Raw genomic sequence first — 135,240 nt, 5'->3', positions numbered from 1 at the left:
AGTAAAGGAAACGGAGCCGGGTTAAGTTATGCTAAGAACGGCGAAGCTCACACTAGTAAAGCAAGTTAAGTATGTACTAACGGGCAAGACCGCGAGGCATGTTAAATCGAGATAGCTACATCATTACGAAGCTGCAACTTTGGCTGGCGCCTGTTTATTTCTTGTTCCATAGGGCCAACATATAACCCTTACTTTTTCTGTCACTGCATTGATGCAGCGGTCTTCATTCTCGATGCAAGAAATGCGTTAACCAAATACATTAAGCTCATATTGCTATAATTAAATGCACTACCTACATAATCAGGTGACACGAACCATACGGTATTATTTAGAAATATTCCATCAACACATTCGCCGCCGCTAATTTTATGGAAATGACAAAATAGAAAATCGCAAGTTTCTGCGATTAAGACAAACAAGTATAAGAAATTTTCCTCTCTATAGAATCACCGATGATTGGTCAATCTAAGCATATTTTAGTCATAAAAGGTATAATATTAAAACCATTTGTGCGTTAATCCCTGGTAGCCAAATCTTACCATAATCACATATAGATCACAAAAGCGTCGGATCGAAGATATCAAGCTTACCAAATTGAGGATTGAAAATTACGATAGTTCGTGTAAATATTCGATTTTTGAGGAATGTTGAGAGCCTCTGGCTATGTGTGTTTATGATGGGATTTAAAGGAGCATCTCTCTTTCCTTCCTCCAACACGGGAACGGGTGAATCTCTTGGTTTTTCACTTCTATTAGTCTTATTGTGCCTTTTTCTGCTCGGACGTTGGGGCGCCGGGACCCGCTACGGTATGAGACGGGACGCGCCGTCACTTCCTGCATACAAAACTGAAGCACCATTAACATTCTTCTGTGGTGCACGATCGACCGTATTATCTTCCACCGATATAAGTATGTACACGTGTATACGCATACAAAGAAACGCGCGTACTCGCATACTCGCGTGGCTCAGTCGATGCCCTAATCTGAATAATGCGATCGGCTTGCCATGAGTCTTCTCTGCTTCTCTTTTTCATCTTCGTGTCGGATCACGCGAAGTCCATGGCGAGGCGATGCCTCGCTTTCGATATATATCCGTTGGTAACGCTCGAATTATTTTCATCTGACTGCGACAAGATACAGAAGATCGGTGTTACTGGTTACAGATCAATACAGATGTTTCGAATGTTCGATATTCTTCGACCTCGCGTCTCAAAGCGACACCTTAAGGTACAAACACGATCGAAAGTAAATGAATTCGTAACATGCATTTGGAAGATTCTGTAAGACGTAAATGATTACTGCGACAATACCATTCTTTTTTCTTTCAACTTCCTCTCTATGTTTCGAGCTGGCAGAAATAAAACGTTTAGATTCAAATATTTTTCTTCTGTATTTGTAGTGTAATGTGTGAATATCAATCGAATCATGTAAGCATCTATAAAAGAATACCGTCAGGGGTAATTTCATTTATCGACAAGATTATTATTTTTAAGAAGAAAATACCAAATGTACAATGCAGATAACTTACACGCAAGATATTTTGTATAAACACCTTGTTTAGACAATATAGTATTAATTTAATATATAGTACCAAAACTTTTAACACATATGTACTTTTTTGTCATTATTCTTCACTAACGAGTTATTTTATGATCAAAGTTGGTGTTAAATTATGATACGTTAATTCAAATCGATGAGACCAGTAATTGATTCGTATTTTGTCGTTTATTTACCTTGCTGGTGTCATCTAGCAGATATCGGGGGAATATCAAGATAGGTAGGTACTGCAGAAATATGATTTTTATCAATTCTGAATCGTGTTCTATCTAGGGAATAATTGAACCAATGTATTGGCAACGCTTGTGGGGTCGCTGTTACAGCGAATTCTGGGTAAAATAACGTGTATCGTGTCATATCGTTACTGTAAAATTTCATCGGTGGGTTCATTAAAAAAAACCATTATACGATAAGAACATAGTTTTAGAATCTATTTATGTAGCTTCTTTATATCTTCGAGTCGATTTGTATTAGGATTAACTATTTTTTCGTACTTTAGATATCGAATATTTCTCCTCGGTAGTAATCAAGTGTCGTTTACAGTCTTGTATCTACGTGCCTGCGTGAGTGTAGAAGTCGATTCTGTATTACGCACCTTCGCCCTAATACTATTGTTCATTTTCTCGAATTTCAGTTCTACTGTAGCTGTTAAAGCAGTCTAACAATGATTGACCTTACGGTAAAGACTTTGGATTCACAAAATCATACTTTCTCCTTGGAAGACGATGTAAGTAATTTTTTTGCCATTTTCATATAAAGAATTTCTATTCTCTATGTTTATAATTAACATTATTGTTGATTGTAATGCTTTTAATAGCATGCTTCATGATTATTTATGTACTTACTCATATTTCTATTTTTATATTATTCTATACTATACGTTAGGAATAATTATTATAGATGTGAATTTTTTTCATTTAGAATATTCACTAGTCATTGTTATTTTATAGCGACATTATTTTGAGGTTATTTCTGTAAATATTTTATGATTTATAATCTTCTAATTCTTATACCAAATTTTTGATAACTTCGGTATCTATTATTAGATTTAAGAACATTGTTGTATAATGAATATAAATATAATACTACATAAAATTATAATATCTTCTTTATATATCTCATATTCCTAATGTAAATAATATTATACTATTGGTAGAAATAATTGGAAATATCAACCATGATGTAACAATACTGATGAATGTGAAATATTAATATGAAATATACTTTAATGTTTTTGTATAATTATATCAAGACAGTATTTCTTAATAGATTTGGAACTGTCACTATAAACTGTTGTTGTATGTTATTAAAGTAAAAGTTGCAAAAGACTAAAAGAGAAAAAATGACTTAGATTTTTTATATAGCAAATTACAGTTCGAGGTTTCAAAGAATATATAGCAGAAACAGTGGCAGTACCAGCAGATTCACAAAGACTTATTTATTGCGGTAGAGTTCTTCAAGATGAGAAAAAATTAAATGATTATGGTAAAGAAGTTTGTATTACATTTACAAATATAAAGTAAAGGACATTATTGATTTAAATTATTTTACAATTTAGATGTTAATGGAAAAGTTATACATTTGGTACAACGTGCACCACCTCAACCTGGTCAACGTGGAAATGACGGAGGCCAAAGTCAAGGTCAGAATCATGGATCACAAATGTGGCAAAATCCACAAAGAACACATTACCGACTCACTCGTGCTCAAATGCATGGTAATGCTATGTATTTGGGTGCAATGTCAGTACCAGCTGAAATTGTGGAAGGACATGGTATTAGATCTAATATATGTCTGATATAATATATAATTTCAAAATTTTCGGATTTTTTCATTATTTTACTTATATTTTTTCTACAGAGATTTTTTCTTAGAGTTGTTTTATTTCATTTAAAAGGGTTGCCAGTACCTCAATTCAGCAACAGCTTATCTAATGGTCGATTAATTGCTGCAAGACACATGCTTGAACGCGCAAATCGTCTTATGGATCGACTCGAGAGCCCCTCTAATTCCGCAAATCTCTCTACATCTGAAAATAATCGACCACCATTTAGTCAACTCATGCAGGAGTCAGAATTGGATACAGAACAGTAGTAAGTAAAAGAAAAAAGAAATTTAGTAATTACTGTGGAAAGGAGTAAAATAAATTGATAAATTATTTAGCCTTTTCAGTAATAATGAAAATGCAACAAATGGTGGTGCCCGGTTGGCAGAGGCTGCTGCAGCTGCAATAGCAGCTGCCTTATCTGCAGTTGGTGCAAACAACGTTACATTACTTAGGGGTTTGTATATAAAACGTATTAAGAATAAAAAGATTGAGTATAAATTATTACATATAACTGTTAACTATGAACATAGGAAACAATGATGAAAATGCTGAATCAAGACCAGCAAATGAAACTAATGAGGAGAATCAAGCAGATACACAACAGCCACAACAACCACAATCTGAACAACAAGGTTCTACATCAAATAATGACGAACAATCTAATCGACGACCATCACCACAGTAGGGATCCTGTATAGTTATATATGTATAATATGATGTTCTATTACATAATTCATAAATCTATTATTTTTAGACTTCCACGACCTCCACAATTGGCAGAATTATTGGACCTATTAATTGATACACAATCTCGTTTACGACCTCATACAGAACGTTATTGTAAACTTATGCGTGATGATCCTTCATTACATCCAGGTGTAAGTAAATAATGTTCATAAATATGAATGTGAGTAATTTGAAATGAAAAAATCATTTATGTTTAGGAAAGACGCATTGAAGAAACTCAAACATTTGTGAATGGTGTAAGCGAATGCTTGCATTATATGTCACATGCCTGTCATGCTTTAAGTGACATAATTGTTGATATGAGTCAACAACCGCCCAGGAACTTACGATGTAGACCAATTATTATTCAACATTCAACTATTTTGCAGCCCGGTATACCAATCCAGGTAGAGGTGAGGATGAATAACAATAGTATTTAAATTTTGTTCCAGGTGTAATAAAATTATTTTATATCGTGTTTCTACCAGGCTCACATTAGTTTACATGGTCGTAATGCAAATAATAATAATGGTAATGAAGAAAATGGAGAATCTGCAAGTACACCTACGCAAGCAGAGACAAATGAAGCTAATACTGATGACGCCAATCAACAACAAGAATCGGAATCTAGTACTCAACAACAAGCTGAACAACAACAACCACAATTAGATTCAACACAATCTCCGTTTGGTATGTATAAGTTTTCTTGCGTCTAAAAAAGTAAATTATTTAGATAAAACAATTAGAATTATGTTATAGGAACAGTGTTTAACTTACCAAACAATGTTGAAGTATTAATGGAAGTTAGTCCTGAAAGTAACATAGATGCTCCACCTGGAAGTGAACAGCCTCAAGCTGGTGAAAATAATAATAATAGCAACAACAACAATAATAATGGTGGTAGGGCCTACTAATAGTTTTAATACTATGATTCAAGCTCAATTGTCATTTATATTCGTTTATTATTTTATAATTTATAGGGAGAATGGATGGTAGCACTGGTGCATATTGGGGCTCAGCTCCTCCGCCTGATTTCATACGAAATTTGATGCAGGCTGTTGCTGGTCATATGGTACAAGGTGGTCCAGCTAACACAAGAATTATAACCCGAAATCCTCTAACAGCAAGCCAATTAACTGCTGCATCACTTGATAGTGGGAACACAAATGCTGGGCAAAGTACGCAGGCACGGTATGTTAATCATTACTTTTACATAATACGAATAATTTATACACCTATGTTTCTAATTTGAATTTAATATTCCTTACATATTATTATAGAAGCAATGTTGGTACTCATCCTACCACAGCAACACAAACTAGAAGTACGTCGCGTCCACACGTATTCCATCAACAGACTCATCCTTTAGGTGTTGGAATGAGTATAGGACAAGCATTTGATTTTGATCCATTCCTTTCTTGTAATTCGCATCATGTTCGTCGCACCTCGACTACAACTCCTAGTACTGCTACTTCTACGTCGCAGGCAACACGAACTCAAACTACGCCTGAAACACCATCCCAGGCACAAACAGGTATATAATTTAAGTAAATATTAAATAATTGTTATTTGTTAACTATTTATTAACCTATAAAATCATTTTTTCATATTACAGCGACAACTTCAAGTGCTACTAGCAATACCAGCTCTACAAATACTACAGCATCAACGACGTCACAAACAAATGCGATCTACGATCCGTTAATGTACTTACAGCAACAAATTTTAGGAGGTAGGGTTGGTCAACCACAGGCTAATATCAGTGTCAATATTAACAGTAAGTATTCGTTGAATTGTTTTTGACACGTTTTAAATTAAAATCTACATCATTTTTGCTGTTAGATTCTAACTCACCCGAAGGTCTGGGGAATATGGTGCAGATACGTACTGGTGGAAATATTCGCGTAGGAATTATTGGAAATAGGTGTGTATATTACTTGCAGAATACTTGAGACATTTATTCGTTAAGTAAAACATAAATTCTTATCATTTTTCACTATTAGTACTGGTAATGCTACTGGGGGTGATCTAACTCTTGCGGACTTGTTAGAACGTAGAGGTATCCAAATGAGTCTTTTCACATCTCAAGACCCAGAAACTGCAGAAAATTTCCTCGTGAATTTATCTGTCCTAGTGGTAAGAAACATTTTTGTGAAATTTATATATGATGGTAAGTGAAATTTATGTGTGTGTGTGTGTGTGTATATGTCGGAGATGAAAGAACACCGGTGCCTTTGGAATTTTGGATGATCCCGCAACATTGTAACCTAGAGTCTACTATAGCTGTAATTGAACAATTGTAGTTATTCAATCCGATTGTAATTGTTCGAGAGTTGTGATAGTGAGCTTGGGCTCGAGGCGACAGTCAGTCGCCGAACGTAGCCGCGGTCACGGGATGAATGCTTTGTCTAACAAAGGCATGGAATAATTCTATAGCTCTCCTTAAAAAGGAAATAGTTGTAACACTCCACAGTAAACATTCCAACGGTCTCTGTCCCGTAGCTCGCCACACGCAGACCCTATTCTTCGAGTAAGATGATTGCCAGATATCGATGCGTCTCCGCAGTACATGTTCAGCTAGCTCGAGGGCCCGTTATAAATCTTAAGATTTAGTCAACTAAAGTCCTTCAAACAGACAAACAGTCTTTGTCCCAACTACGGGAAAATAGGGGAGACCTATTTTTCAACGAGCGGCGTCTCCCACTAGCAACTTTCCCTCGAGGGCGGCTAGCATCTTTTTCTAACCACCGATATGGAGATTGATCAATTAGCAGCAACGCCAATTTCCCTTACTTTCTGAACGAAGGCTTTTCTCGACGAATCCGATGATCTCGTGTCCTTAGACACATCCCAATATAGTTTTCCTCTGTGGCATCATCGGCACGGGAAAGTCATTCCCGCTCGCGATCTCATCGATGAAAAAGAGTAACCCCTTACGACCAGTGAATATTACGCGCCCGACTTAGATTTTGTGAGTACGTTCATCTATCATCCCGTCGACCGCGGATTCGTTATTGAACCTAGGATCATTGTCATTAGTTTCTCGAGTACCTAACTACCACGATTACTTGTCCGGTTCTATAATAATCGTATTTGCACTAGTCAATGTCTTCTCTATTGCATAACGACAACGTGTAACCCAAACGAAGATTCGTTTCACGCCCTTAACCCTAATTCTAATGTAAACCCGACATATATATATATATGTATATATTAATTTTTTAGGTACAGAATATGACATTAGAAGGTTTAATAAGATTACGAATTGGTCAGTCAGAACCAATTTCTCATCTTAGAAGACCATTACAAGAGTTCTTCCAGTACTCTTTCCCAAACGTTGCACCGGAAACACTTCAGGAGCAAGCTACTGAACGATTGTTATCACAGTTAAGACCACATTTCCAGTCTTTATTAAACGCAGAAGAAGAAGCTAATACTAGAAACGGTCAACAAGTAGACATTTGTGCTACTGTTGAAGCACTACTTCGCCGTCATATTAAAGATATATTACAACATCTATTTAATAATGGTATGTGGCATTGTGTAAAATGTATTCTGTAAAATATTTAATTTTATATCTCAATTATAAGACAATATAAGTTTGTTTTTTCTAGATATTGATGATACTAGATTCGGGCAAGAAATTTTCAATATTGTAAATAATATGGGTAAGCATTTATGTGCTGTACTTCGATACTCTATTCGTGGCGGACAGGGAGGATTAGAAGTAATTGCATCACGTTTTGTGGTATGTTACATGTCTCATTGAATCCATTATAATTTGCATATTTTTCATACTTTAATAATTAACGATCTTCAATTTTTCAAATAGACTGAAATGTTAGGGAGTATTCATCCTACAGTACGTCGGTGGGTGCTGAATGCATTTATTGCTCAGTTCCGTACTTATTCTTTACGAGTTACACAACCTCCAGATTCAGAAATTGTCCCGCTTTTAATATACAAAAATGCACCTTCCGAAGCAACATCGGTTCCTTCAGCCCCAGCGCATCAACCTTCGCAAACACAATCGGAAACAGAGGCAGGTTACACATACATACATACTTCTGCAGTTTTAATGTGGAAATGAAATAAGTCTAACAATTAGATATGATTCCAGCCCATGGAAACAGATACTGCACAAGAAAGAACAACATTTGAAGCATCTTCTCTACCAGAAGATAGAGAAGAAATTCCAGAAACGTTCCCAGGTCATGAAGCATTACCTTCAGTATGTATACATCTATCTATGTATATGAATTTGTATTGTAAACAATGTTATAAAAAATTGTCCATTTTAGGATTGGGTACCAATAATTGCTCGAGATGGTCTACGACAACGACGCCAACTACAAATGCAAGGAATAACAAACGGGGGTGTAGCAACACTTAGTGATGCTTATTTAGGTACACTACCTACTAAACGGCGTAAGCTTATTGAACAGCAAAAGCCACGATTATTAGTTAGTCCTACTCCAAATCATTCAGCGATAGCGGCGTCTATGGAACGTTTAGTGAGAGAAGGTGTAACTCGAGCAGGCGTTGAAGAAGTTGAAGGTGCTGCAATTGCTGTAGCTGTAGATCCTGGAGTTAGACGTGCGTTTGGTCAAGCAATTAGAGACTGCTTGAATCCGCATAGATTGGGAACACCAGATTTTCCGGATCCTTTGCGTTTTCCTAATGCGACAAAATATTTTGCTGATCAAGATAGACCGCCAAAATAATGATTACAAGGAGAAAGCAGTTCGTAATGGCTTAGAGTATTTATAAAGGAGAAACCAGGTAGTGTCTAAAAAAAAATTGAAAAATTGCAATGACCAAGGAATACAAAGATATATTCTTAACATGTAATCACAAATATTATTAACTCTTATGATTGTATGTGTCAGTTCAACGCAGTGCGATGATTTTTATAAATACCAAATGTTTTCAAATATCACACTGTACACAATTTGTTTAACCGATATAGCTAGTAATTTTACAAAAAGTACCATTGACTTTCGATACATAAATATGTTAAACAATTAACACTATACGTTTATTATTAACGCTAATTAAAAATTGCAGAAATCTGGCTACACTTGCTCTCTCATTGTACTCTAAGCATCGAGTGACCCCAATCTGACACTATAATTAAAATACTTCTTTCATATTAAACTGCGTTTTCTGTAGAATTACTGTTATGCAAATGAAATGTATTATTCTTAATCGAACGACACCTGTGTAGGTACTATACAGATGGTAATATGTATTATCTTGCGACCTATGCATATTGTGCGCTATTTAAGTGTTGTCGATATTAAAATATCCTTTTAATAACGATGATACTACCGATCAATATTAATTGTACTATCCTGTAGTTCTATATTTGATTTGTGAAGAAAAGGAATAACTACAGAGTTACTCGTAGTGGTGGCTGAGAAAAAAAGAAAGTTGATTAGACACAATTTAGTACGTTTCATTATAATCAGAATTATCTAAGGCTATAGTTTGTACCACATAAGCTTTGTTGAATAATACGTTATAAACAACTAAGTAACATGTCTCTTTGTAATTTATGTAGATAATTAATTTTGGTTGTGAAGCGTCACACTGAATGATTCAGAAGCAGAATTTTTATACAAATGAAGGTATCGTATTTTATGTACAATTTTGGCAACCTGTACAAGGAATGATTTTAATCATATTTAACTTGCAACCGAATTTCATCAGTTTTAATCGTGGAAAAGAATTTAGTAGCCTAATGAAAAAAAAAGGATAATTCCAAATTATACGTTCGTATTAATGTTAAGGGATATCGTATGAATATTTGATAGATCGTATATAATGTTAATAAAGTAATTGAAGTAATTTCATGTGAATGTGATTTTAAATTTGAAAGTCTGTATCATTTAATTAATATCAAAAATATCAAAATAGGAATGGAAATAAAATATGTATCCATATGTTTTTATTTTGCTATAATTACTGCGTAATTATATAAAAAATAGGTAAGATTTTATGTATACGAAGTAATCAATTGTAGAGCCTCAGAGCCTGTCCTACGTAATTAAAATTTTTGACATTACATGATAAATATTAATTATCAAATTGGCAGTTTCATCTACTGTAATATCTCTATATCAACAATTATGATTCATCCAACTGTAATTTTTTCCAACAACTTCGAAGTCCCCATTCTACCTGCTCGTACATGTTTTCCGGATTACCTTGCCCATTCTCCTTCTGAATATTTACGACACGATTAGTCCGTGATTTCGCGATTTACGAGTCAGCCATAAGTGTAGGCACTTCATCCGACCGTATGTAGAAACATGGACAATGTATTTTTACGATTAGCGGGGCGCGGGAAGTACCGTAATGTGTTGATTTGTTGAAACATACTTGAGAACACTACTTGTCGGCCAATAAACAACCGCAATTGGTTTCATGGAAACGGATTTGTTAATATACGTCATAACGCTATCTCGGTAAAGTCGCAAGCATTGCAACTACGTAGTTTTTACTATGCAATAACTAATAACAAAACGATTTGAAATATCTATATTTTGCCGCATCTATCGTTTACAGAACTGATCAGGATTTCACAGATGAACATATCGTTGATGTGTACAGAGCAAATATTTAACAACACTATCGCGTTATGTAAAACGGCGCGAAAACGTTTTTCAAACAAATCGACTATAAACCGGATTGTGTGCACACAATAAGACAATATCGATCGCTAATCGTCGGGATTTCGAGGCACGAAAGCTGATCGAATCGGATCTGATCGGTTTCGGCCGACCATTCGAAAGGTTGAAAGTATTATGCCCAACTTTATCGGAGATTTAAAACGTTTATCGTCGAAACAACGCGTTAGATTGTTTTGCGATGTTAATTGTTTATTCGCGATAACCAGACCAATGTAAACGTTCGATGCGTTAAGACGCGATAAATCACTTATCGCGTACAGGTAAATGCAGATAATGAAATCAACGCTTCCTTGCCGTGTTTTAAAATTAAACTAGAATCTGAAATTTCTGCGATTTCTTTCTTGTAAAAATTCTAACACGATTACCAGGTATATTATTATATTTTTCCGAAATACGATTTTCTCATTCGGTAACGTAATCTTGTTAACCTCAATCGCATTATACGTACATACATAGTTTGTAGATCGTCACGTGACGAGATGCAATTCAGGAATGAAACGAAATTTGGAAACAGTCTGGTGAAAGAAAATGAAAGTAAAAGGGACTGGATGATTTAATGGAAAGGGTGGAGTGATGGTTCGCGCCGACTCCTCTCGTATTTAGTAAAAAAAAGAAAAGAAGAACGATTAAAAGAAGAAAAAGGAAAATGAATTTCCCTTCCTCTACCAGTTGCCACTCGCTAATAGGCGCTCGTTAATATTGCGAGTGCCACTCTTGAATATCGAGGAGAGGTTCCTACTACCGTCCCTCCCTTTTTTCAGCATTTCACCATCCTAACTCCCACATCCTTCTTCTGCCCTGTTGCTCGGTCTCGTTTTAGCGAGCGTGGCGGGCAGTTTCTCTTTTTCGCCCGCCGCAACGCGAGCGTTCGTTGGATTAAGGCATAATGAAATTACGAGGGTCACGTCATTTTATAAAACGATCGTTAAGCGTCGAGAGTGTTCGCTTGTCGTGGCTCTCGTCGAAATGACACCGCATTGAAAACGATCGATCGAAATCTCTGGCGAAAGAGCTCGGAGCGAGGAAGAGGAGGAGAAGGAAGAGGGAACGAGGCGTGAAGGCGGGAGAGGGGACGAAATTTCCGTAGAGGGAAAGAAGGGAAAAAGAAAGGGATAAGTGGAATTTTATGTATAACAGAAGCATGCTAATAAATCGGATCCGGTAGTAAAGTCGATTATTAATTTAATTCGAACATTTTAACGAAATATATTCGAATTCTCTTAAATATCAGAACCAAAACGCTGTGCATTGACACAGGTTGTTATGGATGCTCCGTCATAAGCGCATACGAAATTTTATGAACACGCACGCCTGTTAACATTCCATGTGTCAAAATTCATTATAATTTATTGATACGTCAAATATATCCTCCAGTCTCGCTCGTTCGTTGCTCTTCATAATAACGAGGAAGCCACCAGCGTGTATGTGTGTATACGTTGGTGGGTGTATGTTTCAGTTTTCCTTTCGTTTTATTTTCAATCGTTCATATGCCGTTCCGCGCATCGTGGCCGACCGTGTCGATTTTTCGCGATTCCGTCAATGAGCGTGAGAGGTCGCCAAAATAGGCCATCCACATGTAGCCGCATTCGTAAATACACTCGTAACGATATAATTGACCGCGTCGGCGGCGTGCATTCGTTATACATATGTATATCTGGCGTCGACACGACGCAATTATTCTCAAACCTTTATTAATATTATTTTTCGACATCATCGGATATAACGTGTTCTTCTCGCCTAAAACGAATCACCTAAATATTTCTTTCTTTAGAGAAATTCTTGTTGCAAACGAAAATCACATTAATTTTCTCTTCTTTCGAGTAACGCATTATGAATAGTTTATCAATACAATGACAAACTGTCTGATATTTGTGGTATTATAGTAAACAAGTTTTGTTTACATGCATAATACATATGTTGTCTTCCGTCATCGTCGAAGTTTGTGATTTCAATGGAAATAGATGTCATGTTTGACCTTTAGTTATAAGTGTCAAAGGTTATTTCAAGGTCGCGGTATTACATATCTCTAAATAAAATTTAATGCAACAGCTGCAACATAGAAGAAAAGACAGTAAATATAAACTTATATATATATATTAAAAACACCGGTAGTTTTGAAAGCTCCGAAAATAATAATCTTGGAACAAAAATATTTTTTTGCATTGTATTTGTCCCTCGATATCATTTAAATTGCATATGAAATATTTTTTTATTTGGTCGAACGAGATACATATTTACATGGTGCATTTTAAGTTAAACACTATAAACCATCTAACCAGAAAGCTCGTCGAAACGCAGACTCGTTCGTTCGAGAATTAACCTATAGATCTGCCGCATTGTAATCTCTTAATACGCCGTATCGATGTTCGCACAGTTTCATGAGATAGAATATGTATATACGAGCAATTTCATTTGCAACAAGAAATAAATTTTTCATAAATTTCCCTACTCATTTTTTCCTTCTCTTTATATAGTTGCGTTTAGAGAAAAATAATAAGCATAATACATAGCATTTCTTTGTAATGCGATAAGATCGATAACTCGGTGTTCCTCTCAACTCCAATAAATCTACGACGGTATCCTAGAACAGAAAACAGTTGAGAAGTATATATAGTGTGTTGAAATTGTATATATACATATAAGTATGAAATTGTATATATACATATAAGTATGAAATTGTATATATACATACATATATATATATATATAGGTGAGGCCGCGACGTCCAGTAATTCGACGAAACTTTTTCACGGAGGGATAACACCTTCGTTGCACTTGTCAACGAAACGGTTGGGCTACCAGGAACGATATCATCGAATGGACCTCCGGCTGCTCGTTGTCGCGGCTAGGAACAAGAGGATTTTTCGGAGTCTGGGAGCGAAAGGCGTTGGTATTAATTGGCTGGACTAGTCCGTGTGGAGTGGGCTGACTATGCGAGTGGCGCACTACTACCAATATCGCAACTATCACCACTACTAGCGCACGACAATCACCGAGCAACGCTATTCTCTGGGTTCGAACGTTTTTCGTGGTCCGTGCCACGGAAATGTTCGTTCATTTGGTGACCGTCCCTGCCATCTCTTTCTTCTTTCTTCTGCGACCCCTGGGGTCGTACCCTCTTCCTTCTTCGACCCCTACCCATGGTGCGGAACTCGAGGAGACCAGCGGGAGTATAGGCCGCGCTCGCTTGTAGCCGTGTCTATACACACGTATACTGGCGCGTAGAAAGGCATAATAAAGGTTGGGGAAACAGTCCGCGCGGACTTAACGAACGGCTGTCAGCGCGCTCCATATGGAAGCCAGTTGGTCGGAGTTACTGCGCTCTTCCGGCAGGATTGGCCTTTTTCGTTCTCGATTACGCCTCTTTATTCGCCCACTGGGCGTCGCCTCGCATTTTTCTGCGCCCAGGTTGGTTGCTGTGGTTGGCTCGCGCCTCTTATAGGCTGACACGGTGCTTTTTCATCGTGCAAACGTAGAGAAAGTCCGCGCGGACAAACCGAGGCCGAGGTTAAGACGCCTTGGCAATCAAGTAGAACCTCGGGCAAGCAGGGGCGGTTATGGGTGGTTATCGGAAGGGGGTGCACCAGCCGCACCGGTATAGAGAAAGAGAGGATGTACGAAGGCGGCCATATTTAGAGAAGGAAATCAGTGAAGAGCATTTCGCGCCGTGTACCGTGTTCGACCGTCTGTCCTTGTTTGGCAGGCGATACACTCCATCCCCCTTTCCTTTTCTTTCATCTTCGTCCCTCCACTATCGGTGTCCCTCGTTCCTTCTTTACGCGTCTCAACATACCGCTGTGTCTGCGCCCGTTGAATTTTGACGGATGAAAAGTAACCGAGGTCGTCAGAAGCGGCCGAGGTTTCTTCTCGCCAATAGGGAATTATGGTTTTGCGGCAGCGAAGGCGTCTCGACGATCATCGGCACGCTAAAAGACGAATCGAAACGTTGTTCCTCACCGCGAGAGGAGAGTTGCGCGCTCTCAATCTCGCTCTTTCTTCCTCTTTTTCCTTCTGTTCCTCTTTCACCGAGACTGTCCTTTTAGCACGCGCGTTACCCTTGGTACTTTACGCACTCCAAAGAACTCGTCGCTCCGTATCTCTCGTCTCGACGATCAGTTTTTATGGGAGGGAGAGAACAGTTCGCGGTGTTTGTTATTAACCAGTGCATAGGACCGCAACGTAGCAGCAACTCGAAGAACTTTACCGTTCTTGGCGTCGTAAATAGACCGCCGCATCGGAAAACTATTGTCGCGTCTTTGATTCTACGGTGAAACAGAAGCGTGCTTCATGATTTTCCATAGGCTATAGATGGAGTTGACAGTTTTCTCGTGACGTACCGTTACGCCTGTATGTATACATATATATTTCAATGCCGTGTATTCGTAAACCTTCGAAAGATCACCCTTTTTGCTAGCTACAGTCCCAATGGGCTCATGTACGTATGCGCGAGTCTCTATCTGTATACGTAATTCGTAGCGAGTGTCCAATGGCGTAGAAAAGATTGGGCACGACGTTTCGTCAAATTAAAGTTCGCGCTGTATCGAGATCGTAGATATTTGTCGAGGCTTGCTCGATCGAGCATCAACTTAATACGAATTTGTGCCTCTAATTCGACAGAAAATCGCTAAACCGTTTATATCTTGCGATGTATTGAATTTTCTCTTGTCTAATAAAACCTTTATCACATACAAATTTCATTGAAATCGATTTTCACATATGTACCTTCGATATCAACACATAAATAGTCGCGTCATGGTCGCTACATCTGTCGTCGACGCGTATAGAGTTATTTCTACGCTATTGTCTTTCGAGTTGGCGTAGTCAGTGGAGAAGGAACGAGCCACTTCTAAACGCGTAAACGCTCGCTGCACGCGTCAATCGTATATACGCGTATAATCGCGTACCTTGGATCCGAGCGATCATTCGAGCTAGGCAGCCTGAAGCTTTTCAAGCAGTTTTTTGCAGTCGTCGACGACGGCGCTGCTGTGTAGTCGACTGGTGTGGTGTCGTCGACGGGCGCGAAGCGTTGCTCGAAGCTCAAGAGCTTTTTCTGCATCGCGCCTTCACGGTATGTAATGTCATTTCTCCTCGCCTCGGTGCCGTGACGAAAACACTCCTTCTGATTTCTCCCGTCGTTTCTCCCCTTTCTCCTTTTTTCTTTTTTTTTTTTTAATATCGTACCCGTAGCCAGGCCTTTTTTATTTTGCACTTACCGTAATGTCGGAGTCGGAGCGTTCCCTGTTTAAGAGGTTACCTCGCGAAAGAACGCGCGGTTTTTTCGATTTCAGCCGTATGCTATCTGACCGTGTTCGCGTATATATATGAACCGCGGGCGCGTTTATCGTTGTTGCGGTTGTTTGACAAAGGGAAATGATTAAAGCACGATAAAAAGAGGGAAAAAGGAGTACGATAATATATTAAAAAATTATAGTCTGTTTCTCGTTCTTGTCGTTGCCCCCTCCTTTTTTCCATTTTCGTTTTCCTTTGTCCCATTCGCCGATGGAAAACGAGAACGCAGGTGGAGCGTGGACGATAAAAAGCATTTTCTACGAGCCAAAGGAATACCCTTTTTCGTCGCTTTTTCCCCACTTCCGTACTGTGTATATACGCGCGTTATCGACACGCGGCAGAAATTATTTTTTGCCCCGGTTTTATCGACCGAGCCGCCTTTGTTCCGTACGAACGCCTTCAGATAGGATTCTAATGACTTTTCATATATCAAATCCGAGCAGTAGGCAAGGCGGGTCCAAAGATCCCAGGGTGATCGTGAAACTTTTCCGTTTAACAGTAGCAAGCGGACGCGACCTAACCCGTGCGGTTGCGCCGGGTGATAAAACTTTCCGCTTGATCTATTGCCGCTTCGGCAATTAATTCTCGCGCTCGCGGCCAGCTGATATCAGTATGCTGGTGTGTCGGTTATCAGGAAGCGTGGAAATAGTGACGTCCACATCGGATCGCGGCGTTATAGGTGTTTTCGCGGAAAATCATTTTTTGATCGTTTTCCAAACACACGCCGCAGCTATTGCCAATGTATACGTATAAATTTCAAAACTGACCGATCTTCGTTAAAGTTTTTATCCGAAACGCCGTGCATATATGCGAGCTATCGAAATGGACGAATGATCACAGGTTTGTAGAGTGAATCGGAATCAAAGTTAAACCATTCACGGTTAGAATCTTACTACAAGAGCAAGCTCGAACAACTTAATCTTTCTGTATTTAAGGATCAGGTATTTCCCATGCTACGGTAATCTGTTTTACTAAGGTGTGATTTTTTAAATCCACGTCGATGAAATTTTATCCTAACGATCGCTTAAATTTTTATTTCAATGTTATTAGTGATACGGGAACATGTTTCAACAAATGTAGGTATTATCTAGCGAAAGTTCGAAGATGGTATCTCACTGGGGGTAGCCATTATATTATTATACCACTAAGCTATAATATTTTACCAAATGTCCTACAAACATTGGACCTCCTGGACAAATTGTAAAATTCAAATAAATAAATAAAAAAAAAAATCTATCGAAAAAATACTTCATTTTTACGTATTATATTCGCGTGGCAGCTTATATCCGAAAAAGAGCATGCGACATTAAATCCGTCGTACCATTCATCTTAAGGAGTAAATGTTTTCTCGGAGATTGATGCGTTATTGCTCCATGCCCATTTAAAACAATGCCCAGTCGGACCGCTGATCAAATTTACTTAACCATCCGAATTACATGTCCGATCGGTCGGCGTCGTCAATTAGTCAAATTGCTCGAATAAATATCATTTCGATTAAAGTTTGCCGTGGATGCCGAAGCCGGGGCCAAAATTGGCCCGTTTCATAAACCGACCTGACAATGATCGGTTTATTCGGCCGCTGATAATTATCCAGGTAACAAAACAGCGTCGATTACGCGCAAGAGACCGAACCAATCTCATACCGTATCCCCGTCCACTTTCCAGTTGAAAAAGGTGATCGTTAAGAAGAGTGGTCGGTCGAAGTGTATATGTATACATATCTACGTATATACGTTGCAGAGTGGCGTATAGAGCGAAATGCTTTCGCCGGATATCGAGCGGACGTGTACCCAGCGCGTAGCGATTGATGGCCGAGCCAATTGGCAGCCGGGCACTTGGCAAGAATGATGCAATTAACCAATAAACACGTTTTCCAACCGGGCAACTGCACGTACACGGCAGGGAGCAAGCGTACACAGTCGGACAAACTCGTACAGGACACATGCGTTTCTGTCGTGGACGTGGTCGTCGTCGAGAAGTCACGTTCCACGTCCACGTCAGACATTCCACGATTATCTGCCATCCGTGATCGCATTCCCGCTTTGTCTTCGATCCTGTCGCGATAATTCGCTCGACATGCGATTCACTGAAATCGGACGTTGTGCCACCGAATCTAAATAAACCGGTTCGCGTTCGCTTCCCGTATGTACTTACGGTTTGTCCAGGTGAAACTTTCTTCGCCTTTCATTGACAGTTTTCCTTTCCGTGATACTTCTTTTTAAATGCTGATTTTAAAGGTAGAAGGGTTATGAGCTAGGTATACTTCTATACGTGTTCGGTCTAACGAGCACGTTTCATTTTAATATTCGAAAGGTGTTTGCGTGAGTAGGTAACATTGGAAGGAACGTTGTATTATACACACGGATACACGTAGATACGCGTGGAAAGGCTGTTTTTCTTCGGCGAATCGATAGAGATTCGCATGCACGGGACGCGTTACGCTGGTAATCGTGTAATCTTTCGATCACGCTAGAATTATCACGTATGTACCGTGGCAATCGATTCGACGTACGCCGATCAATTTCGCCCCCGACGAACCCACCGAACAATAGACCGATGTAAATAAATACACCACGTGAACGGAGAAATTCTGTCGGCATTAATAAACCATGCGTTGACAAACATTCGCGTTAAACAAACTATAAACATCGATGATCCTAAATATTCGTCATCCTCATTGATAAACGCGAGTCCGACCGCGCTACTGTTTAAATAGGCACACGAATCGAATCGTCCCGAGACTGATATCGTAGCTAAAAGTGACGAACATGATGCGAATTGATCTCATTCTAAATGATAATAATAACGACAATGATGTTAAGCTCTACTCATTGACACAACGGATTTATTATACGTTAGCTTCGAAATCGTCTTTATAGATTAGGATTATAGCCAACGTTATTAAAATGTACTGTATGAGTGTCGTATCGTAAAGATCTCGTCAAATAATAGCAGGATGAATTAAAGAAGAATTTCACTAAACTTTTAGGAAAGTAAGGCACAGTTAATTCTGAAACGTCCGATCATTATGTCTATAACAATAAGCATTATCATACCGTGATATTCACAAACAGCTTAAGAAATACTTAGATGGAATTTTCTAAGGGTTTATCTCTACCTGAATTACCCTAATACCTTTCTACCTAGGAATTACTTGCGCTGTTGGTATAGGACAGGATGTTCAACATTTTCTTTCAAAGCTACGTATAAGATCTGTAAAGTACATGACAATATTAGGACTTTTGTAGCTTTGAGTCAGTTTTTCCTATCTACAAATAAAATCTATGTATATATACCTTGCAAATAATATATATTTCAAATGTTAAAATACAAAAGTATAAAATACGAAATAGATTCTAAAAGATCTCAAACAAAGAGCGAAAGAAAGAAAGAAAGAAAGATCAATGAAATAACACATCACGAAAGGCGCGAGAGGATAAAACATCTACGCGGCTCTATCACGAAGCTCCGGTGAAATAAGTGCAGAAAAAGGGAGAAGAGATGGTCGTTAAAATGTTCGGTAAATACGATGAAATGGGAAATGTTTGAGAAAACGTCACACATTCGTCAAAACCGACATCGTAAAATGCGACGTTAACTCGGTTTTGTTTGCGAGAGAAGGCAACCGGTTTTTACTCGCGATCTGTCGTGGCTCGTGTTACATCGCGAACATTCGAAAACACGAAGTAAAAGCGTAGGAGGTTGTGAAGAAGGGTGGGAAAAAGTGCGATCCATAGCTTTTAATGGTACGCCCGCGTAATATTCGGGCGAGAACCGTCCTATTTTTGTCGCTGGATTATCCGGTTAAACGTGTCGTCGATATGTCAGAAGATAGGAATTTCGTATCGAGCGTTCTAGTTCGATGACAAGCGATGACGTGTTTCTTTCCAGCTTTCGCGCCGACTCGAATTATGCGGCACAGATTTCTGTATCCTGTATCGCCAAACGAAACGATCTCGTGCAGTATGACTTCACAAAACGCTCGTGGATATTAACCAATTAAACCAGAAAACGACCGAATTAATCCTATATCGGTAATTATGCGTTTGCTTAATCGACGTACGAGTGATTTTCTAACATGGAAATCGACGTTTAAAAGCCTTTTTTGTTTCGCTATCGATTGAGAGTAAATTAATCTTCGGCAAAGTCGGTTTGATCGCTGTCTAATTTTACTGGCGCTAGATTAATTAGCTGTGAAATTTTAATTAAACGTTCAATTGCAGTGTGAACGAACAGAAAAACGTTTGTAAAAAAACTTCATGTATCGAATATTAAAGAAATTTGTAAAACGAATGGTGAAAAGAATTAGAGAAAGTGTTAGGAGAATTTAACATTCTAATTATTATTATATGTAGTATATATCTTGTACATAATACAATTATTAAATCGTATTGCTCACGAGAAGTTAAAAGTATCTACGTATTAATACGATAATAAAACCATGACTGTAACAAAATTATTTCCTAAGTCCTTTGTCCAACCTAACCTCAATTTCTCCAAATTTGATCACACCATGAATAGGTTCAAGTAATGCTAATATTTCACAATTAGAGCCGCCGAACGATACGCAGCGCGATGTGGAAGCAAAATTATTGCCGTAAGACATCGACACAGAGAAACGGTCGACAAGAAAAAAAATGCACCCCTTGTCCTCAAGCACGCTGCGCAACGATTAGCTCGAATTACAGTTGCTAAAGCATGTCGCTGGGTGCACGTTGCCTGGCCACGGTATCATTAGCGGGCTCCGGTAATTTCTTCTTCCATTTGCTCTGGCGTACGCGAAATTTTCGTGACGAACATGGCTCGCGTGTCACCGCTCGTTAAAACTACTCGCTCGTCTCGTCTTCTATTCGAGAAGTCTCTTTCTCCCTCTTTTCCCCTCGTGTAGCCTTGTTCTTCTTTCTCCCGTTAAATAACGATAAGATTAAGCGTCACCGGGCCGAGTGCAGGAAGGGTAAAGTGATAATAATTGTTTGCAGGGAGTTGAGGCGGAAAGGTCGTCGATGGTTACCACCCTATCCAAAGGGGATGAACGTCGAGGCTTGTAACAGGGCGTGCACGCGTGTACACGTATACACGCCGACTGTAGAACACACACTGTCGAGTTGGAGTCACTGGGACGAAAAGAGGCTGTAGCGGAGTAGAGAAGGCATCGACGTGGTCGAGGGTTAGGGAGAGAGGAAGGCGGGGTGTACGACAAGTAAGAGGTCGAGGATGAAACGGACTGGCGGCGGTGAGATAGCGAGGACGAAAATGAGAGAAACTAAACGAGCGTGACGAGGATGACGGATGAGCCGAGAGCAGGCTAAACTCCAATCTGAGAGGTTCGTGGCTACAAACGGGACGAATGTAAACTAACCGAAAAGCGCGGGTCCACGGTAGAAGGTTTTGCCGATTGTACCGGAACGATGCGGTAGAAGAATAAGCAGAGAGATTCGAGGAACGAAAATAACTTTATTTGTAGCATGAAATAAGTTTTGCATATCTGGTTCCTTGTTGTTTAATGTTCGTTTTCGGTTTGAAGTTGGGATGAGACGTACGAGAAAGCCGATGGTAATTGTAGTTTGTTTAAATTCCTTTTCGATTCGATTTGAAGCTAGGCGGAGAAACTTCATGCGCGTCGAGACACAAGGATAATCGTTTGAAAATAATTCTGGATGCTTGCAGGTAATTTAATTTAATAAATGCATGGGGAAGGAATCGCGGTAGCGACATTCGTTATGAAGCGATCAAATTTGCATGTAATAAAGAGGAAGGTTAACATAGGTTTTCCGGCGCGCGTTAGCAATGTTCAGCGTGTCTGGAGTAATAATTTAATACGCGCTCGGCGTAATGCAGCTACAAACTCACCGCAAGATCTACCGCGTGCAAATCTCGTTTTTGTGTAAGTAAAAATGCAAAGCGGATCGCGACGAACGGATTCCCTGTCTAGCTGAAACGTAGTATACGAAGAGCCCGTCTATGCCGCGCGCGCAACCGACCGGACCAGACGGAAAAGAGACGAACGAGCTAAGAGGCCGATTGTCGGAGGTGCAATAGTGAGAAAGAGAGGGAACGACTGTGCGGTTGGATGGGAACGAGTGAGACGGAAAAGACGAGCAAAGGGGAGACCACGTGGTGTCGCGGTAAGCAGTGGGAGGGCGTAGCGGACGACGGTGCGGGAGAAGGAGAGGGAAGAGCTTCCCCTCGACTCTGCGGTTGATTAGTTGATACCCGTCCGTCGTCGAGGGTAGATCGTTCGGAGTTACGTCTTACATGTGTGTGCCGTCGGGTATTCGTATTGTGTAACTCTAACGTGATTCGATACTATCGTAAGTATTATTTCCTATTCTAAACATACACGCGTAGCGTATGTTGGCTTTCTTCGCGGTGTATATTCATTGTGAAACGAGTATCAAGTGAGTAGTGGCTGCCACGAGAAAACGACTCGAAGAAGAAAGTGACAGTGCTTAGTGTGTGCTCTAGCTTCGACTATTCTTTTCTTGTCTTGTGTCTTCTCCCGTTATTTCGTTTTTTATTGCTGACCAGTGAATAATAGTGTATACTGGCTATGACCTGGGATACCGCCGGATATACCTGAGGATAACGGAGACATATCCATTACTCCTGGCAGGACTTCGTCGTGACGGGAGGAAGCAACATAACCTCTTCGAGGGCCTCTGACGATAAGATGTACCCTAGTGCCAGTATAAACGCTGCGGCAGCTGTGGCTGTGGCAGCTGCGGCACGGCACCCGGTAAGTGCTTTTATTTCTCTTTCTCACTTGTCGATCTTTCTTTTCTTTTTCTTTCTTTGCCTCCTTCTCTTCTTACGTACTTATGCGTTCGATAGGAATGACTGACACGACAATCGCGATAAAAATAAAACAGCAAAGGATTTTGAAGTATTGAGACATCTTGTATTGAGCTCACGAGGCGAAGCGTTTGGATTTTCGCGTTTAGTCGCGTCGAACCGTATGATTCGATCCGACGCTACAGACAGACACGATCAACTTTCGACGTGCTCGTGCAAATTCTTATAAAGTTGTGTGTTCTTACGTTCTAGGAAATGAGCTCGGAATTATTGATATGTATATGTAATGAGCGTGTAACTGTCGTTTACGCGGTAGTTAATTATCGTATTTACAATTTCCGTGAGACAATTGCACAAAGACCGTTTGCATATTGAACGATAGATTTTTCTGCGAGTCGTCAACGCAGTTGTTCCTTCTTTTCGCTCTGATCGTTTATCGCACGTTCTAAGTTTCTATTTATCGGGAAATTATACGCGAAGTGATGAGGTTGATTAACTTGAACCGGTGACCTCGCTACATCTTGCTATCAATAGATAGTGATTAAAGCACAAAGCAACCGTGAAAACATTCAGATCCGTGGTCAGATACGACTAACCATAGTCGGTTTCCCCCAACATTATCGTGTATATACTTATACACCGTGGACGCATTGTTGTCGTAGCAGAAGTGCACCTACAACCAAACCGGTGAAATTAAATTTAACCTTCCTCATTACAACAAGATAGCAATTTGCATGTCGTAAAGAATAAGGTTACGAAAATTGCATCTGGTAGTAATCAGTCATCGAATGACTGTACGCTCTTTTCTTTCTACCTGAAACTTCTTGAATAATCATTTTGTTTAATTTTTTGTCGTGTAAAAAGAAATACATAATGATGTATATTTTAATATTTTAGATTAGATTCTTTTTTTTTTACACTAATAATTTTTATAATTTTATGACCATTATGCGCAATATAGTTATTAAACAAATATATCTGACAAATATACTACGTGAATTACTGGTGAATCACTTGACCTGAATGACAAATTATGGGACGTATTAACCAAGTACTTTACAAATATTGAGTATCAATGTCTTATAACAAATGACGAATTGAAATTCACACGATGTCTTACTCATATAGAGCAAATCAAAATTTTGAGAACTTTAATATAACGGCGTAATTTAATTTATGCAGGCTCTTTTAATTTCGTAGTTCAATAAATTATAAATTCTTTCTCTACCATAATACTTATATCTGATACCTAATACTTTTAACGTACACATCAAATATATTCTTTATAATTCTTATTAACAAAGGTAGAACATTATTTTACAAAAAATACTGCTAAGCTAGCTTAGCTTACGCCATTATGATTTTCAGTTAACAAATATGTATACAGTATACAAGTGGTGCGACTATTCATATTTGAAAAAAATGTCAAATAAAAATTAGACAAAGTTTAGTTCGGAGTATCCATCTCGTAATGGCTTCCTCTCGATACGTTGCGCCCCCATATTCCTATATACATACACGTACATACAACGTTGTCTCCACACTTCTCGCAATTCATCGTCTCGTTTCGCCACGGATATCGAGTATGCATCGTGTATCCTCACGTTCGAAAATCCTTTCAATTGTGCGAGCGTACTTTCGATAAGTATCGTTCGTTGCAGCACCGGTCGGAGCGGAGCCTCTACCCATGCTAATTCGAGATACCGATATATCGACCGGTGTATGGGTGCCAGGTCCATAGACTCTTTCTGCCGTCAGATGAATTCGTAGCTCATGGTCTATGGCTCCATAGCCTCCCCTCCCCTCTAGCCGCCTTTTCCCCTTCGTGCACCGGCGTTACTCAAACGGAATAAAAAAGGTAGACCTGAAAAGTACTGTCAGAACGTTTTTTCATTTTTTTGGGGGGCAGGTCGTCGGAACGGTTGCGACGGCAAGCGAGTCGCGCGCGCGCGCGCGTATACTCGCTCTGCCAGACGAACTCTTTCGGATCGTTAGTCGAATGAATCCGGTCCCGTATTTATTTTCTCTCGATAGTTTACCCACGTTCTGCACCCATCACCCTCTCCACTCTCTACACGCGCTTCCCTTCCGTCACTACCTCCATCACTCTCTTTCTGCAAAGTACACACACGCGGCAGGAACTCTGACTCGCGCGCGAGACGAAGTTTGCTCATGCGTCTGTGCGCTAAATACCTATGCACTCCTCTTGTGTATAAATACGCGTCCGATGGAATTGACGCGAATCTAATTTTTTCCCTTCGTTTAGTTTTTTGGACCTCTCGCTTGGACCCTGAATTCACTATATGTAGCATAGATATATATCTACTAGGTAGTATGATTGTCAGGATTGTACGTGTCTTGTGGAAGCGCCTTATGCCTCGTGCAAAAGTTATATGTGAACTGGTATATTGCTTACAATTTTCCACTAAAATTATGAGAAATTATGTTCGTAACAATTATAACAATTCTCTTCTTCTTTAGTAATAATTGTCATATTAGTGAACGTCGATTTGTAGTTGTAGATTATATCAGGCATACTTTTTAAAAAAACGAAAAAGATTTCGTTCTGAAAGTAGCTCGAGTTCCTTATCTCCCGAAATATATCTCAAATTACATGTTTCGACAGTCGAACCGTGTAACTCAACTCCTTGCTGATTTTACGACAGCGCTTATACGATAATATGTATCGCATCAGCTGGTTGGAATTTTGTTTCGTTAACAGACTTTTGTTATTCTCGTCGCAAAATAAACCAAGTGGCTTAGTTCATTGAGTGAAAATGCATTGAATGGAAGACAGATATTGCGGCATTCTTAGAATTATACCTCTCATGATAAGGTCACGACCTCTGGTCAGTTTACGCGGCACTACTGTATATTGTTTCCATCTAGTTCGTTTGTTCACAAGGCTTGGTATATCTTGCGTGTTTGCGTTGCACAGCATGGGCGTGCTATATACAGACGGATAGACGGACGGTGGCGCAGAAACGGTCGAAAAACGAACGAACGAATGACTGAACTGGGCGAGCACAGTGAGGAAAAGAGATTGTGAACGAGCGTTGGGGTCGCCGACGGAATAATATTTGGCCGGCGTGCAAATTTCCATTTGGCCGTAAACAGGCCGCGAGCCGAGGCGGAAAAGCTCGTCGGGAATACGACGAAAATAAATGCGTGTATCGTGACCGCCGCCGGCCAATATCCGCAATTACATTATGTTTGCTATAGCGCGGTACCGGTAGGTCGATGTATCGACGATTACCGACCGAGTAAACGGCGGGAATCGAAGGAAGAAAAAAAAAGAAAGGAGAGGGAAGGAAATAAATCTTGGATAAGAGGAGACGCTTCTGTCGCGTGGAATTATTTGAAAGTGCTGGAACATTTCCAATACGGTATATCGGAAGTGGAGCAGATTTGCTGCTCGTTTTAAAAGCTTGCTTTAGGTGATCCATTTTTATTCGATGTTCTATTGCACAATTGCTTTTTTATTGTCTCAATCGTATCGTAAGATATGCGTGTTATCGAACACGCTTCTTTTCGTCGTGTAGCCGATTAATGATTCATAACGCGTTCGATGTGAAAGTGCGTTTAGTTGAAACTATAGACTCTATAAAATTGTATATGATTAATATAATTCCGGGCTTTGTCGTTGAAAAGAAAGCTGTCAGGTATAAGAAACAGAATTTTATAGTATAGCCATTGTTCTAGAGAACGGCATACACTACAGTATACGCTACATGTAACGGTATGTCTAATGTAGAAATTCTTGATCCCTACGAAAAGGTTAGTGAAGAGCTTATGTGATGGAATGATTCATCTGTAAATGTAGCGCGAATGATGCTCGAAGATCGAATGAAAAGAATCGAGTGTTTCTCTTATGATATAGATTGAGAAACGATTCTAAGAACATACGTAATATGCATACTGGACATTCAGATGCAGAGTGACGTATGGTATAGGTTTTGTGCATGAATAAATCTTTAGGAAGCTGGTGTAGGTGATAGGAAAGAGAGAGAATCGTCGCAGAATCATTAAAGTGTTGTGAGGTAGCGTGGTAGTGCAAACGTGGCTGCACAGACTTGGTTTCACGTTTGTATGAAGGTGCACTGTTGTAAAAAAACACGTCTGTGAAAGAAAGACACTTTTCAGACAACCCAATATATGTATACCTAATTGAACGTATAAATGCATATATTTATATACTTATCAATTTAAAACTATTCAGCTCATTTTCCATCTTATCTATATCTATCCACTGATATTCACTCGCACGTGTAATATTACATAGTCGATTATACGATACTACGCACATATCTTCATAATTATATGAACTGCAATTTTCTCCACCATTCCAAGTATCTATCACCCTCGAAATATGCAACTAATTTTACATTTCAAACTAACCTTTTCCGATTCGAGTTTCTATTTCTCGAACAGAGATCATCCCCTACATCTATACCTAGATGTCTTTTCACTGAAAAGTGAGTCTCGTGAACAGCATTCGCACCAGGACGAATCGCGTTTGCTCAAAAAATATTATTCGAAACTGTGAAGGATCAATAAAAGTAGGAGTACCTGCCGTAACGAGCCGGTCAAACAATCGAGGCTGACAATGCTAAGCAAACATAGTCGATCGCAACTCAGGTAACCAGCTTTTTCTATTTTTCTTTTTTTTTTTTTTTTCTTTTCTCTTTTCATCTGCTTCTTTCTCACCCCAAGATCCAAGAACACGGCATCTGTGTTTACATTGCAGGCACTTGCCAACAACCAACTGTCCCCTTTGTAAATTATAACCTCACCCGAGCAAGGGTTCGAATTTTACGATTATACGATGTTAATAGGATTACCAGATTAAAGTGTAAAAAGCTAAGATACGGCTGTTGGAAGTGACGGCGAACCGACAGTGGCGGGACGCGTCTTTAGAGAGGCGCAACGAGGCAGCATGTTCTCAAGCTAGATTTTTATAAGCATTTCTCGTATCGATTACGGAAACCTGTAAACGGCGCGTATTACGGCGATAAAACAGGAATAACCAACTCTCATCGACTTACCGATAGTACGGTTAAAGGCAGAATCGTTTACGATCGGATAAAAGGAAATGCGACTATGTGGGAACAGGTTCTATAATAGCGTAATGCTAATACAGGATGATACGAAAGTAAATTACAATCTTTACTTTTTTATGACGAAGGTAATGAGAGGAATTTGTGAAAAGGATTTTATCGGAACGCATGTTTGTTTTGTTGAGAAATATTCCAACGTTGGGATAAATCTTGCTATACGCAATTGCCAAGAATTCCTCACAATACCGGCGAATTTGCCGTCATGTAATTTTATATCGGAATATTTCATTCGAATTTAGTTCGATTTAAAGATATCGGAGCGTTCGATTTTTTATGAAGTATCTAACGAATTTTACTTCGGTCTGTTAGTTTGAAGGTAAGTTATTCACGCGTATATAAGCCATTGTAATATAATACTCCATCGTATATACAGGGTGGTTGGTAACTGGTGGTACAAGCGGAAAGGGAGTGATTCTACGCGAAAAAAGAAGTCGAAAATATAGAATACAAATTTTTCGTTTGAGGCTTCTCGATGGAAAAATTAAAAAAAAATTAAAAAAAATTGTTATTCTATATTTTCAACTTCTTTCCGCTTGTACCACCAGTTACCAACCACCCTGTATATTTCTCAGATACAACCAGAATTTACTAAAAATCCAAATAATCCCCTCCTGCTTAACAGCCCTTTAACACATTTCGTATTACGTAAGATGAACATCTTCGAGCAAAATACAATTACTGTATTCCACGTTATATTCCATTGCAACATATCCACTGAGATCCTGCGTAATCTCACCTTGATCGATCGGTGAATTTAGCAAAAGATCGAAATTGCATCCACGTGCATATCCTCGGCCAAGCACCGGCTATTCTCCACTTCCAGCTACCATCCAATAAAAAGTAAAAAACCGGAAAGAGAAAAAAAGAATCGTGTAAATCGAAACGGAGGAGAGTACATTTAAACTCGAATCGAATTAAATCCCGAGCGATAATGGAACCGGCAGACTTTCTTGTAATTATTATATGACGATATACGCGGGAACAATTGGTCGCGTCGCGTAATTGTCGTCTGGCGTGTGGAAACGAAGAAAAGAGGGAGCACGCGGGGAATGTAAAAGCGGAACAGGGCTGGGAAGAGTGACGTGAAAAAAAAAAAAAAAGAAAGGGAGAGAAGCGGCGTGTATGTGGGAGAGATATATTCAGGCAGGATCAGGGCGAAATTGAAATCGAGACGAGCGGAACGACGAGATGGCGACGAGATATGGGGATGAGACGCGGGTGGGGCAGAGAGGAGCGAACGAAGGGATTCGAAGTACGATTGCACGAAATTCGCGGTTCGCACGCTTCCGAGCTTCCGCAGAGACCGCAATATGCATTGGTAATTACACGGGATGAATTACACCGCGGAATGAGCGAAGCGTGTTACGTGTAATTGGCGCGCATTATAAATCTCGCGACGTGCAAATAGCTCCGCACACCTCCGTTCCGCGTGGATCGTGGACCATGATATCGTTGTCACGGTCGTTCTTTTCCGTAGGACATTCGTTTGCTCTCGATTTTTGCTGGAAATCCTTTCGCGATAATTTATCGTCACGCTTTATATTGGACGTGGACGTTGAAAGTGGCAATAGGGAAATTTAGAGCCAGTCACACAGGCGTGTTTAATGTTTTTAATATGATTCGTGCTCGTTGCAACGAAGCTCGATAAGAGAAACGTTTCTTTCGATGAATCATTCGATTAGATCGTATGTAATGCATGGAATGTGTGAATTATTCGGATAGTTCGTTTAAATTGTGGCTAAAAGCATATCTTGCTTTATGTAAAATTAAATGTCAATCAACTATATGTTCTTTCGTTTCGTGTATTCTGCGTTTGAAATAGCGTTGTTGGAATTAATTCGCTATTCTTCTTCGAAATTTGCGTTATCTTCCCTTATGGGGTTAAATCCCACCATTCCATTGTGAATGCTGCATGCCATGTTAATTGTTTTTGACGAGAGCTTTATTAATGAATGTGCTGTTCTTCGTTGGTTTTCTACATTTATTTTTAGTCACCCGTTAAAATGAAAAATAGATACACGTATCTGTGAAACATTCATAGAGTAACTATGTATATAACGCTAGAAGTACAGTTTGATATTGTTACTGTAAATGGCTTGGTTAGAGGCGGAACGCTAACTAAATTGGAATACAAATGCTGCTTCCTTTTTAGTGGTGTAGTAAAATGGAAATAAATAATCCGTGGACGTGCTAATACCTTTTTGGAAATACACGACTCCATGTAAATACTTTCTTAATTCTTTAAAATCAGCCATGTAAATTTCACTATTGATACTGTTCATGAACCTTTGTTCATACATTGTTTTTTTCCTATTTGACGTATTATCTTCGGAACATCTTTCTTATATTCTTTCGTGTATTTTACATTGTTATAATTCGAGCAATTGCATAATTGGAAATATAACTAAAAAGCTAACTAATAACTAAACTAATAACTAAAAAAAAACAGAACGTAATTGAAGACTCGATTCGTTCTCTAAATATTATATAAGTATCTTATTTTAAGTATTTTCTACATTCATATACGCGTTAAAATCTTCCATAAATACATAAGCGTCAAGTATATGAAATTATTTACATTCCACAGCTTCTATTCCATAACGTATCAAATAAATTTTGTTCGAAGAAATTCAATTTTCTATTACATGAAAAATCTCTATCCTATGCTATATTCTGTTCCACACCGTAAGAAATTCTATAGCACGATACCGCAGTCTTAAAATTCTTGGAAAATTTACAACCGTACAATCATCCCACAGCCTTTCGCCGAAAAGTCTCAACGGATGATTCGCGTAATTTCCGTTCCGCGATCAGTCCGATCTTCCTTATCCGGGGTTCTCAATGTTTAAACGACGCCAAACAAGCTTGCCGCGTTTGGAGGCGCTAAAAGCCTTTCGTGAATTACTAATTTGCATGGAACGTAAACGACCGAACGGAATCTCGCGTCGTTAGTCAACGGGCGTCATTGCAAGTTTATTGCGGTCGTAAAAGCAAAAAGTAAGAGGGAGACAGGGGGAATAAGAACGAGGTAGAAACTGCTCTCTTGGCGTGGTTGGACACCGCCCTGCCTCTTTCTCGAAGCCCAAGAGTTACACCTTTCTTCTGGCTCTCGCATCGTGACTCATTTGAGCGGCCTGGTACTTGACCGAGTTGACACAGGCGGTGTTATTGGCACTCTGGAGGGCCGCCAGGGTTGTTTACGTACAAGCTGTACAAATATTATTTCCGGACAAACTGGCTCGCCGATCATTACGAAACTCCAGGCGGAAAGTTTTAACAGCGAACAACCCCTCCCACGTTCCTGCCGACGGCTTTCCACCGCCTTTCGTTCTCTTCTCCAGACGATACTTTAAACTTCTAGACGGGATCGATCGTTAAGGATCGAGCCCCGGTGTTTCCGGACCGACTACTCCAAAACGCTGTGGCTCTCGAGAATTTCGAACCGCCGGTAACGTTTGCGGTCTGGCAATCGACGAGACGAACGTTTCTCTTTTATTTTTCGGTCCTTCGGTCGTCGTTTAATCCCGCGAAACTCTGTCGGGATAAAGTCGGACAGCTGGTTTTTGGATGTCAGAGGATTCTCGAGAAGGATGAGGGAAGCGGCTGTCGCGTGTTACAGCTTGGATTGGTCGTGCTCTAGCGTGAATTGGATGTATCGGTGTGAAATATAAAGCGATGAAGTTGGCGTAAAATTGTTTCGACCGATAAAAATTGATTTTCATGCGATGATATAGCGGAGATGTGAAATAATTTGGAGGATTATGTAATTTTGATTTTCTTTTTTCTTTTGTTTTTTTTTTTTTTGTAGCGTTGGAACATTGGTATTAAAATATTAACTTCTTAATACACGTATGTTTTCCTTGATATTTCACGTTCTCTTTGGAAATGATTATTGGAAGCGTGATACGTTTATGGATATATAAATATGATTACTTTTAATACTTAGATAAACGTTCGAGTACAAATGGGTTAATACATTGCAAACAGATATGAAAGTATGGAAGACTTTAATTACAAAGAGTAAACTGAACGTGACGCATCTTTCTCTGTATAAAATAATTTTCGATGCGTTGGATGGTGAAGTTTAAATTGAACGGTTAAAGTAAATAAAAGATACCCGTTATGTTACTAAAACAACTAGACGGTCACCTATCTAAACAATGTTATCGCTTGGAAAGGAATTCTTGAATTATTCTAAATAATTAGTACAAATATTATTGTAGTAAATAAGATAAATATTTTGTCCTTGACATTTAGTTAAAAATGATACTCTTATGTTATCAAGGTACTCACGTTCTGTGTCATTATTTGACTGTTCGAGATAACAAATTACGCGAATTAAGAATACGCGAAAGCTGTAGGTACAAACAACTAAAGCAAACAACTTTCATCGCTAGTAAATTTCATTTCAAAACTTCAAACCTATTATACTCTAGATAGACTGATAATTATAAATAGAATGATCGAAGTTATCTTTCTTGGCGATTAATTTTTAATTCTTCGTAGGCAATACGAGTTTATTTAGATTCAGGGCGGTATTTTTTATTGTTCTAAGCTTCCAAGAATTTCCAAAACATTCTGTAATATTTGTTTATGTCTTTATTGTATCGTACAATCGTTTGTTAAGTCGAACAGTGGACATTTTTTTTCTAATAAAAAAGCGTATTTGGAGGAAAAAAATTAAAGGAAGAGTTTCATTTGCATCTACTTACTCTAAGTTTAAAATTAATCTCAATCTATGGGTATAATCTATTCACATGCTTCCTTCTTTTTATTTCAATCCCTTCATACGTAACAAGATTATTAACATTCATTTCCAATACAAAATTGAGTGCATGATATAATTTTGGCAAATTATGCAGAAAATGCAAAATAAATAATTATTCTCTGAAATTCATTTCCAATTCACCCTTATATAATATTACACCGTTAAAACGTTAATATCTAAATTGTTAAGCATTTTTTAGAAAATATCGTCTCGGCAAATGGCAGAAAAGCGCATAACAAATATAATATTTAAAAAATTTCTAGTTAACTTGTCGCTTTTATTTCATACAACTACGATCAGTCAAATTTTATATAATTCGTTTTACACAGATAACTGGAGAGGAATGATTTCGGTTGAAATATCACGGGAATCTGTGTGTCGTTCCCGCGGATATTGTCCGGAATAAATCAGATTCCGTTTGGAATGTCTTTGTCGATGCGCGACGTGCGTCGTAAACGCGAACGAATATCATTCGAAGAGCGTAGAAAGCGCGATATCTAGGTACAGGTTTGTCTAAAAATTTCGAGAAATGATGACGCGGGTCCTCTTTGGTGAAATTCGGCCGCGGGAAATATTCTCGACGAGGATTCCAAAGGTGCATTTCGCTCGGATATCGTCGAACACAGTGACTCTGAACGCTCGAAGCGAAAACTCGAGACCGGGAGAGCAATTGCGCGCTTATCACGCGATATCTCGACACGAATTCGTTCCTCTGCAAATAACGCGACGTGCACGTGTAATACAAGACTCGTGTATGATCGTCGTTGACGTATCCGCGAATATCTCGAGTGGCTCTTTTCGTAACTCGCCTCTAAATTGCTTTGCGATCGTAGGAATATCGAATACGATATGAGAATTATCGTGTTGCCTCACTGTACCTTGTAGTCTTTTATTTATAGCCTGTTTTTAAATGGGGTATCGAAATCTTTTTCTGTATCTTTATCGCAGCAAAGAGAGAAATACAGGGAGGAGAAAATCGTTGCTCGAAAGTTGTTCCGATCGTAAAAACTTTTTGGAAGTTTCGCTGATTGTCGACGTGTAGTCTTCCATCTAGATATCGTTTGTATGTTCTTTGTAAAACATAGCATGTATCTTATATATTTCTTCATTGTATCGAACAACAGAGTATAAACAATGTTGTTGCTATTAATGTTATTTTACGTCTAAAAAGAAATATTTAAATGCCACGTCGAAAGAAAGAAAAATGTAAAAGACCTGTTACTATTATAGTAGAATAATTTTTAAATTCTGGCAAGGGAATAACGATACGTATCGTACAATCGCAAAATCAAGTAATACGGTAATTTCGATAGCATCGGATTTATTGCAGACGTATCTACGGAATTATAAAATCGTTGTCCTGTAAAAGCCTAGGAAAATGTGACTTCGCGTGTTTTTCCTCTTTGTAGCCTTCATTGTAAATTACATTCAATTTTAGAATTTTAGCAGTTAAACGCGATACCTAACCAAGTAATTTATGATCATATCGAGTATCTATATCTTTTTCATTTAAATATTCGGAACTTTATAAATAATTCATAAGTTGTGAACATCAACGGAATTGTTGTATTTAACATTTTCATGCTTGAGGTTCTACATGCAACATTGTATGTTAACAAATTATTAATTAAACACACTAAACGATAAATAAATGTATTTGTTTTGGATAAAATTGGTCTTAAATTATGCTACCCAAAAATAAATCAACGTCGAGCAAATGTTTGTCCGGATTTACCGCTTATTTTTTCTCTCTAATTAAATTCGTTAATGAGTATAATTAAATTTATTTGCGCCGAGTGGATTGCGACGAGCTGGTCGGAACTCAAAAATTCATTGTTAATCGGTGGTTGCGGTACGCATTCACATGAACAGGTCCACCGAGAAATCGTGCAGCGTACAAATCCCTTGGTTGTAATTGTTGCAAAATATACAAACAGTCTGCGCTAACCCAGAACAGCTGCATTATCAAACCAATTCCGCACGTAGCACGGAATCCCTGCAAAAAGGCACAACCTTTCACCTCTCCGTTACGCAATAGGAATTTAATCGATTAAGGGGATATTCTACCGTGAACGAGCTAGTTTCAATTTGTTTTTGAAAATTCTTTTTCCGTGTGTGTATCGCTATTTGAAGTATCGAAAAGGCATTGTAGCCTACTACCACTGTTCCATTTTTTTTCTAATACAAAATTTGTCACACGGTAGGAAATTTATACGATTTATGTAATTACCAGAATAACATTCGAACAATTAAGATTAGAAATTATTTGGTTGTCCGAAAAGTTTCTTTCGTTTTATAAGGAAATAATAAACGCACAATGTTTTCTGTTTTATATTAGCTTATTGAATTATGCACGAACATAATAATAGAAATAGAACGAAACGAATCACACCTAATTCAATAAAATAATATAAAACAGAAATTGTTGTTCATCTATTATCATCTTATGAAACCTAAGAAACTTTTCGGACAATCTAATAGAAGTGGAAAAATTTCGTAAGACACAGCGATACGATGTGAAACGGAATATACTTTTGAATAAATTTTATCCATTTTTTTATACATCGATATATTTAAAACTGCGTTCGTATCATCTCTTTTAAGTGTAACTTTGTAGTTTTGGCTGCAGATACCTGTATACAGCATTATACATGAAAAATATAAAAATCAAAAAATTTAACGTTCAACGTTCGATCAATTGATATTTCATCGAAGTTAAAAGTTTCTGCCGGAAGCAAGACAGATGCGTATTTTTTTACATCAATTAAGCGTATCATCGAGGGAGCCGTTCGACACAATTGTCGGCCGCAGCTTTACAAACGTAGCGTAGAATCGGAAAATAACGTAACCGAGTGACGGCAAATTACGCCACGGCGCATAATCTTCGGTCAGTCATTAGTTTATTGCGGTGCACGTTCGCCGAGGTTACCAATGATGACTTTTTATCGACGTGATTGTGGTGATGATTAAATCTATTCCCCTCGACGATCTGCTGACCTCTGACCGGTTCATTGAAGTAATCACGAAAGAAATGTTTTCACGAGTTGGAAAAAATGATGCAACATCCACGCGTTTCATCTCTGCCACGAGTAATTTATAACACGTTGCACGTTACGTGGGGTCATCGATAACCGTAAATTATCGATGGAAGTGATATTTTTATTAGATAAACAAGAATATTATTAACTTTTTCTTCTTAATCTAAGAGAAGTTTGTAGCGCAGCAAAGTAACAGAAATTTGTATATATGTAGTATACGTGTGTATATGTGTATGCATGTAGTATATCTGTGTATATGTGTATATATATTTAGATGAAGCTTTTGGAAGGTCAGTTGTATTCCATCTAGGAACCAAATTCTTTTCTAATGTACGAGAAAGATTGCCTTTATTAATTATCGGTAACGGCAGTGTACTTGTGGGATGGTTTTATAAAGAAAATAAAGTTTTATTGAGAACAGATATATTTATAGTTCAGTTTAATTAATCGTGTTTTATATTATATCACATTGTACTTTAATAAATTGTAAACAAACAGAACGATAAATGTATAAATTTTTTAATAAAACTAGTCTTCAGTGTTATCATTATATTCTCTTCACAAAAATATGAGATCAACTGTACACGTTTTTGTCACGAATGGCTGATTAGACAAGAGGTTCCTACAATAATAAAACAATTGAATCCCGAAATAAAACATAAAACATAGTCAAAATATATTATTTTACGCGATGAGTCGTATGGAACACTGCTCCCTTCAGATTACAGCAAATTTATAGTCTACAACGATTGTGTTATAAAAGTACCATTCTGCTATTCGCATCACTTCTGCGAGGAACATTTAGAAACTGTAAAAGCTTCTTTACATTCTTCTGCACAAGTTTGGTGAAAGATGTTTTGGGACTTTTGAACATGTCTGCCAGGTTGGTCTGTGCCAGAAAATGGTGAAGTAACCGCATTGTTGGCGCGATAATACGGACTAATTTGTAAGGGGCAGCGAAACGTTGGAATCAAGAGGACCATTGTCAGCGGAGTCCTTGGTGGAACATGTCGAACAAAGCTCCCTCCTCGTAGAGTCCTTAAGATCGCCTCATTGTTCATAGACCGTGAGTCCTCTTCCACGCTCCATGGAGCAGCCGTTTAGTTAGAAATTGCCGATATTATGCGCTCGACACTTCTTCCTTTGCCAGGTAACGGCGGCTACGAGAGAGAAAAAAGGGAGGAGGGGGAAAAAAAAAAGAGAAATCTCGCATTGTTTGCCAGCCACTGTGTCAAATATTTGTCGACGCCGGGAATCTCTAGAATAATCTCGATGGACGATCCCCGCTGGACTTACTTTTCACGTTGCCGGTTAACGAGCACTCTTGCTTTAAAATTGGGCGTTTCTGATAATTTTCGATTATCCTATCTGCAGCGACTGTTGAAGCGCGCCCGTACGACGCATTACTTGAAGGGTACTCTCTTTTAGAACATCGATTTTTTAGCGTTTAATCGATAGTTTATATAAGGCGCTCACTAATTGAGAAATTGGTAGAAAACTCACGTAAGATACGTTGAGTGTTCGTTCTTAGGAAGATAAAATAAGAGTATATGTATTTATATACATTTTTACTTGAACACGATATCGATGATTATCGAACGATACGCGTACGTTCAGTGCATCGATGTATTTGTTATTTTATCTTGTTTTAAAGTGTAGTGTCTACATTCGGTGTTTTTAACCAGTTAGCTGTTGCGACCTCTTTGAAAACTTTGAAGAGTGTGTACGTAAAATGCGTGGCAAAAGGTAAGCGACGTCGAGTATACTCGTCAAACACAGAGTATGCGTGACTGTTATAATATAGAATTAAGTTGTAATGAAATGACTGTTTTATTTTCTAATTTTATTATTGACAGGGTTCGTCATAACACCAAATATTGCCATTTCTTCATGACGAGTATACTCGTCAGAAACAGTCAACTGAACTTAATTCGTATAACGATACAGCTTGGAGAAGTGGTCTTTTTAAATAAATGCATTCGTTTAGTTTGGAGTTTCGAAGAAGATCATCGTAGCAAGGCAGGTTAAAATCACACGATGAGTACCGTTTTATAAAATTTTCCTGACAGAGGAGCGAATCATTGCAAATTGATTCGAAGAAATAATTTCATGTGATAACTTCTTCATTCTATCAACTTATTTGCTAATACGCCTCGAACATAACTATTGCGGATATAATCGCGCTTGTCACAATTCCAGAGAAATGTGAATTATTAAATTATACGCGATATCGTAAATGACAAAAACACGTATGTTGCGAAAGTACGTAGCTTGCCCGACAAAGTAATATTTTCCTATCTCTTTTCATGCGACATAGTATTTTGCTACTTTTTTCTGTCGTGATATGAAATTTTAAAACGTCAAACATTGCCTATAAATATATCTTTCATATCCGTGGAAACTTTTAGCATAGAAATAAAAATATTCTCAGCCGAATATATCACATTCTTTTCTCTTAGCAAAAAGGAGCAGAGTTATACGTTGTAACTTCGTGTTATTCGTATGTATTACGTTTCAAAGATTTTGTTTTCACTCTCATCCCCTGTCATGCAATCTTTTTATATTTTCTGGTTAACAGTGCATAATGCATTGTTCCACAATTATCGCTGTTCACACTCGTCCTCCCATTTATCATTGGCGTAGCCCACGCCAGCCTGTTCGTGATGTCGAGTGTTTATTTTAGACCACTGTTACACATGTTAGAAGAAAAGTAACTTACCCTTTAAATTTCCCTTTCTTTTTACTTCGAATGAAATCCTCTATCTTTCGGATTCCATAAATTAATTTCCAGTACAAATTTTTGTACTTTACTACGACGTTCGAATATGTGTAAATTACGATAATCCAGTAGCAATATTACTGAGATTTTCATTAAATAACAAATTGGAATTTCGTAGTACCTGTATAATTTTTGTTATTTAAACTTGTATAATCCAATGTGTCTCATCCTCGTCAACGAAACTATACTAATCAAACGTATTAAAACTAGTCGTATTACTTCCATCCTTGCATGTCCCAATTAAGCCGTATTAATAAAAAAAAATACACGCCATAAATTCAAGTCACAAAGAGCCCCCTTTAGCGCAATTATAATTCACATCAATAACCTGATCGCTCGATCAGTATCTCTTTATGGTACAGAACCTATACTTTGTCAAACAAAAAAAAAAAAAAGAAAAAAAAGAAGAAGAAAAAGAGGAGAAAGAATAGCCGTTCTCACGATAAAAATACAAAAGATAAAAAAGAAAGAACTGGCAGCTCTTCGCGTGTTGAAATAACTTCGAAGTGTTCGCTTCCCGACTCTCGTTGGTCGTTCATCATCGAACGAGAATCAGTGCCCCGATTTCGTTCGTGGTATAATTAAGGAAGAAACTGGAAGTTTTAAGCAAGCCGATGAGTAGGTGAGAACAACAGGGTTGTGCCATGAATAGCGGCGTTCCCCGGCGAATTTCCTGCGCCGGCCGGTGTGGATTATTGCTAGGGGACGGAATCGACTACGAAATTGAAGGGCTCCGGGCAATTTAGGACGGCCCGCCCTAAAACTGCCGTCAATTTCCGCGTTAATGGCCGAATTCGGGAAATGGTACTTGGACCCTCGTCACCATTAAAATACCTTGGGTACGAGTTTCATGCTTTGGCACTCGTAGACGGTCTCTAGTAGGAAGGCCGGAAAGGAGCCGAGTCGATTTCACGGCAAAGAGAACCCTGTCGGAGTATTTCCTCGACGCGTATCGATTACTTATTTCGAACGTCGAGTCCTGATTACAAATTAAAATCGTGCCTGGCATTTAATGGAGGACCAGCGACACCGCGCGCGGGGACGTGTTCCAACTTTTAAGAGACGAGAAGCGCTTAGTAGCGAGCGCGCCATTTGTTGTCGTCATTATTATAATAGTATTTATGCCATCGTTTCTTTCTTTCTTTTTTTTTGCTCGATTGTACACGTTCCTGCTCTTATATGCACGTACGTATAAAGAAAAAGAAGAAAAAAGGATGGCATGCGTAAAAAAATGGACGCGAATCGATGATCGCGTTTCACGCGTCATCGAATCCTTTTTCTTAATGCAATCTCGTACTCTGGCGCGCGTTGATTCGCGGTTTTATGGTCTCGCCGGGCTAAACGAGCGCAATCGAAGCCAACGAGCACACTCGAGCCTCTGTGTGCAATCACCAGTATCAGGGGGTGGAGGAACATTTCCACCGGGTCGCGAAAAAAATTCGATCGCGCCTCCATGATATATGTACATACGTATACGCGGTGGTTCGTGCCGCAAGTACGCGGCCGCTTATACATACACATAGAAAAATGGAAAAAGATATGTACCGATCTATATGTATATGTATATGTATGTATACATCATGTACGTAAAGATACATGTATACGCGTCTATATGTATACGCCACATGTACATACATCTAGACGCATATACATGTATGCGCCTTGTACATATAGATACACAACATGTATGCATCATATACATGTAGACACAAACAGGTAAACCACAGGTAGATATGTAGATAGTATATTCTACCAATAGACGGGACAGCTCCAGTCACGGTGACTACATCCACAGGCGCATGCGCGGTTGTATAGCGGCGAATACGCGAGAGCGCGGAAACGTACGCACGCACGCACGCGCGATGCCCTGTGTACATTGTTCGCAATAATGAGGAGTTTGCACAGACCGGGATCCCGACGTTCTTCAAACAAGGAGAGCAAGGACAAACAGCCCTATATGGACGGATGGACAAACACACTCAGCCACGAATCACACACCGCGCCAGCAGGCCCGGCGACATGCGTATTGCGTGCTTATGTACGAGGCAACTAAGCCTGTGAGCCGCGTCGTGTACATGTGCGCTCACCCGCTCACGGAACGCTCACGAACGAAGCCTCTTCACCGCTCCCACCACGGAAACTATCGACCATCACCCTCGCTCAACAAGCACCATAAGCGATATGGTGGCTAATATTTGCCGGGCTAAGCACACAAATACAATACAGTACTGTTTACCTACTGCCAGTGGTGCTCAGCCGTTTTGATCGACGCTGCTGATACCGGCAGGTCCCGTTTGTAATTGCGGCTCTCTCCGTTTCACGCACGATCGTCGTTCTCTGTCTCGTTCCATCGCGGACGTGTGTAATGTTGCACCATGCTGATGGTACGTCGCGCCGCGTCGCGTCGCTCCGAAATGGGAAGCGCGCGTTTCATTATGAATCGATCGAACCCCCTGCCATATGGGCTGGTGCGACCGGTTTGTCACGTTTTCGTGCCAATCTTGATTTTGCGAGGATGGAAGTTACATCGAGCGTTAGTTTTCCTTCTTTTTTTTTCTTCCTTTAGTTTTTTCTTTTTATTCTTTTATTCGATACTGCTGGTTGGAAAAGGTTCGAAGAATATGTTATGATTGATTTTAAGCGAGAGGTTTGCAGCAATTGGAGTTTGTTGAAGTTGATCGTATGCACTCGTTTGATCGAGGTTTAAGGGAGCGTAATTATGTTTATTACGTTATGTGTATTAATTCTATGATATTCATAAATTATTAAACGATTGTACAACGTTAAACGAAGTACTCGCGATTTGTATTGACCATTTTTCCAAAGTATAAAGCCAAAAAACGTACTTTTCTTATCGACACGGCCATGCAAAGGACGTACTCGAGATAAGCGATAGGCGATCAAGATCGATTTACGGTGTTTGTAGAACAAGTTTCATCGCAATATCGATTTCCCGATAAAATGTTTTCCGGGTATGATTTTCGAAGCTTCGATATTGCTGTGATATTTTCGATGACTCGGTAAATTTAATACGTGCTGATAATGTTGATCACGGTTTATCGATAACGTTAATTTTATATTGAATCTAAAGCTAGGACTTGTGATTTCTATCTATTTATGGACTATCGACTGATCTTTTAAAAATGTATTTCATTATGATCCAAATAAAAATGAAACCTTTTTTATATCCTACTTTAAAGTTAGATAAAATGAGGATTTTAATTTTAAGAAAAATGTTTGTTTGTCCTTCTAAGTTACTAGTAAAAAGTCTATTCTATATCGCTTATTACGATCTTTATCAAATTTACACTTTGGAATTCCTAACAATATTACGAATTCACTATCTCGACTTACCATTTATCGTACCTTACACAATCCATTTCAATACAATTTCAAATTAAACGCGATTGCTTATCCCGCCTTCTATTTTTCCACCAGTATCACTTACAAAGTAATCAAATTACATTCTACGCGGCGCTCTCGTTGCTCCCTGTATCACAAACAATCCACGAATTCGAAAACAATTGCCGCATTCACAATACTTCCGCGCCATTCACCGGCACAAAGAAACGTGTATTAGCAACGGTAGCGCGAGAACCGATTCTCTCAACGCCTTTCCAGGCGTTTTTTCCATCGACCGAACGTAACGCGAGCCGAGCGCAGCCGGTCGTTTCGTTTCGGAGAAACATTTCTGCGAATCGGACGATTTTACGCGAACACGGTTCATCGGGTAAATTTCTTTTTTGCCGAAACGACCGCAGGCAGCTCACTATCGAAAACGAGCTACTCGCATTCACCGCTTCCTTTTGAACAGCAAAATTCTCTCAGGAGCCGCGGGCCCGCCAGCATCCTGGCGTGACGGTTAGGTCAGCTGGTCGGTGGTTTGCGAACTATCTCAATTTGCCTAAGCCGCAACCGCGGCGACCACGAGAACCGCAACTTCCCTCATCCGTGGCCACCTTTGCCCCTCTTTCTCCGCAATTTCAGCTGTTCTCTATCCCACCCGCAACGATCCTCTTTCCCCGTCCGCCTTTTGCTGCTCTGTCTCCCCGAATATATTCTCTCTCTCACTCTCTCTCTCTCTCTCACTCTCACTCTCTCTTTCTCGTGGCTCTAACATCTCGAGAATTTAGCAACTACATACCTAGTCTACATCGGCGTAACCTCTGACCACAGACCCTCGCGTCGAGAGAGCGACACTATCGTGTACTTTGCTACTAGTAGTAAGCTCGAGCGATTTTAATGATGGGGGGAGGGTAATGTTAGGTTTATTTGAGACAGGATATTTTAGTCCGGTTAAGTAGCTTGCCTTGTAACTCGTCAATTTCGATTATGAACAATCTTTAAACGATCTACACGTGCATGTACCGTGTACTTACATTTACCTTGATAGCTTGACGATTATAGTTTTCTACGATGATGTAACTCCTATTCGCCGAAAGGAAAGTTTGTTAACACTAATAATTGTTTCTTACGACTAATGTCAATGTATTCTCAATTGTATATAATTATAATTCAGGGTACGTATATTTTCTGGAAGTTATTTGGTCGTTTATTTTATTTTCAATGTAATAGCTTCTCGCTGACTCAGACGTTCCTACCGGTGGTATTGTTCGAATCATCTTTCGGTTTTTTGATATCTTCGCTTATTGTACCTGAAGTACACCGTATTTCTTTATTCTTTCGTTATTATATCGAAGACCATTCGTAACAGAGATAGAAAGTCCGCTGTCTCGTAATACGCAAGCTTCATTATTCTGTACGGAATTTATGGTTGAATTCTAAGATGTCGAAGCTTAGGTGACTCGAAATAACTAACTTTACTATACTCCGACCCGAGTAAGATCTACGGCGAGAGAAACAGGAGGAGCATGAAAATGAGAATACCAGAAATTCCGCCAGCGAGATTACGAATAACCGCGACTCTGCCACGAGAAAGGAAAGTCCTGATCTCTGTTCTCTCGTTCTTCGCGACTCGATGCAAGACAAGAGATTGAATTCTTTCGCGATTGCTCGCTGTATCGAGCGTAACATCTTGCGGTTTTCTCGCAGCTCGATGGGTAATTTCGGAGTACGATGGGGAAAGGATTAACGCGTGTCGTAATGAGGCGTATGGTGTAAAAGTATTATTTTAGATTGGATTGCCTTATGTGAAACGATGAGTAGCGTGAGTCGGACGAGTTATGTCCGATGCTCGATCGAGGTTAAGGGGGTGTCCTGAATTAGAATGTTCTAAAGTAGCGTCTTTTTGTGATTTCTTTTAGAAGGGAAAGAAAGAAATGAAGTTATTGAATTGTGAGGTATGGTTTTATATATATTTAACGAATGCAAAAAAATTTGTTTTAAAGTAAAAAAAAAGAACATTATAACAAATTTCTAAGCCTATTTCATGGGCTGCAGTTTTCAATCGGTGTGAAAGATCCACCTCGTAATTCTTGACTGAAACAAAAAACCAAAAAAGGATTAGATTATTATATATTTTTCTTCTCGATGAACTAGAAAAGTTCGTCAAAAAATTTATTCAAATAATTGTTATAGCACGGACGGATTCAACGATGCGTTATCGAGCGTGTGTTTTTCCTTTTCAGCAGATTTTTAGTTATATCGTATGCGAGACTGTTAATTTATGTGTTTACGATTTTTTAATCAGAGCCTCCCATTTAGATTTTTTGAATTTCGTTGTTCTTATCGTTGTTTATGGTAACGTCGTTGAAGTCATAATTTGTTAAGATGATTAACGTAACTGGAAAAATATCGTTTCTTCGCATCCGCATCTCGAAAGAAACGTATAGTCTTATTAAGTGTAACTGTCAATTACATTTTGTAGGTGCACTGTCAAGATTAATGTTATTGTAGCATTCGCTTTCTTATCGAACTAGAGATATAACAACCATCTTTTTTATCGTGTAACTGTAGAAGTATGTTGATGTCAAACTTTGTAAATTCATTGTATTCTATGTACAGAGTAATAACACACTAACTATTGCGGCGGAGATACAATTTTTTAACATCCGTACTTAATACCTTAATACGTAAAAAAAGGTACCAGTTAGCAGAAAATATTGGTATGTCGCAAATAACATTTACACACATCGTGTTCACTTATCAATAATTTTAACGCGCATTAAGACGTACATATATAGCTTCTTGTTTTAAACCAACTGTTTACTCAATCTATTCTACGAATAGACGAAGAACTTCCTCTTGTATGCTTCCAACTTTTATCTGCTAAATATATCACCGCGAAAGATATCCCGTCTAAAGTGATATCCGTTCGTTGCTACAACTGCCTATCAAACTACTTATTAACGGTATTTACGATGTATTTTTGGAATGCAGGTAGAAGTTAGTAATGCCAAAATAAAATCGAGTGCCTAGATTATCGATAAGTATTCGCTAATTGTAGTTCTCGGTATCTACGCTGTTAACCATAAGCACTTGAACATCATCTCGTTACATTTATTGGGAAATTCTGATGCATTTCGTTATGTTTGGTAGCTTAGAATTTTTATTATAACAGAGCCTTTCCGAGTACAACTGAAATTTTCTAAAATGGTACAAGTCTCAAAAAACGAGATATATTAAATAGAACGTATGTTTATTTTTATAAAATCAATTTATTTTTGTATTATCCCGTACGAATAGGGGTGCAATATACTTTCACATTACCGACACGCGTAACTTCGGTTCATGGGGAGAACCAACCCTTACCGCGTATAAAAGGCGGTTAAGGTTAAACGATCGAAAAACATCATTTTATTAACACTTTACCGACCGCTAGCGATTCTCCCTGGCGCCGGTTCTGTTTCGGTTTAGCCTCTCCAATACCATTCTTTTCGTTCATCGCAAAACGATAAGTTTTCCAAATTGGTATAAAACTGTGAGAGCTTACGAAGCAACGCAACTGACGCAACTGAGCAATGTACCTTAGTACTAAATAACAAATTAATGCTCAGATAATGAGAAAGATTGTCGGCGACAAAAAACCGATTAATAGGCTATCGATCGGTAAAGTGTTAATACGCCATCCGCCTCGAACATGTTCCAACCATTCGCTGCGACGTAGCCTTGATCGTATTAAATTGTTAGAAAGTAGATGCAACTAGCAAAGGGTTACAATTTCCTGGAAATAAAAATAACGGCAGACTGCAGTTACTATGTTATAGCATTGCAGGGTTGAGATCGGTGATAAAACGTGCCGCAGCGCAGATTTCGTCCACGTATCTGTTGATCGTCGTTCGATTTGATCCAGTTTCACGCGATAAAACGATTCGGTGAAACGATTTCTCGCGTGCTATTGGAATCTGTTGGAGTTAAAACACAGAAAGATTTACTGTTCCTTTCGGCGAGATCGGAATCTGCGAAAAATAAATAGCCTGTGACATCATTATTATTCGCGTCAAACACTATTTATCGCGTTTTATCTAGCGCGATAAGTTTTATGCGGCAGACAGTTGAGTGTACCAGGGGAGAAATATGATTCGTAGCGTCCTTGCTCGGCGTGTTTCACATTTTACGCGGTGTATTTCATTCGAGTAGACGTAGATAGGATGCGCGGAGAGGTATGTATCTTTAAATTTCCGACGATAGCCGCCAGGGGAAGCTTTCGTCATGCGAGAAAAATGCTTTCGTCGTGTTAGAAAAATGCTTTCGTGGCGCAAGAAGAGGCTCGCGACAAAGAAAATTCGAAACGAAGGTCCGTCGCTGGTAAATGAAATTTCATCGATCGAACAAGATAACCGGAGCTGAAAATGTGTTTCCATGCCGATAAAAACTGGTAATATTGAAGTCGATTGCCGTGTTGTAAAAAAGGTTTATTCTTTGATAAGCCGTTTCCAAAATTGATACGACGAACGTGTTAAATCTGTAGGGAATCCTATCGATAAAAGTTGAAGCGATCGATATCCATCGAGTGTTTGCTTATTTGCAACGAAAAATAAACTAGAAAACTTGAATCGGCAAGAAAACGAAGGAGTATTTTTGTCCGATGGGACAGTCTCGGGTGATTTTAAAGATTTGTCTTCTCGTCTTTTCAATCAAATCGCTTCTACTCGATACGATTATTAACCAAATGATTGATGGAATCTGTTGCTCTAATCAGGAGACTCGGAAGAAAAGCGATACGTACGATAAAATCTTTAATTTCAGAAAATTATCGGTAAACTTGAACATAGAAAGATCTCTGTGCGTTTGTTACTTTTGATTTATAGCCTTCTCATAATTCCGGTATTATGGGTTTCTATAATTCCTTCCGCGAGTCGTATTCGATCTTAACGGTTTTGTCTGAGACATTTTCACGTATTGTAAGATTATCGCAACGACTGCCTCGCGAATTCCCGTTTCGACGATAAATTTGCTTTCGAATAGTGAAAATCTCTAGCGTCGGTAACTATACGTTATTTCCACCACAGCGGGTGTGGAGTGAATGCACGATGTGCTGGCCGGTTTGCATTGCGGTGCACAGCGTAACGAAGTGCATTTTAGCGCATTAGCCGAAACGCTCTAAAAGCCGCAAAGTGCCGCTTGCGTTAAGAACCGTTTAAACTGCTGCAACAAGCTGCGTAGAGCGTGTGCAGCCTACGTGTGCTACTGAAGACGTAAGATATTTGACAAAGACAAACAAAAGGTTTCTATAAAATTATAATTACTGCATCGCGACTGAAATTACGACTGTAACGACACGAATACAATATGCAAGGTCCTCCTGAAGCCTTTTTGAAATCGTACAGCGTAGAATGTTAATTTTCGTAGACGTTTCTTCGACCAACTTCGGCAGTTTGTATTTGTTTACTTGTATTTGTATTGCTTTCAAGAGCGAGTCGCGTTGCAACGTATTTATATAGTAGATTTAAACCCTTTCACCGTGTAGCACGAGAGAATCTTAGAAAGGCAGTCAAAAATATCCTACTACGAATTTTACATTTGAAATTTTATCAAACGTAACACAGTTATTGATACAGTAGCACGTATCCTTATTTTTCAATGAAATACTTTTTTTTATCAGATTCTATGTTACATATGTTCGTAGTATGAGATTTTCGTAGATGCACGAAAGTACCACAAAGTGATACGAAATTTATCGATGATACGAAAATATAATAAAATTAAAATTAATATGCGGTATATGGCATAATGATATAACGTATCATATAATAAATACAATTTTATATACTTGCAGCCGATCGATTAGCATGTAAATGCTATAACGAGAACAATAGAGTACACTTCTCGTAACCACTGTATACACTTCCAATTAGAAATTGAAAATATGTATTTCTTGTTTATCACGTGCGAGTCACTGGTCCATCAGAGGCCGTGATTTCGCTTTCCTCATTTAACGTTTTACCTTGCTCGAAAGTAGACGATTGAGTTCCATTGCAGCAGAATAAAAGAGCCGGGGACGGAAAAGCGCGGAGCGAACCGCAAGAATGTTCGCACAAAGAGACTCGATGGATTCCACGATCGATTCAGTCGGCCGACAACTGAACCGAACAACGAGGAAAGGGAGCCTGGCTCCTCGGTTCATTCGATTACAACGGTTCGATTGTGATCGAGGTCAGGAGGTACCCGATGCACTTCTAGCTTAACCCGAGATAACTCCGGAGGCTAGCCTTCTTCCTTCTTCTTGTTTCCTCGATGATGCTTCTCGACGCTTCACGGAACATCTCGAGAATACGTAGTTGGCTGGAAGAACTTGCGCGAGGCACCTTAGCGTAGATGCAGACGCTGATTAATCAGCAACCTTCTTGTTTTCTTTCCATCGGAGCAGAGTAATCAAAGGGAAGTTTCGCAAATTATGTATCAAGCGAACGCTCGAACGATCGGCTCGATTCCACGACGAACGTTTCGTAAAGAGATTGATGAGCGGTAGGAACCTACGTGGAATAATTGATGCGATTAAAGAGCGTTCCTTTCGTGTTAGCTTTTCGAAAGGGAGCGATAAACGCTCACCGGTAAATCCGATTCGAATTTCTTACGCACGTAAAGCGATGGAGAACGAAAGCTCGATGTATTTGCGAAGAACTTTCCGTAACAAATTGTTACCTTTGTAAACTATCAGCCTTTGGATGTGTTTCTTTCATTCGGTTAGTCTCGAAAGCATATTTTTAAATGGAATTGCGACGATTATTAGCGTATCGGAGTAATCTAATAATCTTTCTCTCGGGTAGTTTTATTTATTTTATTTATGCTCAGTATAATTTGATCTATGTTCTACATTCCATATTTTATGTTTCTTATTCTGTTCCTGATCGTTTAATGAGATTATCTGATACATCCTTTCTTTCCTTTGTATCTGATTTTTGAAAAAAGATCGTAGTTATGCCAATAATTCATCGAAACTCGCGGTATGAATCCCGCAAGTCACGTTAATCGATTTCACGAATTGAAAATTACAGGAAAATGATCTTACAAACGCTGCTGTTTTTTGAAATTTATGCCTCAGACCTCGCTCTTCGTCTACGTCATTTCGTAATATGTAAACCAGTGGAAATAAATCGACCATTTCCTGACAATCCATCGGTAATTCTACTACCTGGACTTTAGAAATTTACAAAAAGTGTAGTTGCGTGTGCGAATCACTTCGTATTCCGGGGCTCGTACAACTACTCTAGAACCGTCTTTCCGACACGGTTTTGCCTTTGTCGATCGATTTCCACCAGTTCAACAGAGAGATAGTCGTCGGTTAACGTGACTCTGCTTGTAGGGGAGCGTATCCAACACGATCTACAGGTCGGTCGAAGGACAACGCTTGCGTAGGCAGGGCAACTGGCGAATGTAGTTAACCGAACACCCTCTCTCTCTCTCTCTCTCTCTCTCACTTTAGGACACACGTGCAACGTCGATGGGCACCCACGTGCATTTGCACGCACACAGTACACGTGTGCGCGAGAGACTCGCAAGTTCATAGTTTCGGTTGTAGCGTGTAATCCTCGTGGACACCGCAAACATGTAATTAACACTTGCTCTCTCTCTACGAGCCGCTGCAGTCAGTCGAGATCGTGTTGACTATACCCAGCCTCGACCGTACCGGCCGTGTAATCGTGTGCGCATGCCGACCAATGTAACGAATAAGACCCGCTCTCCGCTATACGGGGTGTCCCGACACCAACCGTAAATATTTTGTCATCGAATTTCGCTGGTGATCCCTGAAATTGAGATTTTGCTCGTTTCAAATCGGGTTTCTTGGTTTTTGCTATTTTTCAATTATCGAAGAGAGGAGACGAGTTACTGGAAAGTTTGCTAGTGGAAGAAATGCAGGTTGTTTTTGGTTTAGTGGACCACAAATATACAAGCAGCAAAAAATTGCTATACCTTGTGTAATACGATCTCGATCCTTTCACGCTTGGAAATATGATACGCATAAATCTGCGCTATTAAACTTTGAGTTTCATGGAAGTTTTTCTTAAGGAATGACCTAGTTTGTAACACAAGTATGATGCATATTGGTGTTTCTTTTTTTGTTTTTCTTTTTTAAGCTGCACTAATTCGAGTTTAGCGTGCCAAACAGAAACTTGTATAATTACGAAGTTACAAATTAACAAAGGCGAATGGTTTTTCGACCTGTTTCGGTGCTTGAAGCAGAAGTTCTTTGGTATTGAGTGATAAAGCTATTGAAGCGAAATAAATATCTGAAACTATACTTTTCTTCTTTTTGGGAAGAATTGAAATTATCGTGAATTTTTTAGATGGTACTGTGTACATATTATTTTTCTTTTTTTTTTTTTTATTCTTGAACTACGTACGAGTACATGTTACATATATGACAAGCATACGAAGTATATGATAAGTTATGATAGTTTAAAGAACTTCGATCTTCCAGTAGGGGAATTCCAATAGAAAAATCTGAAACATATTTTTGTTAAATTACGATATTCACGTTATATGTACACTCGGATCAATTCTGAATTTCCATCGAGAAATATCCGCTGAAACGCTTCTGGAAGCGATCCTGAGCGCGAAAAATATGATGAAAGTTTCGAACTAGATTTTCGGCGATATTGTTGACACGAATGTCGGCTCTGCGGTAACTCGAACGTGATTTCGAACGTTATTGGGGATACGGAGGAACGTTTGAGATAATATGAAAGGAGAAATGTGTGTTATGCGCGAAGAATATGTAGAGTCGTTCGATCGATCGAGGTTGAATAGATGGTTCGGGGCGAGCGAGTTTCATGCATCGATGGAGACTGCAAATCATAGGTTTTAAGTTTCCTAGCGATGGTCCGTGTATGCATAGTACATCAATTTTTTGAAAGTTTCTTCGAGAAATTTGCGGTGAAACTCGTTTTCCATAGGTAGTTGTTTAGAAGATAGATTAAATTAAATGGTCGTGTAATTTCGTTGCTTAGCACTGTATACAACCACGAGAATCTTCCTCTGTCTGGAATTTCGACAGCGATACATCATTTTCTTGATTTTATATTCATTTGGATTAGCCATTGTTGTTATACAATATATATGATAGTTAACAGTACAAATATGATTATTACAGAATTTGACAATTAGCTGTGGCGATCAGATACTCGAGATGCTAATGACAATAATCTCAGGTTCAATAACGAATATACGGTCAACGGTCAACGATAGCAGATACGCTTACTTCTCAAAAGTCCAAGTGGAACTGAACATACTTGTCCACAGTCCAAGTGTAACTCAACTTACTTGTCCACAGTCCAAGTGCAACTCAACTTACTTGTCCACAGTCCAAGTGGAACTGAACTTACTTGTCCGCAGTCCAAGTGTAACTCAACTTACTTATCCACAGTACAAGTGGAACTCACTCATGTATCTTTCTCTGTACCTCTTTGTACCCCTCGGGTCAACTATATTTTGAAGGAGAGCAATACAACTACTTACTTAACCTCTGTTAGGTAAAAAAGTCCATCCCATGACTGTGGCTACGTTTAGCGACCAGATATCACTTCGAGTCCAAGCCTGCTGTCATAAATCTCGGGCAAACATACTCGGATTAAATCATAAACAACTACTTCTAAGTTTTATTATTTAAGTACAGCTATAATAAAAAGTGTAGATTAAAGTATTGGGGATTTTCGCAAAAATTCTAAAGGAAAGGCCCCGATGTTCTTTCATCTCCGACATATACATGCGCGTTCTTTTAAGAAATATCGCTACTAAATACTGTGATGTTGTATATTTTATCAAATTATCGAACGTACGGATTTCCAATTTTATCATTGCTATCTTTAACGCGTACAGGATCGAGTTCTTCCACCAGACTATGGAAAAAATTATTTTACAAATCACGAACGACAGAAGCACGTTCCTTTCGGTATTTCTGTAAAAGAGATACAATGCAATAAAATCTTAGATCAGTCTCGAAACGTACGTTTATAAATCGATATCAATCAAATACAAATATACGAATCAAAATCAATATGAAACAGGTGGATTTCGATTCTTTCAAACATAACGCAGGAAAGTCTAAAACCAGTTTTAAAAAGTACATTCGTATCGTTTAGTCGCTTGACAGAGATACATTGATTTCAAATACGTTAATTTCAATTCTTTCTGTCATAAACATAATCTCTGCTCTCGAATAATAAAAATGGTTAACGTGTGAAAATCTGAGCCACCTTTCTCTTCCTTGTCAATGGGACACAGTATACATAGCGAAGCCGAAGGCAATGCGAATCATTGGTCTTTCGAAATAACAGAATTTCCTCGAGCGAGGAGAATTGTTTGGGATCGCGGAGTCTCCGGAGGCCGGACGAGATTCACCTGTCAAGCAAATCTTGTTATCACGTTGCGTTACGTTACATCGTGGGCTCACCCACGCGTGCACGATTGCCAATGGCGTTTAGGTGTCTTTCACTGTTTACCGTATGCCACATGGTCCGTACGCCTACCATCGTCTGGTCTGGTCTCGTCTCGTCTCGTCTCGTCTCTTCGCTACGCCTGTCTGATTCCCCCTTTTCTTCGCTGGCTCGCGAATCGGCTAACGCATTATTTCCTGCATCCATTCTCGCTCCTTCGCGATGAACAGCTGTGTGAAATTAATTATTCACCGGCGGCATTGACGCGTATTCACATCGCGCGCTTCGCTGCGCTTCCGTCGCCTTTGCTATTCCTTTTTCAAATTGAAGATCGCAGGTGACAGACACGATAAGTCACATTTACGATCTTTCATGGGAGAACAGTTTTTAAATTCGATATATTGGCGTCTATTTTTGCGTCAATTTTGTATCAATTAATTCGTTTGATTATGGGCTCGAGTATGTGTTTTGTTATACGCTCGAGAAATATCAATAGCATCGGTTACGTGCACCGATATTAATTGATTTGAATTAGTATTAATTAATTAATTAAGATTTGTATCTTTTATTCTCCTTTCAACAGTTTCACGCGAAAACATTTTTTTTTATCCGCTGGGTTCTACATAAAAGACGATCGATATGAAAAGATATATATTTTTCTCGTGTAGTCTTTTGTTTTTGTCTTTCTCTTTAGTTTCTTTCATTCTTCTCTTTCCTTTATCAGTTTGAAACGAAGCGAATTCTTTGTTTGAGATAAGATACGGAGAAAGTTGGATAATTCTTCGAAAAGTCTTGATGAATGTTAATGGGATTTAACGAGGATTTGTCTCGTGTGGTTTTGAACACAGAAGCGTCATTCTTTGAAAGTGATCATAACATCGAGTCAATGGATTTTAACTTGTCTTGAAATCTTCAAAGCTTTAATAACGTGAATAATTCAAACAGAATAACGTGGTGTAATTTCGGTTAAATACGTTTACATATGAACATATAAAAATATATATTTATATATATATTTGTTAGAAAATATGTAAAACATGAAACATAATATTCTACAAAACTTCCTACTTAAGATTTTATTTCTTAAATCCTGTTCGTAAAATAATACCAGTGTAATTACACGAATATCATTTATGTTAACCATAACAAACATTCTTAAACGTAAGAAAATTCCGTTCTTCTTCATCATATTTTATTTTGCAACAAGTAAGTGAAATGACTGGCCATTACCAACGATAATAAAACGTGTATGGAATAGCGAAAACGGATGTTAGCAGTTTTATTTCCCATCGGTATAAAAACTACGTAGCAACTAAGAAGATAATAATATGCAATATTCCGTCGGCTAGTTTTCGCATAACATGCGCAACGATTAATACAGCAAAGTTTAGACTGTAAAGTTTGCTCGTGTTTTACGTGCTGTTGCGTTATAATGTGATACCACACACGTTGTATAGTTAGATATTCCAACCGTTATACTCTGTTACTTTCGCGAACTAAGCTGTAGATTATTACTGTGAAATCCGATAGATGATTTTTGCTGTTTAATTTATGTAACAGCATTCGAAGCAATATGTTATTTCGCTGAAATTAGCTTCAACTTTGTTACGTAATTTTGCGAACCATTTAGATATATAATTTATAATCGTTTTGCAAATTTCTAGAAATTTATAAATAAGATCAAATTCTACGTATAAATATTATTAAGTAATTTTTATTATTATTCATCTTATATTATATATTTTATTATTGCTTATTAAGTAATACTGTGCGTTGAGAAAAATCATTGAGAGATTATTCGCTAGGAAAAATGAAAAGTTATGTGACAATTAAATTATCTTATAATAAAAAAAAAAAAAATGTTAAACGTAAGCTTTACTTATCTTGCTAAACAAATGAACGTATTTTGACGTAAAATGTTAATTCTTACTGCTCTAGAATACTCGACGAACATCCTGGCAGACGCATGTTTAAGAAATCGAAGACGATAAAGAAACAGCAAGATCGTTAATTTAACTGCTCGACTATTAATTCGTTTCTCTTGTGAATTTATTGCAGGGCCCGCCACAGCCCGGACAACAAATTAAATTCACAGTCGGAGAATCCTGCGATAGGATCAAAGAGGAATTCAACTTCCTGCAGAACCAATGCCACGCGTAAGTGACAGATATCTTGTACCATAATGATCTACGCATAATTTCCTCTCACACTTCTTAACACCTTGTCATCGTTTCATTACACAAAAACAACAAATACACCGATCCAACTTTTCGCTGATTTATGTTTTACACGCGCGTAGCGTTCTAAATAGAAAATCTAAAGAGAGATCTAAAGGTATCTGAAATACCTAGAAACAATCGAAATCTCGTTGTGAAACACAAGTAAAATTAAAATACCAAAAGTCGTGGTGAGGTAAGGAACGAATTAATTCCTTTGGAACAGCGACGTTAAACTATCCGCGATAAGGGCGAAACTTAATTACAACGCAGCGTAAGTAGAACATAAGAACAATCATCCGGAGAGATTCGACTCGAGGTCTTTGCACCCTTTGCAAGTCACCTTATTACAGTTTCTTTTCTTTTTTCTTCTTCGGTTCCAAGGGAATTAATATTAAAAAAGACGGACGGGCCACAGCTAATCCGAAAAAAGGTCTTCCGGCTCGAATAAGTTTATTAAATCGTGTAACGAAAAGGGGGAAAAAAGAGAAAAGAAGAAGAAAGTAAGAGAAGGGAAAGAAGGAAAGAGGAGTAAAAAAAAGGGGGGGACGAGAGTCGTAAAACGATTGAAGTCGAGCGGCACCTGCTCATCAGCCCTTTCAGACTCTCTTTCTCTCTCTCTCTCTCTCTCTCTCTCTCTCTCTCTCTCTCTCTCTCACTTCAAGTTCTCCTTTTGTCTCGAAGTTGCATACGTAGCCGGCAGCTACCGGGCACCACCATCGCGGATCGAGAAAGAGCCTGGGAATTCGTGCAGCTGCTTCCTTGGCTTTGCACGCGATACACAAAAGCCATAAGTGATTTACGACAACGTGGCTATTGGCAGACACGTAATGACACCCGTGCACCGTAGCCACCGCGAATACGAAATTAAGGAAGCCTCGATCTCGCTGCTGTTGCATTTTTCAGCGTTTCGCCGATCGAAACTTTCATTGTTCGTACAAGCTGCAACTTCCCAGCCGGAAGTTTCAAGCTCTTTTCCATTTTTCTCTCTTTCTTTCTGTCTTTTCTTCCGTCTCTTTTTCTTGTCGTTTCGCCTTTTTTCTTTTTTTCTACCCCTTTGAAGTTGGCAAACGTACACGGCATTGTTCCCAGTCGATGACGGCGAGGTATAAGAGAATGCAGAAGAACGATAGGAACAATATTTCAAACGTTGCGCTCCAACTTCTCGCAGCGTGCACACGCGAGAATGTACGTGCTGTCTATTATGGGCAGTAAGTGGTGCAACGAAGGACAGAGTGGTTTTGTATTAAAAAATGGATAGAAACTATCGAACGAAGATCTTTTTTTTATAGGAAACTTCGTTTTTACGAAGACTTCAAGTTGTGAATCTGTATTAACGAACGAATGAAATTCATAGGAAACTGCGTTTTCGAAAAAGTTGAACTAATAGCGAATTTGCACTAGCAAACGGATGAAATCTTTTAATAGGAAGCCTCGTGGAATGTGTATTAAAAATTTGTCTAATTTAAATGAAATTTAATTGAAATTAATTGAATTAAACTAAATTATAATGAATCAATTAAAATTAATTTAAATCGAAAGTTATTTCGTTCTCAAAAAGATTGAAACTGAAAATTCCTCGGTGGTGCGTTCTACGTTTAAGTTCCGATTTAGGTATTCATCGGGTAGAGTTTTTAATAAACGAAAACATCTACCGACATTTTCACTCGTCAATGTTGCAAGTGCAATCGTTTTGATGTATGATTAATGAAGATACGTCTATCGGGAGCTTTATACGCCAGTAATTAGATGCACGTGCACTCAAAGAACTTTCAAACTCAATTTTCTTGAGAACGAGGCCTTGTATCGCATTATCTTACTCTACATTTTTTATTCTTTTTTGCATGTACAATCATTTATTATTCTTCCTTCTTCTACCACTTACGAGACACGGTAGTTTAATAGAAAGGGAGTGTTTGATGGGCGAAACAGGTTAGGGAATATAGCATAAATGGCCATCGCGTGTGCACGCAATTACGTATGCATAATCGACGACAATTAATATTAACATTATGCTAACGCGGCGAGCATAAAGTAGAAAGATCGTGGGACGTTACTCGGATTACACAGTGCGTAATGTAGGCATGTGTGACACACATGGCCACGTGTTATCTGTAAAATTATGCTACTTAGTGAATAACACGGGCAACGATATTTTAGACCATTTAAAATATCGTATAGCGGATGTTTGCATGTTGGTTGCCAAAAGTTTTCGTAAAGTGCGATTTTCTTATACCGTGTAAAGAGATAAATTCCAAAATTTCAATACAGAGATTCGCTGTGCAAGTATATCGTGTAGTTAGTTCAATTTTCAAAGCAGAGAAAATTTATTGATCTGCGATCTAAAATAAGTTGTTTTTAAAAAGACATATTTATATTATACCATTGCCAACAATTTTTGGCTAACATACGCAGTGGTGTGTAGAAGCTTCTGGCCAAACAGATTTTTCAATTTATATTTTATCTTACAAATTTGTAACAAACGTTGTACGACTGTAGTAAACCTGTGTTTATTTGTTGTACTGTTTTCTTTTACTTGCCTTGCCTTTAAACTCGATATTTAAGTTAAAGTTCTTTAGATCTGGCTAAAATGTTACATTACATATATACAATCAATAAAACGAAAATAAATATACTATTTAGAACTGTATCTGGCTAAAAACAGTGTCTTACTTGCGTATCTATCGTACGAATAACGTGATTCATATTTTCACCATTCATATCCAAATTGATTTTTCTCTGCGATGCCTAAATTCCGAAACATAAAATTCAGCATTAAATCTGCTGTTCTTTACGCAACTGGACGTATCTTTTTCTCTCTCCTCAGAATGTTTCATTGTAATACTAAAATCGAATATTTAAAAGCCATTTATTTTTGGGTAATATCAATCAAAATGAAATATTCATCTCGAGTCACATAAATCTAAGAAAAGCAATAAAATTAAGGTTACACCGTCGCTTGACCGCCACTCAATATATTACACACACACAATATACAAAAGTTAAGAGAAACATAAGATGGGATTAAAATCATTTAATCTGTACCAATTCCCCTTTCTCTCTGTTCACAGCTTGAAGCTCGAGTGCGAGAAATTGGCCACGGAGAAGATCGAGATTCAGCGACATTACGTGATGGTAAGGAATTACCATTCTGTAACACTAATTCCGGTTAAGTCCGTGCTCTCCTTTCTCCCTCTGTCCCCTAAAGTTTCCTTCTGATCCCTTCTCGCTTGGTCCTTCTGCCTCTATCTCTACCCCGTTCTCCGTATCCAGGATAATCATGCTTGCTCGACCGCTAAACCACCTCGGCTTCTTAGCATTAATTGCATCCTCGCCGCACCGACTTTACATTGGCCTGTTACGCCGCGCACATTTCCCCTCTGTTCAGGTATACAGTGTACAGGTACACACAGAGCCTCGCAAGGGACACTTACACACAAACGAACCACGTGTGCTGGCCCGTGTATCTGTATATTTATCTTGCGCACCTACTGTGCATAGCTAATGATTCTAAGAGGGCCAGAGGTTCTCACTGATTGGAAGACCAGTGGTTGGGAAAATCCAGTGTATGAGCGTATCGCATGCGAGCTTCTTATTTGACAAATAGCTTTACTTCAGCAAAATATAAAGGCACAGAGGATGGAGGGAATTACACGGGATTAGCATCAAAGTGCTTTGGCATTAAAATTGGAAAAGTTTGAAAATCTGGAGTTATTCATCTTGGCTTGTGAACTGCCCCCTGTGTGTTTCAAAGCTTTTACAACCGAAAATAATTCAGTTATGCTGTGCAAAAAAAAAAACATGAAAACTGTCAAACGGGTATTTTCAAGGGTTAAAAACGAAAAACTGCGAAAATAATATTTGACCAAATAATGTTATGCGTTTGGTATATATATAAATTTTTTGTAAGCTTTCAAATGGTTTTTTGCGTTTTCTGAAAAATTTGTTTGAGTTGCCACGCTTTTGAAATACATGTTCGATATAGCAATGGGATCTGACACTTGGAATTTCTATGCAGCGCGTTATAAAATATATGGGGGATATTTATAGGGCCGATTCTAAATATCAAAAAGATGAAAAGCGCTGTTTCAAGCTTACCGTTCCAGTTATAAACAATTCTATTTTACGTTAGAAATATATGGTATCAATGAGTCAGTTGATAAAGCTTTTTCTCTGTATCTCACTTAGATTTCAGGTTTCTCATTTTTCATCGACATCGGTACATTTCCAGCGCGAAATGAAATCGTTTGTAACTGTCTTCATTGTTTTTATGTTGAGAATTAACCCTCTCCCTTTCTATATATTTTAACCTTTGAATTATATTCCAGGTGATTTAGAAGTTAGAATTCTCGAAAGCTGTCACTGAATCCTGGAAATCCTACGTGTCTCGAGAGATACTTTCAAGTGTCTCAAGTGTGAAATTTTGATCGTCATAAGATCTTCACATTATTTAGACTATCCGATATTATACGTTCATTTTCAATATCAAAGTATTCAATCGATACGCCATAAGGTACCAGCAGTTAATAAGATGAGAAATTAAAGGAGAAATAGAATTCAAGATCTCGAAGCATTCAAAATTTAGAAAACTGCGAATCTGAAAGATTGAAAACTCGTCGAGGCTTTCGAAGTTGCAAAGTTTCGGATCGCGTTCGAAACGATTTGCATCTTCATAGTCTCGAAAAGCTTTGAATTATGTACTTGCGAGTTGAGATTCGAACACCCGTTACTACGAACGACCCGTCTTGGGACACCTAATGACAAAGTAATACAAGCTGGATGGAGGCGCGCGAGCAATGCCGAAGGATAATGTAGTTGGCCTCGTTGGCTTGTACCCGAATGCTTTCCAACGATCGACCGCCGTAAACCAGTCTAATTATACCGATCCGCGTGTCCCGCGAGGAAATCCGAGCCGCACTCGCTCGCCGCACGCAAGATGGGATTTATTGCCAGGCGTTTTCATGGTAAATGCCTCGCAGTTAACCCTCGCGAAATTGGACTGCGTGCGTGCACGAGTGCCAGGAAGAGGGAAAGGGTCCACCGAGTGACGTGTGGTTGGAGTTTATTGTGGTCCCGGTGACACAATTAATCGACGCTGATATCGCGACTATCGTTTATTCAGGGCGTTGTAAAATAGGACGTTTGACATTTTTCGAGTGTTAATTTCGCGTGTTTCGTTTCTTGCGTGGGATAGAGCGGTTGAAATTTCTAGAAATCGAATGTCACGCGTAGAGAAACGGTTTCATGAATTCTGATTACTGTCTGTGGGTATCACGTATTCGAGCAAGTTTCTTCTTTGATCTTTCATTTTTCACATGTCGTAACACAGATACACTTCGGTTTGTTATTTGGCCAGTGAAAAGATATACAAATTTCGAGTGATAGAAATTTTCTATACGATATAGGTACTTCGTATCAAGAATATCACGATTAATAAGAGGAAGATAATTCGTTGCTCTGTTATTGTAAATTCATTTACGACGTTGAAACGTAATAGAACGAAGCATTGTTTCTATCCGTAGCAGTTCTTACGTATCTAGAACGTATACTTGAAATTGTATCTCTTCTGCAGCAAGTGTGCGATATTATTATAAATGAACATAAGTGAATGAGATTTCTTACGAACAAAAGCAATTACTACTTCATTGATAACCCTATTAAAAGGAAACGGCGATAATGTCTAAAACGTAAAAACACTATTGCTATCCTTGTATTTGTCATAACCTAATAATAAAATGATAAATTAAACGCAAAAGATAACAGAAGCAAACAGCAAGGAAAATAACATTCTTACAATTTAATCGCCGTGATTGCGTCTCATACTTCTCTGTCCTACATAACGCGCATAGTTACAGATAGAGAACTATAAGGACATAATATGGCGCCTTGTTCAAGGCCCGTATATCGGTTTGATATACTAATTTATTGTTGTCCCTTGCTACCCTGACGTGGCATTTCGCCTTAGGTTCTGTTTTTCCTCGAACACTCGGATACGAGGGAGTGTCTCTCCCTCGGTCCCTTTCTTGCTGTTCTTGCACAGGGCGTTGTACAGACTTAATTGGCGCGGAGGCGACTAGTTTAAACACGATTAATCAAGCGTACGAGCCAACACGGCTGCCGCCGGAGGAAGTCGCCGTGAAGAGAGAGAGAGAGAAACTCCATGGAGATTTATCGACACGAGCCACGTTGTTCCTCGCGAGGCTTTCTAAGACACGTTCTGTCTCATAATTTCTGTTACCGTGGAATGTAGATTTTGTTGCCCCCGGGACGTTATTATTGCTTGTAACATGCACTAAACGCATTGTTTCCCACTAACGAATACCAACTTCTATGAACGTCCTCGTAAATATTGCCAACCGTGCTGGCCTTTCGTTGTATCTCTGTTACGTATTTTAATAGGCTGGGATTTTCCATTTTGTCGCGTGTTTTGTCTTATTTACAACAGGGCGAAATATCAGGGATGAATCATTGTCGTTGGAATCTCGTCCTTTACGTTTGGTCGAACGTTTTCTCAGATTGTTTCTGTTACAAGCGCATTATCGATGAAAAGTTTGGGATCAGTTCTCAGTCGGATCGTACCGAGTGTTCGGCTACTTTTGTCATCGATTCGAAATTGATATCAGATCGATGTAACAGATTTTTCACCATAGAATTTTCGGAGATGACAGAATTCCGAGCTGACGTTTCTGTTTTCCGGTTCTTCGCTTCTACGGAGCATGTAGGGTGATTCCAAGCTTTTGACATTTGAGGCAATTAAGGATATACGAACTCAAGCAATGACTATGCAGATGAAAATGATCTCCTAATTGTTTCAACCGGTATATAATAATACAGGCAATTGTCTTTCATATCTATGCCTGTTAATACTCATCAATTGTTACAGAATAGTAGAACGATGATGAAAATTTCCAAAATTTTTAAACGTCCTTCCTCCAAACAGCTTATCCTGTTTCCGCGATTCCATTTCCCTAAGACATCAAAGTCGTTTCTGAATATCTCGAAACGCGTTTAATTCTGCGATTAATCAGCAAGCAACGCGCTTCGACCTATCCTCGTTCGAGTTCTCTAAGGGGAGCCGATCGATTTCTATCCGGTCAATAAAAATTTGTCGGATTGAATTACACCTCGGGCACGCCTTGGCCCGATCATTTATCCCCCCTTAACAAGATCACTCTCCGAGAGCAAAAGAGAAAGAAAGAAAGCTGTTCGAGCAATAGTACCGACGCGGCAGTAAAAAAAAAAGGCCAGGTCTCTAACAAAAGACCGCTTGTTAACTCGCTTAAACGACGTGTACAGAGTACATCTCGGTGGGGTGTCGGTGCCAAGGCGGAGCAACAACGGTGAGACGAGAAGTAGAAGAAGAAGGAGGAAACTAAGAGAAGAGAAGAAGGGCGCGTTGGCGAATCGAGGGAGATCGCGTGCTTTTTCTCGTTCTCTTTGTCGAGTTCATTAACAAGCGCCACGTTAAGGACGCTGGTGTACAGGGGTCGAGGCCCGTCACGTTAATTTGTTGTGCAAGCCATAATGAGTCGCGGAAGTTGGTCCAGAGAGTGCACTACTACTAAGGGCTGCTGCTGCTGCCGCCACCACCACCACCACCACCACCACCATCACCATCACCGCTGCTGATCGTCGCTGCTGGTTCCTGCTGCTGCAGTTGATCTTAACAACCTCTGCCTCCTGCCCTCTTCGCCTCTGTTGCTCTCTTCCTACCACCGCCGTTTCCTCAGCATGTCCTCCCCCTGTCCCCGCTGTGTTCCTTTCCATCGGTGGCTCGCTTCATCCCCCTTCTCCCTCGGGTGGAATAACTTACTTACGACGCAATTAATTCGCCCGTGTAATTACGGGGCTAATGGCCCGTAAAATTAAGAACCTGTACCTGGCTCTCGAGCGTGTTGCACGCGTTCTACTACCCTTCCCTCTCTCTCTCTCTCTCTCTCTCTCTCTCATCTATGTTCATCGTCTCTTTGCCCTTCATCTTCTATCTATTTCCGTCTTCTTCATACGCTCTCGTATAATTTCTCTCTCCCGCTCACACTCCAATTCGCTCCCTCGCGCAAAATCCTACGTATATACAACCGTCCGCTCCTCTGTCTCTCTGGAGTGTATTCGACTAGACTCGATTAAGTTTATCGCGATTAACGATAATTAATAACGCGTTACCACGGAAAGTGCAGTGCTGCATGCCGTGAGGGAGAGAGAGAGAGAGAGAGAGAGAGAGAGAGAGAGAGAGAGAGACTGGGGGCAGATATAGTCGAAGCTCGCTCGCGCCACCGCTCGTTCACGAGATTAATGGTACCCGGGGATGTTAATGACGCGGATGTGCAAGGAGGCGGCGACGTCGGGCAGGTGGTAGCTCGCCACGATGCCTTGCCGTAAGAAAGCCAGAGGATGAAAAAAAGAAGGCGAAGACGAGGGAGAGAAGGATGTAAGAAAAAAAAAAAAGAAAAAAAGGGAAATAAAGGAGGAAAGGCGAGGAGAGAGAAAAAAGTAACAACGTCGAAATAACGAAGCAAGACACGGACAAATCTGGCAAATGATGTTAAATTGCTGGCAGTGAAGAGACGCCGCGCTGTACGGACGACGCGATGCTAAATGACCGCCGCTGAGCCTCGGAGTTGACTGTTAAGTAATGACGCTACAAAACGGTCTCTTCGGTAAAATGCTCGTTTACCGCAATTATGACCGCCTCATCGCTGCCCTGCTAACGACCACCGTTGATAGCCGATGAAAGACACTTCGCATCGGGAATTCTAGGAGTTTCCTGTGGTGTCGTAAGACGGCAGAATCGACGCCATATTATTATTTTTCAACCGTTTGAACATTGTTTCCGTGGAATTGACGGGACGAATCGCCGAGTTTTCGCGGTATAATAATAAGTGGCGAACGATCTATTGCAGAGAATTCTGTAAACGAGCGACATTATCCTTTCAGACTTTGTAAATTTCTTTCTTGTCCTGTCTTATTATCGTCCTTTTAAATTTTTATCAGGTGTATTATAAAAGTTAATTGCGTTGTTCGAGAAAACGTTGTAAACGAGTAACGTTGTTTCTTTAGATTTTTGTAATTCCTTTCAAACCCATCTATTTATTGTCCCTTCAAGTCAGATGTTGTAGTTGGATTCTATGGAAAAGTTCATTGATTTTTAACAGAGAACTCTGTAAAAGAGTAATGTTATTGTTTCCAATTTCTGATAATTCCCATCTATTTTGTGTATTTTAAAAAATGGTCAATATTGTATCGTAATTTCGCTGTTGGATATTTTATAAAGGTTTACTTTATAGAAGTTGGTAATTGTTTCCAGAATGAAATTTCGATATAAAACGAGGAAGAATATTTTGCGAATGTAAAACAGTTAAGTTTTGTGTTTTGATGTTTTCTGTGCAATATTAGAAATTTGTCTCTATCATCGAGGAAACATTGTAGACAGGCATTATATAACTTATTGCTAGTCTGTTATTTCCACTGAAAGCATCAAAATGATGAAACGGCAACCTAATGACATTATACATAATGGAGAAATATATTTCTGAAATAACGGACCGCGTCTTACACATGACGCTTCATTTACATTATTATTTCGTCGTATTTGCGAAAATAAATCTTGGAAAGCTCATTCGCGCGTAACATTTCTCTCTTATTATACGTTGGCTGCTTTTTAGTTTGGCATTTCAAGTTATCACAGGCCAGCGTAGTTAAGAATTAATCATTGGAAAATCTAATTAACTCTTTGCTTACAAAAGGCGGCTATGCATGCCCTTAATGTGTCATTAACATATTTATGAACTCTATATACAATAATTGTATGTACAGCCAATATATCTTTTAATTACCTGATAATCTCGTATATATTAAAAGGAAAGTGCGGATATTTGTAGCTACATTTATAGGAAATTTAAATGTGTATCGAAGAAATAATAAATAATTCGATTAAAATATACAATCGTATGAAGTTCAAACATGCACGAAATATCCAAAAATATCCATGTTACGATATTTAGAATGTGAGATAAATTTCTGGTCAGTTCCAATCTCTCGTTTCTCTAGTTCTTTTCACAAAAATATGAATTTCCATCGGCATATCCAGTCTATCGATGTACACTGCACTTTTGCAATTATATTAAAAAATGCTTCAAAATACGAAATTTAAATAAGAAATTCAACGCTTCTAACGCGCATCAACGACTGATTTCCAAATATAATTTCATCCAATGCAATATAATTGTGCTCTTTTAGTATACACCGTAGTTAAAAAGTTAATAATCCATTTTCATTTAGAAGTTGACGTATTTATAATTTTGATGCATAACCAATTTATGTTCTCTGTTACAGTATTACGAAATGTCGTACGGCCTAAACGTGGAGATGCACAAACAAGTAAGTTCCTTCTACCCTCTGCACCAAGAATTATCATAAATTTTCTCGTCATCATTTCCGACATATAACCGCGATTTTTTTTTATTTATTTATTTATTTAAATTTTACAATTTGTCCAGTAGGACATTTGGTAAAATATTATAGCTTAGTGGTATAATAATATAACATATCTTCGAATTTGATTGATTTATTTCTTTAGTGTGGTGAGTGTACCGCGATTTTCGACCGGTGTACCATACAAATTTTTCAAACATGCAACACCTGACTATTTACTCAGGCGCATTGAACTCCCTTTTCCCTTAGATTATCAAATAAAAACGACGATATTCTTTCGATATAAAGGTCCTGTCTCGAACCAGCTACCTGTAATATATTTTTCAACGTGTCGCGAGATTTTAGTAATCAGCTTATCCGTGTAACGAGGCGAGAAAGGTCGAAAATCGCTGACACGATAGTCCCGTCTCGTTGCACGAAATTCAGAAATCGACCGCGAAAACGCGTTTCGCGTGTGTACACGCGCACTTCCTTCCACTTGCATTGCATCGGGCGACGATCTTTCTTGGCTCGAGACCCGCGCCGGTTAACGTCGCGTGTTTGCCGCAGTCATTAAGCGGGATAAGTTTGTCCCGTGTACACGGCCGAATAAACATTTGCAGCGATGACTCGACGACATGGGGCAAGGCTCTGAGAGAATGCAGCCGCCACTTTCGATTCCGTTTGCGAACATCTATTCCGAGAAGACGTTCCGTTCGCACGATAACTTGGTAGCCCGTACGCGTCAACGTTCTCCGTGTTTAAAAAAATCAGCTTCGCTACGGAGAATCCACGGATTCGTAAATATTGCTCCGTTCGAAATATTGTTTCGTACGATTCGAAAATACGAGGACCGAAGAAATTTTGTTTTAAGATTAGGTAGAGAAATTTGCAGATTTGCTTCTTAATATATTTCTTAATTATACTTGATAGGTCTACCTTAGAACGTGCGCGTATTTGACAGGTCAATCACGTAAGATTGATATTAATGAAACATTAGTTTGCAACTGTTATTGGAGATAATCGAGTAAAATTGGTTAACGGAATAGTTAAAATTCAGAGTATTCGAATAATTAAACTGTTGCGATAAATATAATCTACCGGATACAGATCGTTTACCTCTATTTAATTTGCTAGTAAATTTACTTTAAATTTAAGCTAGATTATCTATAACTATTATTAGGAATTTAAATTTATGTATTTCTCACATATCTTTTAAAATGATCATCAAATATGTACAGAATTCTTTTCCAATACACCGTAGAAAATCGAGGAATCAAAATAGAAGGAAACTAATTTCCGGCTCTGAAAGGCCTCGTAATGGTTATTAACTATTAAGTTAAAATTTACACAAAGATAAAGATAAATCAAGTTCGTAAAAGTCGTATCTTCTTGCTGTTTTTCTTTTCTGCTTAGTAATTAACATAAATAGCGCGTTCGTCGAATTTTTTGATCAGGCTACATAGGTGCAGTTAAGTTGGTGTACGGCTCGTTTCCTATACACAGAGGACGTAAACTAAGGGATCGGCTCGTTAAACCGGCGAAACCGAGCCGTGACGCGCAGCTTTTCTACGCGTCTCGTTAATCATCCTCCTTATGTCTGGCTGCGTCGCTTATTTCCGCGGTTCCACCGCCTCTTACCAGCTTCTTGCGACGAAAATAGAGACGCAGCCCATCCATGCTAGAAATACGCGGGTTCGATGAATATTGCCTGCATTCCGCCTATTTCCTTTACAAAATGTTGTCGAGTTGCCGCGGCAAAATATTAATTAACCGGCGGAACAAACAGGTTGAACGATTTTACGGTAGAATTATGCACACATTAATTTTTGGTAAATAACTTTGATCGGATGTAAATATGCAATCGAGCGTAAAACAAATTGAGGGAACGTTAGAAATTGGAAACTTTTGGTCGAGAGGAATTTTTATTGTAATTTCTTCCTTATGATATATTAATATACGAATCGAGTCGATAAATTAATTATACAAATATACATTATATAGTGTGACAGGGTATTACGACAATATGGAATATTATAAGAAAAAGTTTAAAGAATTCCTTTTTCCTCTTTCAAGTCGATATTTCTTAAGAATAGGTGAAATTAAATATCCACGCAGTGTAATGTTTTAGAAGAAAATATTCTAAATCTGTAGTCTCGTTGCTCGAAAAGTTTAGGGTTCTGATATCTGTGTAACAAACACCTACGCTTCGCCAATTAAAACTCCAGCAAGACACAGTCGACGAAACCAAACAGTTGAAACGTAATTTCACAGCGGTGTATCTCGTTCTTTTGTACGTCTAATTTTACCGCATCGCGTGTTAAAAGTGTCCACGGTTAAACACTCTGCTTGCGAAAAGTGAGTGGGCCAAAAATATTTTCCATCTCTCCGGGCAGCTGGAAAGCATGTGTTCACCGCGAAAGCGAAATAAAAGCTTCCTTCCTCTTTTATGCACTTTGTTGCCGGCACGTTTTACTACGCGTAGCTCTCACGCGTCGACCGATCACCCACTGTGCCAAGTTAAAAAAGCGACGAACCGTGACCGGGTCCCTCTTACACCATTCAATGAAAAACTAATATTATCAGTGAAACTGTACAAGTCACGTGTTACAAATTACCAGTGCTACCAAATTCTTATGTACAACAGCCACCGCGTTTGATGATCTCGCGAATCCAGATCTTTGAGTAAATTTCGCAAATAACGAGTCTAATTACTGGCGGAAATTTATAAAATTATAAGATGGAAGTTTGTAATTATAACTCGTAACTTGTCAGTTCATTGACATTATTTATACGATTTAATTTGATATTTTTACTTTGACTCAATAATTACGAATCCATATGAAATTTAAACGCTTCCCTACTATTTTGAGATTTCCAATTTTAATCTTAACATTTTTAACACGCAGTATCGCGAATCGAGATTTTTAAGTAAATTTCACGAATTACGATTCAGCCGATCATCTAATTTCTGGCGGAAATTTATGAAATTATAAGACAGAAGTTTGTAATTATAACTCGTAACTTGTCAGTTCATTGACATTATTTATACGATTTAATTTGATATTTTTACTTTGACTCGATAATTACGAATCCATATGAAATTTAAACGCTTCCCCACTATTTTGAGATTTCCAATTTTAATTTTAACATTTCTAACACGCAGCATACGTAACATTACTTCAAATGCTAAAAAAAATAGTAGAAAAAAGAAGAAATTATTGCTCCAAAAACTACATGGATAAATAAATGATAAATTTATTTTGAAAGACAGCGAATTAATTTCTACACCTAACGTTATTACTTGATAAATTATTGCGCAAGATTGTCCATATATTGTTGTTTTTATATAGATATTAATCGGGGACGAACGTTTCTCGTTAACCTCGAACCTTTGTTCCTTTTACAGGCCGAAATATCGAAGAGACTGAACGCTATCATCGGACAGATCCTGCCCTTTCTGTCTCAGGAACATCAACAGCAAGTTGCAACCGCTGTTGATAGGGCGAAACAGGTCACGATGACGGAGCTGAACTCCATAATTGGGGTAAGTGCGCGTCATGCTCCGTAATTGACTAATTTTCCAACAGAGGAGAGCGGTTGTTCGATCAGCATTACGCGTCAGGATATCGCAACAGGTGCATCGTGAAATTACGCGTTTCCGTCGAGGAAAAGGTTTAGTAATGATCTGTCAGTTTCAGTACCTCGGATACAATCGAGTGGACGTTTAAAGGATCGCTTTAAATAAGTTTTATCGGTGTCGTAAATTTTTTCATTGAGATATAGTCGAGCTTTCGTTAACCTTCATCCTCTTCGTCGTGTTGATTCGAACCGTTGCGATAAACGCGAAAGTGCAATATTGCTACGTGTCGTTTTATTATTTGTAAATCATACGAATGATATTCGTATGCTTGCCGATGTAGAAATACAAACGAGTCACAATTAAATGTTTTTATTAGGTTGTACATTTTACGTACGATTCGCCTTTTCCAATTGGACCACACGTCCAATAACTTCAATTTAGTCGCATAAAAAATGTATGGAATTTAGCCTGTTGTACACTTTCATAACCAAAGAGTAACACCGTTTGTTACTCTTGTAAGATACGTATAAATAACTAGACTTTATCTTTATGCAAAGCCATATTCTCGAGAATATGATTAAAAAAAGCTAGAACTTGGCTAGAATATTGTTCTACCTACCAAGTATTATACAAATCACTATACTTGCATGTTTTATACGTTTTTTCATACCATGTGCATTCTGCGCAATTTGGTACTTTCACATTATAAATGCATAAAGATCGGCAAACTACCCAGAACCCATGTACACAGAATGATCGTTTCAACCCATCCCATACACCTCCTCTTTTCTCATATCTACCGTATCTTCCGTATCTTCAAAGCGAAGTATCGCATGTTGCACTTAGAAGCCACAACATGATCTGCGATATTTTGGCGACGAAAAAAAGATGGGTGCACACGCAAAAACCTACCGCAGCAGGCAAAACGCGAGACAATTTTACACGCGACCAGCCGTTTATTCGGCGAGCGGGTAATTTAAGGTCGTTAAGTCGGGTGAATCACCCTTGCGTATCCATTACCTGACCTGGACGAGTCGCAAACGCGTTTCCACTTTAAAAAAAAAAGAAAAGAAAAAGAATTTTTTTCCCGCCACCCAAGATCGCGTACGTCCGTCGTTGTCGAGCGAGCTTCAATTTACATAATAGTCCACCGAATCTAACCGCGCGACCGTGTGTACTCGTGCAAGCTGAAAAGGGAATGAGGTGTAGGTAAGCCGAGTCCTTTCTTCGCGTCTCGTGTACGACAGACTTCCGGTGGGAAACGTTTTTCTCATACTCATAGGCTGCATGCCAGTGATAGCAGGGTCGACGAATGCGAAATTGGCATTCGACCGCCGCGGCACGTATAATTGAGTTCCGTGTCGGTTCTCGCGTGCACGACTTGAATAATTCCCGATCGCCTAAACGAATGCACGGTCCTCGTGGCCCCGGACACGCTTGAATTACTCTTTCTGCACGTGCGCAGCTACATGCGCGTTAAAAACACCGCAGGCTAAAGGGAAATTTAGTAATCATATACGGCGAGCAGAAAAACCCAGTACGAGGGATTCTTTTTAAGAAATGATGATTTGTTTGTATTGCGATATGAGAGACGCAGAAAATCGGAAACATATACTGAGCGACTACACAATGTATTTGTATATAGAGATCAGACCAATCGCACCGAGAAGCAAGGAATGGGCAGAAATAGTAACAACAAACCGAGAAACATATATGACAACTGGCAAACTTCACGAAGGGAAGCAGAAAGTTGGATGCTTTCCGCATGAACGAACAGAGAAAGGAGGAACAGGAACGAAACACCAAAGACTGAAAGACTGACACGTAGAAGATGTATAGGATGGGACAGAATAAAGAGCGATTTTAAAAAAGCTGTAAAAAGGAACAATCAATTTTTCGAAATGTTATTTTCACCGCCTTCGAATACGTAAAAAAGTATTAAAGAAAAATAAATATTAGAATGGAAAAGTAACTAATTTTTCAAAATAACTCTGGTAATATGACGTCCGCTCAAGCATACACATGCTTCCAGCCGGGCTCTCAAGTTATTCGTTACATTCCGCGGCATTGCCAGTGGAATTTGAACCACTTCCTGTCTGGAAATGGGCCTCGCCACTCATCCCTGAATTATTTGTAATGTCTTGATTAATTAAATTTAAAAATTCTTCACGGAACCGTCTTCGGTTCACGTTATCTGTTCCTTTAAGAGCCTGAACCATTTGAACTTCGTACGGATGATTATTGTGTAAAATTCATCTAATCGTTCTATTGGAAATCCTAAATGTAGCGCTGTGCGCTGGCGAGCCAAACGACGCGGGCTTCTTCCGATCGCAACTCTTACACGCTGTTACATGTTGTTTTCGGGTGTACGCACTGTTTTTGGTCTTCCAGGCGTTTTTCTCGTCGTTGACGAAGTCTCTTCAAACCACCCATGTTTCAGTCTCGACCCATTTTTTAATCAGACGGCATCGGTCTGAATGTTAAAATGGTTGCGGAAAGCATCGTTTTGATAAAACGCTTTGGCAGTATACGCGCGATGCTGAAGAGGGGTCCGCCGCTCCATTGATACAGCGTCCCCACTCTCTCCCATCGACACAATACGATTGCCGCGCTTTTCAAAATCGCTCTTTATTCTGCCCACCCTGTATAATAACACGTGTAATAAATTAAGATATTGATCTACCTAGATAAATAGCATAAAAGGAATAAACTCAGATAAAAACGAAATGCAACGAGCGCCCATACATACGAAAAGACTGTAACAATCATAAGCTTCGATACAATAAACGAATACAATAGGATACGATATAATATACGATATGGGAGAAATTTATTAGTTGCATTTAATAATATTTTATTTTGTTAAGGTTTTATCTCGTAATAGAGAGAGAGAGAGAGAGAGAGAGAGAAAATGCGTGGATGGATGTATTTATAGTAGAAAATATATTTAAGCAAGTTTAACTATAAGTACAATGTGTATGCTAGTCCAGATCCGCAGGCTGGCAGCTTTACTTTACGAAAGAGTATTTACTCAATTACAGAAAACTGACCTGTCTGTACCTCGTTGCAGCATCTGTGCAAGGCATGTTCCTAGAAAACTATAAGGCTGAGAGGCCCTTCAAATTGATTTAGTGCTAAACAATACTGAATGGTTTCAAGGACTAAGAAAACTAAGCTTCAGAAAAGATGTGGAGTTTTCCTAGAAGTGGGACCCACTTCAACGTATGTTAACACTTTGACTACCACGTCGAAATCACATGTTTCGATCAGGACGCCACGGGAGTATTTTTATTATTCAAATAGTAAAATAATAATAAATTGATGATATAGGACAACATCCTTCCCCAATGGACCCTGGCGCCTTGCTAACAGTCGATAGCGACATATTATAACAAGGCTTCGTTTATTTCAACAAACCATTCGCATTCGTTATTTCGTCGTAAGCAAAACGTCCAGAATATATTGTTGAAACGTGTAGAAGATATTAATAAGCAGCATTTGTTCATTCTGTGTATAATAGTAAAGAATGTGCACACTTCTAACTGTGCGACACGAAATGCAGAAGAAAAAAGGGCAAGCGTACCTTCTGTCTTTTTTTTTTTTTTTTATTTGGAAGTAGTTTACAATCAATTCTCATTGAGAATTATAAGTAAATTATTCTGACGTGGTGACGTTATAGAAAATGAAAGTTTCTTTCTCCGTGTAAAACTTGTACAGGGTATGTGAGTCTGATAGGAGTTGATTCTACGAAGCTCGTGGGACTAAGCTTCGCTCGTTTCGAATCGTCGAATCGGTTTAGCGAAGATAGTTGGAAGACAAAGACGATATCTTTACATAATATTACATCCTACTAGATTTTACTAAATTTTGATAACTAGATTCTACCGTAAAGGGACGATAATTTGTTAATTTTAAATTAAATATAAAGTCGAAGAATGCGCGAGCAAATTGATACGCTGCATTTTCGCGTAATGGACAGGCAGCGGACAAGCGGCTTTCATTTTCTATAACGTAAATAATAAATGATTATCGTATGTTTGCTTCTAGATGAATCTAATGTTTAAATCTAGAGAGTAATGTCTTTTTAGTCTGCGGATCTGATCCGTCGTGTCAAGTAATTGAGTAACTAGTGGGTTTTGGTGGTTGTTAATTCTTATGTTATATCTATTATTGAAATTATTATTGAATTTAACTGTAGGTATCTTAAGGTCGCGATGTACTGTTTCGTTAAGCGTACCTTTTCTTTTTTATTATTTATTTATTTACATTTTACAATTTGTCCAGTAGAACATTTTAAGCAGAGAGTGCTTTTAATTTTGCAGAGAGTGCTATAAAAAAATATTAAACAGTTAAGATCAAAAATTGCTAAGAATCGGACCAAAAAGGTGACCACCTATTGTCCAGATTGTATTGATGAACCACATTTATGTTTAAAGTGTTTCAACACAGTGCACCGTTAGATGCAAGATTTGTTCTCATTTTTTTTTTTATTGATGTTCTAATTAAAATGTTTAATTGTTCAATGGGGCACTTTTTATTTCAAAGTATCTTCTATTTATCGCTTATATTCAAAATGTCCCAACTGTCAATTTTCATTCAATTTTTACAATTGTAAGAAGTTCAAGCGTTCCGGTCACTAATGACCACCGTGATCACAGGAGAAACCGTCATGTATGACCGACGTGTCAGTCAAAGCGTTAACAGGATTCAAGTAAGTTTATTAATCGGAGTAGTTAATTCAACTTTGCACGGTTCAATAAAAATTGATCAAATTATGCTTGTTTGTTTCCCTTTCTTTTTCTTTTGTTTTGTTTCATCGCGAGATGCGTTTGACGTAAGACTGAATGAAACGATATATGTAGATAAAGAAAGTTAATTGAACTTCGTCTGGTTGATATCAAATTTGTCGGCGATCGAAGTATCTTTACCGGAATGGGTCAGATTAATTTTTGACGGTCGAAATGCTTGTAACGAAGCATCATAGAAATTCGAATGCCGGCTGTTAATTATACCAGTTGTTTTCTACAGAAAAAAAAAAAACTGTTGCTTTCGATTTCTGATTTCGACGTGCGATTTCTTCTGCCATTGAAATTTACTACGTCATTACCACGAGTCTGCCATAAAAACCGACCAACCCGCCAGAAAAATAAAAAAGAGCCATCAAACGTTATCTGGTCCGATCACCGCAGACAGAATCAGGCTCTCGTTGGGGCGTCCTCGATTTAACGAGCGCAGGCCTGACCGCTAGAAATCGTCGGATCGAGGTCGTGACACAAACCGCAATCTGCAGTTGCGTAATACGCGTCATCGGCATGTGGGGACGCATAATCAGCGCGTGCACTCAGCGCCGGCCAGTGGCTAATACAAGGTGAAGCCGGCAACGTTACACGTGCACATGCACTCCTCTCGTTCGCACATGCGGTTAGCGCATGCTGATGTACTTACCAAGGGGAGACGTTCCAATGTTTCCAGTTCTGTCGTCGTAGGGTTGGAACATGCTAAATAAAGACGCGAAAACAAGGTAGAGATAAATCGAACGAGATAGAGTAAGGTACACACATATACATATAAATATACAAAAGGAAAGCGTAGTGGAAAGCAACGACGAACGTAGAAGAGAGACAGAAACGGACAGGGCAGAACGGCAGGGGCCAAAGGCTGAAGGGACGACAGAGGCAAATAGACATAAGCGCCAACCCCCATGAATATGTATTACTCGGTAAACAGGGGTTGAATCAATATTTCGTTTAATAACACTGCACGCTGGAACGCAATTCTCCCTGCCCCGTTTCTCCTATCTCGCTTCCACCGTTCCTTGTCTCCGCTGTATCCCATTGCACCTCTCTGTTTCACCCTGTCTCGTTTCGTTCCCCATTTCCTCTTCTTCTTGCACCTTTGAACGCGCGTATCGCACGCTTTCCTGCACGCACAGACAGATACGATAGCTAGCCAACCAGCCAGCCAAGGGGGATGCATTTGTACAGGCGCATACAGAATATTCCCTGACACGTATTTAAACGTACAGGTATGGACGAGTCGCACCTCCGGCACTGCGCGATGGTGCCGGACCGATCCTCCCCTCAGGCATCAGGCCAGCCAACCCTCCTCGTACTGTAGCTTCCCTTTCCGCGTATTATTCACGCCGCGTTAAACCTCGTTTGGGACTATTACGTTTCGTTTGCCGCGTTGCACGAACGACGACGCCCCCTGTTCCCCCCCTGTCGATTCTCTCGCGTTGCTTCGAATACGAATTGAATACCGTCGGGGGCTCGTGCACGCTCAACGTGGCCTATGCTCGCCGATTTTCGCTATACATGTACGTGTTTGTTGCGAACAACGCCGCTTCCACATCGGTTCTTTCCCCACCCCATCAGGTCAAACCGTCGGTCACAAGCACAAGGATTGGAACTTCGAGACGCTTCGGACGATTTTTAATAACAACACGAGAATCTTATCAAAAGGGTGAAGATCAATGTGGTAGTAATGTTTATCGACTTCAACCGACGGCACTGGAAGTGGACTATTTTTCTAATCTAAAATTCTCTCTCCACTCTTCGGTTGCGTACTAACGATGAGTTAGTATTTAGAAACTTTGGTAGTTAGAATGCCTTTTTATTGAATCGTCGAGCTATAAACCGAAATCAGTTATTATTCGCGCCACGTCATTGCATTGAGATCGTATTGAGAAACAGTATATCTTTTTCTTCTTCGATAGGAAACCGAGTTATTCTTGTTGCATAGCTCTAAAATCAGCGAAATAGAATATTTTATTATACAAAAATCGAACTCAGGATACAGGAAAATGAACATTTACGGAACAACTCAAGCCTGTTGCCTTTTGAATATCGCGTGTCTATTGCTCGTTCGACAATTGTTTCCGTGCTTTGTATTTTTACTTTTATTTTTCTTTTCTTCTTTCGATTGATGTTGGTTTGTGAAATGGGGAAAATATTACAACTGACGTTTACGCATGTTTGATGGATGATACAGGGGTGGAAATTTTGGTCAGGGGTGTCCGAAATTTGATCAGGGGTAATCGATACGTTTTGTTATGTATAAAGTGGAAAATGATTATACGGCGTGGTGGTAATGGTAGTATTATGGATATAGCGTAGCGTTCGAAATAAAAAAGGGTAATTTATGTAAATGGTATTCTTGGAACTGGTGAACATCCGTGGAAAGTTGTGATTCAGTGGCTGCGAATCTCCCGATGAAATGAACGTTAATAAAATCAGTCGATTATTTAAGCTATACCAACGACGTTATCGGTGTTATATTTTTGGTAGATTCGTTTAAAATGCGTCTTAATGTCTGCCCAATAATAATAATGTCCAGTGGACGCGTATTTCTGTCATTCGAAAGCAACGTGCTTTCAAGTAGTCGAGTTAAATTTAGACGAAGCGAAAGGTTATCTTCGGTATTCGATAAAATTATTCAGTATTCGAATATTCCTTGTAAAAATAAATTCTTCCGCGCATTCGCCTCTCTCCGTAAAAACATGGCTTTAGCAGCGGCTAAAATATCCTATCGGGGTAAACATATTTAAAATAGAACTAATTTTCCAGCACGAAGACGTAATCTGCGAGTGATCAAAATAGTGCATAATTGTTAAAATAGTTGCACCATTAATCGAGGTCGCTCTTTGTTTAGAAACTTGAACTCTCCTCCGCGATTACTGTTCTATTCTACTTCTGTTTTATCGCAATTTTAATCACGTTACTCATTTCCTCATCCTCTCTCTTTCTCTTTACTTACACATCCAACATTTGACTCTGCATATAAAGCAAACGTAGCATAAAAACGTCCTACTCTTTCAATTATGTTCACAAAAATATGAAGCCGCTCAAATATCCTCGACCTAGTATTAACCGCCGACTTAATATTTCCAAACGTTTAAAACTCGCACTGCAAAGCTCACTAACCGATGTCCACAAAGCGTTCGAAAAAAAGAAGAAAAAGAAGGGAAATTCCGCAGCAAATATCGCGCGAAACATCAAACGCCGCAGACCGTTTACCGTGCACGTCGATAAAAGCTCTCGACGGCTACCTCGAAAAAGCGGGGCGTTTCTTGAAAAAATCGATACCCCTGAAAAATGAACGTCAACGAGGCCTTCCTTCTCTTGCAAACGTTTCACCGTCTCGCGGCGCGATCCCCGTGGCCCCTTCCTGGTCGTTCGTCGAGCGGGCTTCACAGCATAGAAAAAGTTGTTGCGCGTCAAAAGCCCCTCGCCGGAAGTCGAGTGGCCGCAAGGCAAATTGCAAGCTACATCCGTGGAGTAGGTACACGTGCGTAGGGCGGTGCAAATACGTCCCTAGGGGGTAAACTGTGCTGCGGGAAGACCATACAAGCTGTATACACACACGCCAAGCCGCGACCCCTCGCCGTCCCTTTTGGCCCATTCAGCGACAGTCCAGGAAAATAACTATCGTACACAATCGGCGCGTAGCCCGAGAGGGGTTATTTCGCATAATCCACCCTCGTCGGTGCGACCACGACCCTCGTTCTACGAGAATCGTGTGTTACTTTCTCTCCCCTTCTACTCTTCTTTGTTCCTCTCGGTCGATCCCTAAATACCTAAGTGAAATCCACGATAAGCATGATTCGCTCACGTAACGAGTTTACCGGCCTCTGTTATCCCCTCTTGATCTAACATTGGATTTCTCCTGCCCTCGACAACTTGTTCTCTGTCTTCTTCGTGCTGAGTTTCTTTTTTCGTCTTCCCGTTTGCTCTTCACCGGTCTGTCCGCTCTTGTGTTCGTTGATTCACCTTCTCTCCCTCTATTTCTCGTTGCCTCTTATGGAGTAGCTCTTGGGACACCGTGGCCATCGCCATTGGTCTGCAAGGGTTCTCGAACACGGATTCGTTTTCACCCCTTACTCGGGGCGTATAACGTCAGCTTGGATTTTCTCGGCGATGACATTTCATCCTGACGCCGATGGATGGTGTCATCTAAGGAAACGTCCACAGGGGACGTACTTCTGTGGCTCGAGTTATCGGTGATTATTATCGGTGGCGAAGTTTTATGCATTTTATGGAAGATTCGAAGGTGATAAATACACAGAATGTAATATTTAATAATGTAATATTTAAAAATGTGTCGAATAGAGAAAGAGCCTGTTCTAATATATCTAATAAACGAAACACACATTTCTGTATAATTTCTATCTCTTTTCTTGTATTCATAAAAGTATGAATTTACATAAGTACCGATAATGGTATATATAGAATCTGAAACATATGAAGAATTCAATTTTTATATTTAACTCCTTTGTTCTTAAATAAACCAATAGTGTTACGATAGATGAAACGCAATCAAAATTTAAACACAGACAATATTAATATACTAGTCCTAATACTATTCCTATAGTATTAAAGAAATCAATTAGACAATAATACTATGTGTATTCGATGGCTATTCTCTTTGTACAAAATTATTTCCTTTATAACGAAAGATTAATTAATTCAATCAATAAAATAACGTTGTTATATGTGAAAATTGAACCACGGTGATAACTATTTTTTCTGTGTTTTAGCAACAGAGACCTGACATATCAAGACTGCTGCAGCAAATGCATGCTCAACAATTGCCACCGGGGACGGCGATAGGTGCTCATCCAGGACTACCCGGACTTCCGGGACTAGGACCAGCTGCTGGACTTCCGGTGCCAACTTCCGCCTCCGCGGCTCTTCTTGGCCTTGGCTTAACGCCGGCTGCTGCCACAGCACCGGGCACAACAGCGGCTCATCCATTGTCGATGTTGAGTAAAACGGAATTGCATCGTGGTCAACCCGATGATTTAAAAAGCAATGGCGGTGAGTATCGTTGCTTCTCATTTCGATCAAAGAATACAAAGCTCCCATTAGCTTCTAAGGATTTTAACCCTTTGATAGTCCTAAGCGATTTTCTATTTTTATCGTTAATTTTGTTGTAAAAAAAAAATAAAAAAGGATTTCTTGTATAATTTAACGTTGAATATATCACGGTAGATTCTTTTCTATTTTTAATTTGGATATATGGTATTTTGATATGGAAAATAGAACCATTAAATAAACGAAAATAGTACTCGTCTGTGCTCGGAGGCAAATATTATCGTGATTTCTCGTGGAAAATAAGAGAAATATCGGAGTAACGGAGTTAATACTAATAAAACAAGAGAAACTAAGGAGAAATCTACTGTTCGATGGTACAAAGCCTCGTTCATTTAGCTAGAAAAGTCAACAAAAATACCGATAAAGATAATGATTCCTCGACGTACGTTACTCATAAAATATGCTTCTGATGGATCAAATAAACCGCGTATTTTCGCCAAAGAAAATCAACACGCGTGTATCATCGACGAAAACGTATCTCAGCTGCGACACATCAGCAAACCAGTAGGTAGAAAGGTTAATTACGGCATAACACGTATGAAATCATATGCTATATCCATCTGCAAATTATTAGAAAAAGAATTCCATCAAAATTACAACACTATATATTGTACTTGGTAGCGTGGAATCTGAAAAAGAACTTACGGTCCGAGGCATCAAAACCCATTTTAACGTCGGTGCCTGGAATCAAATTAGCGCCAGTTAATTTCCGCGCTTCCTTTTACGACGCATTACATTCCCTTCTCCCTCGCAGCAATTCCAAAAAACCACAGAAGACCGGCGCGCGGCGGGTGCGCACCCCTCCGCGCCACACGCTCCCCTTCACGATCGAATTCCTCGCCGCGGCTCTCTCCACGAGAATCGTAAAACCCCGGAATACTCGTTATACGCATACCTTCCGCCCTTTCACACGATTTTAATTGCCACCTCTGTGGGCAGCACGGCGGGAAAAGAAATTAACGAAATTCCGGCCTTTGGTCACGTTCGAGTGGCGCTGCGCCCCGATATAACGAATCACACCAGCACGCGCGCATGCGCAACAACGAGCGAGCGAGCGAGCGAGTTCCATGCTGCAAACGGTCCAGACCCATCGCGAGGTTTTTTCTCTTTTTGTCACCATCATCCGTTTGATCCCGCTTTTGCGATACCCTGAACAAAAAAAAAAAAAAAAAAGAAAAAAGGAAGAGAGGGCCAGTCGACCGACTGTAGCCTATGTGTGTATATGTACGTGTCCTGTGTATATTGGTCTGTATATATGTATATGTATGCGCTATCGAAAATGGGTGGTCGGGAGCACTCTGGACCGCGGGACAGTCGACAGCGGGGGAAAGGGTATACGGGGGGTGAGGGAGAGAAAAAAAAGAATATGTAGCCGACGTGGCGCGAGCGTGCGGCTCGGCTCGCTCAACTGGAAATTTTCAAAGCGCTTTTCGGGTATCCGCTTTCGAGGCGAGGGGTGAGCGTGTTTGCGTCACCCTGTTAGCGGACACCGGCGGTTTTGAGCGAAAAGCGCATAAATATGCATGAAGATCATTTATACGGGCGCCTCTCGCGCTTCTACTATCCACGCCACGCTATGCCACATCGCATACGTATCTAACACACACATAGATATAGATATATATATATATATAGAGAGAGAGAGAGAGAGAGAGAGAGAACAGGCTAGTCTCCCCCCCCCCCCCTGTTTCGGCTCACACCCCTGCTGTCTCTTTTTTATGGGCACGTTATTAACATTTTATCGACGCGCGGTGGCCGGGATTTCGACAGTTTTTTTCACCTGCCCCGTCCGCCCCTAAATCGTCCTCCCATTTCACCCCATGCATGAAAATGATTTTTTTTTCTCGCCCCCTCTTCCCATTGAAAGCGCACGGCTTTTGACTGACGATTGTTTGCATTTGTCTCGTTACAGGTCTCAGCTCGACCGAGGAAAGACACGTGAGTAGAAAATATTTTGTTCTATTGTTTTTTTCTATATTTCCCTCGCTTTCTTCTGTACTCGCCATTATCGCTACTTTTCTTACTTTATCTCTCTCTTTGCCTTTCGAGCGAGCGAACGATTATTTACGAGTTATATAGACGAATTTCTCGAGTGATCGGAGAATTTTTGTACGAGAAACTCGCCGTTAATGAAATTTTGCTCTTTCGTTTCGCGTACTTTTATATTCGGTTGGAGTGCATTTAGTTTTTCTTTCGTTGCTTTTAACGAGTAATTTACGGGACGGTTGACGCGTGTACCGGCGCAGAAATCACGCTCTACGATAACGTCGTCGTTTCGAATTAAATTATTAATGGACGTTGAAGTGGCGGCGACGTGGCGCTTTTTGTTAGAATTTTCGAGCGTCAGAGATGCAGAGAGCGTGTGTTTGGGAAGTGAGAAATGTAAAGAGAGAGAGAGAAGTAAATGAGGGGAAGGGATGGAGAAAGGGACGAGCCGCGCTTTATTTTTCATGTGTCGTAATTAAGGTTTACTACGCAAATGAAATTATGTCAGCGTCGCTGTTTTATCGCGGATGAAACAATAATATGCGCCGAGATTTACGGACCCATATTTTCGCTCCGGTAAATATTTCTCCACTGAAACGCAGACAAATCATTTATCGAAATGTCGAGTTAACAATCGGATTATCCGTCGAACTTCTACGTACGATCTATCGCATAAATAAATAAATATGCGAACGGATGGGCATTTTTTACCGCTTATCCGTTCTCGCCGCTGTTTCCGTCTGAAATTTCCAAAGGATTTAATGACGTAGATAAATAAATCCAATTGAAACGAATCGAACGAACGACAAAAATCGTCTCTGTATTTTCAACGATTAAAATTGCTTCAACATCCGCGTCTCTGTTATTGAATTTATGACGCGCGATGTGCGTGCATTCAGCGTGGAAAGAAGTTCGTCTCTCCATCGGTGATATGTAATAAATCGACGTCACTTTTTCGATGGATAGGAATTAACAATAACATTTAACAATAATTTAAAGTCACGTTTAAAAATATCACGTTTCGTCCACTGTAACAATAAATATTTTTGATTTTATGTACTAACAGGTTCGTATATGTGTATAGTTTTTCTTTAAAACTGTCTATTTTCTTTTTTCTTTTTGTCCTTTTGTCGATACAATCGCAGACGAAAAATTAACATTTCTACGAAGTAAAAATATAAACTAAGGTTCCTACGAAAAGAGGTATAACAATGTTTGAAAAAATAAAGACGTAATACAGAATTCGATATTTAGTAAGTGATCGTTACTTCTTGGCTTCTTGAACGTTTAATAATATTATTGAAGAAACAATCGTTCCTCTCTGACGCATTTTATCTCAAGGAGCGTATTTTAGTTAATCTTTCGTAGACAATTGTATCTCTCAAGGAGGTGAATCAAATCTGATATAGAAAGATAATACAAAACAATAAGAACGAAGTTCAGTCATCACTAATGGTGTTTATTGGCTTCTACGAATCCTGTACATATCGTTTATGATGTTTTGCAACTGTTCTTATACCGTTACTAATATAATATAATATCTCAACTTTTAATGTCCTCCCTGACATTTTTTAATTTAATTAAGCCACGTTAAAATATTTGAAATTTATCGATACATCTAGATTCGTTGGAAGACAAGTAGTTTATACAATAAAAATTGTCCAATTTTCCTCACTAACTACTTCATTTTATCCACATAATATCAGTTCACGTTCAGATAAATAGATTCGATCGACAAAAATCCATTTAATCGTACAATTAACACTTTGACTACCACGTTGGTCATATATGACCGGCCACGGTTTTTCCTGTGACACCACACGGTGGTCATTTGTGACCGGAGCGTTTGAACTTCTTACAATTTAAAAATTGTATGAAAATTGACAATTAGGACATTTTGAATATAACCGATAAATAGAAGATACTTTGAAATAAAAAGTGCCCCTTTGAACAATTAAACATTTTTATTAGAACATCGATAAAAAAAAAATGAACAAATCTTGCATCTAACGGTGCGCTGTGTTTGCATCCATATCTTTGAGGGGTAATCTACGAATATTATTATAAACACAGCTTAGAAAATAATCGTAAATGCTGTTTTATAATCATGTAATTGAAGTTACAAGTGTGCACATACCTTACTATTATATATAGAATGAGCAAATACTAATATTTTGTACATGTTTCGACAATATATTCTGCACGTTTTGCTTACGACGAAACAACGAATGCGAATGGTTTGTTGAAATAAACAAAGCCTTGTTATAACATGTTAGCAAGGCGCCACGGTGGTCATCCGTGAGCACCAATAAGATAAACGGTCCATTGGGGAAGAATGTCGTCTTCCATCATCAATTTATTATTATTTTGCCATTATATGCTTTAAATAATAAAAATACTCCCGTGGCGTCCTGAGCGAAACATGATTTCGGCGTGGCAGTCAATGTGTTAACTAAAATTTCATTTCGTTTCTCCGAAGCTTCAAACAATATTAGCCGTACGTAGTAATGTTATCTACGACAGTGTTAAAGGCAAACCATCATTCCAATAAATAAAGTCTAGATAAACGGAGTTCCACTTTACGGAATTTTCTTCGATGACGTAAATGATGCACTCGAGACAACTACATATTTCTAATCTCGGGGTTGCAGCATGAACACGCGGCATGTATACGCACCTACAACGTACTCGACGTACGAGCACTCGCAACGTGACCTCCTCAATCTCTCTCTCTCTCTCTCTCTCTCTCTGATTCCCTCTCCTTCTGCCGTGTATTACAGCTACATTACACGCGTGTAACTTTCCGTGCGCGTGAAGGGTACAACGAGTGCTTCGACGTACTTCGCTTACGAGCACCCACTGTACGCGCAATTATGTTTTCGACGAACGCGTGAGTGGTATAAAGTGGTGGACGTGAAAGAGGCCTGCATGAAAAATACCTAACCGCGGCTACTAAGAAAAGAGCGTGTGCTCTTTGCCTTTCGACTTCACTCGTTCCCGCGTTTTGGTTCGTTGGACTGCAGTTTCAACGAACGCGGACCAAGGAAATTTTTCAGCTTCCCGAGCTTTCCGGTTCTATCGTGTTTACTTTTAGAAAAATTCTTTCCGAACGGAAATGGTTAGAGAAGAATATTAGTAGGTTAGTTGGTGGTTACGCTACGCTTTGAAACGTTTCGCAACAGAGTTGGTAATTTCGATGTATTTTTGTAGCATACAACTGTTTCACATCGAGGGTTTTATTTCGAAATGGAAAAAGTTAGAGCGATGTTTCCTTTCCTATTCTTCTTGTTTGTCACTGAACACGGCGCAAGAAACGTTATTCGCAAACGATCGTGAAATGGAAAGATTTTAGACGAAGAACTTCCTCGAGGTTTCGGTCTCAGACCTTCTAATTATTCCACTTTTTTGAATAATCAAGTTGGTAAAAACAGCTTGTTTCGTAAAACCGCAGGGAACGGAATATACTCTAATAGTAAGGAAACTGTATCACAGAATTGTAGTTTATCTACATATTTCCTTAACACGCAGAGTTCTAGAAGTATCGCTCTTACGTACGCGAAACTGTGTCGAATTACATACGCAAATATCATCCAACATTTTAGTACTTGATGCGAGAACTTGGAGTTTAGTGTAGCAATAAGACATTGATGTTCTTCCATGTTCTTTCAAGTAAGACAACAAATGAATGATTCTGAATAAAATTAGCAAACAGCACAGGCGTATTCAAATACATTTGAACCTGTACATTACTTGTAATACGTTGTACTCTACACACTTTCAACATGCATTTGCACAAGTGAAATCGCACTTTTCTGAGAGCCATTGCGATCTAAGAAAAAGTAACTCGTCTATTAGCATTAGCGATAACCAACTCCTGCCAGTTCCTTCATCTTTTTTCAAATTATAATACTTAGACGTATTCGGTAAGATCAATGTTGGCTCCCACCGAGTACACATATCTATATTACCTTCGTCGTAATGTATCTATCTTTATACTTTTATGTCTACAATTTTTATAACCTACTTTTTATACTTATACATATTTATATATACTCTTTCATATTTATAATTTTATTTAGCGATTTATAATCATTGTTATTACATACTTGGAATATTTAGATACGTTAGAATCTGATTAGAATCTGATAACGTAAAGTCAAAATGCAGGATATAATAGCAGAAGAGGCTTTTATATTTGTCTTACGAAACTGGCTATTCGTTGCGAAGGCACGAAACAAAGAGGGACCGGTCGGTGTAAATCGAGCGAGAAACGGAACGAATCCGCGCTCGGGAACAAGAGGAGAAAGATATACCCGACCGTTCGAGAAGGAATAGCATTAAAGTTACAAAAGTAATTACAGACGAATACTAGTTCTCGATTGTATCGAGCTTAGGGAATAAAGTCCGCGTGCCGGGGGTCGGCCCACAATCTTTCTTTCTCTTTCTGCTTCTTCGGTGCAGAAACTTTTCTTTCCGAAGTCGTAGCCGTAGGGAAGGAAGAGGCACGGTTCGCCCGTAGAAAATGCAAGTAACGATCCTTCTTCTTGCGAGAATGGTCCCGAACCAGACCCCATGGAACGTGCAGAGGTAGTAGTAGAAGAAGAAGAAGAAGAAGAAGAAGAAGAAGAAGAAGAAGAAGAAGAAGGAGTCAAGATGAATAGAGAGGGACGCGTCGAAGAAAGGAAAAAGAACGAAGCAAGGGAAGGAGAGAGACAGAGAAACAAGAAAAATAATGGAAAGAGCAGAGCACCCATAAAGAAGGAGAGGGAAAGGGGAGATAGCAGCGTGTATTATAGGTTTGCCGAGCCTGTAATCATCGCGGGACCGCGAAACGCCCATCGACGCCCTCTCATTCTGCCTCTCGCCATTCTATTTTCCTCTCTCCTTATTCGACCCATCCTCGGGCAGTTTTCTCTGGTTCTTTCGTCCTTGCTGCGCGCTCCCTCGTGTGTGTCTCCTCGTCCTATTCTCTCTTCCATCGCGCCGACTCTATAATCATTATCAACCTCTTCCCAAACCATCGTCTTCCATTTTTTTCCCCTTCGTTCCCTTTTTCCCCCCCTTTATCTTCCCTTTTTTGTGTGTGTGTGTGTGTGTTTTTTTTTATTGTACCTCTGCCTTCCTTCTGCCTGTATCGCGGTATCGTGCTTCTTTTAATTCTGTTTGGAGCCGCGCGTGTGCTATTCATGGCCCGTCTCCCAACCGTGCTTTCCCCTTTTCCATGGATTTTAGCGTGTTCATGGCCAGCCTCGAATTCTATTAAGCTTCGTTACAAACTGGACGGCTATGCGGAATATAATGTGGACGCGTCGCGTGCCGCCAACGGCATTTCTGTGGGAATGAATTCGAAGGTTACGTGTGAGAAAATTGGCTCGACGGGAATTAGACAGGACGAAGTTTTGTTACGTTGGAACGGTGATTGTTAGCGGGAATTGGGGGCGAAGGTTCGGCGGTTTGCACTTGGTTTTCAGTTACCGCGGTCCGTTCGACCGATGTAGAAATTTCGAATGGTAACCGGGCCAGACAGAAGTTTGTTTAAGTACATACATGGATCTGTTTGTTTAAGTTCCAGTGAATTAGTCTTGATTCTTCTAGTTACTGATTGTTAATGTAAAAAAGCATTCCATTTGCAAGCGAATAATTAAACGAGTTTTTAACGGACAGTTAAGAACTCCTGTAACGTTTGCGAAGACACGTGCCTTTCTCCTTCTTTTCTCTTTTTTCTTTAACTTTAAATTACGCTTCAACGTATAACGGTTTATTTTCATAACATTAGCTTCTTTAGATTTTTTATGTTGTTGTCGAAATTGCAACGACTTCCAAAGTTATCGAGTATAATTACAAATTCGCGGACAAGTATCGCAAATTTGTATGTAAAAAGCATCGGGGGATCTATTTTGCACGGTAGAAAAACACGCAAAACGCGTTATACCATCCCGTTGAAATATCGTTAAATTATATTGCGCATATCAAAATCACCGAGAATCTCTCGAACGCAATTCCGTCTCGCGGATATAGAGATTTTATTCACCGTAACGTAAACTGCCCTCCTCCCTCCCGAAATCTACGTATCGAAGCTCGTCGTTCGGCTGTCACGGGTGGAAAGTCGAAATCGATTATCGCGAACGGTCGCGTGACAATTGATAATAACCGTCGACGCGGGTAATTACGGTTTTGTCACGTTGATCGAACCGCAGGAAACACGTGGGTAATCCGTTGTTTCAGTCTATGCCGGTTGTCTGTTATTTAACCAGAGATTAACGGCTCTGTAAACGTATACTTCTGCTCGGATAGAAAACCGTATCTCTTCGTTCATTGTCGTCATCTGCAACATCATTCCTATGCATTAAATCGATCTCGTAATATGTAGTTGCTCAAGGTATCGAATCTTGACACATAGTAGCTGTAAGTGTTTGAACGTTATGTAATATGTAACATTATGTAATGTAATAATATATAATATTATGTTATATAAATATTCTATAAGCATATTATGTGTTTTATATGGAACAATTTTAACATTTCATGGGCACCGTAACGAGATAGGATTATCGTTATTATAACGATAAAAGTTTCAAATGTACTTGAAAATGTTCATGGAAGTCGGAAAATATTTAGTGCAAATATAGATGATACTTGATATATGTATCTATATGAATAATATGAATATAGTTATACTTGATAAATTTTCAAACTTGATTCTCTGGAAGATTAAGCCGAGAGTGCACAAATTTTATTCTACATCTTTTTCTTATTTTTCCACGTGGAATCACTTCGTGTCTGTTTTTACACGTTATACGGTTGGACCCTGTATATCTCGCAGAGATGATAAAAGTATTCAAAGAAACAAATGTGCGTTGTGTTAATGAGCCTCGATATATTCGGTGGGACCATACATCTTTAATATTAGGTTGTCCCAAAAGCTTCCTTCGTTTTATAAGGAAATAATAGATGCAAAACATTCTTTGTTTTATAGAATTTTATCGAATTATGTATGATCCATTTTATTCTATTAGAACAGATTATTTCCTTATAAAACTTCCGGGACTAACACTTATATACCTAAGATAACCAGTTACGCTAATTACACTAATTTTTGAAATAAGTTATTCAATATGTTTAAACGCTTTTATAATCTCTTCGAATTATGTCTATTTGCACTGAATATCTTGTAGCTTTTACGTACATTTTCAAATTAGTTTGAAATGTTCTCGACGCAATCATGGCAATCGTATCAAATTTAAAACGTGATAATGTGATATCAAAATTTATCTGTACGATACACGTAACGTGTAAAAATTGTCTATGATCGGAACGTCACTTGGAAACGTATTCCTTTTCTTTTTTCTTCTTTTTCCTTTCTTTCCTCAAATTCAAGAGATACGATCGAAACGCGATTATCGGTGACGATCTCTCGCGTCATTTTATAGCGCGTTATTTGAAACGAGCGTGAGTAGTGAGTACGCGTCACGAGAGCCGTAATTTTCGTCACGTTACAGAGGAGCTCGATATCGCCCGGTGATAAATACAGTCGTCCACGCACACCGCAGGAAACGCATCATTCCCATCATTCTCAGAATCACCACGACCATCCCATGCACATCAAGAAGATGAAGAAGGAGCAGGACAAGGACATCGGTCATGTAAGTGTTTGCACTGTATTATTGTTCTTGCTAAGCTTGTTGGTCTTCGTAATCTCGCGACCATTCTCGCTTCATTTTCGACCCAGTTTTGCTGCTGTTTCTTTAGAAAATTGTGATTCTCAGGGAAATGGAGTCGGAGTGAGAAATGGGGTCGAGAAATGAAAGATATACATAGGATAGAGCGTACATCATAAAGATTTGTTGAAACTGTAGATTACCTCTACGTGTTCAAATAAAGCAGTTAATATTAATCGTTTTGTTAAGATCTTTCCTCGAAATTTTCATAAATCACGTTATACGTACGATCGATATAATCTTCAACTAGGAAAATGTAAATAAACAAGAAAAATGAAATGCTATTAAACGAACAAAATCAGAATCACGATTCCTATATATTATTTATATTTATCTGACGAATATATTATTTAAGATAAAATATGTCTGTTGTTGTATCACGACGTTGATTGTGTATGAATGAAAACTTGTGACTTTATATATACGATGCTTTTCATAGCAGACATTGATGATAAACGTTCGAGTTTCCTTATCTGTCGCGATAATCGATCAAGTATCTGCTTTTGATTGATTGATTTATCAAACGATTATAAGGCTACGAATTAATTAGCGACATTGATGAAATTGGCATCAGGTACCGTTATAATTCCAATGCTAATAGGGCACGAAGGAAACGTTGAACCGTGATTGAAACTTCAAACAAGATAACACCGATTAACTCCGCCAATATGTAACTTAGATACAAACCGTGCAAGCTCAAACACACTTCAGCGTGAACAACAAACTTTCAGCGAGTCTTTCGATAAAACGAAAAACCGCGTCATCTTAAATTCCCCGGCTAGCATGAATCATTCAGACGTCACAAATTACGTTCGAGCGATTTTACAAAGTCAGCAAATTATATTTTGAGGATCTTCTGAATTTGAGTAAATTTATATATAATACCATTATATGCGGTAAGGTATTATAGAAACAATTCAATATATTACGAGTTTATAGCATTCAACAAGAGGAATACAAAATATCGTATCGATAGGTACAGGCCTTGAAAGTTTATCCTTTCGATGTTATATCGAATTTTGTATCGACCATATTTTTCAATTGATATGATACGTATATCGTGTTTAAATTGGACTCGATCTTAGCTCTGTGTTAGGGCAAAAACAACTATGTACGTGTACACATGTAAAATGAAAATGCGTAATAACTATCAATACTGCCTTTGACTTAACTAGCGAGAAACTTCACCCTTTGCTATACTAAATTTTAATCTCGTTTCTACAACACTCTATGGGCAATCGATTATCGTTTCGATTCTTAACCGTTCTATCTCCGTTACCTTTTGTAAACTGAGGAAACTAAGTTTAAAGTTTATGAAGTTTGACACTACAGTGTGTAGTTAGGATTTGAAAGAAACGAATATTTATCGCTCTCTAAGTAGAATTTTCATCGTATTACCACGAATCCGCATTTTTTATATGAATTGATTTCTTTGAAAAATAGTGTTAGAACAGTTAAGAACTTGGCCGATAATACGTACAAGGTGTTAAAAAAAAGGTACGAGACTCTATATCAATCAACATAAATCCTACGATCGATCCTTTCGACGCGAAACCGATTTTTATTATTTACGAACATTCGATGAACGACGATACTGTGAGTGAGTTTCTTCGTCGAACGTAAACACAGAGATTGAGCTCAATAGAACCATCCAATAAATTGTAATCAAGTACGTTGGTGCTCGAGTAGATGTGAGCATCTCATTGCAATGAGATGAAAACATGGAACATTTGCTGCACAAGGAACATTTTTACTTCGTTTCGCGTCTATGAAACAATGCTCGTTGATAATAGTAGCAATTTTCTGTTGATAATCTTGAATCGACGCATTCCTGAATCAATTCGTTTCTTTACATTCAACGAAGAAACTGGAACATTCGTAAATGATAAAAATTGATTTTACGTGGAAAGAATCGATCGCAGGACCAGTGTCGATTTTTTTGATCCAAAAGAGCAAAGAATGCGCTGTAGTATTGTAGTATCGTGAACGAGGGACCTGGGGGGGGGGGGTGTCGTACGAATTATAAACAAGCGGTTGCTGAGCACGTGTACTACAGTATAAACACACTTAAAGTCTTCAACACATATTTTTGAACATCCTGTGTAACTTTTAACTATACCTAGCCACGTGTAAGAACATAACGAATGTCGAAATAACCTATCGACCATCGTATCTCTGCAGAGCGACGGCGAGAAAAGCGATCAGGACCTGGTGGTGGACGATGCCAGCGAGGGACCAACGAGTCCGGTTGTAAACGGTACTACGTCACCCCGAGAGAACGGTCTGGACAAAGTGACACCGATAGGTGCCGGAGTTCAGACAAAGAAAGATGTGCCTCCACATTCACCAAGAAGTGGAACGAGCAGCAACGCGAGTACACCGTCGGCCAAGAAAATGGAGGAACGAGAGAAACCAACGACACCGATCTCCAAGCCTTTGACACCGACCTCAGGCTCGGCGATCGGTGGCAGTTTGAAACCATCGGGATCGGCGAAGCTACTTCAGGGACCACCGCCTCCCGGTGTACCAAGCGCGTATCCGCCACACTACGCTCCCGGCCCACCGCCTCACCATCTGGCACCAGCTGGACAGCATCCTCATGTCGACATGATGGGTGGTTATAACGGCTACGTGGCGCCTAGAGCACCACCTTCGCTTCAACAGCTCTACGATCCCCATGTTGCCATGAGAGCTCCCATGGGATCCGTTGGAGTACCCGGAGGCAAACCGTAAGTAGACATATGCAGTTTCTATATTCCTATTATCGTGAGCAGATTGCGGATTCTTATGCAAATTTCTATTTTCATGAATACGATTAAAGAAATTTGAAGTTGAAGGAAAATTGGTCTTGTCTGTTAGATATGAAAAAGAAAAACGTATTTTCAAGGTTTTGCATACTTTTGCATATTGTGTTCATTTTCTATGAAGGACGAATATCGGATAAAAATCCGCCGTCTAATCGCGAAGTTCGTAAATTTAACGCACTCGCTGCTAGAATGACTGTTCTATCTGTGATTATTAATTTTCTCGTTGATCGAGCATTTCTTCTTTCAAAGTCAGAAGCGTGTTTGTTACGAGTAACGTTATGTTTACGATAGATTTTTCGCAATTGATTAAAGACAGTAGCAGCGAAAGGGTTAAGTTGGTGAACGTTGTTAGTTTTTTTTAGTACCGTAGAATTCCATTGATCTGAATACTATTTATTGAAACGAAATTTTAGTCAGCGCTGGATTATCTGAATTCCTGACGATTGAATGATGACCGATCTGAACGTGAACTACTATTATGTAAATGAAAAATAGTAAGTAGCGAGAAGAATTGGTAAACTCTTATTGTACGAACTCTACTTACATGAACTGTTTTTTATCTCTCAACAAGTTCGGATAAATGGAGTTCTACTTTAAGTTAGTTCTCAGAATTAGTAGAACTAATGTCTGCTGAGAACTAATGTCGGAATTGTCAATGCCAATATTTGCGACCAATTAAATTCTCGCCGATCTTTAATATTAATTTTTACATAGAACGTAATATGCACTAATTAATGTAAATAATTACACGCTTAGAAATATTTCGTCGGTGTTTTCGAAAGATGATATTTTTGAAATATAAAAAATGAATCATGAAAATTGTTTCTCTTTTATTCCACACGTAGCTCATACTTTTCAAAATATTTTCCTGCAACAATGCATTCAGTTCTTAACACCCGAGCACCTGACCATTTAATGTTTTTTCCCCAATACCAACTGCGCGTTTTGTCAACCAGTGTTTCCATAAATATTTTATAACGTATCGTGCGTGATATATTTTTCAAATAACTTCATATTTTATATATATACAATATCCTCTTTTTCCTACTACAACTCAATCGTATTTGAATTGTAATAAAAAAATACTCGTAACCTAATCCACGTACCATTATTCACTCTATGGAAGATTCTATCGAAAGATTCTATAATATTACATGGATCGTACGAAGAAGTCTTCTAGGCTTCGTAGATTAATTCGTATTACATACGATACTGTGATAAAGATTAATTTTACTGGTACAATCCAATTGATAGTGAAAGATCAAAATAACAGAAAAATCCTTTTAATTATTTTCAACAACGTATTTAGACCAGACTGCCTAAAGTCAAATCTCATTATTTAAACCGATAAAAGTATGAAACGAATAACAATGTGTCGCGTTTATCTTATAGCTAATACCACGAGATAGTGGTAAATTTAACGATACACGATGATGTAAGGTATATAAGCAGTTTCGAAAACGAATCTGGAATAGGCGAAGGCTGAGCGACACGAAGCTGTTTGCTTTCCGAAGCAGATTATAAAAATTCGACAGAACGTTCCGCGATAAGATAATTGGATTAAATGTTCTGAAGCCTTAAATCGAGGATTATTAAGGGGGAATATGTATTTGACACAATTACTCGTCGTGACGATAATAATCTCTCAATCAATAAACCATTCGAAATTACCTACGTAGAAAGTGGAACTTTCCAATATACAATTTTCCATTTACGATTTCCCATTTCTCTTTTTGTAAAAAAAAAAAAAAAAAAAATTATATGGAACGATACTAACGATTCTTGGTAAGCAATAAAAATATACGCTTTATATTTTTTAATGAAAAATCGAACATCCATATAATACGGTTTTTGTTAACGTTGTTTGATATTCGGTCTGCTTGCCACCCGGGGCTCGTTATCTACGGCTTTGTTTGCTACGAAGATTCACCAATGCTATTGTTTATTGTAGCCACGGACGGTTAAAATACGACGCGTTATCGATATTTTTATTTTAAAATGCAAATGCCAGTGCAGTATGATTAATGCTCAAGATAAAGATTGATGAAATGCGAGATTTCTGTGCAATTAGTATGTACACATCCTATTTATGGAACTCATTAATGCACTTTAGGCGGATAAGATAATTTTCGGTGTCCTTTCTTCTTTCTATAAATTCTCTATTTTCGAAATGTTTCATTATGACAAATACTGAAAGGATCAGCCTCTTTCGTAGTCTAAAAATATCCACAAGAATATCCTAAAACTACATCCTAATTTTATTAAACGAGTCGTTAATTAATCCTCCATAGGCAAAGTTAAGACCAGAAATTCTTTTACAAAAGAATTTCTATCGCTATCGAAAAAAATTCAAACACTCGATTTAACAAACTATTGTATAACGAAATATAAACGTTGATCAGCGTTGGAGAATTTTTCTAAATTTTGTTGAAAGCCTGAAAAAATAAGAAAACTAGGTTTGCACGTAAAGAGACCACTTTGCCTATTCGATGTTAATTAATCGAATTTCTCAACCGACCTATTAAATTCTATAAAACCTTCCTATGGAGAAAAAAAATCATTTTCCCCCAATTTCACGCCCTTTGTCACATCCAAATTACACTTTCACTCAGTTTGCCCGTGCAGTGTTAACTAAATTCCTCAGTCGTTCCATTAAATTCTACAAAATATTACGCGCTATTCCTACGAAAGAAGTCATCCCTTCCCAAACGTTCCGCTCGTGTTAGCGCCCGTAGTTTAAATCCATCTACCAGTTTCCCAAAGACAGAGAGCGACAGAACTAAAAAAAAAAAGAAAAAAAGAAAAAAAGAAGTAAAAAAGCAAGTCAGTCTGATGACCAAAATCAGGCAAAATCCTGTCTCTCGATTAACTTCTCCAATTTCGTTGAACGATCGTTGCCCGAACGCGGGTCGCGTCGAACGTGTCAGCGAGCGGAACAGCGAATGGATGGTTGACAGACGCGTGTTCACCGCACGAGTCGCATTTTTCTGGATGTTTCAGCGCGTACAGCTTCCACGTGTCGAGCGAGGGCCAGATGCAGCCGGTGCCCTTCCCACCGGATGCGCTCAGCGGACAAGGGATACCACGTCATGCGCGGCAAATTAATACCCTCAGCCACGGGGAGGTCGTGTGTGCTGTCACGATCTCGAATCCGACCAAATATGTGTATACTGGCGGCAAGGGATGCGTCAAGGTCTGGGACATTGGCCAGGGCGGTACAGGAAGCACCAAGTCGGTCTCCCAGCTCGACTGTCTACAACCTGACAACTATATCAGGTGAGTGATTCTGCGAAATTTTTAGATTTCTTCTACTCTTTTCAATTATTTTATCGTCCCTGTCTCCTATGCTGACGATTAATATTAAGAGGAGGAGAAACGTTTTCCGCGTATGTAACATTCTAACGTTAGAACTATGAAAAGTATGACGTTGCGTTAGTTGAAATGAAAACTTTTATGTAACGAAGAGAACGGTACTTACTACTTCGTTAGTCAGGTAAATGTAGAAATGTCAATAATTCAACACCACCGATCATAGGTATTCTTGCTTAATTGAATTGGATATCCTAACGTGACTACTTGATTATCAAATTCTATTATACCCTCCGTTTTCATACATTATGAATTAACGACAAGTAATTTAGTTACATACACGTCTTTCTGCATATTTTTACTTGCAATTTAATTACTTTCAATATCAGACTCGGTTATGACGTTCTATTCTTTACGTATTCTATCATTTACATATTATTAATTGCACTGCAGAAGATCTTCTTCGAATCGATTTAGAGATCACGCGAAGCACACACGCAAAACAACGCAATAAACATCTATAAAACGTAATGAAGCAATTTCTTTTTAATAAAACAATTGCGAGATTCTAGCGGCGATGCGAATTAATTTGATCAAACACCTGGCGAACGCTCTTACAATAACACGAACGAAATTATGCAAGCCACACCGTTTTATTTCGTAAAAGCAGGCCGGCAATCAGCACAGAATCAAACGAATCAATCGGAACGGCGTACAAGAGGGGAACGAGGGGAAAAGATGGCCAGGAGCGAACGAAACATCGACATAATGAGATTCGATGTATTCGTTGCACGGAACGTCGAAAAATCGCGGCGAAGTGTCGGGTTTGCATAGAACAAACGGGACAGCGCGACGTTTTCACGATACATTTCGCGCTGGATGCACGTTTTAACGTTGGAATATGGCCGCATGTATAATATCGCGCTCGTATATGACTGTTAATGTTCGCGATACGCTGCCGGTAATTGAAGCCCGGCCGCGTTTTTTGAACGTACGGCCGAGCCACCGGCAAATTTAATACATTTCGTCCGGTAATGCATGCTCTACCTCACCCCCCCCCCTTCGTCGCTCCTCTTCTGCATTAAAAGGTACTTTATGATCCATCGGTCACAGTTGCTAATCACGGCCGCTGCAGTCCGCCCGATTTCGACACGGTCCACCGCGTAAAAATGATTACCACTTTTAAAACCCTGTCAAACCGAGCGAAACGAGCGGAATTCGCGACGCGTCGCCTCATCTCCAGAATGAATTGCAGTCACACAACGTTTTATTTATACGGAATATTCGACTGGATTTGGTTTGTCGATCGATCGAATCGCGCGGATTTTCACACTTGTGCGAATGAACTCGTTGTAAAGTGATTTTCGGCTTGTTGGCAACGGTGAGTCTGGTTGCCACATTTTGGCAAAGTTGCCTTACGCACAGTATTTAAAGACTAGTCTTGAACAAAGGGATTGAAAAATTAGAAAATTTCAGCGTTGTCGGTGAAGATATAAAGATTGCGACTCAGCAGAGATATAAATCTACGAAAACTTCGTCCTAAATTTAACGAAATACCTGTATCAAAAAAAAAAAAAAAAAAAAAAAGAGAAGGTACAATCCTGTAGAAATCAACGAATAACGCGTTCCTCGATATCTTCCTTAAACCAAACAAGCGCAGACAAGCGCGAAACAAACTTGCCAAAACTTAGAACCAAACCTACGATATAACGAAACGTACGTATATTATATCCAGGTCAGTGAAACTGCTACCGGATGGCAGAACGCTGATAGTTGGCGGTGAAGCTAGTCGGCTGAGTATCTGGGATCTGGCGAGTCCAACACCAAGGATCAAGGCCGAGTTAATCTCTGCCGCCCCCGCCTGTTACGCTTTGGCGATCTCGCCGGACTCGAAGGTCTGCTTCAGCTGCTGCAGCGACGGCAGCATCGCCGTCTGGGATCTTCAGAATCAGACTCTGGTCAGACAGTTCCAAGGTCACACGGATGGAGCGTCCTGCATCGACATCTCCGCCGATGGCTCGAAATTGTGGACCGGTGGATTGGACAACACGGTTCGCTCGTGGGATCTTCGAGAAGGCAGACAGCTCAAGCAACACGACTTCACCTCGCAGATATTCTCTCTCGGCTACTGTCCCACGGGAGAATGGTTGGCCGTTGGAATGGAGAATTCAAATGTCGAGGTGTTGCACGCCTCTAATCCGGACAAGTATCAGCTACACCTGCACGAGTCTTGTGTATTGTCGTTGAGATTCGCATCGTGCGGCAAGTGGTTCGTCTCCACTGGCAAGGATAATCTGCTAAACGCGTGGCGCACGCCTTACGGAGCATCGATATTCCAGGTAAGCCTTTTTGCGATTTAGTAGAATATTCGACAGATAGCGTAGTTTCATTTGATCTTTTGTTTCTTCATTGATCGTTTTGTTTCTTTAAACTTCCACATCTTCGCTTTTTGCACGATCTGTTATGTTCGACGAACGTGAGTACCTAGGCTAATGCGCAGAAGTAGCCAACCGCTTGATCGTTTACGAGAAAAAATGTACTTTAGTTATAGGAGATCGATCAATCTTGCTTATTTACGATACAAAATGTATTTTAATTGCAGAGTCGATCTTGCTTATTTCAATTATATCTGTTTGGAATAATTTTCTATAATAATATGCCAAGGTTCTGCTGTCTTTCTTTTTTTTTTTTTTTAAATCTTCTGTGTTTTGAGTGCCTTTTCAATCAGTTTCCATGACTTCCCGGAATACGCATTAGGATATTTTATGCGGAAATTGTCAATGCACGAGTTGATTTGTTCGTCTAAATCGGAGTCATGGTTACCCCTTGTCACATAGATCGTATATCATTCAAAACGTAAAAAACAATGTGTCGCGAAGGAACAGATTTCAAATTCTAATTGAGCGACGCTTCTAACGACGCCATAAAAAAAAAAAAGAAAAAATAATGCAAAAAGGAAATAAGATCCGTAATGCAAATCGTTAATGTCCTTTACATTTTGCACGATTTCTTCGATGACCAAGCTGTTTCGATATAAAAAGAACGCGGAAAGAAATGTATATGAATTGGAATATAAGTCTTGGCATCGTATATTTTTACGCAATTCTTTAACAACCAGTTAACTCACGAAGGACGTATCTTATGATGTTTTCAGTCGAAGGAATCGTCATCTGTGCTCAGCTGCGATATATCAGCGGACGACAGGTACATCGTTACCGGTTCAGGTGACAAAAAGGCTACAGTCTACGAGGTGATGTACTGAACGACGAAACCGCAACGACCGAACACCACAACCGAACGTATTCATCCGACTTGGAGGACTCCCGTTGGCGTGGGTGTACATAATTCTTATACGATATTACGAGAGACGTTTGTTGCCGTTGTTCTTGTTATTGTTGTTGTTGTTGCTCTTGGTGAAGAGAGGGTCCGTGCAAGAATGAAAACGAGCCGAACGAACCAGAAAGCAGAAACGCGTGAAACGAATAAAAGAATTCGATGGAAATGAACGAAACGCGATTAAATTATATTGCTCGAGTAATTTCGTAGGAGACTTTGAAACACGTTCGTGACATCGGAGAAACAGACGAAGCGGAAATGGAAGACGCCGTTTCGTTCCTCGATCGAATTGTCCTTCTTACGACGAGAAGATGAGGTCTCGCGAAAGAAACGAACGTTTCCAAAACGGCAGGCTCGAAAATCAAACAGTTCGTTCCGCTCGTTGCGCGTTCAGCCGCCACTTGGGCGGTGGGATCGCGTATTAATTAAAAACAAACGTTGGCATTCGTACCGCGTTTTCCTCCTTGTACATTTTGTATATACGTATATATATTATATATATTATATATACATACTTCAGTCTTTAAGTATACCATGATATTTTTCTACGTCCCTTAAAAGTGAGACGGAACGTGAGTAATGAAAAATAAAAGAAACCACATACACATACACACACATACACAAGCGCGCGCGCGCACGCACCCGCTCACGCACGCACACAGAGAAACATGAACACACGAGAAACTAAAAAAAATTTGTAAATATTGTCTGGCTTAGAGAATAATAACAGAATCGTGACGAGAGACGATTAAATAAAAAGTGATACTCGATAACGAACTCGCTGATCCGATTCATTCCTCTCCCTTCGACTCTGCAATCCTATGAACCGTCATCGAAAAACAACAAGCGAAAATAAAACAAAGGAAACGAGAAAAAAAAAACAGAGTATTTACAGAAAAGGGGAGGGGGGTGATTGGTATAAAAAAAACAACGCAGAGAAATAGAGTTTCGATGGGAAAAAATAACCTCATATACGCGGCGGGAGAGCGTGCGCGCGTGCGCGCACGCGCGCACGTCTGCATGGGTTTATCATGCTGCAAGGGTAGGTATGAAACGAAAATCGCGGGCAAATATTATCTCGCCACGGTTGTAATATAAAAACCGATGAACGCGCGGCGAGACCACTTCGCGCCGCAAACATTCGAAAGCGGCCGAACAGACTAACGAACGCGTGCCGGCGCCCGTCACTGAAAATATAAAACAAGGGTCGTCACACGGCCCTGGTCCCCGGAGCCTCCGTGCCCATAAACGTGTCAACGGCGCGGCGGCAGCCAACGTGGATCGAGAGAGCCAGAGGACCGATACAAAGAGAGAAAGCGACGCATGGCGTCAACAATATTTAGTCACAACGCTGGCGTATCGTGTCGCGAAAATTACGACACCGTTTCGTCGATGAAAAAAAAAAAAAAAAAAAAAAGGGAAGGGAGCGAGAAAAAAAGTATAACGCAACCGCATACGCGTCGGAAGCCACGGCATTTCGTTCCTCGCGTTTCACGCGATTTCCACGGCGAACGAATTGCGGTGAACTCGACAGCCGCTGCTGTACGACTAACAAAAAGAAGAAGAAAGATATGACTGTTACGCGAAGGTAGTGAAACAACGGGTAGAAGAAGGAAAGAGGATGAAACGTAGCGTACGTTACGTTCGAAATGGCGATCGTGCGAGCCTCGTGCGAATCACGCCACCCGGTAGATAATTAGCGATGCAATCCACGATCGCGGAGCGCATATTCAATGGAAGGTTCATCGGCGTAATGTTATTATAATAGTGGCACGTTTTGCATATGTGACTGGGTAGCTGGTGCGAAGTGGAATCGCGAGTGGACAACGGACACGGTGTGGGAGTAGGAAGGTGAAAAAGAGAACCGCCGTTGCGTGGGAGGGAGATGAATACGAGTGTAGGCGAAGCAGGGTACGAGGTAAAGAGGGTGGGCGATTTTACACGGGCTTTGCCGCACGCCAAGCGTATTTGCATGGTAATGATATGCGGCGCGGCAGGACGGATGGAGTTCCGCCGGTGGCGGTGGCAAAAGTGGTGGGGGAGGAAGGTTTTCGGGTGGGGGATGGCGAATTGGCGATGGTATTTCGTGCACAAGTTTTGAATGTCGCGGCTAAATGCATCGGTTATTACGGTTAATTCGGTGAACGGGCAAGCGAACAGCTGGTCGCAGGTTTATTTATTCGTTGGCGCGAGCTTGCTCGTTTCTCCGCCGTTTTATTAGCAAGTACAGAAGACCGGTGTTCTTGTACCGCTACTCAACGCCTTCGTTTCTCTCCATGCCTCTACTGGCTCGCTCTCTTTTGCGTCATCGCTTTAATCGTTTACACCGGTGCAGTGTGTTCTGCGGTAAGAGGATTAACAGGCGCGAGCAAGTCTGTCCGTTCGATCGTGTCAAACGCGACGTAACCACTTAATCGACCGACTCTCTCGCCCTCCGCCCATCCCGTTGCATCGGTACTGTCTCGTCGGAGGATCCCACTACGGATCCTGGCCGTTTTATTTCGTTTTAGAAACAGCATTTTCCACGTGGAACGCGCGAAACGCGCACGAGCGCTCGTTCAACGAGCGAACAACCGCGGTTACACGCCACACTGTATTTCCAGAAACGGATACACGCGGCGACTGCTTGATCGATCGCGATCGTGATCGTACCCGGACACCGTGTAATCTCCATTTTACGCGTAAAAATGGACGGGTAACGGCGTAATAAGCGGAGCGTACCGCTATCATTCGGGATCGTTAGCCGCCAGTAACTTGAGCTATCCGTGCCGCGAGCCTCTGTCCTATTACGCTTCGCGTCGATGTCCAATTTCGCGGAAACCCGTGTACCTTTTACGCGCGTGTATACCGTGTCGTACGTTCGTCACGGCTTCCATCCCTCCTCGTTCGCTGTTTCTACATCGGTTTGGAACAGGGCTAACTGGCATAACGCGACGAGAACGATGGAAACGTTTTCCACGTTCTCGTTGTATCGTTCGAATATTTAGTCTTTACGATTTGCGTACTCTTTTCGTTGTTGCATGTCGTTGGGGAGACGAGCTTTGCAACATTTTTCGATTTCCAGAAGCCAGTTTTAGAAGGGTCGATCGATTATGTTTGGTGAAAAGACGCGCGATGTGCGCGGACCTCTACATAAACAAAGCTTGTGCAAACGATTTATGTACAGTGTACATACGTATATAAGTATGTTAGTTTTGATGTATGAAGTTTTTTAATGGTTTGTTCAGAGTCAATTTTATTTTTGAAGACGAGCTTTTTGTCTCTACTTCGCTCGTGTGTTTATTCCACGGAACTTGAATATTTATTTTACGCGTGTCAGGTGCAAAGTATGAATTGCTTGATTATTTCTTTCGGAACTTGATAATACGCATCGTCGATAGAATGGATTTTCTTTCTGAAACGAACGGGTTAAACACACACGTAGAAATCAATATTTATTAGCTACTTGATGGGAATCAGTACGGGGATGATAAAATAAAGACAGCGCACAATAAACCTGTCGAATAAAAGCAGCTGTATTTCTTATCGCTTCAAGTGATCGCAATAACATCGATTAGCGGACTATCGACGTTTTAAAAAACTTGCGTACTCGTAACGTGAAAATATTACGAATAATAAGCAGAAGTTTATGGTGACTGTTTATGACAGATGATTAATTTCACGCAACTTTTATTTTACCAACATCGTCATACAAAAAATGTACAAAATTTTGCAGAAAATCCGCTCCCAGCTTTCTCAGAAAAATCCACTTTTCTGCCAAGGATATTCCTTCCTCATCCGACTTGCAAGATATTTGCAATGCGAAATAGACGATAACTCGGAACACATTACGCCTCAATAATCGATTTCAACAAATTAACAGCATTTAACGTGTAAGGATCCAACGATTTCCCCAACAAATAATTTTGCAATTCCACGTATAATCAGCGCCGCTATTTGCCACGTAATCCCTGGTTCCCTTCTTTTCGTCGATCAACTATTTTTCCGCTCCCTACGCCACGACATCGAACCATCCTCGATTCGATATCGAAGATGCGAACCTTGACCCGTTACGGATCGAACGCTGGTCCATGAAAATCGAACGTGACGAAGCTCGCCGCCTAACGCGACGCGCTTTCGTCGCGTCTGTTGGGCGAGAAGAAAGAAAGCGAGAAAAACGTGCAAAAAGGAAAAGGAGACGTCGAATGTCGGGCGATTTTTATCCGACGCACCACAGGGGACCACCCAGGCGTTGGTACGCGAGCCGACGCGCACGTACGCTTCCACCACGCGCTCTCGCATTGCGACGCGAGCAAGCCAGGGTCCGAGAGAGCTGGGTTCTGGCCGGCAGGCGGTCAGGCACCCATACTCAAAGCGCTAATTTTCTCTCTGTCCATTGGCGGGGACTGGCTTGTGCGTGCCGCGGCGCGGCACGGTGCTCACACAAACGTGGCAAATTAACAGGCACGCAAATGAGCGAGTTCACGCGCTCGCTTTCGTGTTACCCTGCGCCTCTCTCGTCACAATTGGACACTAATAAACGCGGCAACGCGTGTCTCTATCCCATTCTGCCTCAGTGTAGAAGCCTCTCTGTTCCACCCCTTTGCGCTCTTCATCCCTTATGCCGCCGCTATACCACGCTATCCAGTTCTATCGTTCTGTACTCTCTGCCTTGCTCGGTCCATCGCTAACGAACTACGTCTAGTATCTATGCTCTGCGAGCTTTGTCACGTAGGCGCACTGTTTCTGCCCGTTTCGCGTGCTTTCATTCCGTTCTCGCGTTACACGGTCGAGCCTCGCATCTTGACGCCAGAGAATCTTCGAGTTGTGCAGATATCTTTCGGATACAGTAAGCGTTATAAGATGAGCAAGATATCGGCAGGATTCGTAAGCTGGTGATCTCGCAGGTCGATAAGAGTTCGTATCTCTGGGATTGTGGAGGCTGGAGGAAAGGCGAATTTGATGATTCTAGGAAAAATATATAATTCGAGTTACATAGTTGGCGTGCAAAAGGAGCACAGTGAGGATTGAAATACGACCTTTTATCGTAAGATACGACTGTGTACGTATGCATATATTAGGTTGTCTTTCTTTTACAAACACGTCTTTTACAACAACGCATCTTTATACAAACGTGAAACCTAATCTGTCAAACGTTGTGATCTTTATCTTGATAGAGCGAAATGGATCATACGTAATTTGATAAAATGATATAGAACGAATAATGTTGTGCATCCATTATTTTCTTACAAAACGAAAGAAACTTTTCGGACGACCTAATATAATCTACTACGTCGCAGCGATGATTAAACTTTTACTTATACAGGTAAACTTGGATTTGTTGAAGGTTGATTTCCTAGTGTGTATGTGTGTGTGTATCTGCAAATGACTGTTATACGGATAGAAGTACGTATCTAGATACGTGGTAAAATATTCCATATAAGTTAGAAGCAAATGTCTTCACACTGAGGCAGAAAGAAACGAAGAGAATCATTGTCGTATAGAGATTTTTAAATTATAGAAAGTTGAATTACACAGGTCTTCGTTTCTTACTTCTCTTAAATGTAGTTGTACAATGTATAGAAATGTAGTAGTTGTTTCTCTGGCGTTGTTTCGTCTGTTTCACTCTCTCTCTCTCTCTCTTTTGCTACGAGTCTGTCTCTATTTAGTACGTGTTGGTGTTTCATGTGATATACCCTTCTTCGTTACTCCTGCGAATGCAATCTCCCTTGGATGGGCCATGATATCTGCAAACACGAGAGAGCAGCTCGCAGCGGGAATATGCACGCTTGTCCGCGTGAAAAGCGAGATACAGGAGAAAATTACCGGTCTCCGGACCGCTGCAATCGAGACACACGTGTCTCGTGCTATGAATTTCGACGTTGAACCGAGTCCACGAAGATTCTTGCGGATTTGTACCTTTTTCATATCTTCGCGTCAAGGATACTTATTAGACCGCGGAGTTTTATGCGTTTACGGGGAATTTGAAGAAGCAGAAATATACAGAGTGCGCGTGATATGCAGAGGAATATGAAACACTAAAAATAGAGTGCGGATATTTATGCAAATTCATATTTTTATAAACATAATCAAACATACATAGAAATTTTGTTACACGCCAAACATTGTAAAAGACACTTATAGATATTTTATACACTTTTGCATTTTCAAATTTTCCACAAATGTACGAAAATCCGTAGTACAGTTACAATATTCAATAGATGAAACACACGGCTCTTTGCTTACGTCTCATTCGCATTCGCAATCCGATGATTATGGTGGGCAAAGATCTTCGTATTGCATTTCACTCACTGAGCGCTCTTTTATCTTTTTATTTCTCTGGTCTTTGCTCCAGTTTTTGCTATCTATTATATTTGGTGGTTAGGTTGGGCGATTAGGTTATATTAGGTGGTTGGTTATATTCGATGAAAGTGATCGTCTCTTGAGAAAATGCGGCGCGAAGAACCGAGTGATATGTAATCTCGCGGGTTGTCGGAGAAAGCTCGAAGATCTTGGGATTTATGGCGATTTGCATGCATTAGAGATCGTCGAGGATACTCTGGCGAGTCGAGAGGTCGAATGAGAGAAAAAAAGGATGGTCTTCTGCGAACCGATCACGAAGCGGTCTCGAAGAAGTCGAAGACACTAGGCTCCTTTTTGTCGATCCGAGCAAGTTGACCTTTTAAGGATCGCCTTCCGCAATGGAATCGATTAACCTATTGCACTGTCAGACCCTTTTTGCATTCTTCTGTTACACTATGCCACGCGTGACCAATTACTTACGAATCGCATCTGATCCTTGTGTACTCGCTGTATTACGAAACAATTCTGTTTTCTAGCAACATTGTAACTATCTCAAATTATCGACATTGGCTTGACCTCTTTCATCCGACGTTTTTCTATCCGGTTTTTATTCTTCCACTCTGTAAAAACTGATAATACCACGGTAAGAAAAAGATCGAGATTTGTGTATCAATTTAAAAAATTGGAACATTGTGGATAAGACTATGTGTACATATATCGTATGTGTTTTAAATATATGTGTCTATCTATATATATGTATCTTTTACGATTTTTATAAATAATATTTGCCAAACATTTTATAAACAAATGTAATCAACCATTCGTTTGCTTGGCCAGAAACCTAACCCAACGCAGGCTGATTAAGGAGTATCGTACATCTCACAAGCCGAAAGATAAATAGATACAGACGTTCAAAACGTCGCGAAATTAGAACGCAAGAAAATAAAATTTAGTTTAATGTCGACTTATCAGAAGACAAAGTCATCGAGTACGAAATCACCAAGGTTTGACATTTGTATCCGTCTAATAGGTGGAAAGATTCTGCTGCAACGAATGTAACAACACATTGTTCTACCTCGCAGAAAAATAACGTGAAAGAATGAACAGAAAGGTGCGCGCGAACAGTCGTGCATGTCTGTACACGGACCAGTTAGAAAAAAATCGTAACATCAAAAACGCACAGATATTACATGGCCCGTACAGGCTCACCTACACGCCAACTACTGTTCCAGCTGTTTTCTACCTCCGGCAGTTTAAAAGTTTCCAAGTAATCTCTCGATTTTTCAGTTACAAAAATCAAATATCGTCGGTTGATCGAGCGCGTTCACGCTGTTCACGCGTGTACATCGGCAACGCATACGCGTACGCACGCATTTGGCCGGAGAGTCATCGTGTAAACCGCGAAAAGCTGAGGTGACGCACGCCTATGAAAACGTAACCAGCCCCAGTGGCGGTTGTTTTTCTGCGGTGTTAATGCAACGACAAAAATTGCTACAGCCGCGGACGGTGCAGCTGCTCGCGCGTGTCGAAACAAGCGCGCGAGAAACGCTCTCTCGGCTTCGATATTGCGATCCCTGCGTGTCCATAACGCTGAAATTTCGTTTCCCGGCCGTCCAAGCATAATGGATTTTCGACTTCCGCTTTTTACGTTTTCAATACCACCGACGAATCGTTTAACGAGCAACGCGCACGGCACACCGAAACGGGGCGCGAATTTTTCTCTTTTTTTCGCCATTTTGCCTGAAATTTGAACGCAGAAACATTTATTTCGAAGTTGCATCCTTTTCGGTTCGATTCTTTCTCTGTGAGAAACGCTTTCGCTATTTATATCGCAGATCTTTCAATTATAAAATATAGCAGAGTCTCGATGGAACAGCTGATTATTATCAGAAGAAGAATGATTGGTTTGGATAATCTCTACTGTCTCTGAATACGAGGAAGGATATTGTTTGAGAAATACGTGTAACTCGACGATTTAATTTTCGTGTTTCTCACAATTAGGGAAGAAAATTTTTCAAGGGAGAAAGAATGAGAACGGTTACTGGCATTTCTTTCGAGAAATATAAAGTATATTTTCTCTTATCGCATCTTGTAGCGGATCGTAAAATACGTTCAACCAATAGCACAGTAATAATTTCCTAGTGCTCTTAAATGGTATTAATGTTACAAATACTCGTTCTCTGCCTCTCCCTCTCTCTCACTCTCTCTGTCTATCTGTCTAAAATGAATACGAACGTATCATAATGTTATTTCAATTATTTTTGACTTAATTGCAGCAGGTCTAATATAATGCGATTTATTATGTATTCCAAAGTTGTAGATTATTTGCTCTGCAATGGTATCGAATAATATCGTATTCGAAAATAACATCAATTACAAAGAACTCGATATTACAAGCGAACACCATTCTCAAAATACCCGATGGATTCTGATCTTGTTGTGCTTCGTCCATCATCGATCCATTTAACACGTTGGCCGCCACGTCACCCATATCTATGTGACGGGTACACTTCCGTAGGGACCCGTCACCCAAGTACGGGTGACGCTCTTCTTGTTCCAGTTAATTAAATATGGGATATACAACATAAAAATATTATAAACACATTATACGATACTTTTCGTTCATTTATATTCTGGATAAAATATTACATTATGCAATATCGCGTGGTATTTTTTAAAACATTCCAAACACATTTGAGGTGATTTTGCGCACTTCGAACAATAGTTGTAGACTTCGTCATCGTTACTCTCCCCATTTTCAAATATATTTTCACGCTGTTTACTGAACATTTTGAGGATGAAAAAATCACTGATATAAGTCTCACAAATATGCTTCTCGACTAAATGAAAGATCTGAGATATTTGCCATGAGATCCCTCGCAATACTTTAGCTGGAAAGCTTATTGCTTTCTCCATTTCAGAACCAAGTAATCTTTTCTTTTCAATGAATCAAAGGCGATAAGCAATGAATTCCCGCTCGTCGCTCTGTTTACGTTCTGCGTACCGGCGGTCGGACTTGGGCCTCGCAGGAAACTTAGCTGAATCAACGTGTTAATAAAGACAAATAAAGCTACAAATAAAGAATAAAAAAATTCGTCGCGCGATCTGAGAGACTCGTGGATTGTCTAATGCCAAAGTACAAAGGGAAAGTGCAACGCGCATCGAAACAGAAAAATTGATCTCCTTAAAAACCTCGCAAGGGCGCAATTACTCGGACGATCGAGCCCAACCGGAGCAGTCCGTGACCGCGTGAATTAGAGGTCGGTAGGAGATTAAAATGAGCAGCAAACGGAGAGCAGATTTACCAGGTTAGAAACGTGCGGCTCGTCCTCGGAAAAGACGAGGAAACGATCGGGGGATCCACGTAAAACGGCAGCTGGCTCGCGGGATCGTAAACGCAGCTAAACATGTGTACGGGCATAAAACGTTGCTGCACTCTCCCTCTGTGCGTCGCATAAATATACAGGCGCCCCTTTAGCCGATGAGCCGTGGTGCGCTTAAATTTCTCGGTAGCCGTAAACGAAACCAGAAAGAGAAAAAGCGAAACACAGAGAGCGAGAGAGAGAGAATGATGGAAAGAGAAGAAATAGCACAGAAAGGGTAAGAGGAGGAGGAGGGCAGAAAGGAAGGCGAAGAAGGAGGAATTTATCGTGCAGCCTGGTCGAGGCGCAGCTGAGTGAATCGCTGCAATTACATGCCAAGGTAATTGCACACGGCGACCGGAGATTTTTATCCTCGCACCTTGCACAAAGAAACCCTTCCCCTCCTGGGCTATTCAATTTATTCGTTCTCCTTCTAGCGTCTACGATCGCCGACCGGCCGCAAAAACTCAGCCACCGCCGCAGTGGTTTTTTTCGTTCCACTTGAAAAATTGCGACACCGCCGCGTACTTCGCGGTTTCCCTCGGGGCGTTCCCTCGTGTGAAATCACAGCCAGTAGGAGTATGCCAGGGGATGAGTTGTACGTGTACAGAGATCGTTCGAATGGCTCGATTTAAGAGTGGGATATAGGGACGATCGATAAGGATCGACGATTAACCGAGATCGATTAAACGAGAGTTGCTCTTGTTGAGACTAGTTAAACGGACGCGTGTGATTTACGTAATCGAGCGAAGCGAAAATCGCGTTGCTCGATAGTTGTTGCTCCACGACGATCGTCGTCGATCAGTTTTGCGATTCTCGATGGATATACAGCGACCTATACCTACGTAGATTTGAAATTCATCGAAATTAAAGGCTGTTGATTTTGTTCTTTCGGAGGAATGAGAAACATTTGATGTCTGTTTTACGGATTTTTAAGGATGCTTCTGATACTGTTTCGTTAGTGAGGTCTTGTGATTTTGGATAGATGTATTCGGTCAAATGAATAGGGAGATGTTGTACGCGAGATATGGGATTCGAGGTTGTCGGACGATTTCGTTGATTCGCGATTTTGCATGTTGACGAGAACTGAAGGCAGAAAAATTAGACTTTTGGATAACGATGATTGGATGCTGGTATCTTTCGATTGGGATTATTTGCGGTAATTACATATTGAAGCTGTTTTACTGTGCAGTCTGGATATAAAATGGCAGAAATTGTGCGTTATTAAATTCTCCTAATAACACATAAGCGGACTGACGATCATTGCCAATTCTTCATATCTCGTCATACCATCGTTTCAACAAATTACACATCCGTCCAAAAAGCAGCGGCAACAAGTACTTATTAACAAAAAGAGAGCTTCTTCGAGTCATATAAACCAGCGATAAAAAGCGCACTCGAAACACACAACTGGCAATCACGACAATACAATTCTGCACAAAAAGCCGAATAGCATCGCGATTAAACGTATTCTTCCTCTCTTCGCATCTTAAAAAGCCTTGAAAACTTCGGCATTAAGTAATTACCGTGCCACCCAAGGAGATCGTTAACGCTCCACGTATCAACTCCTCGATCCTCCTCGTTCACGCGGCACAAGTGAACATTTTCTTGTCTCGTGCCACCGGAGGCCCATTCACAGAACGAAACGCTGGAAAAAGAAAAGCTTAAAAGAAAAGGGAAGAAAAAAGTGCGCTCTCGAACGCGTGTGCCATAAAATAAAGAGAAAAAAAGGAGGAGCGACATGACTAAGCGGAGACGCGACAGCTCGTTAACGCGTTCTTACGAGAGTTTCGATGATCGATCGGCTCGAAATTAGCGAGATAAGCGAGCGTTACGTCGACGGGTATCGTCGGTTCGACGACGAGGATCTGGTGAGTGGAAACGGTAACGTGATGTCGTTCTCTCTGTCTCTTTTACCTTGTCCGTCTCTCTCATTCCGGAGGCGGAGGTGTGCAGGAGGCGAACGCGGAGGCGGAGGGCATCGGCGGCGGCGGTGGTTATCCAGATAGCAGATAGCCAGGACGGTGGTCTCGTTTGCGGTTTGACCACCCTTGTGGTGCACTGCCCTAACCGCCCCTAACCACCATACCGCACCATCCGCAGCCGCGCGGTGTGTGCAACCGGCGATAATGTCGCCCTTGCTGCGGCCGATGCATGTCGTTGCACTGGCCACGCTTGAGGCACAAAGTGTTCTATCAAATGCTCCAACCTCGCCTCTTTCCCACACCTCCTTCTTTTCCTTTCTTCATTTCCTTTCTTCTTTTTCCTCATTCCAGGCTCCATTATTTCCTTCGTCTTTTATACTTGTATTTCTCCTTTTCTTTCGGATTTCGTTTATTAATTTGCTCGTCCCTTTTGGGACGGCAGTGGTTCTTTTAATTCGTAATAGACTTTTGTGCATGACGATAGAAGAATGTAATCGCGAGGTGATCGTTAGAAGCAGGATTTCCAGAATTTTGATTTCGAAAGGGTAAAATATTTTTTGTATATGCTTCTTGGAAGTTAGTAACATTTCGTTAGTGCACTTGCTTACCGTAGTTTATCGTAAAATTTAATATCATTTACGTCATCTTCTTGCAATAGACCAACGATAAATTTATACAAATAGGACGTTCGTTTCTTGAAAATCGAAACAATCATCTACTTATTTGATGAAATTAAGAAGCGCGTTAACAAAAATGGTTAACGAATATAAGGGGCTCTTAAACTTTTCTTTCTCCTTGCATTATACATTTTTCATATACTTGTCATTTAAATTTCTTTGATGCAAATTTCATGCCTCTATCGTTAACGCTGTCGTATTTAAAGCACCTGCGCGTCTCAGCGCGTTTCAATCAGGAGCCCCATCCTATAAAATCAGCAAAACAGAAACGTAAGTTGGTGATACAGGATGATCCCGATTAAAACTGACCAACATGCTGGCTAAACGTCTTACCGGATTATCTCGACACAGTCCGACGCGGAACAGGTTCATCGGTGGCCACGTTTGACAGGCTGTTTTACGCGGATAGCGATACGGGCCGATCGAATAAATAAGCGTTGTGGACGAGTTAATTATACCGGTCGTCGGGGTTCCATATTAATGCGATCCCGGTGAACCGTTTATTCGATGAAAAAGTCCAAATACGATCGTGGCGAGGCTTAACGAGATCCTTTCACGGGGTCCCGTACGATTGCGACCACGTAACCACGTATACGTAGCAGGCCACGCGGTAAACGAAAACATATCGGTCACCTGTAATGTGAGAAAATATCAAGAAGCAGGAATGTTCCATGTAACGAGCTGTTCCTGTTTTAAGGCATTTTTGAGGCTACCGATCGCTGCAGAAATTGGGTTCAGCGTGTTCGTGTGCGGGTACCAGCAATTCTTTAAATATTGTTTATGGTAAGTACGGATACTTACCATACTGAGAGATAGAAGTATGTATAGAAGGCTTTAATAAGTAGTTTTCTATTTGTAAATTGTATCCTAAAATTGTATTCTATGTATCGATCGACAATCGAGAGGATTTTACCGTGTAACAGGAATTTTAATTTGCTACGCGAATTTCAAAATATAGTAAAGAAGCTTCGGTTATTAATATTTTATTTAATTTAATATTAATTTAATTCTTATCTTTTGTCATTGAATGGCTTCTAATTGCCAACCTTACAAAGATAGTCAGTCTTCGCGATATTCGTTATGTATGCATATAATTTGCAATATCTTTTACAACGAAACTGTAGGAGAATATTTAATTATTCTTATGAAAGTTTACGATTTAAAAACAAAACGAAGTCGGTCGTACAATCTCGAATTTTCAATATTTAAAGTCGTCTTTTTCATAAATGATAAAAGAGAAAAGTTGGCATAATTGTGGTTAGCCCTTTAGAATTCGTTTATACTTTATACCGGCTACCTACTTTTCAAGCTCGGTTTCCTTTAAAAATCTCACGTCTTGCTCATGATTGTCCTTCGTTAGCGTTCCTTGTCTTAACCTGTTAACTAGGTCGCCTTTCAGATAGAGACTTCTTTTTCAGGTGGAATTAAAAATTCTCAAAACACGGGTTAACTCTAGCTAGATGCATTTTGACGTTTTAAAACATGAATATAATATAATGTACGTGTAATAGCAGAATGTAATAGCAACGTAACGATGCATTAAAACCGGAATATCCTCGGATAAATTAATTATTAAGTTCAAAGGTTAACTTGTCTTTACTAGTCAACAGGTTAGCTTTGTATATCAAGTAAGCGTACTAACCTTGTATATCAAGTAAGCGTGCTAACTTTATACTTTGTAATTTACATCCAGCGTTCTGATATACGAGATAGGAGATTATTCAGAGAATGGTCCGTTTTTGTATACGAATATATTATAAATTTCACATATCGTTGAATTTTCCGTGAATTTTCCATTCTTTTGCAAACCATACAGTTGCATACTAGTACGTGTGGAGCACTGGAGAACACGTAAAACTTCAAGTCAGAGGGCGATTTCCCTTTAATCTTCGCTCGAAGAATGGTCCCGATTAGCCAAAACTCGTGAACTCCACAATACACCTAATCGCAGCGGTGGTACGACAACAGTCTCGGGAATGCACGAAACGGTTGTTCTCTGGTAAATCGGCTGAATCTCTCTACTCACTGTCCCCACAGCGAAATTGGGCTTTATTCGCATAAAATGCTAACACCAATGAAATTTCGAATAAATTTTTCGAATGAAACTTGGTTCGAATAAAATATCTCGAATACATCTTTTTTTTTTTAATCTTAAACAGGGCGTTAAAATACAATTACACTCAAATGAAATTTGACATAAATTTGTCGAACAAAATTTTGTTTCCTACGGTCTGTGGCTAAAAGTTGCGAATAAAACGGAGTTGCTCGAATATAACGAGCAATCTCTTATTCAAGTGAAATAAAAACTTCTTCGAATAAATCAGAAAATAGAGGTATCGCGTGTGTCATCGGCGCGTACTATACACGTGTGAATGTACGCTATCTCAAGAAGGGTTTTCCCTTACCTTGTGGTATATACCTCTCGGATTTCTATCCATAAATGTAAAGTAGTGACGCTTTTATTTCTGACGTTTATGCTTATCGCGCAATTTTTTTCAATAACGAATAACCACATAGATCTATTCATCAATAACTTTATTGAACAAAAGAAAATACAAATATTATATAAAACTGTATTGCAAATTGTACAAAGAAATACAAATCCGTATATACATACACACTGATATACAAACACATATTAATCTATTAGAAATGAGAACTCAGTAACTGTGGTAGTACATTTTTTCGATCGTTCCATATTATCAAATTCTGTTTTTCATCAAATTCTTGTTTTATTCCAAGGATTGGTTTAAAATTTCTCCCGCCATTATTTTTCCCAACCTATTCCTTTCTCTCTCTCTCTCTCTCTTTCTCTTATTTGCACCTATTCTACAGCTTCATGAGATTTACCAAAATTAAAGTATTTATTGCACCGAGGCAAACTATTGTGTCCAACATAATCCCTAAAATACAGACAATGAACACAAATGCGTGTTAATCACGTGCCGTCTAGCAGCAGCCTAACGGATTTCCATTTCCTTTCCTACTTGACTCACCTAGGTATACACAGGTGTAACCCGAAGAAGCTATTCTGCCAGGTAAGGAAAGCAAGTGGGACTCGATTCCGGCTTTTCGTCCCGATCCAGCATTTCCGTTCGAATGATCGTCCAGTCGTTTACGAGGCGGCTAGCCAACGAGAGGAAACGTTTGTACGATTCGAATCATCGACAACCGATGGCCAGACTTCTTTATATGTACATGTACATGCATATACGTATGAGTATGTGCACACGCGTATGCATATATATATGCACATGTCACTTACACACGTATGTACATACATATATACATACACACACATCCAGGCGTGCCTATACACAGCTTCGTACATGTGTACGTACATATAGAGGCTGCATACATGTGTACGTACAGATGGACGTAGTGCAACCGCGCGTGTGTACATTTTACATATGTATACCTTGCACACGACGTATGTACACTGCGTAACGCCTATACGACAGCAGGCCGCGCCTAACGAACCGAAATGATACCCACCAGTCGTCGCGTGTGTACACATATACGCATAGATGCGCGACGGAGAAGTTCGTGTGACCGTTACACAGTTATACACAAACACGTGTCTCCGCGGAGAGCGAGAAGAGAGCAGCAGTCTCGCTTAATGCTCGGGCATTAACGCTAATTGATGGATTGTTTTTAATATTTACGCTTCGTTTCTCTTTCTACTCTTCTCCATCTTCTCTCATAGCGATGCCTGCTTCTTCCTTTTGCTTGTTCTTTTCCTTCGTATAACGCTATCTCTGTCTTTCTTGCGTTACATATAGGGCAAACACTGCACGGTCCTATTCCCTGTATCTTTTTCTTGGCGTCCACAGTTGACCACGTTTTGTACGAGCACATAGATATTTCAGTATGTCATTCGTGTATATGTACGCTTGCACACCATTGTATACGTGCAAGCATGTACATACTTACTCGTAGTAGGTATATACGCGTCTATCGTACGGAGCAGCACGAAGACACGTCGGCGACCAAGAGAGCTTGACGACGACGAGACGACGATGGCAGCGGCGACGAAGACAACGGAAAAGACGACGAAGACGAGTACGACGACGTCGGAACAACACGATCATACGCGTATATAGCGGGAGAAGATCGGACGAGAGCGAGAAAGAGAGGGGAAAAAAAGGAGAGAAGAGAAGCCTGTGAGATAGCCGTGCAGCCGACACATACGGTAGTCGCAGATCGGCGAGGCAGACAAGGGACTCGAGCAAGCAAAATGGAGGGCAGGCGAGCGTGGAATATAAAAGGAGGAACGTGAATTCATATCTCGTCCGGGGGATCTCGCTGCTTTGCTGCTGAGAGACTGTTTTCGCGGGACAGAGAGAAAGCGACCAAACGATGAACAGAGATACGTTGATGGAGAAGGGTGAGTAGGGTGAAAGAGAAAGAAGGATTGAAGAGCCGAGAGGCAAGGAAAGACTGCGAGAAGGAGAATGAGAGACTCGAGAACAGCCGGCCGTGGTTGCTATCGTATCTGTCACGAGTGCAACGATGACGTTTGAATATCCCGCCGATAGAGAAACAGAGAAGGAACATGGTTATCGTATAAGCGGGACGAAAACGACGATCTGTTCGTAACGAGTGGAACGAGGATAGAGGATACAGTCCGCGTGGAGTAGCCGTCGAAACGCCGGGAGAATCGACCAATGAGCGCGCGGCTCCGACCAATCGGGTGGCGAGTTACGAATCCGCGCTTGACTACTACGTAGTCTCATCTCTCACCCGGGCCAGTCGTTCCCGAACCACGTAAGGAGGTAGTCTCTTTTGTCTCGTGGAGCTGTGAATACACGATGCGTATACACAATGGTCCCTGCTAAGGATACCGCCGTGTACTCTACCGTGTAGGCAGGTGAGAAAGTACGAAGAAAGAGGAAGAGAGTAAGAGAGCTGGGTACAAAATTCCCCGAGTATTCAGCGGTATTACCATGGATATAACGTGTGGTTTTTCGACTAGGTTTTTAGAGAGCGTTCCACGCCACGATGATAAAACCGTGCACAGATTAGTTCCGATTCTCTGGCATCGCGCGGCTGTTTGTACCGAGTGTAAAATTATTCGTTGACCTCTCTATCCCGACTCGCTTTTATTTTTCGAAACACTTCGTTAGTGTTTTATTTCGTATTCAGATTCTTCGGTTCTCTTTTAGCCTTTATTTACTTTAACTTCTTTTCCCAGCTTTAAGGAATTGTTCTTTTTTTAGACTGTTGGATCTAAGGTCGATTTTAACGCGGTTATTAGCACGATCGATAAGTTTTTCTTGGAACACGATCGTTCGCAATAACATGAGCTTTATATTTCCTCCGCCTATGGCATTACGTTCGTAATTGATCGGACAATGGCGAATTGTAATTTCGTCAGTCTTATGTGTTTGCTCTTCGACTTAACAGCTTTATCCTCGGATGACGAATGCGTCCATTAGTACGGTTGCGTTTCTAAAAACGTAGAACGCCAGGAAAAATTTATTCACAGTTTATTGAGGCCTCGTTAATTAAAACACGTGTCCCCTTTTTTCGTTAGCGTGAATTTCGGCACTCAGTTACCACCATTTGTCTGCTACATGTTGTTCCAGCAGCTGTTTATTTTTGCTACACTTGTGGATATCTTTAGGAAACATAGGATATAATGCTCAACTGTTTGAACGAAAATATCAAATTCCTTAAGGCGTCGTCCCATGAAAAAATCTTATTTGCAAATCCTATATAAAAAAAACTCTTTCATTCCAAGTTATTTGTAATACAACATTTTTTTAGTAAATAAAAATATTTGTCTGTCGCGAAATAGGATCACTGTGAGGAGAGTAAAAGATAAAATAATATCCATCCGGATAGCAGACTTGATCTGATCAGATATCGTAATTATCTGAAACGCAAATTGCTAAGAAATTCTTAATCTGTAGACTCGTGGCTATCGTCTGAACGAGAGTAATAAAAAAAATGTTAAGAGATAGAAAAATAGCAGCAGGATTTCCAAAAAATTTTTTGTAGCAAAAGGAAATTTGTAGTCGATCAGAATGTTGGTTATAACAAAAAAAAAAAATTAAATTACCTAAAATACACAAAATTGTATAGTTTACGAGTCATATAACCTTCTCACTGCTCATCCTAATTAATACTAATCCATGCAAGTAAGAACTAATTCGATCCGATCGATTAATTTATTAATCGATTGATTAATTTAATTCTTAACAAACTACAACATGTACTTCATCTAGTATTTCACATTATAAGACACGAACGGCATAAAATGCGCTGTAAACATGAAATAATAAATTACATCTGCACGACGAATCCCAAAATTTCTATTGCCCCAAGCAAACAAAAAAAATAGACAAAAATAACGAAAGAGAAAGTTGCTCCAATGAAAAATTAAGAAAAGAAAGACCCCTGCGACAAAGCAGCACAACGAGTGCCGAATATCGTGGCCCCGCAGAAAGCGAAATCACCTTCGAATCCAACGCGATTTCATTAGCGGCAGTTTGCAGCGATGTTCACGCAAGCCGATTGATACGGAGCATCCGGTCGGATCGGCGTTCTCGACGATCCGATTAAATTCACGCGAGTAGACGGTTCGTTGGCGCGTCCGCCCGTGAGAAACACGCTTCGCCCCCTTAACGATCATGCTAAACCCAGCGTTGGTCTATTTGTTGCGCCGGCGTCGAAACGGAAGACGCTGGTGTAAACGTGGTATAATCGGTATTAGACGCGTGTTCGAATCGCCTTTGCTTCGTGTATACGTATCCGTATTCGATCGTTTCGTCCGTTGCGATATTCTCGGTGGCGACTTTCGATTCTCACGTGTTACGTGTTACAGAATCTGCAGATCGAAGCAACGGCGGACCGCGCGGCAGAATGCCTCTCGGATATCCTCGTATAGGCGTCACGGGTATAGCAATCGCGTGGCTTACAAGGCAAGCCTAACGAGCGTTTCTAAGAGCCTTCGTCGGAGAGATGTTTTCTCAAGGTACGGAGAATTAGCGTACTTAAACCGTTTACGGGCAGATTACGGCCGACTACCGTGCTCCGTGCCTCGGAAGGTTTCCAAAGCGAAACGTACGTTACGGTCTCTAATCGGTGGATTTTTTTTTCTGCATAGGTGGTGTAGTGTTGCGAAGGATTTTGATTTTTTTCTTCTTTTTTATTTTTTTACGATTGTCGAATCTTAGACTATCGTTGCGCGGTGTCTTCATATTTGGAAAATTCCATTACAGTTCTTGACCTTTTCTTGAATTAACATGTGACGTTTGGACTTTCCGACAACTGTTGCGCGACGTTTCGATCTGTGACGGATGAAAAGAGAGAGAGAGAGAGCGTTTCGTCCCGGGACTACCGGTGGACTCGTCAGTAAGGCTATGCCCGGTAGTCCCTGCCTTAGACGTAGAGGGAGTCTCGCTAGGTGCGGTATTTGTATCAATCGCTCGTATATTCGACCGCTAGCGAGTTAGACAGACAGACTCGTTGTCGTCGTAGCCCTCTAGTGTTGGCGGTTGGTACCCGCAGATCGCCCGGGAGGTGTTGCGCCGCGTTGATGCCTCGTCCTGTCAGCGTCCTGTTGATACCGATCCGCCACAGATCTTTGACACATTGTCGCGAATTTTTCGAGAATAAATGGAAGACGAAAGTTTGAACGCGTTTCGTCTTACGAACGATCGCCGGTGAATTTATTTAGAACGATCGCTAATTGCTATATGTCGATCGTTAATCCTCTTGTGTAAGAAGAGACGAAAGTCTCCGATGAACCGGAAGTTTTATCTCGGAACAAAGGGAAAATCTAGTTGCGAAAGGTTAAGAAGAGATCCGTTTGAAGATTAAAAGCAGTTCCTTCTTCCCAAGATAAGAAGCAGAGGCGAGCAGAGCTGATGGCTGCAACGTTATCACCGTAATGGACGGCTGTCCCACAAAAGTTTAACATCAACAGATACCACCAAGACAAGCAGACTTTCGTTTGTGATTTGCAAGAATCACGGTCGCAAAAATATGAGCGTACTGACCGCAAACTAGAACCTGAGCACTCCATTTGCAAATATTCCTCGGGTTCTTGGAAGCTTCCAAAGGCTCTTAAAAAGAAACGACCACAGTAGGGCAAGACGCTTTGCAAAGTGCTTGTTCTTCGTCCTGGATTCGAATCTAAAAAATTAAAAAATAGCCTATATAGCAAAATGCGTTTAAGAATATTGTTATAATAGCCGGTGTAAGTACTTGCATTTAGTACACACTGATATACATAAATATTATAGAATATTGGGTTGGCAACTAAGTGATTGCGGATTTTGTCATTAGGCGGTATTGACAAATCCCGCAATCACTTAGTTGCCAGCTCAATATATTTGTAGAAATTACCGTTTTCCAGTGAATGGTTTTTACTTGGGGCAGTAAACATTAAAAAATATTTGAACTGAAATTATATTGATTTGCAGCTTGTCCAGAACAATTTAAGCACGAAGCGTTTTACAGTTGAATTTCGAAATTTTTTATCGCAATATTCTCGGCACAGTAACGAGGTTCATTGGTGAAAAATCAATTTAATGTCCCCGGCTATATGTGTGTTTGTACATTGAAAAAGTTGTTACGATTCTTTCATAGGAATTTTACGACCCATTAAAATCGTATAACTTTCCGGCAACTACTTAAAAAGCTACCACTTATTCGTAAATATTGCTGTTATTTTTAGAGACAATCAAATCTTCGCAAAAACACAGACAAAAATATTACCTAATTAAAATTAGAATTTATTTTAATCCCCAATTTATATCCATGTTATCCCGTTTTTCGAACGAGAAAAAAAGAAAAAAGAAGAAAAACGTCTAGTTATTTTCTTGTAAGTTGATAAAAAAGATTATACGAGATAGCGATATTTAATAACTCGTAACAATCAAACGTCCGGATTAAATTCTGCGCGAAAAAGCTGTTTGCAATGATAATTTAAATGCAAACGTTCGGCGTTAATCGGCGTATCCTCGTGTCTCGTTTCGAAACTGTGAAATCAATATAATTGACGTGTTTGCGCCTTCGAGCACGTCGTTTTAGACATTGTATGTATTGTTATAGGCCGTTTGGCTCTTCCATCTGCCTTTTCTAAACACGTCATCGATGACTTTGAGAAACTGAAACAGAAAAGAGAAACGATCTTGAGCAACGACGTGAAATCGTCGAATTTATTTAGCCGCGCTTCCTATAGTATGTTATTCCACTCTGTTATTCTTATTCCATCGAAACCCTTGCGTGTGACAAATTGCGAATATGCCTGACGCTTTTGGAACGCAGCCACGTTAGAGCTACGTCGTTCATATGTCTTCTTATAAAACGCGTGTTTCTCGTCATGAGACTCTTGCATTGCTACTTGTGCATTACATCGAATGCATTTTGCACGGTTGAATTGTTGTATTTCAGGAAACTCTATTAACGTGTTATAATATATCGTAACATTGCGATTGTGAAAGCGAGTTCGATGGATTTTCTTAGTTCTTTAATTTATTATTTTTAATTCTTTTTTTCTGTTACTGGTTGTTCTTTAGATTTCACAATTTTGTTCTTCTTTCCTAATCGTGGGATATTCTTTTGTTAATGAGTTGAAATATGGTTAACAGATTCGTGGAAGCTTAGGTTTATATATATTATTTTTATATAGTATGTTAAAGAATATTTATTGTTATTTATTTGAGAACAATTTATTTTTAATTCTTATTTTCTGTTACTATTTCTTCTTCAGATTTCACAATTTTGTTCTTTTTTCCTAATCGTGGGATATTCTTTTGTTAATGAGTTGAAATATGGTTAACAGATTCGTGGAAGCTTAGATTTATATATATTATTTTTATATAGTATGTTAAAGAATATTTATTGTTACTTATTTGAGAACAATTTATTTTTAATTCTTATTTTCTGTTACTATTTCTTCTTCAGATTTCACAATTTTGTTCTTTGTTCCTAATCGTGGGATATTCTTTTGTTAATGAGTTGAAATGTGGTTTACAGATTCGTGGAAGCTTAGATTTATATATATTATTCTTATATAGTATGTTAAAGAATATTTATTGTTATTTATTTGAGAACAATTTATTTTTAATTCTTATTTTCTGTTACTATTTCTTCTTTAGATTTCACAATTTTGTTCTTTTTTCCTAATCGTGGGATATTCTTTTGTTAATGAGTTGAAATATGGTTAACAGATTCGTGGAAGCTTAGATTTATATATATTATTTTTATATAGTATGTTAAAGAATATTTATTGTTACTTATTTGAGAACAATTTATTTTTAATTCTTATTTTCTGTTACCATTTCTTCTTTAGATTTCACAATTTTGTTCTTTTTTCCTAATCGTGGGATATTCTTTTGTTAATGAGTTCAAATATGGTTTACAGATTCGTGGAAGCTTAGATTTATATATATTATTTTTATAGAGTATGTTAAAGAATATTTATTGTTACTTATTTGAGAACAATTTATTTTTAATTCTTATTTTCTGTTATTATTTCTTCTTTAGATTTGACAATTTTGTTCTTTTTTCCTAATCGTGGGATATTCTTTTGTTAATGAGTTAAAATGTGGTTTACAGATTCCAGGAAGCTTAGATTTATATACAGGGTAGTTGGTAACTGGTGGTACAAGCGGAAAGGGGGTGATTCTACGCGAAAAAAGAAGTCGAAAATATAGAATAAAAATTTTTCGTTTGAGGCTTTGTTTTCGAGAAAATCGACTTCGAATTTTCGCTCGGTACGCATGCGGTACGTTATAACGGATCTCCCTGTAGATCGTTGTCTCGATGTAAAGATTTAAAAAAAAAAGAAAAAAAATTTTTATTTTATATTTTCGACTTCTTTTTTCGCGTAGAACCACCCCTTTCCGCTTGTACCGCCAGTTACCAACCACCCTGTATATCATTCTTATATAGTATGCTAAAGAACATTATTATTAAGAATATCATTAGGTGTAACATAGCAATTTGCTTGAAGCTTTATTTAGAACATACATACACGAAGTCTCGCTTATTTCGTGTTAAATTCCCTTTATATTTAGTCAATTTTAATTATAGAAATATTGCAGTGCGTTAGAATCGCGTTAATTAAACGCCAAATGAATTAATTTGACAGGAGTTATTTTCATCACTTGGAATTGACTCAAAACGACAAACTCTAAGCTACAAATACACCCTTTGGCCAAGATACTAGAAACATCATCGATCAAGCGTTTATTAAGCATTGACTAAGCAATGACTCATTCTCTAATGATAGTAAATTTACTCTTTCCTTTTCATACTCCACTCAATGTTACATTTCCACGGTAAGGTCTATTCGTATTTTAACTTCCAAGAAGGTACCATAAAGTTTAATCAAACTACCACCAATATTATCCGCATTTCAGTTTTATTCATTATACATCACTACAATATGTACAGATTATTAAGTAACAAATAGAAACAATTTAAGTTAATGTTTACATTTTTCCATCAACCAGCCGTATTTAGCCAAATTCTTCATTGATACCTGCTTCTATTGTACCTATTCTCTTATTATTTTTATCTCCACGAAAGCTAAACTCAAAAGACAAAGTTGCTCGAGTTTTCCTTAATTCAGTTTTATCAAATAAAACTAAGTTTTGTCAACACTAAACCTACCAGCGCTGGTCAAATTGGCCGTTTTTTGAACTTCTACGCAAATTTAACACTTTGACCGCCATCCAGCCAAAAAATTCTACCAAATGTCCAAATTGGGACAAATTGTGAATGTAAACAACTAAATAAAAAAAAAAAAAACCTTACTGCCACGCCGAAATCACATTTTTTGCTCAAGACGCCACGGGAGTATTTTTATTATCCAAAGCATATAATGGCAAAATAATAATAAATCGATGATGTAAGGCAACATTCTTCCCCAATGGACCGTTTATCTTATTGGCGGTCACGGGTGACCACCGTGGCGCCTTGCTAACAGTTGATAGCGACATATTATAACATATTAAGCAAAACGTGCAGAATATATTGTCGAAACGTGTAAAAGATATTATTAACAGTATTTGCTTATTCTATATATAATAGTAAGGTATGTGCACACTTCTAACTTCAATTATATGATTATAAAACAGCATTCACGATTATTTTCTAAGCCGTGTTTATAATAATATTCGTAGATTACCCCTCAGAGATATGGATGCAAACACAGTGCACCGTTAGATGCAAGATTTGTTCTCATTTTTTTTATTGATATTCCAATAAAAATGTTTAATTGTTCAATGGGGCACTTTTTATTTCAATGTATCTTCTATTCATCGGTTATATTGAAAATGCTATAATTTTTACAATTGTAAGAAGTTCAAGCGCTCCGGTTACCAATGACCACTGTGGCAGTCAAAGTGTTAGCTATATTTAAACGTTATCATATCGCTTTATAATTTCTGATTTTTTCTAAAACATGCATACAATATATTTTTCGGTATTTACTTTTTCTTTGCTTGTTTCTTTTCTAAAAAAAAAAAAAAAATTGTAAAACTCTTGAAGTAACTGTAATCGGTACAAAGAAAAGGCTATCTCAAGATCAGATGACAAAGAAAATTAGTAATAATAACAGCTGTTACGCCCGTAACCTTGTCATAAACCATAATCCATCTCTCGATCAAGATGACTACCACTTGTCAAGATATATCGATTCAGGCCCATAATAATCCTAAGGAACTGCCATAAAATTTAGCATTGTCTTTACGGTCCATTGTTACAAACATTTTAAACCTCGAGAAGTTTCTTAGGGTTATTGCCCATTGCGATAAAACATGGGAAAAGCGGATTTTTCCCAACTCCACCCTCGAGTAACCGTTGATGGAGAATGGCAAATACTCATCAATATTTTCGTACAAATATCGCCGTCACAGACCATATTCTTATTTCCTATTGCCCTTTCGATTAGAATCTCAGTTCGTTAGTCAATCAGTTGACATCTAAACTTGTTATCTCTAAAATTCAGAGAGAAAGCATTTCAGGGCGTTTTGTGTAAAATGGTTATGAAAGGAAAAGTAAAGCATATCAAATTTTTCTTTTATTTATTTATTCAAATTTTACAATTTGTCCAGTAGGACATTTGGTAAAATATTATACATTTGGTAAAATACTAATATAACATGTGGATGGCTACCCCCAGCGGGGTACCATCATCGTGTGTATCAAATTTGACAATAATTTTGTATTCCGTACATGGTATTATTCTGTGATAAATATTTACCCTAGAAATGTCAAGACTTTTCAAAAAAAAATGACAGACATAGAAGAAGACTGTTCAGTGTGCGATGAACAAAAAACTTCAGCAACTGAAAACAGCATGGAAACACATGAAAAGCTATTTGCAACCGAACCAGAGTTGAATATTATAAATAAGCGTTTACGTAAGGGCAAAAAATTATCGTTGACAGCAGAGAGTGAAACTGGGCCCGATGGAACAGTTTGAAAAGAAATAGATGCAAGTCCCAAACCTGGCAGGACATCGGTTCATAATATTTTTAGGGATGTGCTAAACGACATATAATGAAAGGATAAGTAAACACGGCATTTTATCTTATCATTGATCACCGTATAATAGATCATATAATAAAATGTACGGAAAAAGAGGCATTTAGAGTATTGGGGACTAAAAGGGAGCTAGATGCAACAAAACAAGATACATTTATTGCTCTGCTATATTCCCGCGATGCATATCAGGCAAAAAATTTAGATGCCTCATATTTGTGGAATAAAATTTGGAGACCTGCGTTTTTTTCAAAAACAATGAGCAGGAATGACTTTGTTGAAATTATGAGATTTATACAATTTTTTTTTTATTATTTATTAAAATTACAATCAATTCTCGCGTTGAGAATTTTCAGTAATTTTTCTGGCGTGGCGCAGTAACATGGCCAATTATTTATAATAAGTTAATACTTGTTATAGATAAGTATAATTTGTACGTAAGTATTATAAATAAGTAAATATTACTTAATTATACAATTTGATAAGAAGAGCGAAAGAAGCCAACGTTTACGAACCAATAAACTTTTTTTTCTTTTTTAATATTTATTAAAATTACAATCAATTCTCGCGTTGAGAATTTTCAGTAATTTTTCTGGCGTGGCGCAGTAACATGGCCAATTATTTATAATAAGTTAATACTTGTTATAGGTGAGTATAATTTGTACGTAAGTATTGTAAATAAGTAGATGTTACTTAATTTATACAATTTGATAAGAAGAGCGAAAGAAGCCAACGTTTACGAACCAATAAACTTTTTTTTCTTTTTTAATATTTATTAAAATTACAATCAATTCTCGCGTTGAGAATTTTCAGTAATTTTTCTGGCGTGGCGCAGTAACATGGCCAATTATTTATAATAAGTTAATACTTGTTATAGATAAGTATAATTTGTACGTAAGTATTATAAATAAGTAAATATTACTTAATTGAAATAATTAGTTGAATCTATCGTTTAAGTCTAGCGGGTAGTGTCTTTTCAGCCTGCGGAACCAATAAACTTGCAGTGGCATCTACAGTATGGGGCCAATTTGCAGAGAATTCACAAAATTGCTATAAACCTGGTGCATGCATTACTTTTGCATAAAAAATCGCGAGAAAAAACCATGCAATAAAACTATTAATAAATTCACAGATCCATTACTACCAAAACTTGTCAAGTAAAGATTGCAAAGATTACAAAATTAGGAAAATTCGTTTAAGAAACGGGAAATATGTATTCGGCAAACGTACATTTGATAATAAAATAATTTGTAAAAAATGCAGCGAAGTTGAATAAGATATATCTCTATATAAATAAACGTGTAATTCTATTTAAGTCTATAATTGAAATTAAACAAAAGTAAATTTGGACGAAATTTTATGAAAGTTCATTTTATATACATTTACTTACAGATTAACCATTATCTAAGTTAAATCATAAAAACAATTACTTCTTTAATCACCGGTCATTTTGACCGCACACGATAGGAATAGATATACACTAAGTGATTCGAAGATGGTATCCCACTGGGGGTAGCCATCCACATGCTATATTGCTATATCACTAAGCTACAATATTTTACCAAATGTCCTACTGGACAAATTGTAAAATGTAAATAAACAAATAATAAAAAAAAAACCAAGTGTCGGTAGGTTTAGCGTTAAATCAACCACGGCCCAATTTACAGCTACACCACTTCCTTCCGGATATTTCTCACTCAACAAGAAGCTCTCTTAACGTCACAACCTTAGCGCATTCCCATCGAAAAGACACGGTTCCGTCCCGCGACACCGTTATCCGCGTCGCGGATGGGGCCCGCGCGCGCGCTCGTGCTTATAAATTATCGGCGAGCCGGTATCGGCGCAACGAGCGTGTATTATCTCGGGGCAAACACTGGTCGGAGGCTCTCTGGACCGCGTTTCCATCGACGCGGTCCGGTTTTATCAATCGCGCCGACGACCACGACATCAAATTATTCTGTTTATCGAACGAAAACGCTCTCTCAACAGGCGTGCTCGATACGTCGTTTATCTGCTCCGCCTCGTCGTATTTCTGCCTACGGCTGTATCTTCCTCCCTTTTCTTACCTATCTTTCTCCCTCTTCTTCCTCTTCTGCTTCCATCGCTTCTACCGTGTTCGTCTTTCGCTACTTAGTCTTTTCTTTTCTTTTTTTTTTTTCTTTCTTTTCTTTCCTTGGTCCCCGGTTCTCGTCGCTACTTGTTCCTTTTTTCCTTTCTTGGCCCTCGTCGCCGGTTGGTACCGATTCTGGTTGGCGATTTTCGACGTTGCTCGTCCGGTCCATCGCTTGACAAAATGCACGGCGAGCAACTAACACGACAAAGGAACGGGGCAAAGGGGAAAAGAAGGAACATGGCGTGACAGAACGACACGAGCCGTCTTTCAGATACGTCCGAGCGATCACTGGCCTCGGACAAATTATTAATCCCGAAGTCTTGACCCCTTTCGCCTCTTAATCCGGATAAAGAGAGATATCTGGCGCGTTCGGGGACAAAAGGTCCAAGTGGTCTCGACGATCCCGCCTCTCTCCTTTTTGTCCATCTTTCTCTATCGTTTTTCTTTTTTACCTTCCCTTTCTTAACTCGTCCTCTGTTCAAGAGACTCGACTTTCCGTCTTTCTTTCCCCTCTGTTGCCGGCCTTCACATTTCTTTCCGGCCCTTGCTTTTTTCTTCCCTTGATCCTTTCTCTTGTCGTTCCTTTTAGACCGTTCTCCGTGACGACGAGATAGTGCGTCGCGTTTATCTGCCGCGACTTATATTAGCTTTTTAGGTATCGCAAAGATCCGGAGCACCAGGAAATTCTTGTTCCACCGTTTGCAGATTTTCTCTTGCGTCTGTCGCCCTCTCGCCGTCGCAGCTTTGCTTCCGTACTTGTTCGCTCCGATTCTATGTGAAATTGCCGTGGAAGAACTAGACTCTCGGCGAAACGAAAATCCGGAAAGACGCTTTTTAGCTGCGTTGCGAACGATCGGTAGACGCATTCGCCGAAATAAAAGCAAGTTGTATCGCAGCTCGGTGAATGTTAGTCGACGAATATTCCGTGTATCTGTTGGTTGCAATTATTCAGAATTTCGAGGATTTTTGTCTGAAGTCAGCTCTTGAGAATGTTAAAAAACACGCAATTTTCACGCATTTCATTTCACATCCATAGATCGATTTCTATCGTTTGTAATTCTGGAGTATTTTTGTTATCTTAAACAGGGATCACTGTGTTGGTCGATTTTTTAAAACTGTTACAGATATATACGATTCTAATCTATCGTATAATATTCAGAGATTTATAAATTGCCGAATAATATTTATAGATTTCTATAAACTGCTATAGCCTACACCTACATACAGTACCTAGAACGTCGAGATCTATTAAATTCTTCGTTTCTATTTAATTTCGCTAATAGTGGTCATCATGGTTCCAAGAAACGTATCGAGTCACACGGTCAAATTAATCGTGAGAAAGCCAAAGCCCATCATCCGAATGAAACAACTCTGCAAACAATCAAAGAGGCCAAACAAACTTCGCCGCATCGATCGTCGAATCCATCAAATCTCCCGCAAGCAGCTGGCAACATCCGCAAACGCGAAACATCAGATCCGCCGAAACTATCTGGCGCAAAAGGAGAAACATGCAACAAGAGAGGGGAAACAGGCGAGCAAGAAAGCAAATAGAAAATCAGGAAACCAGTAACTGAAAAAACTAATACTATAGTGAAACAGGCGAAAATGAGATGAGTAGAAGTTTTTTTTTTTATTATTTATTTATTTACATTTTACAATTTGTCCAGTAGGACATTTGGTAAAATATTATAGCTCAGTGATATAGCAATATAGCGTGTGGATGGCTACCCCCAGTGGGATACCATCTTCGAATTTGATTGATTTATTTGTTTAGTGTGGTGAGTGTTTGTATGTTAGGTTACGTTCTTTGTGAGATCTGTTGGGTGTTTCCTTTTTAATCTTCTTTTTATGTTTGATGCGCCGACCGTTTCCAGTGTCAGCCGGTTCGGCTGCGTTGCTATTCTTTCTCTGTACCTTCTTGCACTTCTGTTAATCTCCTCCTTGATCGTTGGTATTCCCAGGCCTTTCCGAATGTCCTCGTTTCTAACGTACCATCGCGCGTTTGCTATTGTTCTGAGTATTTCAGATTGCATTGCCTCTATTTTGGTTATATGGCTCATTGCTGCTGTTCCCCATAGTGCTATTCCGTATGTCCAGATTGGTTTTATGATCATTTTATATATTTTTAGTTTGTTTTCTATGCTTAGTTTGGATTTTCGACTTGTTAGCCAGTACATTTGTCCCCTTGCCATCTGTACTTTGTCTATCGAGTAGAAGTTAGAACGGGAAACGAAGAGAGATTCGTCTCTTAATTAAGTCGTCTCTTTTCTTCCTGTTTCCTCGAGTCCGGCGTCGCGTCCCGTTTATCCGCTACAAATTCAGCCGCTACCGTTCGCCTGAATCTAATCGTCAAGATACATCGGGAAGCTACGTGTAGTAGCTTGTTCACGGATTGTTTCGTTCCCTGGTTTCTCGGTCTCCCTGTGGGAGTAGTAGCGGGAATCGTAGAGAAAGACCGATAGCTACGCTTGTGCACGGTGTTCCCGTGAAGGAAACGAAGGAGGAGCGTTGTTTGGATGGGAAACAAACGGCGGAGGACGTTCCATGGAGAAGGAATAAGGGGAAGGAGCACGATCCACGTTGATTAGAGGGGAGCAGCGAGCGATTAGAACTTAACCCGACAGACCAGAGATAGAAAAATCTGGTATTTAATTAAGCTCCTTCCTTCCGTATCTGTGTCCGGCTTGTCTTTCATTCACTTTGTACGCCTCTACGTGTGTATGTATGTTTGTCTATGTTTGTAATACGTGTGTGTATGCAAGGTGTACACTGTACGCATCCATTATACGTATAAGGTGATTCAGAATCGAAGAAGTGATGCCTTTTGTTAATTCTTATTTATCGTCTTATCGTTTATTTCATAATTCCTTTATAATTCTTGCCTTAGGCTTGTTTAAGAGGCTCTCCGACTTACGTCATATTTACATTTACGTAAAAGAGTTCTAAACTCTTATCCTAGTAATTACTTGAGTCAATACGTTTCATCATTGCCTTGGGTATTGATACTTTCTATTAATTTGAGTAAACCGACAAAAACCGGCTTAAGATCGAACAAAAATCAAATTACTTGTTCAGATGCTGTGCTTAATGCTGCTACGAACTGCTCGAACTTTTTTATGTTTTGATCTTGCTCTCGTTATACGATAGAAAACGAAAAGGATTTCTAAGGTTTTAAAAATATGTTTCGCATAAAATTGAAACGAGAAATCACGCAAACATTGATTTCTTTCATATTCTGTCCAAATTGTCTGTACGTGCGCGTACGCGCGTGTTTCTGTAAAGGCATTTTTAACGTATTTTTTAACGATGGAAAAATATAATTGGTTTGAAAATGACCGAAAAAGCGTAACAGAGTTGATTGGTATTCGCAGTAAATAAACTTTTGCCCCTTTTCAATGTTCAAAAACCCGTATCTTTTTTCTCTTTAAATAAACACAATGTAAATATCGGAGCTTTGCCTCTTTATTAGGACAAATCCTTCAATTCGTAGATTACGGTGCTGTGCTTCTGTAAACGCTGCTGTGGTTATCTAAGAGACCTATCGCAAGAAATTCTGAAACACCCTGTACGTACTGCACGCTCACGCGACCACTGTGTCGCAGCGTCTCGAATTTTCCTTAATGCGACGAACGCCATGCTATCGGCTCGTGTTAATTGCTGAAACGCCAACCGATCGTTAATCGCCTCGTCTCGCATCTCCAGCCCAGCCGAGAAGATAATTGAGCGTTTTGAGAAACGAGCCGATCGAGAACACGACAAGAGACGGAGCTATCCGCCGCGAAGCGCGTTGAAACGGCCGCTTCATTTAAATGAAGCTTTTCTTTTCTCCGCTTTTTCTCTTCTTTTTAAATACGCCTTTTTTAAATACTAAGAAGTCAGTCATGAGCGAGCAGGCCGATAACTACAACGCCGGCGAGCAATTTCGATCTTCGATCTTCGTCTTGTTTGCCGGAGAGACGTGCTTCCTCCCTCTCTCTCTCTCTCTCTCTCTCTTATAAGAGCATTCTCAAAACGAGAGAGCCTGATGGCTGCGCGATTAAGCTCGTAAACGTGGCGAAATTAATCGACTGCGCGTCAATTCTCGAACCACCTTGGATTCTTCTCATCTCTTCTGCTCTTAACGTCCCCTCCTCCCTCTCTTTCCATAATACTCTTTCCATCTTTCGTTCGATCGAGCCAACCTCGAGCCAGATAAGATTCAACGCGTTTCGGTGATTAACAACACCGAGTTCGCCGTGTTAATGTACGATCGTACGAGGATCATTACACGCTGAGAGGTCCGAGCGACATATATAGCCAGACTGCTAGAATCTTGTGTGTGTGTATGGGCTTGGTAGAAGCGTGTGTAGCACTCCTTCGCACTAGGACACGCAGAACCATGTCATTATATTAGCTTAGCCGATTCCGGTAAGTCGGGCTGCGCGTTCAAAGAGCTCGTGTACGGGATCGCGTAGACCGGTGATTATGGATGACTGTCAGATTCATAAATCGACTTAAATCCGATCTCGGCTTCTGCGTGAATTTAACTATCCTCGCGCTGACTACTCAAGTCTATCTCTTTGCTACTATAATTCCTTTTCCGTCCATTCTTCTTCCTTCTATTTTTTGCTGCTCTAGCGTTTCTTTTAATCTTTCATCTTCTTGGAATTTTGCTTGTAATTATTATATTTGTGATAATTGTCTCTCTTCTACTGTATAATTCGCGATTAATTTCCCTCATTTCCGTTAACTCAACGAGAATGAGCGAGATTAGAGAGAAATGTACATTTTTGTGTATGAATCTTTGGCTGAGAGCCAACTATAGACTACACCGGTATAGTAGAATGCCAGATTGTAGAAATATAAAATATTTTACACTTTGTTGAATTCTTCCAATATTTGTTTAACAATTACGTAAAATTTTACAATGTGGAAAGTACTGGTCTTTATATGCGAAATACAAGTATATAATTCATATAATTCAATATCGTTTGGAAAATACTAAGTCAACAGGTTTCTTCGCTGCTGAGAGGTAGATGAGTGAGGTTTTCATAGCGGCGAGTAATCGTATTAGACACGCGTTTCTCTCGTATGGCACGCTTCTTCAAATAACTTTTGTTCGTCGTTATTATCGTATTTCTTTGTTCGCTTTTGAAGAAAAATTCTGCCGTACATATACTTATTAGTTGCTTCTATGTAATAATACAATAAGCGAATGATCGATTTTTACAAGGTTGAAATATAGACGGGATCCCTGAAGAATACTCCTGGAGGCTAATTTTAAAACACTTCCACAGCAACGTATCAAAAGGCACTTCGTTCATAATTAATTAGTTACGTACTTTTATATTTTTCAAATTATCTTTCTTATCATTTCCTTCATCGGTGAATATATTTCGATCAAATTCAGGTATCATTCGTTGTTCAATTACCATTCCATGTAACGGTACATCGTTTAATCTATGCTTAACTCACATTTCACCGGACGTACGCACGGATATCCAGTAACTGTGCGAAGATTACAATTATTTAACTATAGAAATTAAGCCTAGTGCTATCCCATTCCGTTCCTAATCCGGCCATTTTCCCCGTGTCTTCTTCGATCCGGCAAATTCAGCTCTTTCCCTTTGTACAAGCATCTGGATCGAAAGCAATCCGAGCGACACATAGCGTGTTGCGAGCCAGCTTCCCGAGAGACGATTTCAATATCGGCGCTAATAGCGGCCAGATACGATAATCTCGGCCCAGTGGCCGTACTTAACGCTGACTTAACGCTAATCCCGGTCCCATGCCGATCCCGCAAACCTACGTTAGTATACTGGTGGCGTTATGTACATATGTACGCGTGTATCACGCCGAATAAGTGGATACCAGACGCGCAACGAACACAGCGAAACAGCTGATGTACAGAGGATGGAACACGGTGAGAGAGAAGACAGGCGTTTGCGTCCGTACAACGCTTCGCACGTGTACACCACTGAATGAGGAAGAGAGAGAAAGCGAGGGTGGTGGAAGAAAAGGAACACGTCGAGTGTACGCCGAGAGGGTAGAAAGAGAGAGGAACAGGATGTGGGATTGCGTCGAATGTCGGCGCAGGAACGAGCCATTTGGCCATTTCGAGTTTAGTGACTGTTGCTAGTGCTGCTGGCGGTTGTTCATGGTTGCAGCCAGCAGCTTGTCTCGAGAGTAGTAGTCGTGGCGGTAGCACCAGCAGCAGCAACAGTACCTATGTTGCTGGTGGCGTTGCTGGCGCGCAATCCGCCGTCGAGACGATACTCGGCGCTCAGCCGGTCAGCCAACTTTCTGCTGGTTGCTAATAAACGCGCAGCTTCGCGGCTTCGGCTACTATGAACCTCTCTAGCTCTCTATCTATCTCTGTTGCTCGCTGTGAACACGTTTCCAGGGACGTATCAAGCGTCGCCTCTCTCCCCGACAGAGTGGAGAGGTTCTGGAATTTCGGCGCATGTGCTCGCGGCGTGATTAGAAAGGGGAATGACGCAGGCCAGGAACGCGCAATCTGGGAGGATATTAAAGGGGCATTAAACGGGATCTTGGCGAGCTCGTACCGAATCCCTGTGTTCGAGCGGCGAGCGACCTGGCATTCTTGTTTTATGGAATTTGTTTTGAAGTTGGAGATATTAGATAAGCTCTAAATCGCGTCTCGCGCTTGCCTGATGGCATTGTACGCTGTGTTTAGTGGTTGTTAAATGCCTGCAGTAAAAGAGGGATATTTGACTTGTAGGGAAAAGGAAAGTTGTACGTATATTGCTTAGAAGAGTTTTAGCGCGGGTCTGAACATTTCGTTTCAAACGAAATTCTCCGCACGTTCGTTTAAAACTTTCTTTTTAATTTTCCCTACGAACGTCAGAAGTTACTTTAAAGACCTATTTATACAATTCACTTGATCGAGATTACGATAGGCTGGCTACATGGACTGAAAAAATATTGTACGGAGGTGTTTGGACCGATATCGATCTAATTGAAGAATCTTATACGAAACCTTATATTTAGACTAACTTTAGCCACCTAAACGACTAATTTTAACCACCTTTAATTATTCAAACTCAAGTACATCAGATACCAACGCAAACAACGTGAAACGAAGTAAATGACCAGAAATTACTCCGAAACATCGATCACAAAAGAACGCAACAATGTTAGCCGACTGTCTTCGTGAAAATATAGAACACCGTGAAACAACTTAGACGTTCGTATATTCGACCGAGGAATCGTTTCTCGCTGGAGCCGAACGAATTAATAGTCCGTCACGCATCGCGCGAAATAAACGGCGCCTGGGTGTATTACGTATTACGTAAAGCGCGACACGGTTTCCGGGGAGACTTCTGTTTGCACTTTATTACATCCATTCCTAATGTGATGTAACGATGATACGCGGGACGGAGCGTAAAGCACGGCTCTTGTCGCTTCGAGCGCTCCTATTCCGCTAGTTGGCTCCGCTAGATATACATAACATATACTCTGATCTCTGTCTATTCAGCACGAAAAGTCCGCGTATATATCTTAACCGCGACAAACGATCGGTCGATGTCTGTGTCGCGGTCGTGTCGTTACAATTCGCACGGAACACAGTTGGATTTATCGTATCACGAAACGACTTTCGCCTGGCTCTCGTGATCTCTCCGTGATCTCTCCGTGATCTCTCTCGCGTTCGTTTCATTCAGGGCCGTGGCGAGAACGACGAGCAAAAAATTCGAGTCCGAGGCCCTCGACCTCGCGTTACAACCTCTGCCGGCACGGAACCAGGGTTAACGCGTGAAATTGATATTGCATAGCGGCGTGGAAGGTACGCGGTGAGAAGCGAAGGACGAGAAGGGCCAGAAGAGCAGAGGAGAGGAGATTCGGTGAAAACCGGAGCGGGCTTCGGGAAGTTTGGCTAATTTTTTCTTTGCTGATCGAAAGGGACGAGCACTCCCCCCGGCGTGTCGATGATTTAAGGCCACTCCTCTCTGTCCTCTGAAAAGAAGGAGCCCGAAAGGGAAACGGCAGTGGCCCCTTTTGCTCGTGTTATTTACGACCGACTCTCGACAGACGTTTCCAGGATCGCTCTCACGTCGAAGGTCGGAAAGCCAGCAACAGACGAGACTGGGGGCTTCCATGGTTCTCGAGGACCTTGGCGTTTTTCCCCTCTGGCCTGTTCGAAACGCAAACACTTTCCTTCGGCCGCGACCGACTAATTTTAGTTTCATGATCGTTTCGACCGGCCCCGAACGGCATGCGTTCCGCTCCGGCCGCCCGTAAATCTTTCCCGTTGAGTGTGACCGTTAAACGGCACCTCCGATGTAATCTGTGGAAAGACGTAATTTGTCGCGGGGGAAAAGGCCCAGGATGCTACGTTAAACGTTGCCCGAGGAAATTCTAAAGAGCATAGAAATTTTGTAGAAGAATTCGAGATATCTTAGGTACGGGGGCAAACGTCGGAATTTTGCTCGATAGTGGATGAACATAAATTTTGATCTCGTTTGATTTTTACTGTCTTCTTCTCTGCCTTTTAGTATCCATATTGAAATTTCCACGAGTTCTAAATGAATGTATACGTATACATATTCCTTTCGAAATTCGTTTCCAACTAATGTTCGTAACATCTGACGCTCGTCCCTTCGACGAACTACGTACTCACCGATAAAAAAAGAATCGGTTCGATATAAACCTGTCGGAACGACGCGCGTCGCTTCTCGGGTTCACCATCGACCGTGCAAGATATCTGCCCGTAGCCGAGGAAGGAACGGGCCGATTGCTACGGCCCTGGCTATATAAGCCATTACCGCGAAGCACAGACACTCGCCCGTCGCTCCTTCTTCGTTCGGCTATCTCCGTCTCTGTTCGGTGAACATTCGTGTCCTTGTCTTCGTTGGAACCGCGGTGTCGCGGACTCTGTCTCTCGGTCTCTCCCTCTCATCAGGCGGGGTGGCAGATAACATTGCTGCATGACACCACCGCTCTTGGTAGAACTACTCGAGCACCGAGAGTAGTAGATACCTACAGGCACACAACGAAGCTTCTCGTCTCGTCTCGCACGGCTCGCCGGCAGCACAGTCTCTCTCCATCGTTTTCTATGTGTGCGTCGTGCGCCATCGACGTTCACGAACACCTTAACGGAGCCGTGTCCGTGTGATAGTCACACAGAAAGACGGTTCCGAACAGCTCCGCAACGGGGAACGTCCATAACCGTGCGGCGTGGAGTAGCGCGCGCGGCGGCGGTGCAGTGCATTAGGACTGGGTTACGACAGTAAATTTTCACTACCGTGCGGAGTTCTAATGGCCGGGAATGCAGCTGGTTTCAGTGGCCTCCAGTTGCCGTCTTCGTCTTCCATTTTGCTCTTCCATCTTCCCTACCTCTCTGATTTCTCCTCTTGCTCGCGTCTCGCGCCATCTCTTGCTCGGCAAGCAGACGCGGCCCATGTGTACGTATTCACCGCATTGGTTTCCACGACGAAACGCGGAAATGGGAGTAAAGGAGATCGAGTAATATGTATGTAAGAGAGAGAGAGAGAGAGGAAGGGAGGGGATGAAAACAGGAGGGAAGATGGGAAAGCGTTGGAGGAGAAAGAGATGGAAGATACGGCGAGGAGTAAGTTGTTCGCGGTTCCTCCCTGTAGGAAATGTTCGACTTCGGCAAGATCCCTTTAATATCGTCGAAACAGCTCGCGACGTGTGCACCCAGCTTCCATGGCACCAAAGGAGTAAAGGGTGAACGTATGCACACGCGTGTGCGCGTTCGTGCGTGCACGCGGTGAAAGGGAAGAGCAATCAGACTGTCCGCTGCTCCGTCGTTCCA

At 39.8% G+C, this 135,240-nt stretch overlaps 2 protein-coding genes across 9 annotated transcripts; both read left to right on the top strand.

The window, feature by feature from the left end:
* Positions 1-1,843: 1,843 nt before the first annotated feature.
* On the top strand, positions 1,844-9,971 carry LOC117213741 (large proline-rich protein BAG6). 8 transcript variants are annotated; one of them, XM_033459355.1, is made up of 22 exons: positions 1,844-1,936; positions 2,056-2,119; positions 2,191-2,283; positions 2,921-3,041; positions 3,115-3,330; positions 3,454-3,649; positions 3,729-3,838; positions 3,915-4,065; positions 4,139-4,262; positions 4,329-4,523; positions 4,599-4,800; positions 4,870-5,010; positions 5,091-5,301; positions 5,391-5,644; positions 5,726-5,887; positions 5,953-6,034; positions 6,114-6,246; positions 7,336-7,639; positions 7,725-7,858; positions 7,943-8,152; positions 8,231-8,341; positions 8,412-9,971. In XM_033459355.1, the coding sequence occupies exons 3-22, from the start codon at positions 2,221-2,223 to the stop codon at positions 8,832-8,834; spliced, it is 3,543 nt and encodes a 1,180-aa protein (XP_033315246.1). In that variant the 5' UTR covers positions 1,844-1,936; positions 2,056-2,119; positions 2,191-2,220; the 3' UTR covers positions 8,835-9,971. The 8 variants fall into 8 exon arrangements, with proteins under 8 accessions (XP_033315246.1, XP_033315244.1, XP_033315248.1 ...); XM_033459353.1 differs by having other exon boundaries at positions 3,720-3,838; positions 4,329-4,517; XM_033459357.1 differs by having other exon boundaries at positions 3,720-3,838; positions 4,876-5,007.
* Positions 9,972-15,731: 5,760 nt separating this feature from the next.
* Positions 15,732-98,377, top strand: LOC117213601 (protein groucho-like). The gene is made up of 13 exons (XM_033459086.1): positions 15,732-15,873; positions 21,074-22,830; positions 54,422-54,519; positions 57,651-57,714; positions 64,912-64,956; positions 68,399-68,536; positions 78,108-78,387; positions 80,357-80,382; positions 87,930-88,073; positions 90,330-90,877; positions 93,956-94,231; positions 96,000-96,603; positions 97,419-98,377. Exons 2-13 carry the CDS (start codon positions 22,765-22,767, stop codon positions 97,524-97,526), a joined length of 2,397 nt encoding a protein of 798 aa, XP_033314977.1. The 5' UTR covers positions 15,732-15,873; positions 21,074-22,764; the 3' UTR covers positions 97,527-98,377.
* Positions 98,378-135,240: the final 36,863 nt, after the last annotated feature.

Source organism: Bombus bifarius, unplaced genomic scaffold (assembly GCF_011952205.1).
Source record: "Bombus bifarius isolate JDL3187 unplaced genomic scaffold, Bbif_JDL3187 scf7180000009125, whole genome shotgun sequence".
Taxonomy (NCBI): domain Eukaryota; kingdom Metazoa; phylum Arthropoda; class Insecta; order Hymenoptera; family Apidae; genus Bombus; species Bombus bifarius.
The sequence above is the reverse complement of the archived record's forward strand: the minus strand, read 5'-3'. Positions and strand labels throughout refer to the sequence as shown.

What these genes read in the sequence shown, in the direction of transcription:
- LOC117213741 (XM_033459351.1), top strand. Translation starts at nt 2,221, where the DNA reads ATGATTGACCTTACGGTAAAGACTTTGGATTCACAAAATCATACTTTC. An exon ending in CAACGTTACATTACTTAGGG is followed by an intron (nt 3,839 to 3,914) that starts GTTTGTATATAA and finishes CTATGAACATAG; the next exon opens with GAAACAATGATGAAAATGCT. An exon ending in TAATTGCATCACGTTTTGTG is followed by an intron (nt 7,859 to 7,942) that starts GTATGTTACATG and finishes TTTTTCAAATAG; the next exon opens with ACTGAAATGTTAGGGAGTAT.
- LOC117213601 (XM_033459086.1), top strand. Translation starts at nt 22,765, where the DNA reads ATGTACCCTAGTGCCAGTATAAACGCTGCGGCAGCTGTGGCTGTGGCA. An exon ending in ACGTGGAGATGCACAAACAA is followed by an intron (nt 64,957 to 68,398) that starts GTAAGTTCCTTC and finishes TTCCTTTTACAG; the next exon opens with GCCGAAATATCGAAGAGACT. An exon ending in CAACCTGACAACTATATCAG is followed by an intron (nt 94,232 to 95,999) that starts GTGAGTGATTCT and finishes TATTATATCCAG; the next exon opens with GTCAGTGAAACTGCTACCGG.